We start from the raw sequence: 139604 nt of genomic DNA, 5'->3' as shown, positions 1-139604 counted from the left end.
GAACTTCAGCTCCCAGAATTCCTCAGCCACCCATGGGAATTCTGGGAGTTGAAGTCCACAGGTCGTAAAGGGAATATAGCTGCCCTTCCTCTGCATTTGAGCATCACCAGCTTTGAAATTCAGCCTCTGTTTACCGATAATCTGATCCATCAAAGGAACGATCCATTAAAAAGAGCGATAAACGTTCCTCCAGTACGTCTAGTCCTTGACTTAATGACAGTTTGTTTAGTGATTGTTCAAAGCTACAACAGCACTGAAAAAAAGTGACTTAAAACCATTTTTCACACTTTTGACCGTTGCGGCCTCCCCAGGGTCCTGGGGTTTACAGTCAGATTCTTGACAACTGCTTCATATTTGTGACGGTCGCAGCGTCCCGGGGTCACGCCATCCCCTTTTGCGACCCCCTTCTGACCAACAAAGTCCCTGGGGGAAGCCAGATTCACTTAGCGACCACATTACTAACTTTATCAGCTGCAGCGATTCCCTTAGCAGCTGTCGTAAAACGGGGCAAAGCTCACTTAACGAATTCCTCACTTAACAACATAAAATTCGGAGCTCAGTTGTGGTAAGTCGAGGACTACCTGTTTAGGCGATTCCATACATCGTCGATCCTCCGTTGAGGAGGACCTTTTGGCTCTTCTATGGCTTGTGGACTTCAAGACCCAGAATTCCCGAACCAGCCATGCTGACTCAGGAATTCTGGGAGTTGAAGTCCGCAAGTCATGAAAGAGCCACGGTTGTTTACCCCTGGGGTAGAGTTCAAAGTCAAACGGGATGAAAGGTATGATATTCTTTTTTTCCTGAGTCCATTGCAGGGCTGTGCAATCCCTGTGCTTTTTTCCCCCCCCCCCACCCTCCATGGCAATGCTATCATTTTATCCTGACTCGCAATCAACCGAGTGTAGTAGCCAAGAAAAGTGGTTTTTGTCTGCGCTTATTCCCTGCTCTGTCTCCTGGTTTCTGTTTTGTATAGCTTATTGGCTTCAGGGCTTTGGGGAAGGGTCTTTTCAAGCTGAAGGTAGGGGAGGGGGCTTCCGGCTACAGAATCCCTTTCTTTAAAGCAGTGTTTCTGAACCTTGACCATTTTAAGGAATGTGGACTTCAACTCCCAGAATTCCACAGCCAGCATCACTGGCTGTGGAATTCTGGGAGTTGAAGTCCACATGCCTTAAAATGGTCAAGGTTGAGAAACACTGCTTTAAAAGATGGCTGGGGGACAGACAATGTATTGTATTTTTGTGTTCTCTCGATGTCTCTGCTCCCCAGAGGGGTGCCCGTGCTTGTCCCTTATCGACATGGGGGGGCATTTGAAGCCGCCCAATCTCTGTGTTGTTGTTTTTTATTTACAGGGCACCGTTTTGTGTGTATGGCAAAATCTCCTGGGAATAAATGCGTTTTTCAGGGTTGTGATCTCTCTGTGGTTCTCAAACCCTGCGTTTCCAAAACCTGGGGGACTTTTAAGATGAGTGGACTTCAACTCCCAGAAGGCTGGGGAATTCTGGGAATTGAAGTCCACCCATCTTAAAATCCCCCAGGTTGGGAAACACTGCCCTAATCCCTGTGATATGTCACTGCCTTTCTCTCTTGCACTGTCTGGTCGAGACACTGGTGGGGATGGAGTGGGGTGGGGGGTGAATATTGGGGCTTTTTCTTATAATTAGATACCTTTAATGGTGTTGCAGCCTAGAACAGAATGAAGCTGGGAGCTAGGGCACAGCACGGTGGAGAATAGTAGGCTAGGAGACGGGGCCCAGTGGCTTTTCAAAAAAGCATTTTAAAAAAGCACCGGAAGCTGGATATTTTACAAGTTTCACCTTGAATGGCAGCTGGAATATTCCTCTTTGCCCCTCTGGCCTTCCAGATGTGGCTGCTGGGCTTCCGTCCCCAGCAACCACTAGGCAGGCCAGCTGGGAAATGTAGTTTATTAGCACCCAACTAGGAAGGATTGCTATCACTTGCCCAAAGTTTTAAAAGGGCCTAAGCCTCGTGGCAATCTTGGCCTCTTCTCTTTCCACCGACTGCAAAGTCCAGGCTGCTCCCGTTAAAATATAAAGTAGCAACTTTCCCATCCTTCTCCTGGCGCCCTTTTGAGAAATTTTGATTATTTGGCCACGGCTTTCTGGATGTTTGCATCCATTGGGAAGAGAGAGGGATTAAATGGCCCTTCAAAGGATTTTTTTTAGCCGTCTCCAGGGTGGGGATTCCTCTGCAGACCAAGGCAGAGGAACCGATCACTTTAATGGCTATGGAGATCCATAGGTCAATCCAGGTCATGGTTGTCCTAAAGAAGCTTCCCCCCCCCCCGCTCAAAAAAAGACAGTCAGAACGGAAGAAGCTTCTTGGATGAGAAGCGAAACGTCTTCATGGGAAAATAAAGTCCACTTGCCTTTTGAAAAAGCACCTTTGGGAGGATCCACCAGTTGGCATCTTAGCAGCCTTCCATCCTCTGGGCTGCCTGATCCTACCACCCTGTGCCATGGCTCCCGCACCGCCGTTCGGATGTTTCTACTTTCTACAGCCTTTGCCAGGTTATGCTGTACGTTAGCCATTAAAAAAAAAAAAAAGATTATAACCTCTATTTGACTCCTGAATCTTGGTGTCTCTGCGCGGGATTCATCTCCCGCATATCGGATGCGACTCGGAGCGGCTAAACGACCCGATCCCACCCCTGTCAGAGCCCACAAAAGAAATCCCTTCCGAGGCTGGCCTTCGTCTCAACCTTGGAAGGAAACGACAAGTCGTAGAACTAAGGAGAAACTTCCTGACAGTTAGAACAATTAACCACCTGCCTCCAGAAGCGGTGAATGCTCCAACACTGGAAGTTTTTAAGAAGAGACTGGACAGCCACTTGTCCGAAATGGTATAGGGCAGTGGTGGCGAACCTATGGCACGGGTGCCAGAGGCGGCACTCAGAGCCCTCTCTGTGGGCACATGCGCGCCGTCACCCCAGTCCTAGGCCTTCAGCTGGGTTTTATAAAACTTTTTTGCTTTAGGCCTCCACCGCCGTATGCAAAAAAAAAAAAGTAAAGGTTCAATCAGTCAATTTCAACTCGCAGGAAAAAAAAAGATCTTGCAAAGTTGGAATTGATTGATTGAATTTTTTAGTCCCACCCAGCCTGCCGTTACCACCGCAGCCACGCCCACCCAATGGGCCACACCCACCCAATGGGCCACGCCCACCCGGCACTCGACGATGCATATGTGAGTTTTGGGTTGCGGTTTGGGCACTCAATCTCTAAAAGGTTCGCCATCACTGGTATAGGGTTTCCTGCCTGAGCAGGGGGTTGGACTAGATGACCTCCAAGGTCCCTTCCAACTTTATCATTATTATTATGTTGTTGATTTTCTCCTTATTTTCCCTTCTCCCAACAAAAGGATGTCTGCCATTGTACAGGTGGCCCTTGACTTACAGCCACTCATTTAGTGACTGTTCAAAGTCACAACGGCACTGAAAAAAGCATCCCCAGAGTCACGCGATTTACATTCGGATGCTTGACAACTGACTCGCATTTATGACGGTTGCAGTGTCCCGGGGTCACGTGATCCCCTTTTGCAACTTCCCAACAAGCAAACTCAAATGGGGAAGCCAGATTTATTGAACAACCCCGTTGCTAACTTAACAACCGCCGTGATTCACTTAACAACTGTGGCAAAAAAAAAAAGGCTGTAAAATGGGCCCAAAAACTCCATACTGTCTTGCTGAGCAAGAGAAATTTTGGGCTGCTTTCTGGTTGTAAGTCGATTGCCTGTATGTAAGTGGGCTGGCTTTATGCCTTGCAGAATTATTTTCGGTGCTCCCGGCTTCCCTCGGTGAATTAAAATCAAGGGTGCACGGTCAAGGGCTCAAATTTGGGTGCCTCTGTGCTGAATTCCTCATGTTGAGGGGCCCGAGTTCAAAAAAGCAGAGTTACTCCCAACATCTCCGCTCTGCCGTTTCCTGGGGAGGGTTCTTTAATTTTCCAGCGGATTTTACATGCGGTCCACAGGGATTCCACTTTGTTGCGTACGCGGCTAATTAGAGAAGTTCCTTCCTGCCTGCCTTTGTCATCGCAACCGTTTTCCTTTCCCCTCCGAACACCCCTTTGAATTTGCTTCCAAAGCTCCCAGATTCCTGGCCAAGGAATACTACGAATTTTCCCCTCCGGGACTGACTTCTTAAGAGGAATGCCAGCTTTGGGGCCTGGCTCCTGGCATCTGGGCTGCGATGTGACCTTTCGCTCCAACCAGCCATGCTTTTTTCCTTTGGCAGATTGCAACTGGGCAAATCGTTGTGGAAACACAGGTTGTGTTGGCGCAAAAGGAGATTCTTAATCATCCAAGTCATGGTTGTCCCAAAGGTGCTTTGTTTTTATTTTTTATTTTCCCAAAAAAGGCAACTGGACTTTCTTGGTTAGCGAACCAAGCAAGACAGTCCAGTTGCCTTTTGGGAAATAAAAGAAAGAAAAGAAAAGCACTTTTGGAATACAGGTTACGTAGCATAAAGGAGTGAGGTGTCCTTTGGCACTAAATAGCACCGGGGAGTTCCGCCATAACTTCAAACAGTCACTAAGTGCCCAGTCATTAAGTGAGGACTACTTATATCCATGAAATGGCCAAGAATTGAACTTGACACTACCTTTTTAGTTATTTTCTTGCATTTTTTCCCCAAGCAATTTCTGCTACAGCCTTTGATGCCACCTAAAGCAGGGGTCCTCAACCTTGGCAACTTTCAGACTTGTGGACTTCAACTCCCAGAATTCCTCAGCCAGTTGCTGGCTGAGGAATTCTGGGAGTTGAAGTCCACAAGTCTGAAAGTTGCCAAGGTTGAGGACCTCTGTCGTCTTAAAGTTACTTTTGAACCTCTTTGCTTATTGACTGAATCTTTGCAGTAGCTTCACATCCAATTTTAAGCGTGCTCACCCCACACTTTTGGCAATTCCAGTGCAGCTCTTTTGCAAACGTGCAGTGCTTCTCGACATATTGCTTCAAAATAGATTTTGGAGGCTTTCCCCCCCTTAACTCAGCACAGCTGGGTCTGAAAGGAGACGGGAGAGCCAGAGCTGACAAGAAAATTGAGAATATTATCTCCTCGCCAAGCCGTAAATGTGTCAAAGCCAGGCCTGCTACTGTATTCTGATTTACCAATTGGGCAAGCATCCGGCCAGCAAGGATTTGGTAAGCCGTGGACTTGTTAAATATGTAGGCTTGTTGTCAGGGGAAATAGCTTGATGCCTTCCCCAGCTGGTCAATAAATCCCCTCCAGCTTTTTAGCCCCTTGTGGACCCCGGGACCAGCTGAGACCAAGAATGTTTTGGATGAGTTGATGAAAGAGTATTGGGGCACATCTTGGAGACGTCCCACAGCCCCCCGAGATTTAACGATGCAGTCTATCTGGGCCCTGTCCATTGTCTAGATCAGTGTATCTCGACCTTGCCAACTTTTAAGAAGTATGGACTACAACTGTTAGCGGTGTGGTGCAAACCTGGGTTTGTGGCATGAAGATTCTTGATCATTGTAATCTTATCTAAGACACTGTTTCTCCCTCCTCCCTCGTTTGTGTTGCTTTGAGCTAAGGATAATCTGGCAGCAAAAATCTAATCACTCATGCAGGAACGTTTATGATCTTGGTTTTACAGCATTTAAGCAGGCAGCTTGCCCGGGCTGCAACACAAAAGTTTTTTTTTTAAAAAAATAAGCTGAAAATCTAACCAATTTTATTTTGTCTGTGGGATACTGTCTTGTTCACTAGGCAGGAATGAACCAAGATGTAACGAGGTAACTAAAGGACCAGATTTCTTAGCTGAGACTTGCCAGGGAATATCGTAGCCCAGCACATAATTTGGCAGGCAAAACTCCCAAGGGTGCAGCCTTCAATAGAAGAGAGGAATGGAGGAAGCTTTGTCTGTTAAGCTTCTGTCTTCTCTTCCCTTCTCTTCTCTTCCTTTCCCTTCCTTTCCCTTCCCTTCCCTTCCCTTCTTCCTCCATTTACCTTCCTTCCTTCCTTCCTTCCTTCCTTCCTTCCTTCCTTCCTTCCTTCCTTCCTTCCTTCCTTCCTTCCTTCCTTCCTTCCTTCCTTCCTTCCTTCCTTCCTTTCTTCCTTCCCCCTCCTCCTGACCTGGAACCTTCTCTTCTCTTCTCTTCTCTTCTCTTCTCTTCCCTTCCCTTCCCTTCTTCCTCCATTTACTTCCTTTCTCCCTCCCTCCCTCCCTCCCTCCCTCCCTCCTTCCCCCTCCTCCTGACCTGACACCAGTGTGAATCCAGACTGCATTTGATTTCACTTTTGTGAGCAGCTTACATTGATGTGGCTTTTCTCCTGGCAAATGTGGGAGGGTGTGATGTGCAACCCTTTCGCCACCCCCCCTCATCTTCCCATCCTGGGCATCTCTGTTTTGACCGCCTCAGTGTCCTGCATCCCCCCAGCCGTGGTTCTTCACCTGCTTTCCCCTGGCGTTTCTCTGTCTCTGGCAGGCTTGGCACCCTTGACAGGGATTTGAAGTCCCGAGAGGAACAGTAAATCTGGGCAGCTGCGATGCCAGTCCTTGAACTCAGTCCATAAAAGGAGATAAAGGAGATTTCGGAGGCTTTCATGGGGGAATCTCCCTGTCCTGCTTAGCTGGATTCAAGTGTCACGTGAAGCCATCGTTTTTTGCCACTTTGATTCTGGCCAGCTTGTTGTGGAAAGGCAGCCCTTGTAGATGGGTGGGTGAATCATGGTTTGTGGGGGGGGGGAGGAAGGGGCATCTGTGAGGAAGGTGATGAGAAGGATCAAGCTGCTGGCCTTATTTGTTTATGAGATTTTTATTCCATCTTATATTACTTATAAAGCAGCAAATACACTGTATTACCCTATTTTCTCCATAACAACCCTGTGAGGTAGGTTAGGCTAAGACAGAGGGACTGGTCCAAAGTTGCCCAGTTGATTTTCATGACTAAAGCGGGACTAGAACTCAGAGGCTCCTGGTCATTGGCCCAAAGTCAGCCAACCAGCTTTCATGCCGAAAGTGGGACTAGAATTCACCATCTCCTAGTGATTGGCCCAAAGACATTCAGTCGGCTTTTATGCCTAAGGTGGAGCTAGAACTTCCAGTCTCCTGGTGATTGGCCCAAAGTCACCCAGCCGGCTTCCATGCCTAAGGCAGGACTAGAACTCCCAGTCTCCTGGTGATTGGCCCAAAGTCCCCAGCCGGCTTCCATGCCTAAGGCGGGACTAGAACTCACCGTCTCCTGGTGATTGGCCCAAAGTCACCCAGCCGGCTTTTATGCCTAATGTGGAACTAGAACTCCCAATCTCCTGGTGATTGGCCCAAAGTCACTCAGCCGGCTTCCATGCCTAAGACGGGACTAGAACTCCCAGTCTCCTGGTGATTGGCCCAAAGTCACCCAGCCAGCTTCCATGCCTAAGGCGGGACTAGAACTCCCAGTCTCCTGGTGATTGGCCCAAAGTCACCCAGCCGGCTTCCATGCCTAAGGCGGGACTAGACTAGAACTCCCAGTCTCCTATTCTGAGGCTTTATATTTCCTCTGTCATGTACTTTGACTTGAGTCTAAGTGTGCCCTTTTAATATTGGTGGGTTAACCCTATTATGTCTCCTGTCCTTAGGATTTGGGTGGGGGTATGTAGATTTTAGGTGTCTTTGTCTTCCTAATGTCTAGCTTCCTGGCTCCAGTCTTCCTGAATGGATTAATGAATTTGCAATTCTAAAAGCTGGCCTCTGCCTAGGGCAGTGTTTCTCAACCTTGACCATTTTAAGGCACGTGGACTTCAACTCCCAGAATTCCACAGCCAGCATTGCTGGCTGTGGAATTCTGGGAGTTGAAGCCCACGTACCTTAAAATGGTCAAGGTTGAGAAACACTGCCCTAGGAGCTGGGGCTGGTTTCTGTCCTTTTTTGTTTTTTTTTTAAAGATCTCCATTATTCCTTTGGGGAAATATATTCTGCCTTTTTAACATTTCCCAAAATATTTCTTTCTCTGGATTCTTCCCACAGCTTCCAAGGGTAGACGCCTGAGCAGGTGTCAAGAGAAAGGGACGGGGTCCCCAGGGATGAATTCCTGGGCCGAAAAAGGAGACTTTTCAGTCTGGTGTGCTGCAAGCTGGGCTTTGCAGAGGCTGGGTTGGGTTGAGTTTCCCTTCGGTCGGACGGAAGAGTTTGGGTGGAGAAATCGTTTCCTTTCCTTGGGCAAGTTTTGGGACCTGACCTGAACTCCCTAGCAACTGGGAAGTGGAGTTGGCAAGGTTGTGCATGAATACAAGCTCAAATTCGTGTGTGTGTGTGTGTGTGTGTGTGTGTGTGTTTGGCGCCTGCGTGGAAGTTGCAGGAGAGGGAAGGGAGGGAGGAAGAGTGACTTCCAGCCACCTAGAGCAGTGGTTCTCAACCTTTTTAATGCCGCGACCCCCAACCGGTCGTAAGTCGAGGACTACTCAACCGGTCGTAAGTCGAGGACTACTCAACTGGTGCAGCACCGTTTGCAGAATGGGACTTTTGGCGGGCTCAGCAGGGCAGAGACAGCCTGGACAATTCCTATTGGCTTTTGAAAGCCAATAGAATTAGACTCTATTCAAGAGAGTCTATTCTATTGGCTTTCAAAAGCCAATAGAATAAAAGGGAGTAGCACAGCTAAGGAAAAGGGGGAAAAAAATGGCGGACTGCGTTGTTTGGCGACCCCCGTGAAATGGTCGTTCGACCCCAAATGGGGTCCCGACCCACAGGTTGAGAACCACTGACCTAGAGGGAAGGAACTGTTTTTCAGCTGAACAACCCCAGTGTGGGGTGGGGGCTTCCTTCTGGAGGATGTTCCTTCTCTGCAGCATGAAGGTTCCTCCTGTTAGGCTCCCGGAGAGCCCGTGTTCCACAGGAGTATAATATGAGAACCAGGTTGATCTAGTGGTGAAGGTGCAAGCCTAGAAACCAGGAGACATTGAGTTCTAGTACTGCCTTAGGCATGGAAGCTGGGTGGGTGACTTTGGGCCAATTACCAGGAGACTGGGAGTTCTAGTCCTGCCTTAGGCAGAAAAGCCGGCTGGGGGACTTTGGGCCAATCACCAGGAGACTGGAAGTTCTAGTTCCACATTAGGCATAAAAGCCAGCTGGGTGACTTTGGGCCAATCACCAGGAGACTGGGACTTCTAGTCCCGCCTTGGGTAGAAAAGCTGGCTGGGTGACTTTGGGCCAATCACCAAGAGACTGGGAGTTCTAGTCCCACCTTGGGTAGAAAAGCTGGCTGGGTGACTTTGGGCCAATCACCAGGAGACTGGGAGTTCTAGTTCCACATTAGGCATAAAAGCCAGCTGGGTGACTTTGGGCCAATCACCAGGAGACTGGGACTTCTAGTCCTGCCTTGGGTAGAAAAGCTGGCTGCGTGACTTTGGGCCAATCACCAGGAGACTGGGAGTTCTGCCTTAGACATGGAAGCTGGGTGGGTGACTTTGGGCCAATCACCAGGAGACTGGGAGTGCTAGTTCTGCCTTAGACATGGAAGCCAGCTGGGTGACTTTGGGCCACTCACCAGGAGATTGCAAGTTCTAGTCCCACTTTTGCCATGAAAGTCGGCTGGGTCACCAGGAAACAGTGAGTTCTAGTCTCACCTGCCAGCTGAGTGACTTTAGTTCAGTCATTGTCCCTCTCAGCCCAACCCACCTCACAGGGTTGTTGTGGGGAAAATAGGAGGAAGAAGGAGTATTAGGGAGTATGTTGTCTGCCTTAAATTACTTAGGGGGATGTCTTGCAGGAGACCCTCCAGTGTGCACAATAAATAAATCGATTATTTCCTTTGGCTCCTGTGTTTTAATTCCACAAAGAGCATCTTTCTTTTTTTTTTTTTTTTTGCTATCCCTGGTCTTTGCAGATATACTGCCACTGATTCTGGAGGTTCTCTGTGTTAGGTTAGTGGGGGAGTTAATCACCCTGAAAGCGTCTCTCGCTCAATCTGGATCTTTTAACAGGGGATCAAAACAGCCTGCCAAGCCACTGCTGGGTTGTGTCTATTTTGCAAATGTTCTCCCTCTCTTGCTGTCAAAACTGCAGTCCTGCTATCAAAGCCCTTTTACATTTTGCAAAAGATCAAGGACCTGACGTAGATGCTGGGAAAAAACTGAGCTTGCGGTTAAATCCGCTCTTCTTGGACCTGTTTTTACCCATCTGTAACAAGAGAAGGAAAGAAAAGGTGGTGCTAGAGCAGGCAGAAATTCAACCAGTGAAGCTCTCCTTCCATCTACCCCTCCATCCTCACCTTCCCAGCAGGAATATATATCTATGTCTATATATATATATCAGCATCTTTTTTTCCAGCCCTTGTCAGCTCAGTAAGATGACCCGGGTCGGGGGTCTTGAATTTCCAGAGCTGTAGAAGCACTTTGTCTTAGCTTTTTGCTTCTCTGGACTGCTGAACTGCTTGCTCAGTCAAGTTTGCAAATCCATGTTCTAATTGGCGTGAACGGGAAAGCCGCTCATGAGACAGACTGGCGAGATCCGGGTTCAAACTTTGCAGGAGCAGTAAAATGGGGGTGGTAGAAGGGGCTGGTAGACTGGTTGCCCACTGAAGACCAGGCTGTTTCAGACCGCTTGAGGAAGTGAGCCAAGCTGGACGCTAGAAGGGAAAAAGTTTACAACACTGATCAAGGGCAAAAAGGAACCCAAAGAAGCAAACAGACAAATAAAGCAGAAGGCTGTAATTGTAGAAAGAGGAGTGTTGGACTCTAAAGGAGATTGTGAGGGAAGGGCTGGACTCGCTCGGAGGGGTGCAACAGCAGGCGGAGAACGCTGGAGGTGGGTAATGAGGCGGCTGAGTTTAATGGCCTCTAAAAGAAAATGGGACTGGAAGCTTATGAAGGCCTCATAAACCCAATGAGCATCTGGCCCCTTCTGTGGCACATGGGTGCGTGCCTGATCATGGAAGCAAGGAGGCAAAGAGGAGGCAGGTGCAGGAGGGGCTCATGTATTGGATGGATGAGGATGTTAAAATCACCAAGAACAGAAAGAGAGAGAGAAAAAGAGAAAGACAGAAAAAGAAGAAAGAGAAAGAGGAAAAGAAAAAGAGAGAAAGAAAGGGCAAGAGAAAGAGAAAGAGGGAAAGAAAAAGAGAGAAAGAGAAAGGGCAAAAGAAAAAGAAAGGGAGAAAGGAAAAGAAAGAGAGAAAAAGGCAGAAAAAGAAGAGAAAGAAAAAGGAGAAAGAAAGGAAGAAAAAGAAAGAAAGAAAAAAAGAGTGAAAAAGAAAGACAGAAAAAGACAGAAAGAAAGAAAAAAGGAGAAACAGAAAGGAAGAAAAAGAGTGAAAGAAAGAGAAAAAGAGACCGAAAGAAAGAAAAAGAGAGAAAGAGATCTAGCTTAGAGGCTGTCTTTCATTTGTCAGAATTACTTCTCTATTTGTTGGCAGCCGGCTGGCTCTCCCTCCTTTAGTCCTGAGCAGGAAATGTACTCAGATATTCCTCTGCACTTACTGGCACATTTATAATATATTTATGTTTCTATATATCTTTCCTGACATGCACCTTTTTTTTTTTTTCTTTTTGCAAACAATGTCTTTGGTGCATACATTGATCTGATCTGGTGATGGTTTCTGGGCCTCATCAGTCATGCAAACGGCGTCCCTATATTGAAATATTTTTTAAAAATGCAGATTCAAGATAGCGTTGTGGGTATCATGTACACTCATCACCGTAGATTTGAAGGAACCGAGGGAGGAATTAAAACCTAAAGGAAGGGCGGCTGGTTGCGAATGACGCAGGTAATGGCCGCAGCTAGGGATGTGAGGAGCGAAGATGGGGCCGGGTATCTGGTCAAAAAAATCAAAATGGGGTCCAAGCCTCACCCTTTTTAAAACTTGTGTGGGGCGCATTTTTATGTACATTGCATGCAGTTCCCACCCCCAAGACCCCCGCAATCTCCTCATGCCTTCCGCAGTCCAGCCTAGCACATTGCATTGATGGAGGTTCCTGGAATAGGAGCTGATCTCAGCAAAGCATCAGCAGCCAACAGACTCTCCTTGCAGGTCAATATCCTGGCTAAGCAGGCAAGCAGGGTATGTGCGTGTGTGCAGTGGGGAGAGGAACCCTGGGAAGAGCAGCTGAGGGACATTCCTGGGGGACAGGGCATCTGTCCCATTTGAGCCAGGGGAATTGTCATTCACAGCTATGACTTAACAACAGTTTGTTTCCTGACCATATAGGAAACCCTATCCCATTTCAGACAAATGGTTGTCCAGTCTCTTCTTAAAAACTTCCAGGGTTGGAGCATTCACCGCTTCTGGAGGCAGGTTGTTCCACTGGTTAATTGTTCTGACAGTCAGGAAATTTCTCCTTAGTTCTAGGTTGCTTCTCTCCTTGATTAGTTTCCCTCCGTAGCTTCTTGTCCTGCCTTCAGCGCTTTGGCGAAGGGCTTGACTCCCTCTTCTTTGGGGCAGCCCCTCAGATACTGGAAGACTGCTATCATGTCAACTCTCATCCTTCTCTTCATTAAACTAGACCAGGGGTAGGCAACCTTGGCTCTTTTATGACTCGTGGACTTCAACTCCCAGAATTCCTGAGCCAGCCAGGCTGAGGGGAAAGGGAGAGGTTTCCAGGCTGAGCCATGCTGGCTCAGGAATTCTGGGAGTTGAAGTCCACCAGTCATGAGGGGGCCATAGTTCCCCTATGCTGGCTCAGGAATTCTGGGAGTTGAAGTCCATGAGTCATGAGGGGGCCATATTTTCCCCATGCTGACTCAGGAATTCTGGGAGTTGAAGTCCACGAGTCATGAGGGGGCCATATTTTCCCCATGCTGACTCAGGAATTCTGGGAGTTGAAGTGCACGAGTCATGAGGGGGCCATAGTTCCCTCATGCTGGCTCAGGAATTCTGGGAGTTGAAGTCCACCAGTCATCAAAGAGCAAAGGTTGCCTACCCCTGAACTAGACATCCCCAATTCCAGCAACCGTTCCTTGTATGTTTTAGCCTCCAGTCCCCTGATCATCTTTGTTGCTCGTACTCATTTGGTTCATACCAGCACCCCGAGGTCAACCGATCCGCTTTTGCAACCTTCACTTAATCAACTGTGGTGAGAAAGGTCGTAAAATGGGGCCAAGCTCACTTAACAAGTGTCTCACTTCGCTACAGAAATTTTGGGCTCAGTTGTGGTCGTAAGCCGAGGACTACCTTTACAAGCCTCGGTGGTCCCAAAGATGCTTCACCCCCAACCCAAAAAAGTAACTGGACTTTCTTGGCATGTTCTTTGAAAATATTTTACTTCTTCTCCAAGACGTTTCTTCAGTTAAAGAGGGGTTGTTGTGAGGAAAATAGGAGGAAAATGTGTGGGAGAGGTTTGCCACCTTGAGCTTTGTGTAAGTAAATAAACAATAGGTTTGTGTAAGTAAATAAACAATACTGCACCCGCATCCTGCAGTAAGAAAAATATAATTAAAAATCCCCAAAAGAGAGCTGACCACCTATATATATATATTTTACCTCAGTTTGACCTTAAAGCCTTGGCTGTTTAGCTTTTTTTTTCCCTGAGACACGATCGCCTCCTAGTGGACAGTTTCACTGTTTTCTCCATTCAACAGAGGAAACAGATTGACAGGTATTCAGACACAAAAGGCTAATCAATTTGATTTAATTCTAAAAGTCCTGCTTTCTCCACTGTATCTAAGGTTTTGAACAGAAAAAGCTGATACAGTAGTGAACATCTTCCTCAAGAGGAATAAGTTAGAAAAGTCATTAAAAAAATTCAACCCTCTTTCCAAAATGACTGGGGTGATTGTGCTATAATGCAGTGGTTCCCAATCTATGGTCAGAGGGGGGCTCTAGTGGGCAATAGTAATATCCCTTAGACTTATATACCACTTCAAAGTGCTTTACAGCCCTCTATAAGTGGTTTACAGAGTCAACACATTGCCCCCAGCAATCTGGGTCCTCATTTGACCGACATCGGAAGGATGGAAGGCTGAATTAACCTTGAGCTGGTCAGGATCAAACTGATGGCAATAGGCAGAATTATCCTGCAATACTGCATTCTAAGCACTGGGCCACCACGGTTACGATGTCATCACAGGGAGTCCACAAAGCTTTGAAGAAATGCTATGATTTAAATCTTGAGTTCAGTCTTAGGAGGTCCGTGGCTGTGGTCCATGGCCACAAAAGGTATTTGAAGGGGGTTTGTGGTGAAGAAAAAGGTTGACTACCACAGCTATAATGCATGAATGCTGATCATGCAGTCACCGTCCAATAGGTCCTCTCTTCCCAAAATAGGGAAACGGGATTGCTGAGAGATGTTCACCAATAGCAATGCTTGCGAAGTTCCAGACAGAATAATAAAATCACGGTAATCCATCCAGGAAAAAAAAAAGCACATGTTATGAAAACATTGCTAGAAACATCTGGATTGTCCTCCCCAAAGTGTTTGCTTTTGTTCTGTTGGGAGGCAAGCTGGGTTGAAGCATCAGAACTGTGAGTGAGCCCACATCGCCTTCATTCGGCAAGTAGACCCCGTTGAATTGGGTCTCTTAGACAGAAGCCCACATTGCTGTTTTGGATTCCACCAACCGAACAGCACAGATCAGCGCAGATACGACCCTGGAAGAGGATAAAACGCACCACTCAGGAAGACCAAAATGGATTTAGCTGGGTAGAAGTCAGAAAACATCTCATTTGGTGCCTTTTCTACTAGCAAAATAAGTTTGAATGCCGCAGCGCAAGACCCAGGCTGCCCATAGACACCATAATTCGCAACAAATGGGTGGATAAAAATTCTGAAATCTCAAGGTGGACCTAGAACCGGTTGGTTCTAGATCACGGGTCTGCAAACCTGGCTCCTTTAAGCTCTGGGGACCTCAACTCTAGAATTCCCTGAGCCAGCCTGGGGAGAGAGCACAGCTGGCTGAGGAATTCTGGGAGTTGAAGTCCACAAAGTTGCCAAGTTTGGAGACCCCTGTTCTAGACTGTAGTCTACTTACCGACTCCTGGACTGTCTGCAAGCAACTCAGTGGCTAGGATTCCTGTCGCCTCTCTTCAAACGGAGAAGCCGCCGAGCTGTCCCATGAGGCGACGGATGGAGGCTGTTCTTGAGGAAGGCTTGGCAAGGGGCGATCCCTGATCCAGTGGGTCGAAGGTGAGATGGTCTAAATGGGCACCAGAAGGAATGGATTGGCGTGGTGAGGAGATACCTGGCATCAGCCTCTAGACCAGTGGTTCTCAACCTGTGGGTCAGGACCCCATTTGGGGTCGAACAACCATTTCACGGGGGTCGCCAAACAACGCAGTCTGCCATTTCCCCCCCCCCCTTTTCCTTAGCTGTGCTACTCCCTTTTATCCTATTGGCTTTTGAAAGCCAATAGAATAGACTCTCTTGAATAGAGTCTAATTCTATTGGCTTTCAAAAGCCAATAGGAATTGTCCAGGCTGTCTCTGCCCTGCTGAGCCCGCCAAAAGCCCCATTCAGCAAACGGTGCTGCACCAGTTGAATAGTCCTCGACTTACGACAGGTTGAGTAGTCCTCAACTTATGACCAGTTGGGGGTCACGGCATTAAAAAGGTTGAGAACCACTGCTCTAGACACCCAGGGGTCCCTATTCCCATGACAAAATGCAGGTAGTCCTCAACTCACAACCACAACAGAGCCCCGAAGCTAAGTAATTTTTTTTGCCCCACTTTACAACCTTTCTTGGCACAGTTGTTAAGGGAATCACTGCAGGTGTTAAGTTAGTGACCTGGTTGTTAAGTTTCCCATGAACTTTGCTTGTCAGAAGGTCGTTAAGGGACACACTGCAACCGTCATAAATATGAGTCTGTTGCCCAGGGTTTGAATTTTGATCACGTGACCACGCGCATGCTGCAAAGGTTGTAAGTGTGAAAAATGATCACAAGTCACTTTTTTTCAGGGCTACTGTAACAGTCACTAAGTGGACTGTTGTAAGTTGAGGACTCCCTGTACTTCATTTCATTTACCTGGTAGTCTGGGAGAGGAAGAACTGGGGGCTTCTGCTGCAGGAGATCTAGCCTTGGGGGTATCGGAGGGGTTTGCAACCCGGGGTCTAGATTGGGACAGGGAAGGGGATCCGCTGTCTGGAGTAGAGAAGGGAGAAAGGACAGGGTTAATTCTTCTCTCCCCACTGATTTAGCATCCTGAGGGAAAAGCAATCTGTCAGACTCCCAATCCACGCAAACCAGGAGGAATGTTCTGATGGATCAGGGCTTTGCATTCGGGCCAGTCAAAAAAAAGGAGAGGGGGAGGGAATATTTCAGTAATTTCTCTACCGGTTCAGATGATTGATGGGGGCCCCTGTTTCCACAGAGATAAAAAAACCCCGGCTGTCATGGTTCCGACAAATGAAACTCTTCAAGGAACTTCGAGGCATTGTTTACCTTAAAGAATCTTTGTTCGAGTAGCATAGCATCCGCACGTACATAGGCGAAGCCAAAATCTGAATTCCCCTCCCCTGAGTACATAGTATCAAAGCACAATTCCCTCCTCCAATTAACAGTCTTAAATCACATTCTCCAATTAGTTTGAAAGGCAGGCTTCCCCTCCAGTTCTTCAGCCAGCCAATTCTTATCATCTCTTATTTCAAAAAACCTGGGTTCTCACCCTAGTTACAATATTGTTATGTCTAACTAAACTCCCATGCACCTTCCTCCTCCCCCCCCCATATCATCTAATTCTAATTCTAATTCTAAGAGTAAAACATAAGAAGGAAAATGGCTGCATCTCCATATGCTGTCAAAGCAAGAACATCCGATGTTAGCAGCGTTGACACCGGCAAGACGAGGAAAGAGCCAGTTTGGAGTAGTGGCTAAGGCACCGGGCTAGAAACTGGGAGACAGTGAGCTCTAGTGCTGCCTTAAGCATAAAAGCTGGCTGGGTGACTTTGGACCAATCACCAGGTGACTGAGAGTTCTAGTGCTGTCTTTGGTATGAAAGCTGGCTGGGTGACTCTGGGCCCAATCACCAGGTGACTTGAGAGTTCTAGTCCCACCTTTGGAATGAAAACAGGCTGGGTGATTTTGGCCCAATCCCCAGGAGACAGTGAGTTCTAGTCTCACCTTAGCTATGAACGCCAACTGAGGGTATTTGGGCCTGTCCCTCTTTCTCAGCCCCACTCTACCTCATAGAGTGGTTGTGGGTAAAAATAGGAGAAGGATTAGAGAAGTATTAGACAAGTTCAGTGCATTGAGTTATTTGTAAAAATAATAAAAGTGGGATATAAACTAATAAAATTAAATTAAATTAAAATTACATTAAAAAAGGAGACCGACATGGAATGTTGAGGAGGTTACCACCTAGGATGGGATAAAAATGGTGGACATGCATTCAGACTCCATCTTATGTTACCTGGTTGGACTATGCATCACATATCTTAAAGGGGGCAGGGTCTCAATGCTGCGGTCCAGGCTGCCACCTTTTAATCCCTCTTCCCCCGTGCCCCTGGCTGCAACAGAGATGCCCCTCAAAACTCTTCCCAAGGCTTGCCCGTCTCATCTCACACTGACCCCTTGAGTCTGGCGCATGAGCATCAGCTGTTGTAACACCATGTCCACGTCTTCCAGGTCCCCCTCGTCGCTCTCATCCTTGGCTGTCGGGCTCCCCTCCTGGGAGCTGTAGGGGCTGACCTCCACCTCTTCGTGGCCCCAGATCGTCTGGCGACAAAAGGGGCAGGTGGGGGATTTTGAAAGCTGGCAAGAAGCAGAGAGGGTCCCGTTAGGATTTGCTGCCCCACGACTCAACCCTGCGCGAGGGACAAGGTTCGCCCAATGTCAGGTACGAACAACCAGTTCCTCACAGTTCAGTTAGCTACTCTATTGCTTATGCCTATTTACAGGAATCTTCCCAGATTGGCAGTTTGCCCCTAGGCCAGACTAGATAAGATTCAACAGCATTCAAGGTGTCAAATCTTGCTCTCTTGTGCCTACGTAAAGATTCCAGATTAATTGCCTACTTGACTCCTCCTTCTGGCTCCACTGGTCTCTCTCCGACACCCAAGGGGGGAAAGGAAGGAGAAAAAAGAAGGGGTCTTAAGAAACAGAACTTCCATGTTCTTTCCACCACAAGTGGGCCCTCTTAACCCCCCAAACCTGCAATGAAAACTGGGTTGTGGGAATAGTCTTCCCTCCTGGGTTCTCCTGAAACTGGAAGCTCCAGAAAGAGAGCAGAAGGAAACAGCTTCTAATCTAGACTTTGTGTTTGAGATAGGTGAAAAAAAATTAAATCTTAATTTTGGGATTGGCTGACTAGCTGGTTTGCTACAGAAATGGCGACTATTTACTAAATGTAGGTAGTCCTTGACTTACCACCAGAATTGAGAGAAAAATTTCTGTTGCTAAGTGAAACATTTGATAAATAAATGGGCATTGCTCCATTTTACGACCTTTTTTGCCACAATTGTTAAGTGAATAACATGGTTGTTAAGTCCATCTAGCTTCCCCATTGACTTTGTTTGTCAGAAGGTCACAAAAAGGATCACATGACCCCAGGACACTGCAACCGTCATAAGTGTGAGTCAGTTGCAAAAATGGCTGAATTTTGATCACGTGACCGTGGGGATGCTGGAGCGGTCACAAGGGTGGAAATCGGTCATCGATCACTTTTTTCAATACTGTTGTAAGTTTCTTCGGTCGCTAAGTGGAACAGGGGTAAGTCGAGGACCCCCTGTATTTGACTGCACTGAAAAAAGTTGGAGCTTAATGCTTTTTTCGCTTTCCCCCCCTTTCCTATTTCCCTACAATTTTTCTTTTCATTTGTATTTTATAGTATGGATCCTCTTCATAAAAAGGTTCTGAATAAAAAAATAAAATAAAAACAGAAAGGGAAGACAGGGAATCACCTGCCATGACTTAAGGCACTCCCGGCAGAGAAGATGCCCGCAAGGTCGAATCTGGACGTCCTTGTTGTTCTCGGCGCAGATTTTGCAAAGCTGGAAGGTGGATTCCACCTGGCTGTAGAGCTCAAACTGTTCCTGTAGTGGAAGAAGAGGCAGGCCGAGGTGTGAAACCGGAGTCAAAATACAGTGGTACCTTGGTACTCATCCTTAATTGGTTCCGGGAGGCGCAAGGAGTACCAAACAGGTTTTTCCCATCAGAAATAGTGAGTGAAAATAGTGAGTCACGCGAGGCAGCTGACAGCAACTAGTGCTAGTATTCTGTGCGTTGAGTACTAAACAAATGACGAGTACTGGGACAAAATTTTCATGTCAAAATGCTTTGAGTACCAAATTTGAAGAGTTTCAAAGCAGCTGAGTACCGAGATACCATTGAAGTGAGAATGAGAATTTTTTTTAAAAAACTGCTGTCCTCTTTCTTTCATTCTCTCCTCCTCCTCCTCCTCTCCTCTCTCCCCTTTGTTTTCTTCTCTCTTCTTTTCCCCTGTTCTTCTTCTCCTCTTCTTTTCCCTTTCTCTTCTTTTCACTTTGCCCTGTGTTCTCTTCTCTCCAATCTCATCTTCTCGTCCCTTCCCCTTCTATTCTTTTCTCTCTTCCCTTTTCTTTCTTCTTTCCACTTCTATCTCTGTCTGTGTGTCTATCTATCTATCTATCTATCTATCTATCTATCTATCTATCTATCTATCTATCTATCTATCTATCTGTCTATCTGCTGTCTGTCTATTCTGTCTGTCTATTCTATCTGTCTATCTATCTATCTATCTATCTATCTATCTATCTATCTATCTATCTATGTCTATTCTATCTGTCTATTCTATCTATCTATCTATCTATGTCTATTCTATCTGTCTATTCTATCTATCTATCTATCTATCTATGTCTATTCTATCTGTCTATTCTATCTATCTATCTATCTATCTATCTATCTATCTATCTATCTATGTCTATTCTATCTATCTATCTATCTATCTATCTATCTATCTATCTATCTATCTCATCTTTCTGTTATTTATCTATATTTATCTATATTTTTATCATCTACTGGAAAACACCTGAGGGTTATGGCATGAACAGTTCCTAAGAGTGTGCAACCTTTAGCTAGGCCAGCCTTAACACCTTTATGTACACAACACCTTCAGGCTTCCAAGGACTAATTTACCTGCGAGACCTTAATTCGGTTTCGAGTGGAGCCTTCCATCAACTCTGCCAGATCCGGATTCACGTTTTTCCCATCCGGATACAGGTAGCTACAGGATTAGATGGAGCACAGAGATATCTTTCAAATGACTTTCTCAACCTCAGCAGCTTTGAGATGTGTGGACTTCAACTCCCAGAATTCCTAGTTGGCTTCCTTTGGCCTAGTCCAGGGGTAGGCAACCTCGGCTCTTTTATGACTCGTGGACCTCAACTCCCAGAATTCCTGAGCCAGCCATGCTGAGGGGAAAGAGAGAGGTTTCCATGCTGAGCCATGCTGGCTCAGGAATTCTGGGAGTTGAAGTCCACGAGTCATGAGGGGGCCATAGTTCCCCCATGCTGACTCAGGAATTCTGGGAGTTGAAGTCCATCAGTCATAAAAGAGCCAAGGTTGCCTACCCCTGGCCTAGTCCCTCTCTCTCAGCCCAGCTCACCTCGCAGGGTTGTCGTTGTGGGGAAAAATAGGAAGAGGAAGGAATACAGGTCAACTTACAACTCCAATTGAGCCCAACATTTCTGTCGTTAAGTGAGACAGTTGTTAAGTGGATTTTGCCCCATTTTACGACCTTTCTTGTCATGGTTATTAAGCGAATCACTGAAGCTGTTAAGTTAGTGACACGGTTGTTAATTGAATCTGGCTTCCCCATTGAGTTTGTTGATCACATGGTCAGGAAAGGGGATCACATGATCCCAGGACATTGCAACCATCATAAACACGAGTCAGTTGCCAAGCGTCTACATTTTGATCACATGATCATGGGGAGGCTGCAAAGGTCATAAGTATGAAAAAGGGTCATCAGTCCCTTTTTTCAGTGTTGTTGTACCTTTGAACAGTCACTCAATGAATTGTCGTAAGTCAAGGACTGCCTGTATTAGGTATATTTGCCACTTTGAATTACTTACAAAGTTATAAAGGCGGAATAAAAAAAAAATCTAACAAATAGAAAAATAGAACTGTAAAGCTACGTTACTCCATAAATCCGAACTGGGAACAATTCAAACTCTTCGTTCTGGAGATTTTGCCCGTTCTGTTGCATCATTAGTTGATCCAGAAGAAAGCTATCAGGACTCTGTTATGGATTTCTGATCAAGGATAATCCTCTCATGTCCACTTGCCTCTCGGATACTTACAAGCCTTCCTTCTGTCCATCTACCAGGGCCTGGAAGAGAGACTTGTTCTGTGGGATGGTTTGCAAGATGTCTCCATCTGCCGTCACGTAGCCAATTGCCCATTGGCCCAGCCGGGTGCAACTGAGCCGGAAAATGTAACTGGGGGAGAAAGACAGCCAGAACTGAATCTGAAATTGGGGTGGTAGGAAGACCACAGGAGGAGATCTGGCTAGGCAGAATGCTTTGCACGCAAGCCAGTTTCAACCCGTGTTTGGAAGAGGTTAATCTAGGAAAAGGCAAGCTTCCTGCAGAATCTGGGGTTCTCAAACGTGGCCAATTAAAAATATTTAGACTCCAACTCCCAGAATTCCCCAGCCAAAGTCACATGATCACAATTTGCAATCTTCCCTGCTGGCTTCCCACACTGTCAATGGGGAAGCTGGCGGGAAATCGAACATTCGGATCACATGAAGCCCTCACATAATGACCCACAGTGGTTTGCTTAATGATGCTGATTTGGGACTGCCAAAACTCCTGTTGCTAAGCAGCGAGGCTACGTAAACATTGTGCTTCATGACCTCATTGCTGAACGATGGAAATTGGAGTCCCCATGTCCATTGTTAAATGAGGACTACCTGTAACAAGTTGTGTGTAGTTTTACAGTGCTTCCAGGAAAGACTGATTTTTTTAAAAAATATATTTTATTAAAGTTTATTATAAGATCTCATCAACTACCAGGGGCCTGAGAGAGCAACTCTTTTGAGATCCACCCCCCCCCCCAGATTAATAAAATCCATAGAGTTTACCTGCCAGGTTTGTTGACATATGCCTGCAACCGTGCCTTCACCTCGTCATAGGTGAGGAACGCCATGTAACCTGGATGTGTTACTGCTAGATACGTCCAGTTCTTCAACAGGGTTGGCCAAGGCTAGGAAGAGAAAAAAGGAGAAGAATTAGATGGGGAAGCAAAGGAGATTATAGAAAATGCCATCTTAAATTCAGATTCAATTGACTAGTTTAAAACAAAAAAAGAATTTGCCTTGGGATAAATCACAGTTTACTCTTCGCAGTTTTCTCATTCCACACAGCTGCTTGAGCCTGGCAACACTGATCATTTTGTGAAGTGTTGTCAGGCGTGAACAACAGGACCCGCACGTGCAGAATTCGAGCTAATTGCTTTACAATGTTCTGCCTAGAACAGAGGTCCCCAACCATGACCACTTTACCACTTGTGGACTTCAACTCCCAGAATTCCTCAGCCAGCCATGCCAGCCATGACTTGTGGACTTCAACTCCCAGAATTCCTCAGCCAGCCATGCCAGCCATGACTTGTGGACTTCAACTCCCAGAATTCCTCAGCCAGCCATGCCAGCCATGACTTGTGGACTTCAACTCCCAGAATTCCTCAGCCTGTCATGCTGGCTAGGGAATTCTGGGAACTGAAGTCCACGAGTCTTAAAGTTGTTAAGATTGGAGATCCCTGCTGGAGAGTATCTCCCAGTCTGGCAGACAACTCCTGGGAACAATTAGAGAACAATTAAGCTCCAAGGAACTTAAACCGGATCAGTCTAAGCCCTTTTGCGCTTGTGCAGTGACTCCAAATTAACTCTGCCCTTGATTCCTCCTCTCTGCCAGGGCTGGGTGCACCCTAAGATGTGTTGAAACGCAGAGCTCTTTGCAAAATGGATTTATTTATTAAAAGTACATCTTGTCTGGAGGCCACGGCAAGGTGCTGCAAACTCAGAGCGCTGGAGACGGTAGAACGCAACTTTTTCCACTGTGGTACCACCAATTGGCTGTGTGGCGAAAGAGGGGGGGGAGCGCCCACTTCCTCTGGACCGCCCGGTTTCCGCCACCAGTCCGTCCTGCCCTTCTGTTAGCCTGCACCCACAACCGCTCGGCTGGAAATGTTGTTTCTCTTCCTTTGGCTCTGAGATATTAGGATAGCCCAGAGACCCACTCTCTTTGGTTCCCCCTGGATGGGTCTTTCTGGAAATCCCCGCAAAGCGGTCAGTTCCGACGAAGCCGCCAATTGGAACCTGGTGGTTCTTTGACACCCATTCTTGCAGTTTTAGTTTGGTGCCTTAAGCCAGGAAGAGCTGTTTATTGAGCATCTCCGTTTTCAACCCACACAACAAGCAGCGCGCAGGCTTGTTTTTCAGAAATGGAAACATCGCCTCTGTGGGTTTGAGTTATTGACCCTCACTTTCCACCCACCCTGACAGCCTAGAAGGGTGGACTTTGCGAAGCCACATCCTGCCCGCAGTCAGCAATTCTCCGACAGAAAGGCAAGACAGAAGAGAGAGAAACAGCATCAAACAACAACAAGGATCTACAAGGCTGCTGTCTTCGCCCCCAATTCAGCTCGCTTGATCCTAAAATCTTCCAAATTTATTCTTGTTTCAAACACTTCGATAATTCCCCATGTGTGGCATGTTTCATTGTCAGTGTTAAATAGGAACATGGCTTGGTTTGGTGGTGAAGGCACCAAGATACAAACTAGGAGACTATGAGTTCTAGTCCCACCTTAGGCATGAAAGTCGGCTGGGTGGACTTTGGGCCAATCACCAGGTGACTGTGAGTTTTAGTTCAATCTTAGGCATGAAAGCTGGTTGGAGGGAATTTGGGCCAATCACCAGGTGACTGTGAGTTCTAGTTCCATTTTAGGCATGAAAGCCGGCTGGATGACCTTGAGCCAATCCTTCTCTCTCAGTTCGGCCCACCTTACAGGGTTGTTGTGGGGAAAATAGGAGGAGGGAGGAGTATCAGGTTATGTTTATTATAAAAAATAATAAAGGAAAAGAAAAGTTAAATAAATATAATTAAATAAACAGCTTCCCATGATCTACCTGGAAGAGACGAGTGAAGATGTCAAATTCAAATATGGAGATGTGGCCACTGCAGGTCAAGTCAATGGTGGACTTCAGGGCTATGGCCATTGGACCAGAATCTACTGGATGAACCTGCTGGAGACCTTTTTGAAATTCAGACCAGGGAACCAGGCTTCTACGGAGAAGAAAGAAACAATGGTTGCAGCTGCCAAAAAAGGCCAACACAGTGCTGGGTTGCATTAACAGAGGGATAGAATCAAGATCACATGAAGAGTTAATACCACTTTACAAGGCTTTGGTAAGGCCACACTTGGGATACTGCATCCAGTTTTGGTTGCCACAATGTAAAAAAGATGTTGAGACTCTAGAAAGAGTACAGAGAAGAGCAACAAAGATGATTAGGGGACTGGAGGATAAAACATATGAGGAACGGCTGCTGGAACTGGGTATGTCTAGTTTAATGAAGAGAAGGACGTGGGGGGACATGATAGCAGGGTTCCAATATCTCAGGGGCTGCCCCAAAGAAGAGGGAGTCAAGCTATTCTCCAAAGCGCCTGAAGGCAGGACAAGAAGCAACGGATGGAAACTAATCAAGGAGAGAAGCAACCTAGAACTAAGGAGAAACTTCCTGACAGTTAGAACAATTAATCAGTGGAACGACTTGCCTCCAGATGTTGTGGGTTCTCCATCACTGGAGGTTTTTAAGAAGAGATTGGACAACCATTTGTCTGAAATGATATAAGGTTGAGCAGGGGGTTGGACTAGAAGACCTCCAAGGTCCCTTCCAACTTTATTATTCTGTTTGTATGGCAAGCCGAGAGTGGGACCCAGGGGAATTGCAAAGTGAACTGAAGCGATATTTATGCATGTTTCAGCATCCTGTGAAGAAGTGTACAGAAGGAAGTCTGAAAAATGTCCAAGAAAGTGATATGGAGATCTCTTTATAGATCTTCCATTTCCAAGGTGGGGGAATCAGAGATATCATTAAACCATTTCAGTTCAAAGGTTGATGCTCTTTTTTGTTATGGTCAGCACGCACGCATGCACACACACACACACACAGTGCCTCACAAGGATTTATGAAAAGGTAATAACTTGTTTATGCTTTATTTTTCTAGGCTGATAGGCCCTTTCTATCCAACGTCAACTCTAAGAGGCTTTCAATCCTATCGATTCTAGATAAACAGGATTATAAAGTAGTGGCTATCACCAACCATAGCATCATAAAACATCGACAGAAAACGCACTTAGAATCCAATCCAAACCAAAGAACAACAATATTCAACTGTGCTTCGTTAATCAAGAGAGAATCCAAATCAATTTGAACTTTTAAAGGCTTGTTGAAATGATTTTGTATGGTTTTTTTTTCCCAATCCCGATAGAATTGGGCTGAATCGAAAGTTTTTTCCAGAAAAAAGACCAAGGATTATGAAAGCTCACCTCAAAAACTGTGTGCATAATATTTATTTATTCATTTATAAAATCTATCAACGGCTCATCTTACTACAAGATAACTCTGGGGCAGGGGTGGGCAACCTTGGCTCTTTTATGACTCGTGGACTTCAACTCCCAGAATTCCTGAGCCAGCCATCCTAAGGGGAAAGGCAGAGATTTCCAAACTGAGCCATGCTGGCTCAGGAATTCTGGGAGTTGAAGTCCACGAGTCATAAAAGAGCTAAGGTTGCCTAGCCCTGCCTGGGGACTTACAATCGTTAGTCCTCCACTTACAACAGTTCGTTTAGTGACTGTTCAAAGTCACCACGGCACTGAAAAAAGCGACTTGGGACTATTTTTCAGACTTACAACCATGGTCACGTGATCAAAATTCGGATGCTTGGCAACTGACTCATATTTACAACGGTCGCAGCATCCCGGGGTCACATGATCCCCTTTGGCGACCTTCTTCCAAGCCAAGTCACTGGGGAAGCCGGATTCACACAACAACTGCGTTACTCACTTAACAAGGGCGGCAATTCACTTAACAACTGTGGCCAAAAAGGTCGTAAAGTGGGCCAACACTAACTTAACAAGTGTCTCGCCGAGCGACAGAAATTTTGGGCTCAGCTGTGGTCGTAAGTCAAGGACTTCCTGTCCTATTGATGGAAACAGATCTCATCGCCCGGGAAGGAGTTGCCAAGGTCTTGTAAAACTGGTTTTCGGGTGCTCACCGTTCTCTCCAGGTGCACCTCCAGAAGACTTGGGCCTCTTGCTTGCTCAGCTGGTACGTGCTGCCTTGGTCCTCCCTGTTGGGAAACACGGCTTGTAGTTCAGCCAACATGTGACTGAAGATCAGGGAGAGCTTTGTTAGATTCCTCCTGGAAGCAGACGTGAAGGAAAAGTTAAATTACCGTTAATACCATTTAACAACGCCTTGATAAGACCACACTTGGAAGACTGCATCCAGTTCTGGTCACCACAATATAAAAAAATATGTTTACTCAAGAAACAACGTTGGTGCAGAAGAAGAAGAATAAAAGCAGATACCCAATACAGGGAGTCTTCAACTTTTTACCACGATGTAAAAAAGATGTTGAGACTCCAGAAAGAGTTCAAAGAAGAGCAACAAAGATGATCAGGGGACTGGAGGCTAAGACATATGAGGAACGGTTGCAGGAATTGAGAATGTTTCATAAAAAGGAGGACTAGGGGTGACATGATAGCACTGTTCCAATATTTGAGGGGTCAAGCTATTCTCCAAAGCACCAGAAGGCCAAACAAGAAGCAAGGGATGGAAACTAATCAAAGAGAGAACTAACTTAGAACTAAAGTGGAATTTCCTAATGGTGAGAACAGTTAACCAGTGGAACGGCTTCCTTCCAGAAGTTGTGGGTGCTCCATTGCTGGAGGCTTTTAAGAAGAGAATGGACAGCCCCTTGTCTGGAATGTATAGGCCAGTGGTTCTCAACCTGTGGGTCGGGACCCCATTTGGGGTCGAACGACCATTTCACGGGGGTCGCCAAACAACGCAGTCCGCCATTTTTTTTCCCCCTTTTCCTTAGCTGTGCTATTCCCTTTTATTCTATTGGCTTTTGAAAGCCAATCGAATAGACTCTCTTGAATAGAGTCTAATTCTATTGGCTTTCAAAAGTCAATAGGAATTGTCCAGGCTGTCTCTGCCCTGCTGAGCCCACCAAAAGTCCCAGTCTGCAAATGGTGCTGCACCAGTTGAGTAGTCCTTGACTTACGACTGGTTGAGTAGTCCTCGACTTACGACCGGTTGGGGATCGCAGCATTAAAAAGGTTGAGAACCACTGGTATAGAGTCTCCTGCTTGAGCAGGGGGTTGGACTAGAAGACCTCCAAGATCCCTTCCAACTGTTTTATCCTTTACCTGCCAACTTCAGCAAACCTGCAAATCTATAATGGTTTGCCGAGAAAGAGAGCGAAAGAAAAGAAAAGCCTGGTCAACATTAATCCTGTTAACAGATTTCCAGCTTTGGCCTGGAGAAAATTTAATTTGTTCGGGTCTCACCTGCCTGCCAGAAACAAAGAGGTCAGTTTTAATACTCTCTTTGCTCGGAGTCTGAAAACTCTACAGTGTGAAGGTGAACAGCAGCACAGGCAGACAAATAACATCAAAGAATTTCCTTCACCGCCCTTGAATGATGATGGAAGGACATCAACAAAGGGAAGAGCTGATGCAGGAGGCATGTTGAGAAAGCTCATTGAAAACCTGGGACCCCAAATTTCATCTTTGGGCCCCAGACTTCCTCTTTAAAAAGATCCATTTTACAGACGGGGTAAATGTATCATAGACTGAGTCTTGAGCATCCTCATCAGATTTATCCAGAAGTGGGCGGCGTGTAACCCCAATTTCTTTTTCTTGCAACCGTTCGAACCACTAAAAACAGGGGGAGCATTTATATTTACATTATATTTGTATTATATTATACATACTATAATACATCCTCCCAGGCCTGTTTACTGTCAGCTCAAAGCAAACATTGTTGGTTTGTAAACCGTTTGTGGCTTAGCTCAATGACTGGGCCCAGTGATCCATGCCTTAGTCAGAAATCTAGGCTTAAGCAAAGCAGGGGTGTCAGTGGGGCTGATGGTGTGGGAAGGTCAAATAAGTCAAGATGGCGGCGGCTACGGTGTGGCCTGGTTTTTCAGACCCCCTGCCCTTTGCAGCCACCCCCTTAATAAACCATGGCTTAGCCTGATGTGGGAAGCCAGACAAGGATTGGGAGAGTAATAAATAATAACTTGGCCGACTGACCTGATTCAGACCCAGCTACCTTTACTCTTATTTTGCAAAGAGCAAATAGTTCTGCTACTGTATATAGAAAATTACATATTTTGAGGCAGGCTAATTACTCAATGCAGACCTAGAGGGTGCCAAAGGTAATTTGATAAGCTGGCACTCCCTTCCCCCCCCCCCAAAAAAAACCCAGCCTGGTTTTTCTCTCTGGCACCTGTGAATTTAGCTTTTTATCTGAGAGGGCCTAAGGGAGGAGAGGAGAGGCTGGTTATCAAACTACCATATCACCATTGATAAAGGAGAAACAGAACAGGGTTTAACAATGCCTATGTTACTGAGCTATACTTTTTACGCTGGATACGGGGCCAAAGTGACTGAATAACAGAGTTGGAAGGGACCTTGAAGGTCTTCTAGACCAGCCCCCTGCTCAAGCAGGAGATCCTATACCAGTGGTTCTCAACCTGTGGGTCGGGACCCCATTTGGGGTCGAACGACCATTTCACGGGGGTCGCCAAACAACGCAGTCCACCATTTTTTTCCCCCTTTTCCTTAGCTGTGCTACTCGCTTTTATTCTATTGGCTTTTGAAAGCCAATAGAATAGACTCTCTTGAATAGAGTCTAATTCTATTGGCTTTCAAAAGCCAATAGGAATTGTCCAGGCTGTCTCTGCCCTGCTGAGCCCGCCAAAAATCCCATTCTGCAAACAGTGCTGCACCAGTTGAGTAGTCCTCGACTTACGACCAGTTGAGTAGTCCTCGACTTACGACCGGTTGGGGGTCGAGGCATTAAAAAGGTTGAGAACCACTGCCCTATACAATTCTGGACAAATGGCTGTCCAATCTTCTCCATTGTACAGTTCTCTGTTGGAAAAGCAGTCTAAGGTAGTGTTTTTCAACCTTGGCAATTATAATAGGGGTGGACTTCAACTCCCAGAATTCCCCAGCAGAAGAGGGAATTCTGGGAATTGAAGTCCATACATCTTGAAGTCACTGACTTTAAGAAACACTGCACATTTAGTGCAAAACAAAGATTTGCTATCCATTTTTCCCTGCATGGAGATACTGATTTACAGTATGATGATGATGGGTTATGATAATACTGGAGTTATTCTACTTTATTAGGACATAAAATATATATTTTTTTCTATTTCTATTTGCTTTCACTCTCCACTTTGAAATTTGCCTTGCTGTCCCCTTCAATTTTTTCCCTCTTCATTAGCTACATTTAAACGAATGAATAAACAATAATTATATATTGTAGCTAGTTGAAACTGGATAGTTTTAATATTTTAAAACTTTTTTTTTAGAGTTCGCCCAAAGCCACTCTAAGCGGCTTGCAGACACTGATGTAAACGCACGCCAAAGCATTAAAACAATAAAGAGAGATCCTGCATTTTAAAAAAATGCAATGGAAATAAAATGAATGATTATAAAAATATTCTTTTTTGCCCTTTTAACCTACATTTATAGTTTGGACAATAGATTTCTTTTTCTCTTTCCTCCGTTCTGCTGGACTTGGAGATGTATGTATTTAAAAGATTTATTTGGCTGCCCATCTTAGGTAGCTTCACCCAGGCTAGGCCACAAAGAATATTTAGGCAGATATTTAATTAGACTTGTTCTATTGATCAGTTTTGCATCACTGTTATCCATCTGTATAAGGGGGGTGGGTCTGATTTTGCAGTTGGAATACAGACCCTAAACTTTATTTTTCGGGTTCTCTCCAATCTGTTCCATTCCAGAAGTCTGCCATAACAGTTTAACATCCCATATTTCATCTTTCTATTATTATTATTATTATTATTATTATTATTATTATTATTATTATTATTATTATTACTACTACTACTACTACTACTACTACTACTACTACAGGGGTCATCTACAATTAGATTCACCAAGACTGGGGAACACTTCATAATTCAAATCCTAACTATGGACCGAAGCATTATTAAGCTAGCGCTTGAGAAAACAGGTATATATTTATTTTAATTTACTAAGTTTTTATGCTGCCCAGCTTCCCTCTAAGGTGAATCTAGGCGGCTTACAAATTATAAAATGAGTAAAAAGATCATCCAAATATTAAAAACGACACCGTTTCAATGAACTGCAAAGTATCGTTATTGTTTGTTTATTGAATAAATCGACGAATCCACTAACCATAATTGTGTACTGTAGCTAACTGAAACGGTGGCATTTTAATATTTTAAAACTATATATATATATATTTTCAGAGACAGTCAAAGGCGGCTCTGAGCGGCTTCCAGACATGGATGCAGATGCACGCCAAAACGTACAAGCAATAAAGATTTTTTTTTTAAAAAAAAATGCAATGCAAATAAAACGAGCGCAGATTAAAATATTCTTTTCTTTACCTGGCAGCCGAGGCTTCCTGAAAAATCTCCTCTTTGTCTTTCCCTCTTTTGAACAGCTGCGTGGCTTGCTTAATCTTCTCCAGCAGATTCAGGAGGAAGATCCGAAAGAATTCGGATTCCCAGAGCTGGGCCAAACCGGTCCCATAGTGCTCCCGAATAAGCTTCAGGTGCTGGTAAATCTGGGGCAAGAGGGAGGGCAGGTGAGGTGGGCTATTCCGAAGCGCCATCTGAGGTTGGCACACCAGCTGTTGGAGCTTGGTTAACCCCTGGAAGGCTTTCTCCAAGGATCGGTGCGCTCCCGTCCGGCGAGGCATCCAAGCTGGGCCAGGTGCCATTGCCATCTGGAATTCCCAGGTGAGCGAAGGAAGGCGGGGGAGCTTGCCAGCTTACTGCTGCCAGCCTAGAGGTTAGCGAGGGCACTGCTGTGCCAGCCCAAAGAGCTGGAAGGAAAGAAAGAAGGGAGGGAGGGAAAGCACTGGAGGATCACAGTGACTAAGGCGATGAGTAGTGAAGAGGGGGAGAGAAGCCAAGAGGAAATAAACAACGACTTCAGAGCATCAGAGTCCTGACAACACACACACACACACACACACACACACACACACGGGCCACAAAGCAGGGGGTGAAGTCAGCAATTGGGGTGGACGTGTCGAGGCTTGCAAGGAAGGAAGAACAGGTTGGTCGGGCTGTTTCGAGGCAGGCAGTGGGTCCCGTTTACAAAGTTCAGCTTTGGGAATTGGGCGCGGGGAGCATGCCAGCGCTAAACAAATTGCAAAATAAAATCAATGAATACAACAACACTCCTGGTCCTGAGAAGGGGGAAGACTGGAGGCTAGCAACCTTGGACAGAGGTTTCTCCTGGGGTTTCATCCCCAGAGCAGGTCAAGGCCTGGGGAGGGGAAAAAAAAAAAAAAAAACAAGTCACATTTTCCCATCTGAAAGCTCTTTCAGTAGATTTTAATCAGTGCCTATGTGCCGTTTGTTGCATTGCGACTCTAAGAGTGGCTGGGGTTGGGTTTTTTTTTTTTTTCCCCCCATCCTGTTCTATTTGGGCCAAGTCAAGTGAAGGAGGAGGTGATTCACGGCGTGAAAGAAATCTGTGGTGTGACCAAAAAACTCTGTTGTAGTCCAGTTTCCCTCCTGCCCCAAAAGTCTGAGCTGATAAAAAACAGACCAAATTAAGACCTTGTTGTATTAGTTGGTTGCTTTAAGATGGACAATGAATTGAATGGAGAGGGAGGGAGGGAGGAAGGAAGGAAGGAAGGAAGGAAAGAAAGAAAGAAAGAAAGAAAGAAAGAAAGAAAGAAAGAAAGAAAGAAAGAAAAAAGGGAAGGAAGGGGGGAACGAAGGGAGTAGGAGAAGTGAGGGAGGAAGGAAGACAGGAAGGAATGGAAAGAGACAGAAAGAGTTTGAAAGAGAGAGAGAAGAAAGAAAAAGAGAGAGAGAGAGAGAGAGAGAGAGAGGACAGACATTTTAAAATTATTTTTGCACATTTAAAAAGATCCAAAAGTCCTGCCTTTGTGAACTCAGGAAATGGAGATCTGATGCAGACAAATATAATCCGAGCTTTCCTCCATCAGCCTTAATCACGGGCTGGTCTTATTTGTGTCTTTACCAATTGAAAATTGATTGATTTTAGTAGTAGTAGCAATAGTAGTAGTAGTAGTAATAATAATAATAATAATAATAATAATAATAATAATAATAATAATAATAAAGTTGGAAGGGACCTTGGAGGTCATCTAGTCCAACCCCCTGCTCAGGCAGAAAACTCTACTGAGAGGTATGTTATGTTATTATTTGGAGTGCTTATTTTGTAAACGATGCTATTCTTTTGGGTTTTCACCCTTTGTTCCTTGCTTAGAATAGCTTTTCCTGAGATGAGCAGCTGCCATCATTGTTTAAATAAATAAAAACAACTAAGTAAACATGAACCAGGTGATCTCAAGCAATGTCAGCCTCAAGTTTATTTTTCACTTGTAGCTTCAGTGAACAAAACAGTCCTGTAGAAAGCAAAGTCCAATATAACTCGACATTTCTTGGGCAATGCTCAACAATGACGTTCTTTGATCAGTTGCATTTACCACACACACACACAAATTACCAAAGCCATTAAAAAAGTATTCCAAAAAAGCTACATATTTTTGTATGCAAACCTACCGAACTTTCAGATGATCAGTAAACCCCTCTTCAGATTATACAAGCTGTGGGCTACTGGCGCAGAGGAACATCCGCAGGGTGTGTTCAAAAAAGTCAAAATGGCTGCTTTAATCACACGGTGGTGGAGACCATTTTGACTTTTTTGACCTCACCCTGCAGACCCTTCTGCTGTTGCTTGCCAGCCATCTTGACAAGTGGCTAAAGAATGCATTCATTTGCCCACACTTGCCTCAGGCTTCAGGGCCACTGTTTATGACAGCGTTCTTCAACCTTGGCCATTTTCAGATGTATGGACTTCAACTCCCAGAATTCTCCAGCCAGCCTGGGGAATCCTGGGAGTTGAAGTCCTCATGCCATAAAACTGCTGAGGTTGAGCAACACTACATTAAACCTAACAGGCCACAAGAGGGCGCAAGAGAACCCAGCTACAGCAGTTGTGATTTAGTCAACCAAATAAGTAAACCATGATTTAATTTGGGGTACCATAAACACCCACAAAAAGCCAATCACCAAATTAGCATTGTGTTATGGCAATGCCACCTCTACCCTATTGTGTGCAAGTAATCCTCAGCTTACAACAAAAAGCCAATCACCAAATTAGCATTGTGTTATGGCAATGCCACCTCTACCCTATTGTGTGCAAGTAATCCTCAGCTTACAACAGTCTGTTTAGAGACGGTTTAAGTTAAACTGGCACTGAAAAAAGCAATTTATGGCCGTTTTTCACACTTACGACCGTTGCAGCATCCCCAGGATCACGTGATCAAAATTCAAGCGACTCGTATTTATGACGGTTGTGGCATCCAGGGCTCAGGTGATCGCCTTTTGCGACCTTCTGGCAAGCAAAGTCAATGGGGGAAAGCCAGATTTGTTTAACGACCATGCTACTAACTTAACAGCTGCAGCGATTCATTTAACAACTGTGGCAAACGTGGTTATCAACGGGGCAAAACTCACTTAACAAATGTCCGGCTTAGCAAATTAGAAAATTGGGGCTCCATTGTGGTTGTAAGTCAAGGACTACCTGTACTCTAAAAAGAGCTATTGGCCAAATCTCTTTTCCAAAACAGGGGTGAAATAAAACCGATATTCAGTGAAAAGCTAACCCAGCACTCACTGGGATTTAATCTTTGCAACAGAGGTGTGGTTTCTTGGGTAAAGTTCAGCCCGGTCTAAGAATAGCTATTCTGAAAGTAAAGTACCTTGAACTACCGGGCATTTTTTTTCTCCCCAGCGGCCGCCATGGAAACCAGTCACGCAACGTCTGTGGCTAGATTGGGACACGATCCCAGAACTTTTGAGATAATCCGTCTGGGCAATCTTGAACTTGTTTGCTTCACCGATTACAAAACCAGCCTTGAGCAAGAATGTCTCAGGAAGTTGAACCTTTCCCTTATGACTCCAAGAACTGGGAGTATTAAAAAAGGCCCTTTGTTCGTGTTCCGAGATGCTTCTTTTTGCCCACTCGAGGTAGTCAGCAGGGCCCTATTTTTCAACCTTAGCAGCTGTAAGATGTGTGGACTTCAACTCCCAGAATCCCCTAGACAGCGTGCTAAAGAGCTTGAAGATTGTGGACTTCAATTCCCAGAATTCCTCAGCAAGCATGCTAAGAAACTGTAAGACGAGTGGACTTCAACTCCCAGAATCCCCTAGGCAGCGTGCTAAAGAGCTTGAAGATTGTGGACTTCAATTCCCAGAATTCCTCAGCAAGCATGCTAAGGAACTGTAAGACGAGTGGACTTCAACTCCCAGAATCCCCTAGGCAGCGTGCTAAAGAGCTTGAAGATTGTGGACTTCAATTCCCAGAATTCCTCAGCAAGCATGCTAAGGAACTGTAAGATGAGTGGACTTCAACTCCCAGAATCCCCTAGGCAGCATGCTAAAGAGCTTGAAGATTGTGGACTTCAGTTCCCAGAATTCCCCAGATAGCCGTGTCGCCATCTTGACTTTTTTGACCAACCCCTGCAAATACTCCTTCCAGGGCTCTTTCTGTTCCAGAAGGAAGCATGCTGGTAAGTGGAAAAGGGCTTGAAACTTTGAAAATATTTGTGGTTGGCAGATTTGAATGAGCTGAGCCTGGCCTGGGCACGTTCACCACATGGCAGCCTTGCCCAAACAGCTGCCAGCCTCAAAATACCAACTTCACAAAAGGTATCTTGTGGGGTTTGTCCTCCACCCCTCCCTCTGTGACCTCATTTTTTCTTCTGCACAGGTGGACATATTTCCAAAGAGGTTTTGGATCACAGACCAAAATTTTCATTGCTAAGCAAAGTGGTTAGAATAGAATAGAATAGAATAGAATAGAATAGAATAGAATAGAATGGAACAGAATGGAATAGAATAGAATAGAATAGAATAGAATAGAATAGAATAGAATAGAATAGTAGACTGGACTGGACTGGACTAGACTAGACTAGACTAGACTAGACTAGAATAGACTAGACTAGACTAGACTAGACTAGACTAGAATAGAATAGAATAGAATAGAATAGAATAGAATAGAATAGAATAGGAGCTGGAAAGGAGAAAGCAGAAAGCAGAAGGAGAAATGAGGTGCAGATACAAGGAAATTGAAAAGTCGCCCTTCTATTTATTACTGTAACCACTAGAGGGAATTATTGTTCTAATTTTTCCTACCGTCTGCAATAGAAGTGTGTGTCCTAAATCTTTTTCTCTGCTCATCCAAATGATCTGTTGAAAATCAGTGTTTAAAACAGTGGTTCTCCACCTGTGGGTCGGGACCCCATTTGGGGTCGAATGACCATTTCACGGGGGTCACCAAACCACGCTGTCCGCCATTTTTTCCCCTTTTCCCTAATTGTCCTACTCCCTCTTATTGGTGGCCATACCCACTTGGCCACACCCCTGGGGGTCACCACAACACGGGGAACTGTATTATGGGGTCACGGCATTAGAAAGGTTGAGAACCACTGGTTTAAAAGATGACATTGAAAGGATGTTCTGTGAAATGCAAGCTTTTTTTTTTCTTTTTTTAAAAAAATGATTAGGGTAGAGGAATCCTGGGTTCCCACATTGGGTAAACCTCAATCTACATATATTTGGGGTGGCTTAACACGTGAGTGAACTCAAGTGTTGTTGCTTAAGTCTAGTAGCTAAGCCAGTAGGTGTGAACGGCCTGGGGATGGCTATGTAATCCTTTTTCTAAAGTTGCCCCACCGCACTTTGCCAACCAACCACGCAGACAATAACATAGGCTGATTCACATGTAAATAAGGAGTTTGTGTCCTAAGAAACGGAGCATCCTCTACAAATGTTTCTCAACCTTTGACAGCTTGAAGATGAATAGACTTCAACTCCCAGAATTTCCCCAGCCATGACTTTAATCGCCGTTCTAATCTGCAGTGCTTACATTGATAAATTTGCTGGAAAGCAATACAACGGTTGCTTCTTGTCCTGCCTTCAGGCGCTTTGGAAAATAGCTTGACTTCCTCTTCTTTGGGGCAGCCCCTGAGATGTTGGAACGCTGCTATCATGTCCCCCCTCATCCTTCTCTTCTTTAAACTAGACATACCCAATTCGAGCAACTGTTCCTTGTATGTTTTAGCCTCCAGTCCCTGATCATCTTTGTTGCTCTCCTCTGTACTCTTTCTAGAGTCTCCGCATATTTTTTACATTGCGGTGATCAAAACTGGATGCGGGATTCCAAGTGTGGCCTTACCAAGGCCTTGTAAAGTGGTATTAATACTTCATGTGATCTTGATTCTATCCCTCTGTTAATGCAGCCTAGCACTGTGTTGGCTTTTTTGGCAGCTGCAGCACACGGCTGGCTCCTATTTAAGGGATTGTCCACTAGGACTCGAGATCCCTCTCACAGTTACTACTATTAAGCAAAGTACCCCCTATACAGGGGTAGGCAATGTTGGCTCTTTTATGACTTGTGGACTTCAACTCCCAGAATTCCTGAGCCAGCATGGGGGAACTGTGGCCTCCTCATGACTCGTGGACTTCAACTTCCAGAAGAGACTGGACAGCCATCTGTCCGAAATGGTGTAGGGTTTCCTGCCTGAGCAGGGGGTTGGACTAGATGACCTCCAAGGTCCCTTCCAACTTTACTACTATTACTATTACTAATTCCTGAGCCAGCATGGGGGAACTATGGCCCCCTCATGACTTGTGGACTTCAACTCCCAGAATTCCTGAGCCATCATGGCTCAGCATGGAAACCTCTCCCTTTCCCCTCAGCACAGCTGGCTCAGGAATTCTGGGAGTTGAAGTCTACCAGTCATAAAAGAGCCAAGGTGGCCTACCCCTGCCCTATACTATACCTGTACATTCGGTTTTTCTTGCCTAAATGTAGAACCTTCCTTTTTTCACCATTGAATTTCAATTGGATTTGGCCAGGGAGCTGATAGAACGGCTGGGAAAACACAGCGGAGAATTCTAGTCCCCAAAAGTTCAGGCCATCTTCTAGACAAGCCACTTCCTCCCTTTTCAGGACCATGGAAGGCTGGTCTCCAGAGCGAAGGAGATCTGAAGGAGATCCATTCCGGAGTAAGAGACTCTGTGCCTTAGGACAACTAGGAAGAACTGGGACTGTCCCTGCATCTTCACCGCCCTTCTAGTCTTCCAGGTCTACGGTTTGTATTTTCTTGGGACCTTCCTGGCAGCGGGAAGATCTTTCTGGGAACCAGGCAGGTCATCCACAGCAGGCACACCCAGCCGAGCATCAGGAGGAAACATTACGATTTGCATGGGCCCTGGTTGGCAAAGCTTATTCAAATGTCTCAAAATGCTTCGGCAAGCATTTGCGCTTGCAGAATGACGCTGTCTCCTCGAAGAGTCCACTTCCAGTGAACTGGCACAGATGGTGTGAATTCGCAGAATTGCTGTCTTGCTAAAAAAAAAAAAAGAGAGAGAAAGAGAGAGAGAAAACCCCTAAGGTTGCATCATTTCCCTCCCCTGGGGCTGGCCTTCCTTTCTCTCTCGCCATAACAAGAAAAACACAGGCACAGCTTTGAAAGTAGAAAAAAATATTTTATTGACAGATTCAAATATAAACACAAGGCCCCCTCCGATTGCCTGCCTTCGTTCTAACAGGGGACGGTCCGAGGACCTTTATTTTTCAAGTAATGGTCCCCCATCAAAGGACGGGTGCTACTTATTTAAGGGAAGGGAAGAGCTACTTAAGGAGCAGAAAAGTTAGTAGCAACAGAACAGAGGGCACGGTACTAAAGGAGAAGAATCCTTGGTCTGTCTAGGCCAGTGTCCCCCAATTTTGGCAACGTTAAGATGTGTGGATTTCGACTCCCAGAAGTCCCTAGGATGGTGCACCTTTTAGAGACCGAGTGCCCAAACTGCAACCCAAAACCCACTTATTTATCACAAAGTGCCAGGGCCACATCAGCATTGTGGTGCCCTCGGAGGGGGGGGGGCAGGAGGCGCCTCTGAGTGCCGCCTCTGGCACGCAAAAAACAGGGACGCGAAAATGAGCCACCGTGCTGCAAGGCACAAAAATAGCTGCCGCCGCACCATAGGGTGCAGATACAAGGCGCTGCACCACGCAAGAACGGGACAGGGCTAGTGAGTATCACGCAGGCACTAGCCCCGCCCCGTTTGCAGCACGTGCGTGCTTGCGGTCCCGTGTGCGCATGCGCGCATGTAAAAGGGTCCCCCCTCCCTTTTCTTCCAGCCCACCAATCGACAATGGTTGGTGACCTCTGCTCTACCACCTCTACTCGAGCTTGCTAGTCGGCTGCTTCACCTCCTTTGTGCTGGGTGGGGCTCCTGCTCCGGGCGGCGGTGGCGGCCTGATGGACCTGCTGCTGGTGGCGGTGGTGCGTGTGCCAACAGAAAGTGCCGCCTCTGAGTGCCGCCTCTGGCACCCGTGCCATAGGTTTGCCACCACTGCCCTAGATAGTACAGTGGCTGGGTAAATCTGGGAGTTGAAAACCATGCGTGCTGGATAGAGGATTCTGGGAGTTGAAGTCCAGGCATGCTGGCTGGGGAATTCTGGGAGTTGAAGTCCACACATTTTAACATTGTGCAGGTTGGGAAACACTAGACTGTTATCTACTACTAGCAAATAGGACTGGGCATCCCATAAGGCAATTCTTCTCAGGATAACCCAGATCAGCGTTAGGCAACCTTGGCTCTTTTATGACCCGTGGACTTCAACTCCCAGAATTCCTGAGACCAGTCATAAAAGAGTCAAGGTTGCCTACCCCTGACCCAGATGGACAACCAAGTGAAACCAAGGTGCCAACTGTGCACTTTTTAGCCCTACACAAAAGGAAGGAGTTTGCAAAGGGACTATCCAGTCAGCCTAGCCTGCCATTTCATTTCAAATCACCACTGATGAAGTTGCTTGAACGAGTGATGAAACATCTCAGATTACCAAATTAACAAATTCTGCTCCAGTTGCCGCAATCCAACCTTTTAGCTACTTTTGGCCCGGATGATTGAGTCTGTTGACATGTTGCAATTCATTTTGGAGTGAAAAGCTTGAAGTTGATGTGACAAGAGTTGGTACATATTCCAGTGACCCTCTGCCTATTTAACTTTTTATTCTGACTGATGAAATTGCTTGGATGAGCAACGAAACATCTCCGATTAACAAATTCTGGCCCAGTTGCCCTGATTCAACCTTTTTGATAACTTGGGCCTGGATGATTGTTGTCTACACGGACATACATATAACTAGCCACGATTCTCCAGGATTTATTTCAGTTTCCCACGGCTTCCTGGAGATGTTGAATCTAGAATGCCCTGCCTACAAAATGGATGTCACGCTGGCTTCACTATCATTATCATATCCCTATTTGTCCCGTTCAAGAGCCATTCCACTTTTTTTTTCTTGCTTTCCAATCATCGCCACCGCACTGACTCAGCCTCCTAGCTCTACAACTTCCTCCCCCATGACTAGGATCAGCCTGGGAGTTTCTGAAATTTCACTGCTTCAAATGCACCCAACATTCCACCTAGACGGTTTCTGGAAATCCCCCCAGTCTCCCCTTCTTTTCCAAGCAACTTTTACCGTTCTGGTTCTTCTCCCTGTTCCAAGGTGCAGCTATTTCTTTTTTTTTTTTTTCCCCAACCTTGTTATGATGAAAGAGCCGGGAGAACTGACAAAATGAGTCAGCCTTCCTGGGTCTTCTTGGGAAAGATCTATTTTTCAAAGCTGAAGATAACAGTTGGGTTCCTCTTGGCTCCGGTTCCATTTGCTCACGGCTGTGCAATTCACAATCTCACCATTGGTCGGAGACACACCACACACCGCGGAGGCTTGCAGCTTTAGCAATTTCTAAGAGAAGGTGTATGTGCGTGAAATCATAGGACGCAGAATAACTGGGTTGGAAGAGTCCTTGGGGGTCTTCTAGTGAGTCCAGCCCCCTGCCCCAGGCAGGAGAGCCTGTATCATGATGGACAAATGACTGTCCACCTTTCTTGAAATCCTCCAGTGATGGAGCACCCACAACTTCTGGACAGAAGCCGTTCCACTGATTAATTGTTCTCCCCGATAAGTAAATTCTCCTTAGTTCTAGGTGGGATCCCACTTTGATAAGCTTCCATCTTCTTGTCCTACCTTCAGGTGCTTTGGGGAATAGGTTGATTCCCTCTTTCTTGTGGCAGCCCTTTTGATATTGGAAGACTGCTATCATGTCACCCCTTGTCCTTCTCTTTGTTAAACCAGGGGTAGGCAACCTTGGCTCTTTTATGACTGGTGGACTTCAACTCCCAGAATTCCTGAGCCAGCCACACTGAGGGGAAAGGGAGAGGTTTCCAAGCTGAGCCATGCTGGCTCAGGAATTCTGGGAGTTGAAGTCTGCCAGTCATAAAGTGGCCTAGGTCTAGGCCAGAGGTAGGCAACCTTGGCTCTTTTATGACTGGTGGACTTCAACTCCCAGAATTCCTGAGCCAGCGTGGCTCAGCTTGGAAACCTCTCCCTTTCCCCTCAGCATGGCTGGCTCAGGAACTCTAGGAGTTGAAGTCCACCAGTCATAAAAGAGCCAAGGTTGTCTATCCCTGAACTAGACGTATCTAATTCCTTCAATCATTCATCATATAATTTACCCTCCAGACCCCTGATTATCTTTGCTGCTCTCCTCTGCCCTCTTCCTACGGTCTTTCTTTCATGACCCCTTCTCTGTAGCTACTGCTGGTCATTTCAATTTAAATAATATTTAAAGAGTGGATAAGATCAATCATGGTGAAAAGGAATCAATATCGGAGGAGGGGGAACTAAAATAAAGAGATCTAAGGAAAATGGGATTTTTACTCTGGACGTGCCTAGTTTCCTGCCTTGATCATCCTCACTTTCCTTGTCCACCAAAATGTCCCAGTTGAAGATGGGATGAAGAACTGGCATTTGATCCCCCCACAAAGACTATGTGTGTTAAATACAGGTAGTCCTCGACTTACGACAGTTGGTTTAGCGGCCGTTCAAAGTTACAACAGCACTGAAAAATGTGACTTACGAACATTTTTCACAGTTACAACCTTTGCAGCATCCCCAAAGCCATGTGATCAAAATTCAGGCGCTTGGGAACTGAAACGGTTTCGGCGTTCCCCGGGGTCACGTGATCCCCTTTTGCGACCTTCTGGCAAGCAAAGTCCATGGGGAAGCCAGATTCACTTAACAACCGGGTTACTCACTTAACAGCTGCAGAATCTGCTTAACAACGGTGGCAGAAAAGGTCGTAAAATGGGACAAAACGTAACAAATGTCTCACCAAGCAGAAATGTTGGTCTCAATTGTGATCATGAGTGGAGGACAACCTGTACACACACACACACACGTGCAATTCGGGGCGTCTCAGGGAGAGCCTCGCGGCTGCCAACTCTTCTTTTACTCCATCTGCATTTGTCCCTGCACGCAATTCCACTTGTAAACAGTCCCCAGCAACCCCACACAAGGTGCCATCGTCATATTGCAATGCCGAATACAATACACGCCACAAGGCTTAAATATAGGTGGAGTGACCGTGCTAACTTCACTCAGTTAAATTAATGCCTATTAAATACAAAGAACAAAGTCGATTTATCCCCCCCTCGCGCGACGCTTGCGCCATTTCGCCCAAAGTCTGGCCCTCAGCTGAGAGGAGTGGAACGGCTTTAGATTTTGTGTTTCCCAGCTCCTCTTCCTGGTGCTAAAACATGATCCCTCAACAAAAGGTAAAGTTTCCCTGTCCAGTCGTGTCTGGCGTGGTGCTCATCTCCGTTTCTTACCCGTTTATCTACTCACATTTGCATGCTTTCGAACTGCTTAGCGGGCAGGAGCTGGAGCAAGGAACGGGAGCTCACCCATGGCGAACCCGTCAGTTTTTCAGCCGATACACTCAGTATCTTTAACCGTTGAGTCATGGCGCGTCCCCTGAACACTCACCCCAAAATTGGTCCAACCCAGGTTCTGCTCAGACAGTGGGGTGTATGAGGTACATTCAAAGAGATTGACAAAGAGGGAGCTGTTGCTGGATCAAGAACACCACCGTTATTTTTTGAGGTCCGAACGGACATCTCTGCCTTGCTGGGCTCTGCTACATGTCAATTTGAAAAGAAAGATAGTTTTAAGTCCGCAGCCGACATGAAGGTGGGAAATCCACGGCAGCAACGCCTCGACTCATTCTTGCGGTCTTGTGAAATGGTCCTTGGGAAATCTTCCTGTCCCGCAAAGCAGCTGAAGGCCTCTGGACTTCCTCTCGTCAGCTGCCGCCAGGGCCATTGTCACTGCTATGGAGCCACTGGCCTTCGCAGCCAAGAACTGCCGGACCTTCTGAATCCAGTAGCCTCTGCGATTGGTCCATCCCTGGGTACCTCATGGACATCCGATTAGCCAGGGGCCCCGGGGGCATGGATATGACCGGATGGTTCAGGCCCATCGGAAGCAACTGGAGAGGATGGGAGGAGAGATGAGGGCTGGAAGGAGAAAAGGGGTACAGGGGTACGGTGTGGAAGGCAGGATCGGTCATGTTCTCACGGAGGAGACCCTTGGAGGACCTTGGAAAGCCCATCGGCTGCTCTAGGGTGGATGAATGGGAACGTCTCTCCAATTCCACGCCGGGCAAGGGGGCAGAGGTCAAAGGTTCATTCGTCACGATAATGCTTTCTGGCCTCAGAGCGGTTGTGTTGGGAGAATGGCCTGCTCTGTGCGGCTTTGGGGTCTGGTCAGGGCTGGGAATGGTGGAGCAGGAGTCAGGGGAGGCATGCAGCACGTCTGAAGGGAGACAAAAGCACGGTTAGTAGGGCAATCTATTGATGAAATCGATACAGATTACAATTTTATAGTTGAGGTAAAGCAGGGGGACTTTGAGACTTGTGGACTTCAACTCCCAGAATTCTCTTCTGAAAACGCGTGGACTTCCCTTGAATTCCCTTGCGGATTTCAACTCCCAGAATTCCCTTATACAGGCTTGTGGACGTCAACTCCCAGAATTGCTGGGGAATTCTGGGAGTTGAAGTCCACAGGTCCTAAAGTTGCCGAGTTTGGACACCTCTGAGGTGGAAGAAGGATTTACCGTGCACTAAATGGGAATTAATTAAGGAGCTACGCAATGCTGTATTGTTCATGGGCACAAGTTATTTTGAGGAACATCAACATGGTCCATGTTTCTTCTTGACAACAGGATCTCACAGCTGTTGCCACCGATGGAACAGCTGGATTGATTCAGGAGCAAAATAGAACCTTTGCTTGTTCCTAAATTCTAAGGGTTCAATATACTGGGGGGCGGGGTGTTTCCTTTGCTTATAACCTCAGTTGGGACTAGAATCTTGTTGCTAAGCAAGGTGGTTGTTAAGTGAGTTATGTCCAATTGTGAGATTTATTTATTTATTTATTTATTTTGCCTTAGTACTTAAGTGAATCATGCAATTCATTCCATGAATCCAGCTTCATAATTTGGCTCGTTGGAAGCTGGCTGGGAATGTCGCAAATGACCCCAGGATGTCGCAACCGTCATAAATACAGGCCAGTTGCAAGCACCCGAATTTTGGTCACGTGACTGTGACGGTTGCAAGCACGAGGACTTTTTTCAGGGCTGTTGTGACTCTGAATGGTCACTAAGTGAAATGTTGTAAGTTGAGAACTTCCTCTATTTCCAACTGGACCGTGTCCAGGGCTGTCTTCCCTTCCCACCCGGTTCTGAATCGAGATCAAGCATGGCAGAAAACCCAGGATGCCTAATTGGGGGGGAGGGGAGCTTACTCACGGGGATGGGTCCGAACGCCAGGAGAGCTAGCAGCGCTGATTGTGGGGGACGATCCATCATGGCTGCTTTCGGGGTGCGGAATAGGCCGGGAAGCCTTTCCCCTCAGGATGTCGATCGCCTGGAGAGTAGAAAGATGAGGAGATGAATAAAAATTTTATACCTTTTTTTTTTACAACAATAACTTTATTGTCACTTTAAATGTACATTAATCACCAGACATTAAAAGATTTCGTTGCATACAGCTCTCAAAGGGTAACCACCTCCAATAGACACTGCATAAATACTACTACTACTACTACTACTACAGGTAGTCCTCAACTTACAATAGTTCACTTAGTGACTGTTCGATATTGCACATGGCTTACGGCCATTTTTCACGCTTACGACCGTTGCAGCTTCCCTGTGGTCACGTGATCAAAATTCAGAACACTTGGCAACTGACTTGTATTTATGACGGTTGCAGAGTGTCACATGGTGTCACGTGATCCCCATTGGTCAACCTTCTGGTGAGCAAAATCAATGGGGGGAGCCAGTGACTCATTTAACAACCCTGTTTCGCTGAACAACTGTAACAAGAAAAGTCATAAAATGGGGCAAAACTTAACACCTCACTTAGCTACAGAAATTTTGGGCTCCACTGTGGTCGTAATTCGAGGATTACCTGTAACGAATCCCGGTGACGATCCGTGGGGGAAATCCCCTACGCTAGCCCCACTGCATTTACACCAAAGATGCACCTCTTGTCTTGTCCTGTTGTTAACTCTGAGGAAACGGTTTAACCAGTTGGACCTGAATGACATTCCCTGCCCTTGTGAACACCATGTGTATTCTGTTCCTGTCCTTTGTCACAAGAGAAAGTGTGTGTCTTTGTGTCTCTCTTGAAGTCCTTGTCCACATTTCTGGGATAATATTTTCCTCAGGCTAAATATTCCCCCATGGAGCACGGGAACCGTTGGACACATCGACAATGTGATTTAATTTTCTTTCCTTTCTCTTACTGACTGGGCCTGAAAATTTATGAATTGATAAACACTTTTTATGTGCCGCCAATTCACGTGGTTTCATCATTTCCCACCTAAAATACGTTCCATAATCATGAGGTATAGACCCTGAAAAATCAACTGTGGACCCCCTTTTTTAGACTTCAAGGCTGTAATTATAGGTAGTCCTCAACTTATGAACCCCAAATGTCGGCTGTTAAATGAGTTTTCCTCATTTTCTGACCATTTTTGCCATGGCTGTAAAGCAAATCACTGCAGTTGTTGAACTATACCAGGGGTAGGCCACCTTGGCTCTTTTATGACTGGTGGACTTCAACTCCCAGAATTCCTGAGCCAGCCATGCTAACGGGAAAGGGAGAGGTGTCCAAACTGAGCCATGCTGGCTCAGGAATTCTGGGAGTTGAAGTCCACGAGTCATAAAAGAGCCAAGGTTGCCTAGCCCTGAACTATACGGTCACTAAGCACATCTGGCTTCCCCCAGCTGGGAAGGTTAGGGTAGATCACATGACCCTGGGACAATATAATGGTCAAATTTTGATCACATGACCATGAGGATGCTGCAACGGTCGTTAAGTGTGAAAAACGATCATAACTCACTTTTTTCAGCGATTGTCCCTTAAAATGGCCTCTATACCATTGTAAGTGAATGAACGCCTCTAATTCATTGCAGGGGGTCCCTCATCTGCTCCCAGCCCCTACAAAATTGGCCCCATTATGCCGTTCAGAGTACAGGGAGTCCTCAACACACAACCAAGACTGAACCCACAATTTCCATTGCTAAGCGAGACATTTGCTAAACGAGTTTTACCCCATTTTACGACCTTTCCTGCCACAGCTGTTAAGTGAATCCTTGCAGCCGTTAAGTTAGTAACATGGTTGTTAAGTGAATCTGGCTTCCCCAGATTTGGAGGTCACAAAAGTGGATGGCGTGGCCCCCTGAGACGCTACAACCGTCATAAATACGAGTTAGTTGCTGAGCGTCTGAATTTGGGACACGTGACCGTGGGGCTGCTGCTCAGTTGTAAGTGTGAAACATCGTCGTAAGTCCCTTTTTCAGTGCCGTCGTAACTTTGAACGGTCACTAAAGGAACCGTTGTAAGTTGGGGACTTTGTTGTACTGTTGTTCTTAATCAGACATAGGCAAATTCACTCCGTAGTGTCATCTTACCCTTTTGTTCCTGGCTACCATCAGGGCTGTGTCGTTGTGGTAATTTTTCAGGCCTCCGTCTGCCCCGTTCCTCACCAAGAGCCTCAGCATGTCCAACAGGCCCCTTCCGCTGGCTGTGTGGAGCGCCGTATTGCCTCCGTAGGATTGGGCGTTTACATTGGCACCGTGCTGTAAAATGGGCACAAGACACACACACACACATTTTAAGGATGCACCAACAATGGAGCTTGCAGAAATTCTGCATGCATGCATGTTGGCAAAGATTTCAGAACATTTGAGGAAATGAAAAGCTGAGACTGTTCCTTATTTGCTCGGGGATAAATTTTGTATTTGCCAGTCCTTAGGCTTGATTGGTTTACAATGCCCCTATTTATGCAGGAAGGTGGTGTTTACAACTTTTCTGCCACGCTGTGGTTTTCTCCTGCCAGAAGCTGAAAACCTTGTTATGTTAACAATGGTTTATTACGAACAAGCAGCATTTAAAGTCATGGGTACTGAGTTGTGGTATCCTATTCATTGACCCAGATGATAAAACAAACTATGGTTTGCAGGTGGAAGTTTGTCATTATTTTCTCAGGTCTGACCTCTTTAAGCTGAGTGGACTTCAACTCAACATGTCCAGCTGGGGAATTCTGGGAGTTAAAGTCCCCACAGCTTAAAGTGGCCAGGTTTGAGAAACACAGCTTTGCTTGCTTTAGCTTAATCTTTCCATATAGCTTGTGCTAAACTATTGTTTATAGGAATCGAACAATTGCTGTCAATGCAGTTTTGTAATTTTTTTTTTTCAAAAAAGTTTGAAGCAAAAGGGGATTTTCTCAAGAAGGCAAAGCATCCTTACCTGTAGTAGCAACTCCACCATATCCAAATTATTGTTCTCCACAACATGAAGTAGTGGAGATCTGCCACTCTTTATGTCCTAAAAACAGGAGTCAATCAGGGTTGGTGAAAATGGGCACCATTATTGGTATCATGTTGGGAACATTAATGAAATTTACAATTTGGAGACCATGATTCTTTCCCTTTTCTCCATTCACTCTTTAAAAAACAGTAGTAAACATTAGTATTGATGCTCTGAAATCTGAATTCCCATACAAACAGTGGGGAACACTGTTGGAAACCAGTAATTCTGAAACAGGTAATGGATTAGGGCCTCTTAAGGTCTCATGGAAACAAATAATAATTTTGCGATATTCCAATGCAATTCTGATGTACAGTAAATTCCTCGTCTTGCACACTAGCAATTTATTTCAAATTCATTAACCCCTCATAAAAAAATTAGCCAACGCTCTGAAGTCTGAATTCCCATAGAAATTGCGGCAAACACTGTTGGAAACCAATAACTCTGAAACAGGTAACATATTGGGGCCTCGTAACTTCTCATGAAAAAAATAATAATTTGCTATATTCCAATTTGATTCTGTTGTACAGCAAACTCCCAGTCTTGTACACTAGGGAAAAATGCATGTTTGCAGGTAGGCAAACATAATAAAAATGAAGAGCTAAACTTGAAGGGTAAAGATTTAATTTTATTTCAAATTCATTAATCCCCTCATAAAAAAATTATTAAAAGTAAGATGGTATCACACCAAAATATAGCCACTCAACTCTACCATGGGCCTTTTCTTGTCTTAAGACATTCCCTCCGTCTTCTCAAATATTCCCTTTTAAAATTTCAGTCCTGCACAATTCAGTTGTTTGAAATGTAACTTCCTATTCCACAATCCTCTCTCGGAATGAAAAAGGAACTCTTCCTCTGCTTATTCATTTAAAATTCTTTTTTTTTTTTGTTTACTTTTGTAAAACAAACTTTCCCATTAATCAGAACACCTCCCGGGTTTCTTTTAACCATCCCGAGTTTCACTAAAACAATACATGCAACATATCGTGTATTTTTGCGGTTTGCCAAACGGGTCTCTACATTTCACCCTGAATTATTCATAGCTGTAATCAATTGGAGAGATCAGTGGAGTTTTCATGCAAGGTCCTCCAGTTCATTTCCTCCTTCCTATACCATCAAAATGAGCAATACCCAATATCTGTAGGAGATGAGACCCAAGCTGAGCCCGAGGGAGGTGGGGGGTCAAATGCATCATTAGACCTAAGTCCCTGCGAGCTTGCAAGAAATCGAAATCCAGCCCACCTTGGATGCCTTTCTTATCTCCCGCACATTTCCCTTAATGGTCAGTGGGCCAGATTTTTATAGAGAGCTTAAGCTTGCAATACATCTTTATACTCATTGAACTTCCTGAATCTCCTGATTTCCCGCACGCTTGACAATATCCTCTTGAACTCCGTGCTTACCACAGCATCTACATCTGCTCCATGATCCAGCAAAGCAAGAACCATGTCAGAGTTAGAAGATCCAACCGCTAAATGTAGCGGGGTAAAACCTAGTTAAAGACAAAAAAGGGGATGGGGAACACAATAGGGATGTTTTAAAAACAAAAACAGTCCTTGTCCACTTGCCATTTTGTCAGTGTTTCCAACTAAAGGCAGTCTTCGACGTACGACCGCAAATAAGGGCAAAATTTCTGTTGCTACGTGAGACCTTTGTTACATGAGTTTGACTCCATTTTACGACCTTTCTTGCTACAGTTGCTAAGCGAATCGCTGCTGTTGTTAAGTTAGTGACACAGCTGTTAAGTGGAGCTGGCCTCCCCGTTGACTTTGTTTGTCAGAAGGTCGCAAAAGGGGATCCCATAACCCGGGACACTGCAACCGTCATAAGGGTGAGTCAGTTGCCAAGCGTCTGAATTTGGATCCCATAACTATGGGGATGCTAGGATCGTTGTAAGCATGAGGAAATCCCTCCTTTCAGTACCATTTTGGATGGTCGCTAAAGGAATGGTTGTAAGTCTGAGGACTACCTGTACTACCACCTCTTAAACCGCTGGAACGATTGAAGGATCCCATTTCATCCTATCAACCCATCAGGCCTCACCCTCGAAGTTCCGGGCCTCCAGATCCAGTCCGGCGGGACTTCCCTCCAACAACTCCCGCAGGCAACGGAGGCTGCCGTGTTCACAAGCCAGATGCAGAGCAGTTTGTCCGTTCCGGTCCAGCACCATGGGTGATGCTCCGTGGGATAGTAAAAGCTTCACCAGGGAAGGTTGAGCTATGATGACCGCCAAGTGTAACGGGGTCTGGCATTGGGGAAGGAAAAGAGGCTGATCACTGCCAGGGAATACGTGGAGAGTTTACTTATTGTTATTTACTTATAGCCCATCGTTATTATGTCTACAATTAACCCAAGGGGGGTGAACATATCCAACCCAATCTCCTCCCTTCTATTTTTCCCTATGAGGAAACAACCCTGTGAGGTGGGTTGGGCTGAGGGAACAACAACCCTGTGAGGTGGGTTGGGCTGAGGAAAAGGAACTGGTGCCCAAAGTCACCCAACCGGCTTTCAGGTCTAAGGCGGGACTAGAACTCAGCTTCTCTGATAATTGGCCCAAAGTCACCCTGTCGGCTTTCATATCTAAGGCTGGACTAGAACTCACTGTCTCCTGGTGATTGGCCCAAAGTCACCCAGTCACCTTCCATGCCTAAGGGAGCCTAAAACTCAGTTTCTCTATCTGATTGGCCCAAAGTCACCCATCCGGCTTTCATGCCTAAGGCGGAACTAGAACTCACTGTCTCCTGGTCATTGGCCCAAAGTCACCTGTCGGCTTTCATATCTAAGGCGGGACTAGAACTCACCGTCTCCTGGTCATTGGCCCAAAGTCACCCAGTCACCTTCCATGCCTAAGGGAGCCTAAAACTTAGTTTCTCTATCTGATTGGCCCAAAGTCACCCATCCGGCTTTCATGCCTAAGGCGGAACAAGAACTCACGGTCTCGCACTTCCTAGCCTGGTGCCTTAACAGCAGCTAAATTTATGCAGTTAAGGCCTCTGGGTTTTTCTGTAACTGGTTTATTTACACACACACACACACACACACACACACACACACACACACACCAGTAGACGCACCCTGATATGCACAGACCTGTCTAGAATTTTTATTAAAAGTTTTAGATCAAAAAGATAAAAAAGTGATGCAACTAACATAAGGTAAGGAAGTAAAAAGGAAAGAAAGAAACTTAGAAAAGGGAAAAAGTGTAAGAAATGAAAAAAAAAGTGGCTTTTTTAAAAAGACGGTTCGCCACCCAGAGTCCCTTGTTCAGATGGGCAGCCCCACAAACGACATTTCAAAAAAATCCGAGTCCGATTCTGAATCCAAACTTAAATCCAACCCCTACATTGAACATGCAGGGTTCAAGGCTTCTGCTGCAGGGACCTGCGTTGTTGTTGTGAACAGTGTCTCTACCACGCTTGGTGGGTGGAGAAAGCCAGCTGAGCTGCGGGGTCATTTCTGGGCAGTGGCCCCCGCCTGCAGAGGAAGTCAACACACAACAAACCAAGATGCCCACAAGGCAGAGACCACTGTCCTCGGTGCTTTTCCCTGGAACCACGGAAGCGTCATTGCACGGCACACCCCAGCTTCGTTTCAACAGCTTTTACTCACTGAATTCGGAGGAAACCAGCTGAGTTCCCATGATCAAACCGCATCCCCAACACCTGCCTGCATTCATGCAGCCAGGGGTTTCTCAGAAAGGGCGGCGGGGGGGGGGGGAACAGGGTCCAAAGCAAGGTTTATAAGAAACACAGAACGAAGTGATGGCGGGGAGTGGATGGGACCCACGTGGGACAGGCGCAGCCCAAAGACGCAGCAAAGCTGTCTTTTTGCCTCTTCCCAGTGATCCCCAGCGTGCAGGAAATGCAGGCAGACTTCAGCTTGCCTTTGCAAACAAAATTTGATGCTTTCATTCCTGAATGCATGCATTTGTTCCTTCGTTCGTTCATTCATTACTGAAAATAAGTGAAACTTATTAAATAAAGTAAATAAATGACGTTTATTTGCCATCCATCTCGTATCCAGCGACCTTGGGCAGCTCGCAACATAAAAACATTGAAACAACCATTAACATCATCCACTGTAAAACAACAACAACAACAACACAGCAGATTAAAAACCTTTACAGATGTTAACCAAACACAAGGGGTCCTTGCTTAGCGACCACAATGAGCCAGTGAGTCATTAAGGGAAGCCACCGCCAAGGGCGACATCACGATTTTCTGATCTGACTTCAGCTTTCTTTTGCTTGACAAGACCCAGGAAGGTTGTAAATGCGAGAAATGGTTACAGAGTTATTTTTTTTCCTCAGAACAGTTGCTCGAGGAGGTGGTCGGTAAATGAGGACTAAGGGTAGTTCATTTCCAAAGCCAGAGGTCGTGGGTTTTTTAGGAGTCATTCCTGATTGGCTATTCTTTTAAAGCAAGAGGGAGGAGTAGCGAAACAGGCTAGCAAAACACAGTGTCAATTTTTCTGGTTCTCCCTGGCTAACTGAGGAATTCTGGGAGTTGAAGTCCACATAAAGGTTGTAAAAGTTGAGGAACGCCGGTCTATACCTCCAAAGATCAGAACTGTGCATGCCATGGTATTCCCTACGATACTCTGACAAAGTGGAAGTTGCGCTTCAAAGAAGCAGAAAAGGATGAGTCGGCCTTTGACCTTTGGTATTGGAAAGGACTTCCCCATGGGGTGGCCAAGAAAACAAACCGATGGATCATCAAAAGAAGTCAACTCAAAGTTCGCACTCGAGGCACAGAAAACTCAAATTATCCTACTTTGAACACATTACGAGAAGACCCAGCTCTCTGGAGAAGGCTCTGACGCTGGGAAAGACGGAAGGAAAACGAAGATCACGACTATCAAGGCGAATGGACTCAGATACAGAGACAATGGGGACATCTGGGGGGAAATTGGAGGACCAGGTGAAAGACAGATCATCATACAGAAGATCTATCTATGTGCCATACTCAAGGGCTTCTGTACTCCGACTATAGACTATTGAAGACTATTCCTGAAGTCTGTCCTGTGGTAGCCCCAGGCTTATCAAACATCTTCACAAAAGTCCCTTCATGGTCCTTCATTTGTAGTTTTGAGCAGATCCTATCATCCTTCATCCTTTGATCCCTGGCCTTCTTTTACTACTGCCTATCCACACATATTCCATATCCAATGATGCTTTGATGGGTAGTCCTTGATTTATGGCCATTCAAAGTTATGGCAAATCCCTCAAAAGCTATTTATGGCCTGGTTTTAAAGTTCTGACGTCTGCCCCTCCCCCACAATCATGTGACCACATTTTGCGGGCTCAGCAACCGAGGCATATCTATACTTATTGGTAGCAGGACCATGATTTATGACATTTTTGCTGGAAACTGGCATTTACTTCTGGTTTCTGGGGAAAAAATTGACCCCTGGCGAACAATGGATTCACTTAACGACTGCATCCTTTGCTTTATGACTGTCATGTTCACTTAGCAACTGCCATAAAAAAGGTCCTAAAATTGGGTCCGGTTGTATGATGAGCTGCTTAATGACCTTCAGGATTTACGTCCGTAATTGTTGAGCCTAATTACAGTCAGAACTTGAAAGCTACTTGTATTACCTCTCAATGTTCTCTTTTTAACATTTTTTTTTCTCCTCTTAATTGCTTCTTCAGCTGCTGTTGCCTCAGTGGATGGGTTCTCCAACACTGGAGGTTTTTAAGAAGAGACTGGACAGCCATTTGTCCGGAATAGAACAGAAAGAATAACATTATTGGAAGGGACCTTGGAGGTCTTCTAGTCCAACCCCCTGCCCATTCAGACAAATGGTTGTCCAGCCTTTTCTTAAAAACCTCCAGTGATGGAGCACTCACAACTTCTGGAGGAAAGTTGTTCCATTGATTAATTGTTCTGTCAGGAAATTTCTCCTTAATTCCAGGTTGCTTCTCTCCTTGATTAGTGTCCATCCGTTGCTTCTTGTTCTGCCTTCAGGGGCTTTGGAGAATAGCTTGACTCCCTCTTCTTTGTGGCAGCCCCTGAGATATTGGAACATTGCTATTATGGTATAAAGCATTGGTTCTCAGTCAGTTCTCCATGGTGTGTGTGTGTGTGTGTGTGTGTGTGTGTGTGTGTGTTATTTATTATTTAAAGTTAAGATTTAAGAGTCTGGGAGATCCGTAGCCAAAAAAGCTATTTATAAGGGGTCCGTGGTAAGAAAAGGTTGAGAACCACTGGTGTAATGTATAAAGGAATTTTATAGAACAGGGGTGTCAAACTCAATTTCATTTGAGGGCCGCATCAGCATTGCGGTTGCCCTGGGGGGGGGGGGCAGGTGGGTGTGGCAGGGTGGGTGCGGCCTACTGGGTGGGTGTGGATGGAGTGGGTGTGGCCTACTGGGTGGGCATGGCCAGCTCTGCATCATTCGCGTCAAGGGTGCCTGTGGGGGCCTGGGCAGGAGTGGGACAGATCTGAGGGTCTCTGGCAGAAGGGGGGGGACCGGGGCAAGCGCCAAGGCACAGTCCATTTCTTCATTCCTCACAAAGGGTGACCCCTCCCCAGCATGCACCCAGGGGGCGGGGCCAACGCGGCAGGGGCTGGTTCCTCGCTGTTTCCAGATGGCCTTGTGAAGCTAAGACTGAATGCGTTTCAGCATAGATGGCCACCACAAAATTGTACATTGGCTCCCGGCCGGATTGGGCCAGCGGGGGCCGTTCCCTCACTGTTTCCAGGATGGCTTCGCGGGCCACATGAAACCACTTTGCGGGCCGCATCCGGCCCCCGGGCCTTGTGTTTGACAGGTCTGGTATAGAATCTCTTGCTTGAGCAGGGGGTTGGACTAGACGACCTCCAAGATCCCTTCCAACGCTGTTATTCTATGTTCAAACTGAAGACATCAGAACAAACCCACAGGCTCTGACCCCAATTTCCTCCTGTCTCATTGCTGTTTCAGTACTTATAATCCGGCTTTGCTGACCATGAAGCAAGCTCTCTTGAGCAATAGTTTGAGGAAGTGACTCTGGGCTTTGCCACCAGCAGATTCGAGGGAAAGTCCCGTGGGTGGAGGGAGGAGGGGGAGAGTATGCAAAGCCCAAATGGTTGCCAGGAACTAAGCCAACAATCTGTCAGGTCAAAAAAGTCAAGAAGAGGATTGCAAGGGTGCACTTAAAGCTCCAGGGGAGGATGAAACAAGTTAAGATGGCGGCCACAGTGAGGCAATCAAAGCTCCAGGGGAGGGTCAAATAAGTCAACATGGCGGCTGCAATGAGGCAATCAAAGCTCCAGAGAAGGGTGAAATAAGTCAAGATGGCAGCTGCAATGAGGCAATTAAAGCCCCAGAGAAGGGTGAAACAAGTCAAGATGGCGGCCGCAATGAGGCAATCAAAGCTCCAGGGAAGAGTCAACTAAATCAAGATGGCGGCCGCAATGAAGCAATCAAAGCTCAAGGGGAGGGTCAAACAAGTCAAGATGGCAGCTGCAATGAGGCAATCAGAGCTCCAGAGAAGGGTGAAATAAGTCAAGATGGCGACCACAATGAGGCAATCAAAGCTCCAGGGAAGGGTCAACTAAATCATGATGGCGGCTGCAATGAAGCCATCAAAGCTTCAGGGGAGGGTCAAACAAGTCAAGATGGCAGCTGCAATGAGGCAATTAAAGCCCCAGAGAAGGGTGAAACAAGTCAAGATGGCGGCCGCAATGAGGCAATTAAAGCTCCAGGGAAGAGTCAACTAAATCAAGATGGTGGCCGCAATGAAGCAATCAAAGCTCCAGAAGAGGGTCAAACAAGTTAAAATTTTGGGCTGCAATGAGGCAATCAAAGCTCCAGGGAAGGGTCAACTAAATCAAGATGGCGGCCGCAGTGAAGCAATCAAAGCTCCAGGAAAGGGTCAACTAAGTCAAGTCTATCTGCTCTAGAACAGCCTCTTTCCTGACCAACCGAGTTCTGCTGGTGAAATCATAATTCCTACTCAGCTCCTGGTTTGACAATATCAACTATCACCTTTGTAGAGCTGTTTTCCCTCTCTCAGTCTACAGTCATAGAATTATAGGCCTGAAAGGGACCTCAGAGGTCTTCTATTCCAACCCCTGCCTAATTACAGGTAGTCTTCAACTGACAACCACAACGGAGCCCAAAACGTCTGGTTGCTAAGTCAGACAATTGTTACGTGACTTTTGCCCCATTTTACAGCTTTTCTTGCCACAATTAAGTTCACTGCAGTTGTTCAGTAAGTAACCCCGTTGTTAAGCGAATCAGCTTCCCCAATTGACTTTGCTTGTCAGAAGGTCACAAAAGGGGGATCACGTAACCCCAAGACATTGCAACCCTCACAGGTGTGAGTCAGGTTTCCAAGTGTCTGAATTTTGGTCAGGTAGTCAGATACTGCAATAGTTGTAGGTGTGAAAAACGGCCATAAATCACTTTTTTTTCCAGTGCCATTGAATGGCCACTAAACGAACTGTTATCAGTCGAGGACTACCTGTATACCATCCTGGACAATTATACCATCCTGAGCAATTTTTTTCTTTGAAAACTTCCAGTGATGGATCACCCACAACTTGCGAGGCAAGCTGTTTGGCTGCTTAATATTCTCATTTTCGGGGTAAATTCCTCCGTATTTCCAGAATAGATCTTCCTCTGACGACCTTCCTCCAGTCTTGCCTCTACCTGCTCCAATAACTTCCCAGTTTCTTCCTTGCACTTGTTCCGTTTTTGAAAAACGCCATCCCGCTCCGGAGGAAGCAGACTCCCGCCCTCTGTGTATTACACTGGCTTCAATTTACCTACAGATTAGGATGCAACTTTTCCTGGAAGGGTGGGGCAGCAGGAAACAAGCGGTAGGCCAAAGCCACACCTCACAGTGGAAACCTTTCTCCTTCTGTGCATTCAAGCCTATCTTCTCGGGCTTAAGGACTAGAAACTTGTTTGTTTTTTTAAATCAATATCAACAGCTTTCTCTTTGGGTCATGTACTTTGAGGAAGTTTTCCTCCCTGGATCAAGAGGAAGATTGCAGGTCAGGGTTACAGCCTATGCAACAGTGTTTTCCATGCACGTTCAAAATATCACATCCCAGCCCTAGGACAGCACTATCTTAGCTTAGCACAGCGGTTCTCAACCTGTGGGTCGCGACCCCATTTGGGGGTCGAACGACCATTTCACGGGGGTCACCAAACAATGCAGTCCGCCATTTTTTCCCCCTTTTCCTTAGCTGTGCTACTCCCTTTTATTCTATTGGCTTTTGAAAGCCAGTAGAATAGACTCTCTTAAATAGAGTCTAATTCTATTGGCTTTCAAAAGCCAGTAGGAATTGTCCAGGCTGTCTCTGCCCTGCTGAGTCCGCCAAAAGTCCCCTTCTGCAAACGGTGCTGCACCAGTTGAGTAGTCCTCGACTTACGACCGGTTGAGTAGTCCTCGACTTACGACCGGTTGGGGGTCGCCGCATTAAAAAGGTTGAGAACCACTGGCTTAGCATAAGATAAAAGCTGCCCCCAAACTCCCTGAATCTTGGAGCTCAAATGAGAAAAACAGCCTCCGTGGTTGGCCACCTGCAGCCACACCAGCCCAACCCAGCCCTTGTTAGAAGGAGCATCCTACACAGTGGTTCTCTTCCTGCGTGCACTAACCTGCCGTAGGTTGTTGAAGATATCCAGGTCCCGCTGTCCGTGTTGGAAGAGGATCACTAAATGCTGAGCAGCCAGCAGGTTCCCCTGAGCTACAGCAATGTGAAGTGGCCTGCAAGAGAGCAAAGGGAGTTTTCAGTGACCTTCCCCAGCTCTTTAGACCTTCCCCAAACAGTGGGGTCCTGGATGCTCTCTGAGCCTGACGGTTTCCTTGCAGACATCTCGCAAACCAACTAGGTAACATCATCAGTGCTGGAAAGGAGTGGGGTTGGCTCTGTTTATATACGAGTGGCTTGCCCTGTTATAGTGTTATTGGGGGTGGCTCCTTGGTTAGGTGATAGATAGGGTTGATAGGGCTAGGGTTAGACAGACAGGAAGGCAGAGATGTGGACTTCAACTCCCAGAATTCCCTAGCCACCATGCTTTGAGATGTGTGGAGTTCCACTCTCAGAATTTTTTAGCCACCATCTTGAAAATGTGTGATGAACTCCCAGAATTCTCTCGCCACCATGCTCTAAGATGCCTGGATCTCAACTCCCAAAATCCCTTAGCCACCATCTTCAAAACGTGTGGACTTCAACTCCCAGAATTCCTCAATCACCATGCTTTTAAGATGTGTGGAGTTCAACTCCCAGAATTCCCTAGCCACCCTGCTTGAAGACACATGGACTTGCTGGCTGGAGAATTCTGGGAGTTGACATCCACATACCTTAAAGCTGCTGAGGTTGAAAAAACACTGCTCTAAGATACCTGGACCTCAACTCCAAAATCCCTTAGCCACCATCTTCAAAACGTGCGAACTTCAACTCCCAGAATTCCCTAATCACCACGCTTTAAGATGTGTAGAGTTCCACTCTCAGAATTTTTTAGCCACCATCTTTAAAATGTGTGTTGAACTCCCAGAATCCCCTAGCCACCATGCTCTAAGATGCATGGATCTCAACTCCCAAAATTCCTTAGCCACCATCTTCAAAACGTGTGGACTTCAACTCCCAGAATTCCCTAATCACCATGCTTTTAAGATGTGTGGAGTTCAACTCCCACAATTCCCTAGCCACCCTACTTGAAGACACATGGACTTGCTGGCTGGGGAATTCTGGGAGTCGACGTCCACATACTTTAAAGCTGCTGAGGTTGAAAAATACAGTTCTGGGGTTCCCACGGGGGGGGGGGGCGAGACCGCTGTCAAAAGTCGCCCCCTTTTTTGCAAAGGGGGAGCTAAAATGGATGGAGAGGGCTACCCCCTCTTTTGAAATGTGATTTGGCTCACGGATGAGTCCCTGCTCTTGGGGCCCCAACCGCACTTCCGGCGTGGGACAGCACTCTCTCTCTCTCTCCCAAGGTCACGCCACACCGTGTGATTTCACAAAACTCTCCGGCACTCCATTTACAATAAAGCGAAACTGTCTTCTGGCAGCAGAGCCCCATTCACAGCAGTGGGAAGGGCTCCTCCGGCAACGACTTCCAGTAAGAACCACCGGCTCGGCTGTGACCTTTGCTTCCTGCCTCACCACGGCAGGCTGCTTCCTCACCGGAGCAGCCCAGCCAAGCCAAGCCAAGCCAAGCCAGCATCTGCTCCAAGCCCACCCCAATCCTCCAAAAAAGGGGGGCACTGGTCATTCTGATCCCACGGCAGATGACCTTTCCTTGCATCCAGGTTTCCCTCTGCAATTCTGCAAGGCAGGCGGAGAAGGAAAAGGGTGTGTGTGTTGTGTGTGTGTGTGTGTGTGTGTGTGTGTGTGTGTGTGTTGGCAAGAGAAGATCTCCCGCCCTGCCTTCGGGGCCAGCCAACACCCTTTGCCCCATTCCTGTAAAAGGAGCAGTTGCCAAGGGTTACGTAGCAGGGAGAGAGAGAAAAAAAGTCAGCCGGCTAGGGAGGAGCAGTTCGTGTGTGTGTGTGTGTGTGTGTGTGTGTGTGTGTGTGTGTGTGTGTGTGTGTGTGTGTGTGTGTGAGAGTGTGTAAGGGAGAGAGATTCAGCTGCAGCAGAAATGGGGGATTCCCCTTCCAGCTTAAGCTTGCTTTGATTCAAGAGCAGCAGGAACTGTTCTTAGGGTGACAATAGCAGAAGCATAAAAATAAAATAAAATAAAAAAAAACCCTCCCGGCTTTGAATGTGGCTTTTGGCCCAGAACAGGAAGTGAAGATAGGATATAACTGCAGGTTATTTATTTGTAAATAGATCAAAGCTGGCTTGTTGGGCAGAAGCTGAAACGTACTGAAACAGGGCTGTTTCCAAACACAGCCCACTCAGCATGTAGAGTTAGGAGGTACCAGGTCGTCCTCGCCTTATGACCGAAACCGAGCCTAAAAGTTAGCTGTTGCTAAATGAAAATGTTTGTTAAGTGAGCTTTGACTCATTTTACGACTCCTCTTGCCATAGTTGTTAAGTCGCACGGTTGTGAAGTGAACCAGGCTTCTCCCATTGACTTGGCTGGTCAGAAGGTCACAAAAGGGACACTGCGACCGTCATAAATATGAGTCAGTTGCCAAGTGTCTGAATTTTGATCGCATGACGCTACGCAACGGTTGTAAGTGGGAAAAATGATCATGAGTCCCCTTTTTTCAATGCCCTTCTAACTTTGAGCAACCACTAAACAAACTGTTGCTTAGTGACTATTAAAAAAAAGCAACGGACGGCCATTTTTCATACTTACGACCGTTGCAAGTATCCCCACAGTCCTGCGGTCAAAATTTGGACACTAGGCAATTGGCTCACATTTATGACGGTTGCGATGTCAGAGAGTCACGTGTAAACTTTGTAAACGTCTGACCATCAAAGTCAAAGGGGGGGGGGAAGAGGCAGATTCACTTAACAACCGGGTTACTAATTTAACTGCAGTGATTCACTTAACGACTTAACGGCAAGAAAGATCGCAAAATGGGACCAAAACTCACTTAACAGCAGAAATGTCGGGCTCAGTTGGGGCGGTAAGTCGAGAACTACCTGTATTGAAGCTGCTGAAGGTGTAAACAGTCAGAAAAATGGGGTGCATATTATCCTCACCCTGGACCTCGATTACCGGCGGTCCTTGACTTACGACTACAACTGGGAAGCAAAATTTGCGTCGCTAAGCAATATGTTTCTTAAGTGAGCTGCACCCAATTTTTTACGACTTTTTTGCCACGATTGTTAAGCAAATCTGAACAGTGGCTAAGCGAATCACATGGTCATTAAGCAAATCCGGCTTCTTTCATTGACCTGTTGGACACTGGATGAGAAGGTTGCAAATGGCGATCACTTGACCCCGGGACACTGCAACCGTTGTAAATATATGACAGTTGCCAAGCAGTGAAATGTTGATCACTTGACCATGGGGATGCTGTGACGGTCATAGGTGCGAGGACTGATCGTAAGTCACTTTTTCAGTGCCATTATAACTCGGACCAGTCGCTAAACGAATATTGGTAAGTTGAGAATATCGATCCAGCTAAAAGCGCAAATACAATTCAATTTTTCTCCAGAATTTTGCCCATAAGGCCGTGAATCAATCTATCTATCTATCTATCTATCCATCCATCCATCCATCCATCCATCCATCCATCCATCCATCCATCCATATATATATATATATATAATCAGTGGTTCTCAACCTTTTTAATGCCGCAACCCCCAACCGGTCGTAAGTCGAGGACTACTCAACCGGTCGTAAGTCGAGGACTACTCAACTGGTGCAGCACCGTTTGCAGAATGGGACTTTTGGCGGGCTCAGCAGGGCAGAGACAGCCTGGAAAATTCCTGTTGGCTTTTGAAAGCCAATAGAATTAGACTCTATTCAAGAGAGTCTATTCTATTGGCTTTCAAAAGCCAATAGAATAAAAGGGGAGTAGCACAGCTAAGGAAAAGGGGGAAAAAATGGCGGACTGCGTTGTTTGGCGACCCCGTGAAATGGTCGTTCGACCCCAAATGGGGTCCCGACCCACAGGTTGAGAACCACTGATATATATGTATGTATGTGTTTGTGTGTGTGTGTGTATGTGTGTGTGTGTGTGTGTGTATGTATGTATGTGTGTGTATATATATATATGTATATATATATATATATATATATATATACACACACACACACACACACACACACACACACATACACACACACACACACACACACATACATACACACACACACACACACACACACACAAAATTCTGGACATAATAACCCTAACTAAAACGGTCATGTCCTCCTATACAAATTGCCCATAGCTCTCCTCTGTTCCATGACAAAATTTGGTTTTCCAGGTCTTAAAGCCCAGGGCTATTCTCTGCGCTGCCCGGTTCCTTCTGGAGTTCCCCATGCAAAGAAATTTTTCCTCTTACGTGTCTCCATCCTCATCTTGCTGCGTTGCCGTGGCAATGTCCAAAGCCAGCTGGGCTTCTGGCGGGGGCATGAAGGAGTAAGAAGGCAGGATTCCCAACAAGGAAGGTTGTAAAAGTGGAGTCAGCTCTGGGTTCAAAAAGGGGCTGGCCAGACCTGAGGATTCGACAGGAGAGAGATGGCAATGAGAAGCAAAGTTTGTTGGCTTGTTTACTTCCATCCTGCCTTTATTATTGTTATAAATCACATATCCAGTACACCTTCCTTCTCCTATTTTTCCATAACAACAACCCTGTGAGGCGGGTTGGGCTAAGAGAGGGGGATTGACTCAAAGTCACCCAGTCGGCTTTCATGCGTAAGGCAGGACTAGAATTCACTGTCTCCTGATTATTGGCCCAAAGTCACCCAACCAGCTTTCATATCTAAAGTGGGACTAGAATTCACTGTCTCCTAATAATTGGCCCAAAGTCACCAGGTTGGCTTTCATGCTTAAGGTGGAACTAGAACTCACCGTCTCCTGGTGATTGGCCCAAAGTCACCCAGTCAGTCTTAGTCCCTAAGGCGGGACTAGAACTCACGGTCTCCTGGTGATTGGTTGCAAGTCACCCAGCTGGCTTTCATGCCCCAGGTGGGACTAGAATTCACCATGTCCTGGTGATTGGGCCAAAGTCACCCAGTTAGGTTTCATACCTAAGGCTGCACTAGAACTCACAGCCTCCTGGCCAGGTGTCTAAGGTCAACTTCGATTTCCTTCAACCCGGACACAAAGCCAACCTCACTTGGTCAAGGCCCCTCTTGGTTTAGCTTGGGAAATAACCCCAGGAACATGCCTGCAGGGCACCAGCATTCACAAAAGGGAGTAAAGGCCTCAAACTGCATGTGGATTTGGTTTAACTGCCCAGTGGGTTCAAATCTCACCGGCTCAAAGTTGATTCAGCCTTCCATCCTTCCGGGGTAGGTAAAATGAGGACCCAGATTGTTGGGGGCAATGTAAATATATATATACATTGCTTACTGGTGTACACCGCTTAGAGAGTGCTTGCACTTAAAGAGGTATATAAGTCTCATAAAATAAATAAATAAAACTGAGGTCCTTCCTCAAGTTCCTACTTCAAATTTCCCTTGGGTGTCTGAACCCTTGAACCAACAGGGGGTATCCATGTTGGGCATATTTAATGTAATGCAGAACAGGGGGGAAAAAAGCCATCTTTACCATCTTCCTGTCTATATACCTGGATAAAATACGGGAAGTCCTTGGTTAAAAACTGCCCTGTTTTGTGACTGCTCGAACTTGTAACAGTGTGAAAGCAGCCGAATCAAGGAACCACCAAGAACACCTCCCCGCAAACCCTGACAAAACAAGCCACTTCTATATAAACAGAGAGCAAACCCCACTCCCTGATGACATTACCTAGTAAGGCAATGAAACGTCTGTAAGAAAACAACCAAGCACAGAGAGCGTTAATGACTCCACAGCTCAACCCTCAGCTACTGATATTCTCTTCTTTCAGTGCTGAAAAAAGTCGTTTTATGACCAGTCCTTGAACTTATGGGTGGCTCAGCATTTCTATCGTTATGGGATCCCCATTTGCAACCTTCACAGCTGGTGAGCAAAGACGAGCAAAGTCATTGGGGAAGCCAGCAGGAAGTGGGAAATTTCTGGTCACATCACGCTTAAGAACTGCAGGTGATTCGCTTAATCACCCCCACAGGACTGATGTCACAAATTGGGAGTGGTCATGGGACATTTCAGTTTACGACCTCGTCACTTGCCGGTCTCGGTGGCAGCCGTTAAGTGAGGACTATCTGGAGAGATCGAGCTGTCACACAAGGGGCAATGAGAATGGAGTTCAGCCTAGACTGCCAGAGGCTTTTCTTGAAGCACTTGCTTGTGGTCCCACAGATCTTACAAGCCACCCCACTACCTCCCCCTCTCTCCCCCCCCCAGGAAGGCTGAGGAACTGCTGTGGGTTCAGGAGACGCCAGAGGCACCTTTGTGAACTGCTGATTGGTCGAGAGCATCCTCTTACGAGAAATGCATTTTAAAAAAAACATTTTTATAGGGCAATCTCTACCAATTTCTCTCTCTGTCTCCCTCTTTATCCCACCTCTCTCTTTCCTTCTCTCTCTCTCCTTTCTCCCTCCCTCTTTCCCCCTTTCCTTCTTTCTCCCCACCCCCTTTTCTCCCTCCCTCCCCATCTCCATATCTGTTCCTTCCCTTGTCCCCTTCTCCCTGTCTCTCCCCCTTTCTCCCTCCTTCCCTCTCCCCCCCTCCCCTTTTTCTCCCTCTCTCTGTCTCTCACCCTCTTTCTCCCTCCCTCCCCCTCTGCCCCCTCCTTCCAGCATACCCCATAGAGGAGATATTGGGGGGCTACCACTAAAGCAGACCACCTTCACTCATTTACTTACTAAACCCTCACCCCCAGATTAAGAAAGAACTAAGAAAAACCTTTGTGTATACATTGGGGGGTGGGTGGGCGTCTGTCTCTTAATAGTTCTTTATAGTTTGGGCTGTTGTTGATATGTTGAATTGTTTTAGTTTAGTTTAGTGATTTATTATAACCTCTCTGGAGTCTCTTGGAGTGGGCGACAATAATAGATGGAACGAAATACATAAATAGATTGGGCTTGGGGTCCACTGCTTGTAAGGGGCGCCAGAAAAAAAAAAGGGAAATGGCCCTAAAACATTGGGGTGGGGTGGGAGGAAACACACCACGGCTAGTGAGAAGGAAGCTGGCAGCGGGGTACACAAATTATAGGAACCAGGAAAGGAAGAAAAGAACGTTTTCTGCTGCTGGGTCCTTACCTGGGTAATAGGACACCGGTACCCTGGGGTAGGGCATGGAGACGTAACAAGGGTGGTAGCCATTGGAGTGGGGTTGCCGGGACCCACTTCCCTCCTGCCCACTCTCCATCTTGGGGACCTTGCCAGCCAGAGGTCCCGGCGTGTCCCCGTTTGCCCCCTCCACGGCATAGCGGCGCTTTCTCAGCGGCAAATACATCTCCTGCTTCTTTTCTTCCTGCAGCCCAGCCTTGGGGGATGCTGCGTCTCGAGTCCTGGGTTGGGGGTCAGCCTGACCCATCGAAGTGTCTCTGGCCCCGGGTTCGGGCAGCGCTCCTGAAGAAAGACAGCCAGGCAACAGCTGGCCCGAGGGAGTCAGAGGAGGGTCTCCATGAGAGGGGGGGTGCTTGTCTTGGCGCCCCTGTTTCCGCCAGGTGCGCAGGTCCACAGGAAACTCCCCGGCCATCTTCCTGGATGCTTGGCGCGGCCCGAGAGGTGAGCCACAAAGTCCACCTACCTGCCTGTCCCAGGTTCCTGATCGAGCTTTTGAAAAGAGGTCCCTCCTCCTACCTAGATGCTGGTGGAGGGAGGGGAAGCAGCCGCCTCAGCCCCCCATCTTTGCAAGGCCAACCTCTCTTTGCCCTGTCCAGCTCCCCCCCCCCCCAAAAGTCTGCCCGCTTCCAACAAAGCAGAGACCCGCGCAAGGTTTTCAGCTGATGGGAAGAAGGAGGAGGAGTTGAAGAACGGGACACCGGCTCTTTTCCCCCAGCATCGCGGGTCGGTGTCCGACTTCTTCGGGGAGGGGGTGCTAATTTCCCAGGTGGCCCCCTCCGAGAAGACCTGCAGCCCCTTCCCCAGCGGACCCTGCAGAGAGCTAGCGGCGCGCCAGGCGCCTTTCCTGGGCAACCCAGCGGGCAGGAGGGTCCCGGATCGGCAGCTGGAGGATGGGGGGCGAGTGTCTCTTCCAAGCTTTCCCCCCCCCACCTCACTGGATCCCTCGCCCGGATTCCTGCGAAGGGAGTCACCCGTCCAACGCCTCCCCAGCGTCTCGCCTCTGCCTTTGCCAAGTCATCCTTTTGCTTTGCTCTCTCTCTCGGGCGGACGAGGGAGGTGGAAAGAGGAGGGGGGGCGGGCTGTGCAGAAGCTCCCCCCCCCCCGGCCGCAGGAGGGTCGGTGGGCCGGGCTGGGGTCTCCCTGGGCGCCCACGAGCCGATCCCCGGCGTCGGCGTCGCTGGTGGTGACACCCGCTTGGCCCAGCCTCGGCGGTGGAAGAAGGAAGCCGGGACTTCCCCAAGCGCTCAGCTGAATGGAGGGACTTTCACGGAGCGGCTCTTACCGGCCTCCCTTCCCCGGGGGAGTTCCGCCTCCAGTCCCTCCTCCTCCTGGCCGCCTGCCTCGGCCCTTCCCGTGGCTTCCAACGCCGAGGGAAGCCCCGGCCCGGGCGCCCGGGGCGCGTGGCTCAAGGCTGCCAGGTGTGCCCGGGAGCCCCGCCAGCTCCAGGTAGGGCAGAGGGGGGAGGGGGGGGTGTTTCTGCGTGGTGGACTTTGGTCCCCGTTTCACGCCTCCCCCCCCCTCCCGGGCCACTGGGCTGGCCCCGCTCGCCCTTTGCAGCAAGCCGGGGCCGAAGCAGCTTGCAAAAAAAAAAAGCCTCGGGCGGAGCTGTTGCCGCTAGTCCTGGGAGGTGCAGGCGAGCTCCACCTGTTGAGAGTCGGCCTGTTCCCGGGGGCGGTTACAATCCCGGGACGGGGCGACCGCGTCCTTCGGAGAGAAGGGCAGGAGGGTGTGAACGTGTGTGTGCGTGTGCATGCCTGGGCGTGGGTGGCGGCGCTGGGTTCAAGTCAAACCGCCCAGCACGTTTGCACTTTGGCAACTCGGGGCTTGCGACGTGGAAGTTGCACGCTGCCAACTTTGGGGCAGAGGAGAGAGAGAGAGAGAGAGAGAGAGAGAGAGAGAGAGAGAGAGAAGGAAACACACGGAAACACACACAACCACACAACCACACACACAACCACACACACACACCACTTTTGCAACGCCGTTTATTGATTCCTTCCTTCCTTCCTTCCTTCCTTTCCTTCGTTCATTCATTCATTCTGGCCCCTTTCGCAGCCCCCCCCCCGATCCTTGCCTACCCAGCAAGCGACAGGAGAACACGTGGGAATCTGCTCTTTTCCCTTCCCCACAACCTGGCGGGGTGGGGGTGGGGGTGGGGGGTGGGGAGAGGACGAGAGGACCTCGCAAGCGGATGCCAGACCGTCCGGTTCTTTTCGGGGGAGGGCGGAGGGGAGGGGAGGAGGAGCGCGATGCTGCAAACGGTGTGCGCAAATGACGTAGGGCTGGCGGTTGGGAGGGCGGGGCGCGGAGAGCGGGATTCCCCCCAGAACCGGATTAAAGGGGAGGCGCTGTCCCCGGCGGTTTGGGAATGGCGCCCCCTGGTGGCTGAGGAAGGAGCAACAGTCCATGGATATGTGTGTGTGTGGGAGGGTGTCCTGGGATTCCAATCCTGTTTATAGGGGTTACAGAGAATCCTTGACTTACAACCATTGGTTTAGTTCGAAGCTACGACGAAAACAAGCGACTTACGTCCGTTTTTCACCCTTAACGACCGTTGCACTATCCCTCCAAGGGTCACGTGATCTAAAATCCCAAAATGTCGTTTGGCATGTGTTTTTGACACTTGCGCTGCCCCTGTGGTCATGTGATGATGGTTTGTAACCTTCCGGGCTGACTTCAACAAGCAAAATCAATGGGGGGGGGAAGGAGGGGAAGCTAGATTCGCTTAGTGACCCAATGATTCACTTAACAACTGCCAGCGATTTCCTTAGCTGTGGGCCAGAAAGGTGGTCAAAACAAAACCGAGGATAGTTGGAAATGTGGGACTCAATTGTAGTCGTAAGTTGAGGACTGTTGTACTTGGAGGGTGTCCTGTGAGAGGAGGGGTGAAGTGGGGCACTCGGCTCCCTAGAGGAGGAGGACTGTGGGGTTCTTGGTGTTCTCTGAGCTTGGTGGTTTTCTCTGATGATGTTACCTTGTTGGGTATTGAAACGTCTGCGAGAAAACCCCCAAGCTCAGAGACCACCAAAGACCCCACAGTTCAATCTCAGGCTACAAATATCTTTTTCCTATCAGTATTCCCAACTTTTTCAACTCCACCCCAATCAGTTCCAAAGCTTTGAGCCTCCGGGAAATCAAAGGTCACCAGAATTACTGTGATGAGTACACAACATTGGCGCTTACACAAAGGAGTACAGGATAACATAAACAAATGACAAATAGGCTGAAAAATAGAGCTGTTAAATCCCACAGTATAGTACAACGTTGAAGTATAATATTAGGGGCAGCGCAGTGGTGAGTAGAAGGTGAAGGATGCATGTATATAATATGGTACGTTCTTATTTGTGGTTTTTACGTGGGTGTAGTGTGCACTTTGGACAGCACTTCATTTTGTCATGAGTTACACAATGGCAGTAAAGATATTCTATTTCTATTCTAACCCAACCAAGATCTATTTATTTCTTGGGTGTTCCAAATATGTGGTCATCACTGGCTGACATCACTTCCCTGCATCCATGGGAGGGAAGTGGGGGGGGGCTGGTTTGCACGGTCTTTTTTTGGAGGCCCTCATGCAAATCCTGGTTTTAGGGGAGTTGCTGGGTTTTTGAATCCTCTTCTCTTTCCCCATGGACTTTTCACCGTCTTCTCCAGTCGGGGATCCTGCTTCAACATGTAGCTGGTGGAGTTTTTGCTTACGGATGTCCTGCCGTGAAGATTGTGTGTTTCTTCTTGAAATTGGGAACTGATGAGTGACTCAGGGGGTCTGGCTCTTCCCAGCTCAGCTGTGGGAAACTGAGGCTGTGAGTCATCTGGCAGCTTACGCAGAGAGCTGAATAAGGGGAGCAGGAGAGAAGTCAGAAGGGAAGGTTGTGGAACAGGCTGGTCTGTTGCAACAAAACGCTCACAATGGTCTTGTGGTCCCTTTTAGCAACTGGCCACCTTCTCAGCCTGATGGGTTTCCATCATCAACCAGTCAGCTAACAATTGATGGCCAGGACATCTGGACATCATCCTGGAAAAGAAGAATGGCTAGGTCAGGGGTAGGCCACCTTGGCTCTTTTATGACTCGTGGACTTCAACTCCCAGAATTCCTGAGCCAGCCATGCTGAGGGGAAAGGGAGAGATGTCCAAACTGAGCCATGCTGGCTCAGGAATTCTGGGAGTTGAAGTCCACCAGTCATAAAAGAGCCAAGGTTGCCTACCCCTGGCCTAGGCCTGTATTTCTCAACCTTGGCCACTCGGAGATGGGTGGACTTCAACTCCCAGAATTCCCGAGCCAGCATGGTCATCCTTCACTTATGACCGCAACTGAGCCCAAAATTTCTGTTGCTAAGGGAGACATTTGTTAAATGAATTTTGCCCCATTTTGCAACTTTTTTTGCCACAGCTGTTTTATAATAATAATAACAACAACAACAACAACAACAACAACAATAATAATAATAATACGGTAACAACAACAACAACAACAATAATAATAAAGTTGGAAGGTACCTTGGAGATCATCTAGTCCAACCCCCTGCTCAGGCAGGAAACCCTATACCATTTCGGACAAATGGCCATCCAGTCTCTTCTTAATAACTTCCAGTATTGGAGCATTTGCAGCTTCTGGAGGCAGGTGGTTCCATTGGTTCATTGTTCCTACTGTCAGGAAGTTTCTCCTTAGTTCTAGGTTGCTTCTCTCCTTGATCAGTTTCCATCTGGTGCTTCTTAATAATAATAATAATAATAATAATAATAATAATAATAATAATAATAATAAAGTTGGAAGGGCCCTTGGAGGTCATCTAGTCCAACCCCCTGCTCAGGCAGGAAACCCTACCCCATTTCGGACAAATGGCTGTCCAGTCTCTTCTTAAAAACTTCCAGTGTTGGAGCATTCACCGCTTCTGGAGGCAGGTTGTTCCACTGGTTAATTGTTCTTACTGTCAGGAAGTTTCTCCTTAGTTCTAGATTGCTTCTCTCCTTGATGAGTTTCCATCCATTCCATTTTAGTTTCCAGTAAATTTCTGTGGTTGTTAAGCTAGTCACCCGGTCGTTAAGCGAATCTGGCTCCCCCCGTTGACTTTGAGGTTGCAAAAGGGGATCACGTGGCCCTTGGGACAAGACAACCGTCGTAAATGTGAGTCAGTTGCCAAGCTGACTGACTTTTGATCACGTGACCCTGGGGATGCTGCAACGGTCGTAAGTGTGGAAAATGCTTGTCGGTCGCTTTTTTCAGTGCCGTTGTAACTTTGAACGGTCACTAAATGAACTATTGTAAGTTGAGGACTACCTGTATTAAGGACGGGATCCTGTGACTGCAGCTGCATCCCAAGAGAATTCAACCCCGGCAATTCTTAAACATCCCATTTTCTTTTTTTATATTTTTCATTATTTTCTCCACCTGTAAGGCGGGGGGTAGAGAGTGGTTAGATCATTCTAAGCTGCCTGGTCTTTTTTTTCTCTCTTAACAAGGAGAGTAGAACCTGCGATTCCCCCCCCCCTCCCGCCTCTTCCTCCTCCTCCTCCTCCTCCTCCTCTTCCTCCTCCTCCTCCTTCTGCTGGAAAGATCAAATTTCCCAGAAGTTTTGATGCCTGGAAAGTCCCGTTTCGCACTTCCACAACCCCTGCCAGAAAGCAATTGGAAAGCGAGAATAATGTGGGGTTACGTGGTGTGGGGTAGGGACTAGCCTGCCTGTCCAACTTTTGCTTAAAAAAAAAAAAAAACCCAGACAGGGGAAAGGATTAACAAGGGGATGATCCCTGTCAGATGCTAGATCCATCGCCAATCAGCAAAGACAGATCCCGAAGAGATCCTTGGAAGTAGCTGTGTGCAGTTTTTCAGATTGAGTGAATAAGCTCTTATTAGATTAGATTAGATAATGTTTATTGTCATTTTTTTACTGTGGGCACAACGGCAACATTAAAAATGAAATTTATTTGCTTGCTCTTCAAGTGTACACATACGTAACACACATTTAAACATATACAACAATGTGTAGACCTACACCCTTACTTAGAAGTAACATATATTAATCACTTAGGATGCTAAAAAAATGATGCTCCAAGGTACACTAATTCTATTCAAAAGTCATTATTTTCTTTCTTTTGAGGACCCTGTTCTGGGCTGTTACATTATTCTGACCTGCAAAAATATAAACATTGTTATTTTCCCTCCCTCCTTTTCCCCCTTCCTTCCTTCCTTCCTTCCTTCCTTCCTTCCTTCCTTCCTTCCTTCCTCCCTCCCTCCCTTTCTTCCTTTCTTCCTTCCTGTGGTGGGATTCAGCCACTTCGCACCACTTTGGCAGAACCAGTAGCTAATTTTTTGTTGCCCAGGCCCAGAATGGACTTCCGGAAGCGTCGTCCACACAGAGAACCGGTTGGTCCCATATTTGAATCCCACCATTCCTTCCTTCCTTCCTTCCTTCCTTCCTTCCTTCCTTCCTTCCTTCCTTCCTTCCTTCCTTCCTTCCTTCCTTCCTTCCTTCCTTCTCTGTCTCTTTCTCTGTCTCTATCTCCCTTATAAGGTGACTCCTTAAATTCCCCCCCCCCTGAGAAAAGACACCCCACTACAATCAAACGTGTTCAAAGTAATTGCCCTTGACATGTTGTGAAAATGCAACCTGAAGATTTGCAACTAATCTGGTTATCTGCTGTGTGAATGCTGGGTTTTATAAAACCTTTTCACTTTAGGCCTCCCGCCGTGTGCAAAAAAAAAAAAAAGGTTCAATCAATCAATTTCACGTTCTCGCGGGGGAAAAAAAAAAGATCTTGCAAAGTTGGAATTGATTGATTGAACTTTTTAGTCCCACCCCGTCTGCCGTTACCACCACAGCCATGCCCACCCAATGGGCCACACCCACCCGGCATCCGACGATGCATAAGCCTGGACTACTGCAACGTGCTCTACATGGGGCTACCCTTGAAAAGTATTTGGAGACTACAGTTGGTCCAGAATGCAGCCGCACGAGTGATAGTGGGTGTTCCTTGGTACACCCACGTTACACCTATCCTCCGTGAGCTGCACTGGTTGCTTATTGGTCTCCAGGTCCAATTCAAGGTGCTGGTTATTACCTTTAAAGCTCTATATGGCTCAGGGCCAGGCTATTTGCGAGACCGCCTACTACCTCATAGTTCCCTATGTCCGGTTAGATCCCACAGGCTGGGCCTCCTTCAGGTCCCGTCGGCCAAGCAGTGCCATTTGACGGGGCCGCGGGGGAGGGCTTTCTCTGTGATGGCACCCACGTCTTGGAACCAGCTCCCCCTGGAGATTAGGACCGCTCCTACCCTGTTGGTTTTCCGCAAGCTGCTTAAGACCTGGCTTTTCCGGCAGGCCTGGGGTTTATAAAATCTGACCCCTGGATGACTGTTATTGTATTGTTTGTTTTGTTAATTTATATTGTGTTTTTATTGTTAGCCGCCCAGAGTCCTGCGGGAGTGGGGCGGTCTATAAATTTTAATAAATAAATAAATAAATAAATAAATGGGTTTTGGGTTGCAGTTTGGGCACTTGGTCTCTAAAAGGTTCGCCATCACTGCTCTTAGAATATGGAAAGATTTCCTGGGTGCAGATTGCAGTCCCAGCCAGTAGATGGCAGCAGAGATTGTAGAATCTCCAGCAGTTGGATAGATATTTCTCCCCAGAGCGAGACATTGGGCTATTCTAGGAATAAAATAAGATATGTGGATTTCAAGTGCCAAAATTGTCCTGGCTAGCTGGCTGAGGAATTCTGGGAGTTGAAGTCCACAAGTCTTAAAGTTGCCAAGTTTAGAGAGCCCTGTCCTCTGTTCTAAAGTGGACCTGGACTGGTGAGGCGGGAAGGAGACCCAGGATGTGGGCTTGTAAGGTGGGTTCGCTGCCAAGCCCCTAAATGTTGATCCCATGACCGCAGAGACGCTGCAACAGTCAGAACGTCAGGTGTTGTAAGTCTCTTCATTCAGTGCAGCCTCATTTTGAACGGCCAGTAAACAAATAGTAACAGGTTGAACTTCTTTACTTCAAGAACCATAACCGGAAGGGGAGCATCAATAAGCGAAGTTGCCAAATGGTATTGATTTGTGCAAAAAAATAAAATAAAAAATGAGGTTGGCAACTTTGTACCCGATTTGGGGATCTTCAACATAGCTTAAATGCGGGAATTACTTCTGCTACATAATCACCTTTACTGGACCCATAAAAAGTTTCTCTTGTTTTTTTCCTGCTGTTCTTAAAAAAAAAAAAAAGAGGAAGAGATTACATGGCTGTTAACTCACTTCACAAATCCAGAGATTCACTTGGCAAGGGCGAAAAGGAAGGTCGTAAAACAGAGCAAGACTCACTTAGCGACAGAAGTGTTGGACTCAACTGGGGTCTTAAGTTGAGGACTTCATTAGCGGAAGACGTGGCAGTAGCTGTGCCAGGACACGGTTACGCCATAGGTTTATGTAAGGCCACTGCTAATTCTTTTTTTTAATGTAATGGACAGAACAGAACAAAATGTCAATATTGACTAAGCAATGTGAAGCACACAAAGCAAAGAAACAGGGAAAAACCCGGAATTGAATTGAAGGGGGGAAGGAGTTCCAGAACAAGATAAGAAAAAAAAGGAAACCCCCCCCCACCCAAATGTCAACCAGAACCTCCTCTGTCACAGATGCTTGAAAAGTTACTCCTTTTGACAGGCTGGCCTGAATTGGCACCCAACACCCAGTCATTAAAAAGGACTCAGTAATGGAAGAAGAAATAAGTGAGACTTGAGATAAAATGAGGGATATGAGAGATTAAGAATTAGAATATATCTGGAAGGGATACCTGAATTGATAACTTGATTTAAAGTTAAATTTGATTATGGTAACCGTAAACTTACAAAGTTTTAAAACACGTTTAGCTGTTATAGAAATTTAAATTAGAAATGGAACATTTTAAAAACGTATTATGCTAGTTGAGGGAAATAGAGAGGGGGCATTGAATGTATTGAGTTGAGTTATTTATAAATGGTTTTATTGTTGAATGTTTGATTACCCAAACAGCACGGTGTGTCCTGAGTACCTTTTTCTAAAAATTAAAAAACCAATAAAATGTGTTTCAAAAATAAAAAAGACTCAGCAGACCGTGGATCATGCAACAATCAAGCTCTTGATGAACCCTTCAGGGCAATTCTGCCCATCTGACCAGGCTTAAATGTTCATGTCCAAAAGCTAAACGTTTCACAAAAGAGTTGGGAAACGGCTGTCTCTTGCCCAATCCTTGATTCCGGTATTCTCCTATCGCCCTTTCCCGCAACTGGCAGGATTTAACTGGAAATTCCCACCCTTGAAAAGTGTGTGGAAGACTATATAAGGCTAAAAACCCCCCCCCCACTTTTCACCCCAAACAAAGCTCATCTATCTCGGAAACTCCCGTCTCCGGCACTTGCTATCCATCTCACCATGCGCTGGAGCGGTCTAATCCTGGCAGGTGAGCAGAGATGTTGGGAGGGAGGATAACCATAGAGCAATTGACTGTGTAGAAGATTTAAGCAGGCTGCAATCCCCAATTACATCTCGGGTGGAAGTTTGGGGGGGGGGTGTCTAAATTTGTCACAGCTTATGGGCACCAGGTTGGGGAAGCCCACTTGGAAGCGGGGGGCTTGAGGTGAGTCACTTTCCGTCCATTCCCCTTGACACGTGACATCATGGCTGTGTGAATAAAGGCACATATACGTGTCCTAGGATAATGTTGCAGGATCCAATCTGAGTCGGTCACCAGGGCCAAAGGTTTATTCTTCCAAGCTTTTGGACTCGCGCTAGAGTCCACCCTTCGGGAAATTCTCTCCAGAATGTGCACACCGGGCTGTTCTATGCCTGGTATTTATATGGTGCCTGGTCATAGATGGCTTTTAGTTGTTAATTGGGATGTTGATAGCTGGCTATTAAGCCATTGATTGTAGCTGTGCCCTCAGCTTCTGGTAAGCTGGTGGTAAATCAGCCCTCTGGTTGACTGACAGGGTGGTAAATCAGCCCTCTCGTTTCCCAGGCTTCAATAATTTCTCTGGCTGTTTTTGTCCCTGCTCCGCCAACAATCTGCCTTATGCTCTTGCATGTGGCTTGGTCGCTCTTCATTGTGCTCGGAAGGATAAAGCGTGCTCGTGAACGCTCTCTGAAATCTGTGAACTAATGCCTGCTGCTTTCCCTCTAACGACGATGGAACGTTCCGATGTTTGTAGATTCTACAGCTGGCAATAAGTTGCTTAAAAATTAAAATGCCAACCGAGCTGTGGTTAAGAGCAGAAGAGCAGCCTAAACAAATTCCCCCCCACCCACCCCGATCTCCTGGCAACCACAAGTACAGGGTGGTATAAAACTGCATTAATTATAGGAGGCTTAAAAGTGAAATACTTTACCTTTGAAAAAGACTGTGCCTGCTGTTTGGATTGAGAAGGGTGAATGAATTTTAATTTTATGCTCATCTCTTCATGAGGGTTTAGGCTAGTTTAGACTTAATGACGTCCCCGCCCCTCCTCCTCCTCTTCCTCATACTCCCCCCTCCCCCTCCACCTGATGACTTCTGGGGAGCTCAGAAACAGCACCCGCTGTTAACTTGAGCGCTCCTAATAAAATTGCCAGCCGGCTAGGAAGTTGGAATTTGGTTTTTTTTACTCCAAGGGCCAGGATGACAGCCGTAGAATCAGTACTGACCTTCTCCTGTTTCTTGCTTGTTGCCCAGTTTTGACCTTAGCCTCCAACTTCCATCCATCCAAAGCCCTCCGCATTGTCCAATTCCCACCCAACCCCCAAGTTGGACAGACCGTCTTCCTTCACATGGAAGATGCCCAGTTTCCTATCCAGTGCGACTGGTTCCGAGGCAATGGTGTGAACAGGAACAGACAGATCTTGAAAACGGAATATAATCAGGTCACTGCGAGAGGGCCAGCCTACACAGGACGGGAAGATCTGTGGAGAGGGTGCTCCTTAAAGATCCAAAATGTCCAGGCCTCTGATTCTGGACCTTACACGCTTTCAATATTGGAATTACGGGGAAGTGAATTCATAACTGCAGTGGGACATCTACAAGTTTCCTGTAAGTGCCAAGGATGGTGACTACGAATATTTGGGAGAAAATTTGGGGTGGGGTTAGGAGATGGAAAATATTAGTAGGAGCCAACTGATAAACACATTGCCTCCCACTCGGAAGGCTGAGAGTTCAGTTCTAGTTAGCAGCAGATATTTCTCTCCTAGGGTGCAAAGAAAAAAAATATCTATTATGAGCTTCACTTCAAGGAAGGAAGGAAGGAAGGAAGAAGGGAGGGAAGGAGGAAGGAAGAAAATGGGAATGGTAGGTAGGAAGGAAGGAGGGAGGGAGAAGGAAGGGCGGAAGGAAGGAAGGAGGGAAGGAAGGAAGGAAGGAAGGAAGAAGGGAGGGAAGGAGGAAGGAAGAAAATGGGAATGGTAGGTAGAAAGGAAGGAGGGAGGGAGAAGGAAGGGCGGAAGGAAGGAAGGAAGGAAGGAAGGGAATGATAGGAAAGAGAGAGGGAATTGATACCTAAACAGAAATCTAAAGTAATATTCATGCTGTTATTTACTTTGCAGCCTAAAGACGCTTCGAAGTTGCTTCTGTCCATTTTGGCATCTTAATCTTTGGAAGAGAAACCAAGAAGCTGCATTTCGTCAGCCCTGAGGGATTCCCAAAAAAGGGATCAGCCGCTGAGTTTCTCTTTGTTGCCTTCCTCGCTTCTTCCCTTCACCCACAGCCATTAAAATGTCTTTTGGCAAAACGCATGAGTCGCCTAGGAACAGCCCCTTGCCATGCGGTTCTCGGGACCCCCAATCCAAATTCACGTGTATGTTTGCTGACATCAAATAGCGCGGAAGGGCGACATTTGCAAGAAGCATTCTCCTCCCCCCCAATTATTCAGAGCTGCCAAATGCCTGCTCAGAAAGCCCCCTCCCCAAACGGGTGGTGTATATATACACTGTCAACGCTGCTAACATTGGATCTTCTTGCTTTGACAAAATATGAAGAGGTAGCTACTTTCTGCATAAACTGTGTGGTATTTTTAGAGTTAAATTAAATGATGCTGGGAGGGGAGGAGAAAGAATGTGTGTGGGGATTAGTTAAGATAAGAAACCAAGGGCTGCAGAAGGGAAGGGAAACTTTGCCCTTCAAACTAATTGGAGAATGTGATTTATGACTGCAAATTAGAGGAGGGGAATTCAGATCTTGGCATCCATCAGGCTGTGCTGACACTTTGTTTCACAATTAAAGTTTTTTTAGGATAAACAATGCCTGGAAGTTCTTTAAAGTGTTTCATTAGTTGGAGCCTTGACATCCAGGTGATTCCCTGACTTACAAGGAGTCTTTTAGTGACTGTCTGAAGTTACAACAGCACTGAAAAAAGGGACTTACAGCTGGTCTTTGCACTTACGACCATGACAGCATCTTCACGGTCACATGATCAACTTTCAGGCGCTTGACAACCGGTGTGCATTTACCCTGGGTTGTGATGTGCCCGGAGTCACGTGATCGCAATTTGGAACCTTCCCAGCTGGCTGTTGATGAGCAAAATCAATGAGGCAAGCCAGATTCACCTAATGGCAAAAATGGTTATAAAACAGTGTGATTCCCTCGAGAATTACTTTGTTTAGCAACAGGGAGTCTGGTCCCAATTGTGGTTGTAAGTTGAAGACTCCCTGTAGTAGCTAATAGCCACCAGCCATCAAAGCGCCTGAAGCAAGGGTGTCATTGAACATGTGGAGAGAGAGAGAGAGAGAGAGAGAGAGAGAGAGAGAGAGAGAGAGAATGAAAAGGAGGAGAGAAAGAGAGGAGGAGAAAGAGAGAGAGAGAGAAGAAGGAGAAGGAGAAGAAGAAGAGGAGGAGGAGGAGGAGGAGGGGAAGAGGAGAAAGAGAGGAAACAGAGGAGAGAGAAAAAGAGAAGGAGGAGGAGAAAGAGACAGAAAGAGAGAAAACTAAAAAAAGAAGAGGGAGGAGGAGAAAGACAGAGAGAAGGGAAAGGAGAGAAAGAAAAAGAGAAGGAGGAGAAAGAGAGACAGAAAGAGAGAAGGAGGAGGAGGAGAAAGAGACAGAAAGAGAGAAAACTAGAAAAAGAAGAGGGAGGAGGAGGAGGAGAAAGAGAGACAGAGAGAGAAGGGAAAGGAGAGAAAGAGAAAGGGAGAAGGAGGAGAAAGAGAGACAGAGAAAGAGAGAAGGAGGAGGAGGGGGAGAAAGAGAAAGAGAGAGGGAGGGAGGAGGAGAAAGAGATTTCTCCATGGACACCCTTGCCTACAATTGGCTTCCCCTATCAAATGGAGGGGACCATAGCTTCCATTATGGGCATTGTCGTTCAGTCCATCTTGCACGCAGCAGGTTAAAACAGACCTCCCATGTAGGTGGAGTGGACTATTATGATGGTTTAGTGACCATTGCTATAAGCCGCCCACCCTCATTTAGGTGAGATGGGTGGTGTAGAAATTGAACAAATAAAATAAAAAACAAACATTTCTTTGTTCTGCCATATCCACCTTAAACAAGGCAATTTGGCCTCTGCGGCCATCACCACAGGCCCAGCTGGCACGATGTGGCAAGGATACATTATCTCCGCATTGCTAATGCGTGCCTTGAGCAAGCGAAACTGGTTTATCAATCCTGGCTAAACTGGTTTTTATCTCTACGGCTTGGCAGGTGCATTCTCCTCTCTGCTGCGTTCTCCTCTTGCAGGAGAAAAACGCCTTCCTGCATTAAACTTTTCCCTCTTCTGTGATCTGCGGTTAAATATTGGCTTGTTCCCCCCCCCCCAGGTTTAAAAGCACATGGAGAAGAGTTGCCACCACCTCTTCCTCAGTTCTCCATTTGTTTGGATTACAAAGAGCATCTTGAGTAAAGGTCAATATATTGCTGTTGTTAGTTTTGAGGTTACAATGAAGTCCATTCCTCACCCAGCCCCTGATTGGATGCCTTCATAAGCACCCTAACATCTTGGTTACAAAACTAAGAATCAGGGTTTGGGTGCTTGACTGCATCTGGGAAAACCCTTGAAGATGCTATCTTTTAAGAATAGATCTCCTAGAGCAGAGGTCTTCAACCTTGGCAATTTTAAGACTTGTGGACTTCAACTCCCAGAATTCCTCAGCCAGCAAAACTTTGATGTGTCCACTTTTTAACATGAGAACAATCTATAGGTGCTTGGGGAATTCTGGGAGTTGAAGTCCACAAGTCTTAAAGTCCACAAGTCTTAAAGTAGCCAAGGTTGAAGACCCCTGTCCTAGAGCAGCATTTATTAACCTTGGGAACTTTAAGAGGTATAGACTTCAACTCCCAGAATTCCTCAGCCAGCAAAGCTGGCTAAGGAATTCTGGGAGTTGAAGTCCACAAGTCTTAAAGTTGCCAAGATTGAGAACCCCTGATCTATAGTTTGTTCTTGTGTTTAAAAAACGGACACATCAAAGCAGGCATTTCTTCATTCCCAGGGAAGGAGCAAGGGTGTTTCTGTGCAGGTGCAGAAGGCATTTCTCTCTCCTTATAACTTCTGAATGAAGTTATGCCTGAGCATGAAAACAAAATGAAGAATTCTCAATGGCTTTTAAGGGCTCTTAAAGAACGCCTGCGCCACCGATGTGCAATTTCTCATGAGTCATTCAAACCCACAATTTTCCAGCACAGAAAAACCTTTGTTGTGACTATGACATTCCAGGTCAACGAGACATAAAATAAGGAGGCCTTGCTTGACTGATTAATGACCGACTCTGCGCCAAGAGGATCAGTCTCTTCTAACCAGGTCAGAAGATGACTAACTGACATGTTGACTCAGAGGGCTAAGTTGGGCGAAGGTTCATCTTGGTTAAAAGAAGAAGCTGGTTTGCTTTTGGGTAAGGTAAGTTGGGCGAATTCCAGCCATTGGTTTAATTGGGGAGGAGACCCATGATGTGAACCTAGAAAATAGGCCTAGTGCAGGGATAGGCAATCTTGGCTCTTTTATGACTGGTGGACTTCAACTCCCAGAATTCCTGAGTCCGCATGGCTCAGCTTGGAGACCTCTCCCTTTCCCCTCAGCATGGCTGGCTCAGGAATTCTGGGAGTTGAAGTCCACCAGTCATAAAAGAGCCAAGGTTGAGAAATACAGGCCTAGGCCAGGGGAAGGCAACCTTGGCTCTTTTATGACTTGTGGACTTCAACTCCCAGAATTCCTGAGCCAGCCGTGTTGAGGGAAAAGGGAGATGTTGCCATGTTGAGCCATGCTGGCTCAGGAATTCTGGGAGTTGAAGTCCATGAGTCATAAAAGAGCCAAGATTGCCTACCCCTGGTTTAGGGGATGTTAGTGTCAGGGTTCTTCTGTTTAGCCCTGTGATAGATAGATAGATAGATAGATAGATAGATAGATAGATAGATAGATAGATAGATAGATAGATAGATAGATAGATAGATAGGTAGATAGGTAGATAGGTAGATAGGTAGATAGGTAGATACATACATACATACATATGTGTCTAGTTTATTTTATTATTTTACTGATTTTATTTTATTTTATTTCATTATTTTATTTCATTAACTTATTTTATTTTACTTATTTTATTTTATTGTACTTATTTATTTTATTTTACTTATTTTATTTTGTTTTATTTTCTATTTTATTTTATTTTATTATTATTTTATTTTTTCATTCATTCATTTATTACTTTAGTTTAGGGTATGTCTAGTTTAACGAAAAGAAGGACCATGGATGACGTGATAGTAGCCTTCCAATATTGGAAGGGCTGCTACAAAGATGTGTGTGTGTGTGTGTGTGTGTGTGTGTCAACCTGTTCCCCAAAGCACCCGAAGGCAGGACAAGAAGCAACAGATGGAAATTCATCAAGGAGAGAAGCAACCTAGAAGTAAGGAGAGACTTCCTGACAGTGAGGACAATTAACCAGTGGAACAGCCTGCCTCCAGAAGTTGTGGGTGCTCCAACACTGGAGTTTTAAAGAAGAGACTGAAATGGTATAGGTTCTCCTGCCTGAGCAGGTGGATGGACTAGAAGACCTTCAAGGCTCCTTCCAGCTGTGTTAAATATAGATTTGCAAAAGCTGGATGGGGCTACAATTAGTAGGTTAAGTTTTTCCCCTGAGGCTCAGCGTGTTTTGACTATGTAAGTCCAGCCTCCTTTAACTGGTTTCTGATCCAAAGTCTCGGGGAAGTTCATTCTGTTGTTTAAGCCTGTTGTGCAAGTGCAGTCAACATATCTGCAGCCTTAGACTCCTTCCTACACCCAGATGAATGCAGCTGCTCCGCCTGTGGCTGTCATCCTGCAATCCAGCTGGTTCAGCTGGTGAAGCTCAGGAATCTGTAGGTGTAAAGCAGGAAGGAAAGGAAGGAGACTGGAGAGCCATGAAGCTGGAAAACAAGGGATGAAGGTCTCGTGATGGGGGACTCCCTGGAGACTCAGTTCCTTTGCTGAAGGTGAGAAAAACGGAGCTGTTTTCCATAGCAGGAGGGGAGTAGAGCAGAGTGGGTAGAGCTGGAAGGGAATGGGAAGTTTCTATGGGATCTTGAAAACCTGATTTGAGCATTACATCGTTCGGAAGGAAACTCCGGTTAAGAGATCTTGAATTCTGATCTGGGGCAAGAAGAGTAGTTGCATGTTTAGAACAGGGGTCCCCAAACTTGGCAACTTTAATACCTGTAACTTCAACTCCCAGAATTCCACAGCTGGCTGAACAAATAGAGACAAACACAGAGAGCAGACCCCACTCCCCTCTAGCACTGATGAGGTTACCTAGTTGGGTCATGACAGGGTCCACCAACTTGGCAACTTGAAGACTTGTGGACTTTGACTCCCAAAATTTGCCAGCCGTGAGAATTCTGGGAGCTTGAAGTCCACAAGTCTTAAAGTTGCCCAAGTCTGGAGAGCCCTGGATTAGAACAAAGGACAGACTTCCCTAGATATCAGCTGTTGAGGACCACCTTCATCGTTTCTCCTCTCAAATTTATCTTTCCCGAATTATCCTTTGGGAAGATTCCTATCCAAATTAGACGTAGAGAAAGTCTGGAATCCCACAGTAGAACATCTGCCGGTCTAGACATTGGAAAGTAAAGAGGAATTGATGAAAGGGAATTTGAACTGTGGGGTCCTTGGTGTTCTCTGAGCTTGGTGGTTTTCTTGCAGATGTTTCATGACTCAACTAGGTAATATTATCAGTGCTAGAAGGGAGTGGGGTTTGTGGAGTGGAGGAGCACTACTGTGGGGTTCCTGGTGTTCTCTGAGCTTGGTGGTTTTCTTGCAGACGTTTCATTACCCAACTAGGTGAGAACATCTTCACGGTTTCTGCAACTTTTCCTAGCACTGCTGATGTTACCTACCCGGGGAATGAAATTTGTGCAAGAAAACCACCATGCTCAGAGAGTATCAGGGACCTCACAGTAAAAAGGAACTTTGGAGCTAGGAGACTGATGGATTATGTGTTCTCAAGCTTTTAGTTAAGTTTTCTCCAGGAAGCTCTGTTCCCATCCTGGTCTTCAGGTCTTCCAGTATTTTATCCATAGCTGATGAATCCATCCATTTGCTGTTGTCCATCCTCTTCTCTTTCTTTTCACTTTTCCCAGTATTATGGACCTCAAGAAAGCTAGGGAGTTGGTGAAGATAGATATAGATAGATAGATGGATATATAGATAGACAGATAGATAGATAGATAGATAGATGGATAGATGGATAGACAGACAGACAGACAGATGATAGAATAGAATAGAATAGAATAGATAGGAGATAGATAGATAGATAGATAGATAGATAGATAGATAGATAGATAGATAGATGATAGATAGATAGATGATAGATAGATAGATAGATAGATAGATAGATATAGATAGATAGATGGATAGATAGATAGATAGATAGATAGATAGATAGGATAGATAGGATAGATCAGACAGACAGACAAACAGATGATAGAATAGATGGAGAATAGAATAGATAGAATAGAATAGATAGATAGATAGATAGATAGATAGATAGATAGATAGATAGATAGATAGATGATAGAGAGAGAGAGAGAGAGAGAGAGAGACACGGACGGACGGACAGACAGACAGACAGACAAATAGACAGACAGACAGACAGACAGATAGATAGATAGATAATTCTTTATTGGCCAAGTGTTATTGGAAGGAATTTATCTCCGGTGCATAAACTCTCAGTGTACCTACAAACAACCAAGTGATAGCTCATATATCATAGCTCATATTTGCAATCATTATTCATAAGATACAACAAGAAGTGATAATCATAGATACCAATAGGAGAAGACGAGAAGATGAGAAAAGATGAGAAGAAAAGAAAAGAAAGATGAGAAGACGACAAGGATATTAGCAATACAGCCCTATGGCATGGGTTAAGAGACTGCTGTGGAAATTAGGTGTCCAGCAGAGTGATGGCACGGGAGAAAAAAACTATCTTTGTGTCTAATTGTTTTGGCATATAATGCCCTGTATAGCAGCATCTAGAGGGGAGAAATTGAAACAGTTTATATCCAGGACGTGAAGGGTGCGTAGATATTTTCTCAGCCCTCTTTCTGGTTCGTGCAGGGTACAAATCTTCAGTGGAAGGCAGGCTAGTTGCAATTGTGTTTTCTGCAGTCCTAACTATCCACTGAAGTCTATACCTGTCCTGTTTGGATGCTGTGCCAAACCGGACGGTTATTGAGGTACAAATGGCAGACTCAGTTATTCCTCTGTGGAACTGTATCAGCAGATCCTTGGGCAATCTGAGCTTTCTGAGGTTGGGAAAGATCTTGGAATCCTTGCCTAAGGTTGGAGATCTCTCGCCAACCTGGACTTTGCCCTCCCCCCCCCATTCGGGAGGGGAACCCTTGGTCACCCGGCCTCTTGGTGGGGCTAAATGGGCTCTTAATATTCCAGGACATTCCTGGCAGACAATCAGTCAAGCTTGGGCGAGTTTGACGCCACTTCTCACATTCCTTCTTTCCAAGGTTTTGCACTCTCAAGAGGCCAGTCAGGACTCGGAAGAAACCTCAACCTGGATTGTGGCACGCTGGAAAGATCAGATGTAGTTTTGGGAGCCCCTAAGTATTCTCCCCATAGAATGGAGCAAAGCTGGAATATAAGGGCTTGACTGACTCCCTCGCTTTTCAAGCTTCGATTTGTCTTCTGTATTTGTGTGTTCCAACAAATACCTTGCCAAAGGAGAGAATGAAGGAGTTTGTTGATGTGTACTTTTCCTTGAGAGGTAAGTGGCAGACCTGGGAAGGAGGGACAGGAATTTTTTTCTTTTTAAACAAATTTTATTAGATATTTTAATTATTAAGACAAAATACTCAGGGCACACCGTGGTGTTAGGGTAACCAAACATCCAAAAACAAAACATATATACATAGTTCAATCAATACATCAAACATTCCCTCTCTTTTTCCCTCAAGTAGCATAGTATATTTAAAACAATCCAATTCTAGCTTAAATTTGTTCAACTTAGACCTGTTTTAAAGCTTTATAAATGTACAGTACCGTAATCAAATTAACTTTAAATAAAAACATTATCAATTCAGGTATCCCTTCCAAATATATTCTAGTTCCTTAATTTTATCATAAATCTTTATTTATTTCTTCTTCCACTAATATCCCCTATTTAAAATAAACTATTAATCTGTCCTATACATATCTAATCCATCAATTAATCAGTCTCTTTAAGCTGGCAAAATAATATCGGACTTTAAATTATTTCAATCCATTAGACAGAATTCAAATTTCATCCAATTATCGTAACTAATAACATACATGAGGGACGGGAAATTTTAATGAGGACGTGCCTGGTCATGACTTGCGATGAAACTGGCTAGGTTTTTGTCACGTGGAACAGTGATTAACTGTTGGAGACTTCCAACAATTTTGGCTAGTTAGTCGAATTCAGAAGCTGGAAGCCGCCCTATTAATAAGGGACAGCATTTTGTTTATTGGTCTCGAATATGCAACGTTCGATTCCTTTCTAATTATCTAAGTGATCTCTTATTAAAGAGAGAGTAACCAAAATGCAGACCTGGAAGAGACCTTGGAGATCTTCTAGTCTAGCCCTCTGCAGGAGACCTTATAGAATTCTGAACAAATGGTTTTGAACAAACTTTTTCTTAAAAACCTCCAGTGATGGAGCCCCCACAATTTCTGCAGGCAACTCTTTCCATTTGCTGGTAAAGAAGTGGGTAAACAATCTGGTTGTTTTAGAACAGTGTTTCCCAACCTTGGGAACTGGAAGATGGGTGGAATCAACTCCCAGAATTCCCCAGCCAGCATGCTAATGAACTTGAAGATGGGAGGACTTCAGCTCCCAAAATTCTCCAGCCAGCATGGCTGGCTGGAGAATTCTGGAAGCTGAAGTCCACCCGTCTTCAAGTTCCCGGTAAGGTGGAATAATGTGGAATAATAATGAACAATCACTAAAATAATGATGTGTCTGCATAATTACTGGAATAATGCTGTGTTAGTAGTATGTGACTAGCCTAATGTGCATTGCATTTGGATACAGTGTGTGTAGCAAACTCTCCATTGTATACCCGTGAGAAACGGACCTAATGTATCACAATGTGTATTAGAATGTGTAAGTCTTTTGTTCCTGAGAAAAAGAAAGTATAAAACTGAAGCCTGAGTCCGCCCTCAGGGTTCAGAATTGCTGGTTGCTTTTGCTTCTGAACCTGCGCAATATTTATTTATTTATTTATTTATTTATTTATTTATTTATTTATGAGACTTATATACCGCTTTAAGTACAAGCACTCTCTAAGCGGTGTACACCAGTAAGCAATGTATATATATATTTACATTGCCCCCAACAATCTGGGTCCTCATTTTACCTACCCCGGAAGGATGGAAGGCTGAGTCAACCTTGAGCCGGTGAGATTTGAACCGCTGACCTGCTGAACACGGTCAGCTAAAGTGGCCTGCAGTACTGCACTCTAACTGCTGCGCCACCTCAGCTCATTAAATCAATCAATCAATCAATCAATCAATCAATCTCTCTGCTAAACCCTCTGGAATCCGTAAGAGTCCTTGCGTTTTCCACAAGACCGAGGTTGGGAAACATTGTTTTAGATTTAGAAGATGGCAGAACGGGGCGGGGAAGCTTGCTCCACCACATACTACTGAGCTACTAGGTCCCCCAGCCATCATGCCCAGTGGTGAGGGATATTGGGAGCTATAGTTTAGGGTTATCTACAGAGTCACCAGTTCTCCGTGCCTGAAATGGGAAGGGTCTCTTCTGGCTGAGAGCCCTTTTCAGTGAAACGAGATTGCAACTAGACCAGTGGTTCTCAACTTTTTAATACCGTGACCCCCAACCGGTCGTAAGTCGAGGACTACTCAACTGGTGCAGCACCGTTTGCAGAATGGGACTTTTGGCGGGCTCAGCAGGGCAGAGACAGCCTGGACAATTCCTGTTGGCTTTTGAAAGCCAATAGAATTAGACTCGATTCAAGAGAGTCTATTCTATTGGCTTTCAAAAGCCAACAGAATAAAAGGGAGTAGCACAGCTAAGGAAAAGAGGGAAAAAATGGCGGACTGCGTTTGGCGACCCCCGTGAAATGGTTGTTCGACCCCAAATGGGGTCCCGACCCACAGGTTGAGAACCACTGAACTAGACAGTGTGGTGGAAATATAACATACAAGCCAAAATTCCCCTTTCTCTCTTCTCCCCACAGCCTGTTTCCTGGCCCTATGGATTATTCTGGTCCAGGCAAGAACGATCGATATTGTGTCCATCCCGGAGACCCCGGCCGAAGGCCAGAATGTCACCTTCTCTGTGGAAAGAGTGCAGGGTGACATCCAGGAGATCAATTGGTACCGAGGGGCGGCCTCTCAAGGATCTTCCAGGATCTTCAGCTTCTTTCCCGGAAACTATCGTCCACAACGCAACGGGGTTCAATTTACCAACAGAGAAGATGGTTTCCACAATGGATCTATGCGGATCACTGGGCTCAAGGCCAGCGACGCTGGGCGATACAACGTTGTGATCCTTCTGCGGCCCAAAGAAATCCTCAACGCCTCCATTGATCTTCGATTAACTAATACTGGTGAGTACAGGTCCTTGCTTTACAACAATTCGTTCAGTGACCATTCGGAGTTACAACGACACTGAAAAAAAAGAAAAGACTTGTGGCCATTTTTTCACACTTATGACCGTTGTAGCCTCCCCATGGACATGTCATCAAAATCCAGACCTTTGGCAGCTGACTCATATTGATGACGGTTGCAGTGTCCTGGCGTGAGCAACCGTGTTACCAACTTAATAACGGCAGTGATTCATTTAACAACGGTGGCAAGGGAGGTCATAAAACGGAGCAAAATTCACTTAATACAATTGTCTTAGTAAGAGGCATTATTGCCAAGCCCTCGCCTCCTAAGTGTTTGATAAGCTGGGTGAATCCCTGAAAAGAAAAGAAAAAATCCCTAAAGGTGGTTCAGCATGTGGGAATTGGCTCAGGGACACTGGCTGAGGAATTCTGGGAGTTGAAGTGCACGAGTCATAAAAGGGCCAAGTTTGAAGACACCTCTCTTAAAATATGCTGACTGGCTGGGGAATTCTGGGAGTTGAAGTCCACCCATCTTAAAGCATGCTGCTTGGGGAATTCTGGGAGTTGAAGTCCACAAGTCATAAAAGGGCCAAGTAATAATAATAATAATAATAATTTGAAAGGGACCTTGGAAGTCATCTAGTTCAACCCCCTGCTCAGGCAGAAAACTCTATACCATTTTGGACAAATGGCTGTCCACTCTCTTCTTAAAAACTTCCAGTGTTGGAGCATTCACCGCTTCTGGAGGCAGGTTGTTCCACTGGTTTGAAGACCCCTGTCTTAAAATATGATGGCTGGGGAATTCTGGGAGTTGAAGTCCACTCATCTCAAAGCACGCTGCCTGGGGAATTCTGGGAATCAACGTCCACCCATCTTAAAATTGCTGAGGTTGAACCACCCTAGTCTCAGATGCAATCAAAATCCTCACCTAACTAAGCTATTGAATATCCAGGCAGTTTCAGCTGAGGCCCAGCCATTGAAAGGCAGTTGACCGAACAGTCACATGTAAAACAACTTCAAAGCCGAGGTGGCGCAGCAGTTAAGAGTGCAGTTCTGCAGGCCACTTTAGCTGACTGTGTTCAGCAGGTCAGCGGTTCACATCTCACCGGCTCAAGGTTGACTCAGCCTTCCATCCTTCCGGGGTAGGTAAAATGAGGACCCAGATTGTTGGGGGCAATGTAAATATATATATATATTGCTTACTGGTGTACACCGCTTAGAGAGTGCTCGCACTTAAAAGCGGTATATAAGTCTCATAAATAAATAGATAAATAAATAAAGCCTCCCTGGCTATTGCGGGGTCAGGAATGGTTGGCCTTGAACCTCTGTCCTTATGTCCATTCTAGCACCCCCTCTGACAACGGCGACAACGGCGACAACAGCAACAATGCTGACAAAAGCCACCACGGGGTCCCCACCCATTAAGGAGGTTCCCAAAGGGCCTTCGCAGTTGGGCTGGATCGTGGCCGGCGTGCTGGTTGGCATTTTGCTGTGCGGTGCCGTCGGAGCGGCGATGGTTTACCGGTTTGTTTTACGGAAATCGGAACCCAGCACAGGGTAAGACAGACATGTCAAACACGAGGCCCGGGGGCCGGATGTGGCCCGCGAAGTGGTTTCACGTGGCCCGCGAAGCCATCCTGGAAACAGTGAGGGAACGGCCCCCGCTGCCTTGGCCCTGGCCCAGGCTGGCCAGGAGCCAATGTACAATTTTGTGGTGGCCATCGATGCTGAAACGCATTCAGTCTTAGCTCCACAAGGCCGTCCGGAAACAGCAAGGAACCAGCCCCTGCCGTGTCGGCCCCGCCCCCTGGGTGCATGCTGGGGAGGGGTCACCCTTTGTGAGGAATGAAGAAATGGACCATGCCTTGGCGCTTGCCCCGTTCCCCCCCCCTTCTGCCAGAGACCCTCAGATCTGTCCCACACCTGCCCAGGCCCCCACGGGCACCCTTGACGCGAATGATGCAGAGCTGGCCATGCCCACCCAGTAGGCCACACCCACTCCATCCACGCCCACCCAGTAGGCCACACCTACCCTGGCCACACACACCCCGAGGGCAACCGCAATGCTAATGTGGCTCTCAATGAAATTGAGTTTGACACCCCTGGGGTAAGGGCTTCTGAATTCCCCCCCCCCTCCCAGTTCTGCTGCAATCCTAATCAGGTCTCTCTAGATCAGTGGTTCTCAACATTTTTAATGCCGCGACTCCCAACCGGTCGTAAGTCGAGGACTACTCAACCAGTCGTAAGTCGAGGACTATTCAACTGGTGCAGTACTGTTTGAAGAATGGGACTTTTGGCGGACTCAGCAGGGCAGAGACAGCCTGGACAATTCCTATTGGCTTTTGAAAGCCAATAGAATTAGACTCTATTCAAGAGAGTCTATTCTATTGGCTTTCAAAAGCCAATAGAATAAAAGGGAGTAGCACAGCTAAGGAAAAGGGGGGGAAAAAATGGCGGACTGCGTTGTTTGGCGACCCCCGTGAAATGGTCGTTCGACCCCAAATGGGGTCCCGACCCACAAGTTGAGAACCACTGCTAGATGTTGAAATTTGAAACGACAGGGGTGTTGAGCAAGTGTGGCTGGGATTCAGGTGGGAGGGAGAATGACCCCTTTCAGGTATGGTTCTAGGAAGGAAGGAGGCACCCCCACTCATACACCCCCCCCCCCGTCAACAATGAGCATATCTGCACATCGGGGCAAGCGTGCCAAAGAAATGTTGACCAATCCTCATTTCATCCAGCCCAATCTCTCTCTCTCTCTCTCTCTCTCTCTCTCTCTCTCTCTCTCTCTCTCTCTCTCTCTCTCTCTCTCTTTTTTTTAGGGCAGCAGGAAAATTGGATCTAGGAGTAAAAAAGTCACCTTCATCGAAACACGGTGAGTGTGCTTCAGGTAGTTCTCAACTTATGACTGATCTTTTAGCGACCATTCAAAGTTATGGTGGACTCACTACCACCCCTCTCCCCCGGAAGGTACCAAGCAACAAAGATGATCAGGGGACTGGAGGCCAAAACTTACAAGGAATGGTGGCTGGAATTGGGGATGTCTAGTTTAACGAAGAGAAGGACGAGGGGGGGACATGATAGCAGTGTTCCAGTATCTCAGGGGCTGCCCGAAAGAAGAGGGAGTCAAGCCATTCTCCAAAGCGCCTGAAGGCAGGACAGGAAGCAATGGATGGAAACTAACCAAAGAGAGAAGCAACCTAGAACTAAGGAGAATCTTCCTGACAGTTAGAACAATTAACTAGTGGAACAACCTGCCTCCAGAAGCGGTGAATGCTCCAACACTGGAAGTTTTTAAGAAGAGACTGGACGGCCATTTGTCTGAAATGGTATAAGGTTTCCTGCCTGAGCAGGGGGTTGGACTAGATGACCTCCAAAGTCCCTTCCAACTCAGCTATTCTGTTCTATTCTATTCTATTCTATTCTATTCTATTCTATTCTATTCTATTCTATTCTATTTTCTGTTGCTTATTCTATTCTATTCTATTCTATTCTATTCTATTCTATTCTATTCTATTCTATTCTATTCTATTCTATTCTATTCTTCATTCCACTCCACTCTATCCCAGATTCAAAGTTCTGATGGCTGCCCCACCGCCTGCAGTCACGTGATTGTATTTGGGGTACTTGGCACTCATCCATCCATCCATCCATACATACATACATACATACATCCAATTTATCTGTCACCCATCTCATCAGAGTACTCTGGCCATCTTACAAAGCTTCAAACTAGTAGAGGTAGTCCTTGCCTTAGGAGCAGAACGGAGCCTGAAATATTTGTTGTTAAGTGAGGCGTTTGTCAAGTGAATTGTGCCCCCATTTTACGACCTCCCTTGCCACCGTTGTGAAGCGAATCGCTGCAGTTGTTAACTCAGTAATACGGTCGTTAAGCGAATCCGGCTTCCCCCGTTGACTTTGCTCGTCAGAAGGTCACTGCAACCCGTCATAAATGTGAGTCACTTCCCAAGCGTCTGAACTTTGGTCAGGCTGCTACGGTCGTTCAGTGTGAAAAATGGTCACGAGTCCCTTTTTCTCAGTGCCGTTGTAACTTTGAATGGTCACTAAGCGAATTGTTGTAAGTTGAGGACGACCTGTACCGTTAAAATAATAAAACAATAAATAATAAGGGCTGTTTGGAGCGTCCTAGGGTCTTCCTTTCCCAGGGTCATTCCCACATACCATTACGACTCTCCAGGTGGGTTAGTGATGACCGGATCCCTTTTTCTTTTGTTCTCCAGATGACAAGGAACCCATTTATGAGGTGTTTGATTCCCCAGTAGGAACACCGATGGATCCACTCCCGCTCTCCAGCCCTCTTCCGGTGAGTTTCCACCTGTCTTCTCCTGGCTTTCTTTTGAGATTGAACAGGGAAGGAGGCTGAGGGCTCAGGGGATGGGCAGAGCCCAACATGGGCCAGATTCAGGAGTTGTGACTTCAGAAGAGGGATCTATGTTTCCTGGAGAAGAAGATTCCACAGACTGAGGTCCCATTCTCTCTCTCTCTCTCTCTCTCTCTCTCTCTCTCTCTCTCTCTCTCTCTCTCTCGTCTGTCAATCATCTATCTGTCTGTCTGTCTGTCTGTCTATCATCTATCTATCTATCTATCTGTCTGTCTGTCTGTCTGTCTGCCTGCCTATCTATCTGTCTGTCTATCATCTATCTGTCTGTCTGTCTATCATCTATCTATCTATCTATCTATCTATCTATCTATCTATCTATCTAGCTATCTATCTAGCTATCTATCTATTTATCTATCTATTTGTCTGTCTGTCTGCCTGCCTGCCTGCCTGCCTATCTGTCTGCCTGTCTGTCTGTCTGTCTATCATCTATCTACTATCTATCTATCTATCTATCTATCTATCTATCTATCTATCTATCTATCTATCCATCTATCCATCCATCTATCTGTCTGTCTGTCTGTCTATCATCTATCTGTCTCTCTGTCTGTCTGTCTCTCTCTCTCTGTCTATCTATCAATCAGTCAATTTATCTATCTATCTATCTATCTATCTATCTATCTATCTATCTATCTATCTATCTATCTATCTATCTATCTATCTATCTACCTACCTACCTACCTACCTACCTACCTACCTACCTACCTATCTATCCATCCATCCATCTATCTATCTATGCCTCATCTCTATCTATTTCTATTTCATATTTGTATAGCTGCCCATCACACCTGAAAGAGATTCTAGGTGGCATACAACGGCTCCAATAAATACATATAAAACAGTCAATTTTTTTAAAAAAACTATAAAACTGTAAAAAAAAAAAGCACACGAAACAAGGGGAGGTTCACTGCAAAAGGCGAGCCTTTGCAAAACCTCCCCATGTAAAAACCAAAGCCCCGCCCAGGTTTAAAATGGGCCCAGGCAATTTGCATAAAAATGGGTGGAGCTTCAATTGCGCCCTGTGGCTGCCCTGTTGATTTTTTTCGTTTTTTTGTTTTTTGTTTTGCCCTGCTTGGCTTAATGACTCTTGAACATCTCTTTTTAAAATGCAAAGTAAAAAAAATCTGGAAAGGAAACGGTTTGTTTATTTTTTTAAAAAAAGGAGTCTTGGTTTTCCAGATTTAAGGGATTTCCCCCCCCCCCATGTTTATATATTTATCTCTCCTTTTCAGCCTCTTCCAAGGACTTGCCCCACGTTGGACTCCAACTATATGGTACGTTCCAAGTCAGCTGATTATTCTGAGCAAAACTTCCATGTGGCTTAATCTATAACAAGCACAAAACCGACGTGAAAACATGTTGTAAGCAATCTTTCAGCCAGTCTTCCAACAGATCCTTATAAATCATAGGTCGTCCTTGACTTACGACAGTTCATTTAGTGACTGTTCGAAGTTACAACGGCACTGCAAAAAGTAGCTTATGCTATGACCGTTTTTCACATTTACAACCATTATAGCATCCTCATGGCCATGGGATCAAAATTCGGATGCTTGGCAACTGACTCACACTTATGACGGTTGCAGTGTCCCGGGGTCATGTGATCTCCTTTTGTGACCTTCTGACTAGCAAAGTTAAGGGGGATTCGCTTTGCGGCCCTGTTACTAACTTACCATTTGCAATGATTCACTTAACGATTGAGGGAAGAAAGGTCATAAAATGGGGCAAAACTCACTTAAGAAATGTCTCACTTAACAACCGAAATTTTGGGCTCAGTTTTGATCGTAGGTTGAGGACTTACCTGTATTGATGGTTGCACAGTCAGTCAGATGTTTAGACTAGATTTTTGTCTACCTGCCAAGTCCTTCCCAAGGATCTGGGATAGGCAGGTGTTGTTGTTTGATTGTGTTCCCTTATTACTTTCTCGGAAGAGGCTTCGTGGTATCCAAAGCAGGACATTCAACCACATTTTTGTCAGCCAGATGTTCAGATTGGATTAGGCATTTTCATCCACCTATTGGCTTCCCAAGGACCTGCGATAGGCAGATGTGGATGTTTGGTGGGGTTAAAAGTTAACATTCCAGGATGTCAGCTATTCCAAATCAAGCTTTCCTTTGCAATTGACTGGTGGTGATTTTGGCAATGCCGATGGTGTGCAACTTTATTTATTGATGTTTTTCTCTCTTTTTTAAGGATTTGCTCTACAGAAATGAGTCGATTTATTCTGAAATCAAGAGGTGATGCTATTGCTGAGAGATCCCTGATTCTGGGATCATCTCGGATAATGACCCATCCGAGCATGAAAACAAAGTACTGTCATCCAAATATTTCTACCTTCCTGCGATCCAAGAGTCTTTCTTTGCTAGACTATGAATACAGCAACTAACTTTAACCTATTGTTAAATCCGGATTTTATTGAACCCAAGGCTGTCTCTTGATGGGATGGAGTCAAACAGAATTGGGCAGCCAGTTGGCCATCATTGTTCACCCAAAAGGTGGGCCACGATTTAGAAGATCTAAAGGGATGGAAGAAGAAATGGACAGGCAGGGCTGTCACTCAATACAGACCTGACCATGCCATGGTTCTAAAAATTCTGAGGACCCCAAATAATTCACATACAGAGAAAAAAAAAAGCCATGTTCTCTCCAGATGTGTCTCCCTGTGTGTGGATCGTGCACAGGTGTCTAGCTGACCTCAGCTTTGAGACCAGATGGTCAGCCTAGAAGATTGGCTCCTCCAAGACAGCCAGAACATGGTTGAGGACATTCCCTTGAAGATTTCAGCAACTTTGGGTTCTTGTCTCCAAGAGGAAGCCTACTTAATCCCATTTTACATCTGCAGACATCTCCCATCTGATGTCCTCCTTGCTTCTCTACACCAGTGGTTCTCAACCTGTGGGTCGGGATCCCATTTGAGGTCGAACGACCATTTCACAGGGGTCGCCAAACAACCCAGTCCGCCATTTTTCCCCCCTTTTCCTTAGCTGTGCTACTTCCTTTTATTCTATCGGCTTCTGAAAGCCAATAGAATAGACTCTCTTGAACAGAGTCTAATTCTATTGGCTTTCGAAAGCCAATAGGAATTGTCCAGGCTGTCTCTGCCCTGCTGAGCCCGCCAAAAGTCCCATTCTGCAAACGGTGCTGCACCAGTTGAGTAGTCCTCGACTTACGACCGGTTGAGTAGTCCTCGACTTAAGACCGGTTGGGGGTCGCGGCATTAAAAAGGTTGAGAACCACTGCTCTACACCATCTTATTAACAATCCTATCTCATTGAATCTGGTTTATTTTCATTCTATAGTTTTTTTTTGGGGGGGGGAGTGTGGTTTGAAATAAAGGCCCACCCTTTTCTAAGGATGGGGCACCTGTCTTGACCGCCTGTAACGTCGTCTTTCTAAAGGAGATGAAAGAATAAGGGAGATTCTGTCCAGGCTAGGAAATTTCCAAGCTGGGTCAAAAAGTAAGACACGCTGTAAAAGGGTCACAGGGCGGAACCAAGATGTTTGCGATCTAGGTAAAAGATGAGATTCTCACATTTCAGTTGAAAAAATACCTCACGGATGCACCCTGGTGTCCCCATCTCGACTCTTGACCCTACATTGCCGTCACATCTACCTGGCTTTTGAAGGTGGAATGATTGATGTGGAAAAAAAGAAAAAAGAAAGAGAAGGAGGGAGGGAGGGAGGGAGGGAGGGAGGGAGGGAGGGAGGGAGGGAGGGAGAATTAAAGTGTGTTCTTTAGAAGAGGACATGGCTGGCTGGCTGATTGAATGACCGAAGCAGAGAAAAGAGGGCTAGGGGTGACATGATAGCACTGGTCCAGTATTTATTTATTTGTTTGTTTGTTTATTTATTTATTTATGAGACTTATATACCGCTTTAAGTGCAAGCACTCTAAGCGGTGTACACCAGTAAGCAATGTATATATATATATATATTTACATTGCCCCCAACAATCTGGGTCCTCATTTACCTACCCCGGAAGGATGGAAGGCTGAGTCAACCTTGAGCCGGTGAGATTTGAACCGCTGACCTGCTGAACACAGTCAGCTAAAGTGGCCTGCAGTACTGCACTCTTAACTGCTGCGCCACCTCGGCTCATATTTGAGGGGCTGCCGCAAAGAAGAGGAGGTCCACCTATTTGCCAAAGCACCAGAAGGCAGGGCAAGAAGCAACGGATGGAAACTAATCCACAAGGAGAAATTTCCTGACAGTGAGAACAATTAATCAGTGGAACAACTTCCCTCCAGAAGTTGTGGGTGCTCCAACATTGGAAGTTTCTAAGAACAGATTGGACAACCATTTGTCTGAATGGTAGGGATAGGCAACCTTGGCTCTTTTATGACTCATGGACTTCAACTCCCAGAATTCCTGAGCCAACATGTCTCAGCTTGGAAACCTCTCCCTTTCCCCTCAGCATGGCTGGCTCAGGAATTCTGGGAGTTGAAGTCCACGAGTCATAAAAGAGCCAAGGTTGCCTACCCCTGGTATAGGGTTTTCTGCCTGAGCAGGGGGTTGGACTAGAAGACCTCCAAGGTCCCTTCCCAATTCTGGTATTCTGTTAACTGTTCCTCCCTTCAGATCAAACTGCCATATTCTGACTTCTTCTTAATCTTGATTCCAGCTGAACCTTTTCTCTACATTCGGCTTGCACACTCGAGAGCGTTTACTTCTGCATTTTTTTAGTGGGTTGGCTAATGATCAGCGCTTGCAATTAGAAAACTTCCCGAAAGCAACCCTTCCTGTCCCTTTGCTCTCCTGGGCTTGTCCACAAAACTGGAACGCATCCAGTGTGGGCCGCATAATTAAAATGCATGCTGCGCCTTGCCAGTTCTCAGGTGCCTTTAAGAACAGGTTGTCAACAGGCAGAAATTATGTGGGTGCAGTTTTTTTTTCTCAACCTGGAAAAAGGAAAGGACGAAACTTTTTCTCCATCAAGAAACTAGGTCGGCTGTTCTTAAAGGCACAGCCGAGGACCAGCACAAAAAAAGAAACATTGGCAGCAGAATAATAAAATAACATACAGTATGTGGAAGGGACCTTGGAGATCTTCTAGTCCAGCCTCCTGCTTGAGCAGGAAACTCTATACCATTTCAGACAAATGGTTGTCAATCACCAAGAGACTGCGAGTTCTAGTCCCACCTTAGGTTGGCTGGGTGACTTTGGGGCCAATCACCAGGAGACCGTGAGTTCTAGTCCTGCCTTGGGCATGAAAGTCGGCTGGGTGACTTTGGGCCAATCACCAGGAGACAGTGAGTTCTAGTCCCGCCTTAGGCGTGAAAGCTGGCTGGGTGACTTTGGGCCAGTCCCTCTCTCACAGCCCAGCCCACCTCACAGGGTTGTTATGGGAAAAACAGGAAGACGAAGAAGTGCTAGATATGTTTGTCACCTTGAGTTATGTATAAAAATAATAACGGTGGGAAATAAATAAATCCTGTGGAAAGGAAGACATACGTGTAGGAAGAGTCGCCTTGTGGCGAGACGTGCGGCGAACACATTTAATAACTAATAAAATAAATATGTATAAGAAAAATAAAGTGCCCATTTATATGTCCATTGTGTCTAACTACAGATAAGGACAAATCTGATTTAACAGACTGGAAAGAAGGAAGGATTGAATAGAAGGTAAATGTTCATATCAATAACACATGAACTATTGTTATAAGCATGCATATTCTCTTCTGTGGATAATGGTTGGCCAAATCTTTAAACTAGAAACCTGTCAGAAAGGAGACAGAGGAACAGACCAGCAGGATCCCCACCCGATCTGACTTGACAAGTTTGGGGTGAATAAATATATTTCCTTGGACCTCCACTGAGCGTCTAGCACGTTTTATTGGATTCTCAGCCTGGGCACAAATCATGGGAAATGGTGGCGTTTAATCCTTCTGAGAACAGCAAAAATTTCACTCCCAACTCAGTTTTTGCAACCAAAAGCTCACCGAAGTCTTCCTAGCAGTTTTGTGCAAGCACCTTTTTCTCTCTAGCACCGGGCACTGCTGCTGTGGTATTTGCAAAAACGTTGCAAAACGTTCTCGTCGCCACAAAGCGTGGTGTGGTTATTAACCACCAGCATTGGTGAACTGACATGCAGTTTTGTGGGCCAATGCTTGTAATGTGCTAAGGCTCTTATGAAGAAATTATTGAGACAGTTCCTAAAACTGACAAGTTGCACCTCAAACTTCAACTGATTGCTGACTGGAAAGAAAAAAATATATATATATGTGTTGGATGTTTATACTATTCCCTCTCTCGTTGTCTGGAAAAGGGTCACAAAAAGGGATTATATGATCACGGGACATTGCAACTATCATAAATACGAGTCAGTTGCCAAATGTCTGAATTTTGATCACGTGACCATGGAGATGCTGCAACGGTCGTTAAATGGGAAACATGGTCGTAAGTCACTTTTTTTAGTGCTGTTGTAACTTCAAACAGTCACTGAATGATCTGTTGTAAGTCAAGGGTTGAAAGAAGGAGGCATTGGGAGTTGAATTTCCAGCAGCTGTAAATTATGTTGCAAAGGCTGCTGGGATTGTAATTTCATAATCTCTCAAGTACCTTCCCCTATAAAACATATACACTCCAATAAAGAAATGTTTATTAAAAGACCCAAAAAAGTCTTCATAGGCAATTGCTTAATTGAAGTGAAAAACCACATTTTATTTTGAGCCATGTTAAATGTATGTATAAAAGGCATCCAAAGATTTTTCTCTTGTGTTCCAACTTGGATAACATGCATTGACTTTCTAAAAAAGCCCCAGGTTCTTAATACAAAATTTTATGATATTTTGATTAGGTGCCATCAAGTCATTTTTTGTCTCCTAGCGACCACGTAGATAGATTTATTCAATGTTTTGCTGGTTTGCAATATTCTCAAGCTTTAAAGTTTGGAATGACTTAGATTTTGCTGATATAAAAAGAAACGAAGTAAGTTAATATACAATTTTGATCAAAGTTGAGCTTCAAAAGAAATCAGCATCGGATCAAGCTTAATATCCAAGCACAGAGCTGTTCAGTGTTACACACGCAGACACAGGATAATTTGTGTGTTTCTCCTCTGCAAATATCTGCAGAAAGATTTAGAGGAGAAAGCAAAATATTAATTAGACAATATTGCACAGCGATCTCAGCCTCAGCCAAACAAAAGAAACAATACTATTTGATTATGGATAAATTAAGATAAAAAGCGTTTGAAAAGCGTTTGCAATTAAAATTAGCATTATAATTAATAAGAACGTATGTTATTTTTCATCGCGAAAAATAGGAAGGCGGATTGCAAAATCAGTCCCACACACATCCCCAAAAACAAAACCTCTATATTTATTTATTTATTTTTACATCGATGCCAATAATTAATCGTTACTGAACAGCAGATCAGAACAGCCCAGTTGTAACTTTCTCAACAATTCCTTGGCCTGAAAAAAGGAAACGGAATGCAAAGATAATTTTCTGTGGCTGTCTGCAAAGGAAGCTTTTGTTAAAGTGATCAAGGAAGTTTTTGTTGCTGGCTTGTTTCTTTACAACGTTTAGAGGTTGCTATTTGCTCCAAAGATTTTTCATTTTTGCAAATTGGAAAGGAAAAACATTTGCCACTTGGCTGCTATTCGAGGATCTGCTCAGCCACTTATTAAGACTTGAGCTCACAAACTCCTAGTAACCTTAGAAACATATATATAGTTAGTCCTCATTTAGTGACCTCCTCGTTTAGCAAACGTTCACAATCACAGCAGCGATGAAAAAGTAACCTTGCAATCAATCCTCACATTTACAACCGCACGTTTGTAAAGGAGTGTTACTCAATCATGGCAACTTTTAAGATGTAGGGATTCCAACTCCCATAATTCTCTGGTAGGCTTTTGGAAGTTTGAAGTCCCTCCATCTTAAAGTGGTTGAGGGTGAGAATCACAGCTCCAAAACAAATAAAAAGTCAGGTAAGGTTGTAAAGAGAGTTGCGGCTTCGTTTAGCAATTGTTTTGCTTAACAGCCGAGCTGCCAGACCCAACTGTGGTCACTAAAGGAGGACTATCTGTATTCTCCTGAGCAATGAGAATGGATGGGGCTGTTGTCTTTTTCTAGACAAGAACATTTGTGGGATAGGGCAGGGGTAGGCAACCTTGGCTCTTTTATGACTCATGGACTTCAACTCCCAGAATTCCTGGGCCAGCCATGCTGAGGAGAAATGGAGAGGTTTTCATGCTGAGCCATGCTGGCTCAGGAATTCTGGGAGTTGAAGTCCATGAGTCATGAAGGGGCCAAGATTGGCTACCCCTGGGATAGGGGTAAAAAAAAAAAATTCAACCAGCATTGGTTGTGCCCTCATAACTCTTTCTCTTTTTACGTTTATCGTGAGCAAGTTTACATAAAAGAGAAGGCTTCAGTCGTGTGATTACTGCTGCCATCTTGACTTTTTTGGGTCACCCTTATTAATAACTCTGCTTCCAGGTTTTTTTGTGTTTATTTTCCAGTCTAGTTTGAGGTTGTGAACACTCCAAGAATGAACTTTATCCGGTCCAGTTGAACTTTGCAATGGTACAATTTGGCTGGACACCTCACCTATCTGGACGCTACCTGTGAAATATAATTATAACCTTAAGAGAACGATCTCTTTCAAGAAAGGGAAGTCAATGGCTTAGCTCTGTTGGAGATCCCCCAAACTGTATCCTCTTATCCCAAAGAGAGAGTGATCCAGAATTATCTGAGGAACTTCCATAGTTGTGGGAGGAATCTGGGTCTCTCTGGTCTTCATCCAATACCTTAACTTCTACTCCACCCTCGGAGAAGAAATTCAGAAGAAATGTGAACTTCTTCTGAAGGACATGAATTTGTTTTTCATCTCTCTCTTGGTTTGAAGGCCACTCACCAAATTTTGCTTTCTGGACAAAAATCAGCTCAATTCTAACCCTTCCAAGACCCCATCCACTTACTTTTCACAAAGGAAGGGACTCTTCCAAATTCAGCATTCGGGAAAAAATGATGAGAACACGCCTATGAAAAAAGAATAAGAAAGTGCAATTCCTATTTCAGCAGTCCATATTTCTCCCCTTCCATTTCGAGTTGTTCCAGGTCATTTTAGAAAAAAGCTGAAAAATGACTATTTCTTACTGTTGTTCTAAAAGAAAGCAAAAGAAGGATGGACAAACTCAAATTCCTCCTCTGATACTTTCTAGGAAGAAGGGAGGGAGGGAGAGAGGAAACAAAGGGAAGAAGGGAGAAGAAAAGGGGAAGGAAGGAAGGAAGGAAGGAAGGAAGGAAGGAAGGAAGGAAGGAAGGAAAGAAAGAAAGAAGAAGGAGGGAGGGAGGAGGAGGGGGAGGGAAGAAGGAAGGAAGGAAGGAGAGAAAGGAAAAAAGGAATGAGGGGAAGCAAAAAGAGAAGGAAGGAAAGAAAGGAAGGAAGGAAGGAAGGAAAGAAAGAAGAAGGAGGGAGGGAGGAGGAGGGGGAGGGAAGAAGGAAGGAAGGAAGGAAGGAGAGAAAGGAAAAAAGGAATGAGGGGAAGCAAAAAGAGAAGGAAGGAAGGAAGGAAGGAAGGAAGGAAGGAAGGAAGGAAGGAAAGAAAGAAGAAGGAGGGAGGGAGGAGGAGGGGGAGGGAAGAAGGAAGGAAGGAAGGAGAGAAAGGAAAAAAGGAATGAGGGGAAGCAAAAAGAGAAGTAAGGAAAGAAAGGAAGGAAAGAAGGAGAAAAGGGGAAGGGAGGAAGGAAGGAGACAAAGGGAAGAAGGGAGAAGAAAGGGAAGGAAGAAAGGAAGAAAGGAGGAGAAGGAGAAGCAGGAGGGGAGGGAGGGAGCAAGGAAGGAAAGAGAGAAAGGGGAAAAAAGGAATGAGGGGAAGCAAAGAGAAGGAAGGAAGGAGAAAAGGGGAAGGGAGGAAGGAAGGAGATAAAGGGAAGAAGGGAGAAGAAAAGGGGAAGGAAGAAAGGAAGGAAGGAGGAGAAGGAGAAGCAGGAGGGGAGGGAGGGAGCAAGGAAGGAAGGAGAGAAAGGAAAAAAGAAGGAAGGAGAGAAAGTAAGGTTCCTTCCAGCTCTATTCTGATTGATCAAATCCATGATTCCTGCCTTTCACCTCACCCCATCTGACCTCCCACCCCACCGCAAGGAGTGGGCCTACTTACCGAAGAGCAGGGGCAGGAGGGAGAGACTGCTGGTCCAAGTGAGGGATCCAAGCAAAGCCCCAGCAATGATTCCAGCACTATTTTCCACAGAAGCTGATCCTGAAAAGACAAATCAGTTTTAGGTTACTTTGTCGGCAAAACTGCATTTTAAGCTCCGGGTTGAAATATGGAATCCTTGATACTCTCTGAGTTTGGTTGTTTTCCTGCAGATGTTTCATTAGCCAAACTAGGCAACATCATCAGTGCTAGTGCGGATTGTGGGGATTGTGGTAGTGGGGAGGAGGAAGAGGAGGAGGAGGAGGAGGAGGAGGAGGAGGACGACTGTGGGGCCCTTGGTACTCTTTGAGTTTTTTCTTACAGACATTTTATTACCGAACTACAGTAGGTAACATAAAAAGTGCTAAAGGGTACTGGGGAAGAAGAAGAAGAAGAAGAAGAAGAAGAAGAAGAAGAAGAAGAAGAAGAAGAAGAAGAAGAAGAAGAAGAAGAAGAAGAAGAAGAAGAAGAAGAAGAAGAAGAAGAAGAAGAAGAAGAATGAAGATGAAGAAAAATGGAGGAGGAGGAGGAGGAGAAGTAGAAGAATGAAGATGAAGAAAAATGGAGGAGGAGGAGGCGAAGTAGAAGAATGAAGATGATGAAGATGAAGAAGAAGAAGAAGAAAAGAAGAAGAATGAAGATGAAGAAAAATGGAGGAGGAGGAGGAGAAGTAGAAGAATGAAGATGAAGAAAAATGGAGGAGGAGGAGGAGAAGTAGAAGAATGAAGATGAAGAAGAAGAAGAAAAGAAGAAGAATGAAGATGAAGAAAAATGGAGGAGGAGGAGGAGGAGAAGTAGAAGAATGAAGATGAAGAAAAATGGAGGAGGAGGAGGCGAAGTAGAAGAATGAAGATGATGAAGATGAAGAAGAAGAAGAAGAAAAGAAGAAGAATGAAGATGAAGAAAAATGGAGGAGGAGGAGGAGAAGTAGAAGAATGAAGATGAAGAAAAATGGAGGAGGAGGAGGAGAAGTAGAAGAATGAAGATGAAGAAGAAGAAGAAAAGAAGAAGAATGAAGATGAAGAAAAATGGAGGAGGAGGAGGAGGAGAAGTAGAAGAATGAAGATGAAGAAAAATGGAGGAGGCGAAGTAGAAGAATGAAGATGATGAAGATGAAGAAGAAGAAGAAGAAAAGAAGAAGAATGAAGATGAAAAATGGAGGAGGAGGAGGAGGAGGAGGAGGAGGAGTAGAAGAATGAAGATGAAGAAAAATGGAGGAGGAGGAGGCGAAGTAGAAGAATGAAGATGATGAAGATGAAGAAGAAGAAGAAGAAAAGAAGAAGAATGAAGATGAAGAAAAATGGAGGAGGGGGAGGAGAAGTAGAAGAATGAAGATGAAGAAAAATGGAGGAGGGGGAGGAGAAGTAGAAGAATGAAGATGATGAAGATGAAGAAGAAGAAGAAGAAAAGAAGAAGAATGAAGATGAAGAAAAATGGAGGGGGAGGAGGAGGAGAAGTAGAAGAAGATAAAGAAGAAGAAGAAGAAGAAGAAAGAAGAAAAAAGAAATAGACTGAAATCTTCACTTCAGTTCAGCGACCAGAAAAAGCAATACACACCAGATTTTCCCACTTGAAACTGAATCTGGCTTCTAAAGCATGTCACTTGCTCTCCGGTTCCTTTCTCTTTGGCGGACTGTTGGTCTGAAGGAATATTGTCAACATAAACGGAATAGTTGGCAGAATAATCTGGGATTAACCGGATCAGATGCAAGGAACAACCGTCTGGTATGATCTTCTGTTGTTGGGTCTGGGGTTTCTTGGAGTCTTGTCTAATATCTTCGATATCTTTCTCTCCTGATAGGGTAATTTGTTTCCACTGGCAGAAGATATCCTTGTTTTGGATGCCCTCTGCAATCAAAGTGGCATTCTGGCCAGGAAGAGACTTTGGTGGTTGGATCCTGATACGAAGTTGTTTTTCATCTGCAAACCAAGTTGATCAGAAGAACATCGCATTAACTCATGAAGGAGCAAAAAGAAGAAGGAGAAGGAGAAGGAGAAGAAACACACACTTTTGTTTCTAACTTTTACCTGGTGGCGCAGTGGTTAGAATGCAGGTTAATCGTGCCCACAGCCAACAGTTCAATTCTGACCAGCTCAAGGTTGGACTCAGCCTTCCATCCTTCCGAAGTGAATAAAACCCAGATTTTTGGGGGGCAAATATGCTGACTCTGTAAACCTCTTAGAGAGGGCTGTAGAGCACTGTGAAGCGGTATATAAGTCTAAGTGCTATTGCCCTTCCTTCCTTCCTTCCTTCCTTCCTTCCTTCCTTCCTTCCTTCCTTCCTTCCTTCCTTCCTTCCTTCCTTCTGTGGTGATAAAGTGCTTGGAATACAATATTGCAGGCAAACTCTGCCCATAGCCAGGAGTTCGATCCTGACCGGCTCAAGGTTGACTCAACTTTCCATCCTTCCGAGGTCAGTAAAAATGAGGACCCAGATTGTTGGGGGCAAATATGCTCACTCTGTAAACTGCTTAGAGAGGGCTGTAAAGCAGTATATAAGTCTAAGGGCTATTGCTATTGTTTGCAACACTGGGAATTCCTGCCATTTCTTTGAAGGAAGATACTATGATTGTGTTGTGCACACTCTCATAAACTGGCAACCGTCTTTCCAAACAGCCCAAGGTCTAATCTGTGCACCCAACATATCTTGATTTCCCCACTTCCTAACCTATGATGGTTGTTACAGGCAGCCCTCCACTTATAACCACAATCGAGCCCAAATGAGCCCGTTGCTAAGTGGGACATTTGTTACGTGAGTTTTACGACCTTCCTTGCCACAGCTGCTAAGTGAATCATTGCAGTTCTTAAGTTAGTAACTTGGTTGTACTTGGCTTGTCAGAAGATTGCAAAAGAGGATCACATGACCCTGGGATGCTGCAACCGTCAAAAGTACATGCCAGTTGCCGAGCGTCTGAATTTTGATCATGTGAGATGCCATGGAGATGCTGCAACGGTCCTAAGACTGAAAAATGGTCATAAGTCACTTTTTTCAGTGCCGTTGTAATTTTGAATGGTCGCTAAACAAACTGTTGCAATTTGAGGATTACCTGTAGCTAGATTTCTTTCTCTTAGGTGTCCTTAATAGCTAGATTTCTGCCTGTTAAATAACACATTGAACCTTGTGTTTGCAAGCATGCTTAACCAGGTCTGTTAAACATCTAGCACCAAAATATACTCTACATTTGAGTTGTTCTTTCATAGCTTAGTTTGCTTATAATATATTTTGTAAACCTCTAAATGTTTAGACTGCAGATTATGCATTGTCGGGGGAGTACAGTCTGCAAGATGACTTTTTAAAACTTACCACAAAAAGTCACAAAAATGGAACCTGTATAGATCTCTTGACCTTTTGTATCTTGCTGCTGCGTAGAAGGGAAGATCATTTTGACCGTATACTTTCCTTTATCCAATAACCTCAGGTTTTTGATGCTCAAGGAGCAATTCTCATACACCTGTACAATTTGGGAAGCATTAGCTGGGGTGAGTTTTGTTTCACGGGAAAAAATAATTGTTTTCCCAGAGGGTTGTGTCCACTCGCATTGTTGAAATTCCTTCCGGACATTTTGTATATTCAGGAGGACTCTTTGATCCTGGATAGGGTATTCAGGTATAGAAACCACGGTTAAATTTCCCTCAGCTGGCACCAACTGCAACAAGCAGCTTAGGATGCAACCTGCAAAGAGATGGAAAAAAATAAAGTTATTTCATCCTTGTAGCAACCAAGATCCTGGCATCCGGCCCTCTCGATTCCTGGCAAATAGACGGGGAAGAAATGGAGGTAGTGACAGATTTTATCTTCCTGGGCTCCAAGATCACCGCAGACGAGGACTGCAGCCAAGAAATTAAAAGACGCTTGCTCCTGGGGAGGAAAGCTATGGCAAATCTAGACAGCATACTAAAAAGCAGAGACATCACCCTGCCACAAAAGTGCATATAGTCAAGGCCATGGTTTTCCCAGTTGCAATGTATGGATGTTGAAGTTGGACCATAAGAAAGGCTGAGCGCCAAAGAATGGAGGCCTTTGAACTCTGGTGCTGGAAAAGACTCCTGCGAGTCCCCTGGACTGCAAGGCGTTTAAACCGGTCAGTCCTAGAAGAGATCAACCCCGACTGCTCTTTAGAAGGCCAGATCCTGAAGTTGAAACTCAAATACTTTGGCCACCTAATGAGAAGGAAAGGACTCACTGGAGAAGGGCCTAATGCTGGGAAAGATTGAGGGCAATAGAAGAATGGGACGACAGAGAATGAGATGGCTAGATGGAGTCACTGAAGCAGTAGGCGTGAGCTTCAATGGATTCCAGAAGATGGTAGAGGACAGGAAGGCCTGGAGGAACGTTGTCCATGGGGTTGCGATGGGTCGGACACGACTTCCCAACTAACACCACCAACAAGCATCTTCTCTGCAGTTTATGCTTAGCACACCATGCCCCACCCTGTAGTTTGCGCAAAAGATGGCGTCTGAGAAGGAGACTCCATATATGGATGCTCTCTATGTGCAGTTCAGCCCATTGTGCTGGACTTCCCCTTCTATCTTGGAGTTTTGACATATTTTGTCATATGATTGCATTTCATTGCTTGAGTCAAGAGAACAAGTTAGAATCTCAGCTGAGCGGAGGACAATTAACCAGTGGAACAGCTTGCCACCAGAAATAATGGGCGCTCCATCCCTGGAGATTTTTAAGAAGAGATTGGACATTCACTTGTCTGAAATTGTATACGTTCTCCTGCTCGAGCAGGGGGCTGGACTAGAAGACCTCCAAGGTCCCTTCCAGCCCTATTGTATTCTATCTATAAACCAGCCACTCCCCAAACAAAAAAATATGTCTGTCATTTCGGTTTAGATAAGATAAGATAACCTTTATTGTCATTTTTTTTTTTACTGTGGTCACAACGGCACACATCAAAAATGAAATTTAGTTGCCCGCTCTCAAAGTGAAACACATACATGACACATACCTAAACATACTATATACAACATATGTATAGACCCACACCCCTACATATACATAGCAAATAAATATTAAATACTGTCCATCTTGAATATATAATGAAATAGTGGTAAAGCAAGGCACTAGGCTAGAGAGAGAAAGAAAGAAAGGCTGAGCGCCAAAGAATTGAGGCCTTTGAACTATGGTGATGGAGAAGACTCCTGCGAGTCCCTTGGACTGCAAGGCGTTCAAACCGGTTGGTCCTAGAGTAGATCAACCCCGACTGCTCTTTAGAAGGCCAGATCCTGAAGTTGAAACTCAAATACTTTGGCCACCTAATGAGAAGGAAGGACTCACTGGAGAAGGGCCTAATGCTGGGAAAGATGGAGGACAAGAGAAGAAGGGGACGACAGAGAAGGAGATGGCTGGATGGAGTCACTGAAGCAGTAGGTGTGAACTTAAATGGACTCCAGAAGATGGTAGAAGACAGGAAGACCTGGAGGAACGTTGTCCATGGGGTCGCGATGGGTTGGACACGACTTCGCAATTAACAACAACCACAAGGCTAGAGAGCAGGAGATGGTGAGTTCTAGTCCCGTTTTAGGCATAAAAACTGGCTGGGTGACTCTGGGCCAGTCACCAGGAGACGGTGAGTTCTAGTCCCACCTTAGGTATGAAAGCCAACTGGGTGTCCTTCGGCCAGTCCCTTTCTCTCAGCCCAACCCACCTCTCAGGTTGATTGTGGGAGAAATAGGAGGAGGAAGAAGTAATTAGGTATGTTGACCCCCTTGAGTTACTTATGAAGCAATAAAAGCAGGATAAAAATCAAATAAATAAATTTCTCCCCCTCTCTTATATCACATAACAAGGTAGTAATAGATATCTCGAATGTTTACTGTGTGTACCTCCTAGTTGGTGGTATGTGGGAAGACGATGTTGGCTTGCAATGTAGCTTACAGATTAGTGATCCTCGTTAGCTTATATTGTGAAAAACTGATCAGTGCTATCATGAGCAGGGGATGCAATACATTCTACTTCATTTCCTTCTCTTGATAAAAAGGGAGGCAGTTTGCTGTAGTGGTAAAAGTATAAGTGGTACTTATACTTGGCATAGGCATAGAGATCACGCTTCATGGCATAGGGGAGGTTGTGGTTTGGCATGTAAAAGGAGTAAATGATTAAGAGCGCCTACATTTGTAGACTAAATGCATAAATATGTACATTGCGCATTGCGAAACTAAGACAACAGAAGAACACTGACATCCCCTAAACCAGGGGTAGGCAACCTTGGCTCTTTTATGACTTGTGGACTTCAACTCCCAGAATTCCTGAGCCAGCCACGCTGAGGGGAAAGGGAGAGCTTTCCATGCTGAGCCATGCTGGCTCAGGAATTCTGGGAGTTGAAGTCCACGAGTCATAAAAGAGCCAAGATTGCCTACCCCTGACCTAACTCTGCTGAAGATGGTAACGAAACATTTGGAAACCAACTCACAAGCTCGGAGAACAAAACTTTACCCTCATCCTACACTGGAGCTACCAATAGTTTGCCAATATTGCAAACTAAGACGATAGACATGGAAGAAAGACATGAAAAGAATGAGATGAGAAGGAATGGTAGTGTTGTAGACCAGACCTAATTAGATTTCCCTTTCTTTTGTCTTATTGTCTTGATTGTTTTTCTCACTGTTTCCTTCCTCTTTTTTATGCACCTTGTATAATGTAAATTACCCTGATAGCAGTGACGGATATGTGTGCAAAACAGAAAGGTACGTATTAAAAAGAGTCTGTTCTCTAACTTTTTCAGAGCGTTAAATATTTGCCATCCAAGGATTCTAAGAACCCGTTCCCATATTTTTTTGCCCCCATTTCGCCATATACAAAGATATACCAATCATTCTGATGCACCCCACACACCAAAAGAATAATTAAAAATAGGCAATGCCAGCTTGCCTCCAAGAGGTTACAGAAGAAATAAGCCAGGTTTACTCTTTTGGACTGACCTGCGAGCAAAAACGCGGGTTGAGATCCCCGATGGCTTCGGAAAGGCTCCATGGATTCTGAGTCCTCCAGGTAAGGTCAACAGGACAAAGAATAGGAACTTCTCCTGCTCCTTCTCAGATCTTTGTGGTTTAGCACTCCTTGATGTTGATCTGATAAAGTTAACTGGCCCTTCTGCTTTTGTCAGCCAAAGGACGGGAAGGAAGGAAGGAAGAACCGTTACCCAAGGGGTGTGGGTGATTCTACAGTGATCACAAACACTTCCTCTCCCTTTTCTGTTGTTTTGGGTGGTTACACCACCTAAAATGACTAAGGCAGAATCTGAACATGACGGCCATCCCACTCATCCTCACGAGGAGCCCACTGGAAAGGGACCAGCAACCATCTTGTATTTCAGGGTTTCTGGATCAGCGTTGATGTGGTTTGAGCCTTGGGTATGTGAGCAGAAGGAGAGAAGGGAATAAATAATAATAATAAAAAAGTTGGAAGGGACCTTGGAGGTCATCAAGTCCAACTTGATGCTACCTTAGTAAAATGGACTACAGGACTACCTGTATTACTCTCCTAACTGGCTAACCTCGGCCTTAATGATCCCTGGCTGGGGAATTCTGGGAGCTGAAGTCCACCAGTCTTCAAGTTGCCAAGATTGAGAAATGCTACCTTAGTAAAATGCAACACGTTTTTCTCATCTCTTCACCTCCTGGCCAGTTGCTCAGTTGCAACTAGATGTCTGTGTGGCAACATGTAAGCTTTGCAGAGAAGATTGAGTAAGCCGTTTGCTGTTAGTGAGTTGGTTTCCCCATCGTTGTCCCCCTCATCTTCACCACAGGCCTGATGACTGTCAGGAAGAAAAAAAACAAGCCTGACAGAAATTTTGGAAAGATGAGACGAAAATCAGTTGGGTCATCTTGTCTACCGCTGAAGAGGCTTTCCTGCCTGGTGGTCATGTTGGGGTGTGTCATCCTCAGGGTTGACCGGTTGGACGAAGGGGCAAAGTTTAGATTTATCAGGCATTTTGCTTCAGCATGACTGTCAAACCTGGAAAAAGAGGAGTCCTATAGGCCAATGGGAGCAAAAAGATGGCTTCCTGCCACCATTTGTTGACATCTTTGTTGCAGAGAAGATGATCAGGGGACTGGAGACTCAAACATATGAAGAACGGTTGCTGGAATTGGGTATGTCTAGTTTAATGAAGAGAAGGATGAGGGGGGACATGAAAGCAGTCTTCCAATATTTGAGGGGCAGCCACAAAGAAGAGGGGGGACAAGCTATTCTCCAAAGTGCCTGAAGGCAGGACAAGAAGCAACGGATGGAAACTAAGCAAGGAGAGAAGCAACCTAGAACTAAGGAGAAACTATCCTGACAGTGAGAACAATTAATCAGTGGAACAACCTGCCTCCAGAAGTTGTGGGTGCTCCAACACTGGAAGTTTTTAAGAAGAGACTGGACAGCCACGTGTCTGAAATGGTATAGGGTTTCCCGCTTGGGCAGGGGGTTGGACTAGATGACTTCCAAGGTCTCTTCCCACTCTGTTATTCTATTCTATTCTATTCTATTCTAGTCTAGTCTAGTCTAGTCTGTATTTCTAGTCTAGTCTAGTCTAGTCTAGTCTAGTCTAGTCTGTATTTCTATTCTATTCTGTTCTGTTCTGCTCTGCTGTTCTGTTCTGTTCTAGTCTAGTCTGTATTTCTATTCTATTCTATTCTAGTCTAGTCTAGTCTAGTCTAGTCTGTATTTCTATTCTATTCTATTCTGTTCTGCTCTGTTCTAGTCTAGTCTAGTCTGTATTTCTATTCTATTCTTTTCTGTTCTGTTTTAGTCTAGTCTAGTCTAGTCTGTATTTCTATTCTGTTCTGTTCTGCTATTAATTTCTTAAGAATTGAAACTGGAAAGCGGTTAATCCACAGCTCTTCAACGAATTATCTTCAAAACAAATTATTTTCAATTAAGGGCAGCTAAGAGAACGAAGGTGAAGGTCTCAACACAACAGGTCCCTCTTGTAGTTGTCAACTTACAACTATTCATTTAGTGGCCGTTAGAAGTGACAACAGCACTGTAAAAAGTGAATCAAGACCGTTCTTCACATTTACGACTGTTGCAGCCTCCCCTGTCGTCACGTGATCAAAATTCCGAGGCTTGGCCACTGGCTCATATTTATGACGGTTGCAGTGTCCCCGGACTCATGTGATCCCCTTTTGCGACCTTCTGACAACCAAAATCCATGGGGAAATCCAGATTCATTTAACAACCGTGTTACTAACTTAACAACCACAGTGATTTGCTTAAGCGCTGTGGCAAGAAAGGTCGTAAAATGGGGCAAAACCCACTGGACAGCTGTCTTGCTTAGCAGTAGACATTTCAGGCTCAACTGTGGTCATACGTTGAGGACTACCTTGCATGTCCGCTCCTGCTTTTTCTACTGGACTTGTAGAATTGTGTGTTCGGTTTCCGGATCACAACCAATTAGTCTGGTTCAGGGGTAGGCAACCTTGGCTCTTTTATGACTGGTGGACTTCAACTCCCAGAATTCCTGAGCCAGCCATGCTGAGGAGAAAGGGAGAGGTTGCCATGCTGAGCCACGCTGGCTCAGGAATTCTGGGAGTTGAAGTCCACAAGTCATGAAGGAGCCATAGTTCCCCCATGCTGGCTCAGGAATTCTGGGAGTTGAAGTCCACGAGTCATGAAGGGGACATAGTTCCCCCATGCTGGCTCAGGAATTCTGGGAGTTGAAGTCCACCAGTCATAAAACAGCCAAGTTCCCCATCCCTGGTCTGGTTGAACTCTACTGGGTCCTCCAAGGCTTTACTAAGAACACTGGGCTCTGATTTTCAAGGAGGTACTGTATAGGAATACGTAGTCCTCGACTTACGGTCACAGTGGAGCCCAAAATTGATGTCGCTAAGCAAGACAATCACCAAAGGAACTTTTGTAAGTCAGGAACTGCCTGTAGTTCACCATTTACGACGACAGCTGAGCCCAAAATTTCCACTGCTAAGTGAGACCGTTGTTATGTGAGTTTTGCCCCGTTTTACGACCTTTCTTGATCCAGTTGTTTAAGCAAATTGCCGCCATTGTTAAGTGCCTCCAGTCCCACTTGATTCTTCTCAGCTTGTATCCTAAGTGTCCAGCTGAGCTTCAAAACAGTAAAGCGAATTGTATCATCCCGGGTGACTAAAATTCTATCGCAAACAGGATAAATCTACAACACAAAAGTTGCCAAACTCTAGTCCAGGATAACATGCAAGCTTGCTTCACTTCCATTTCCTTTGGCTGAGGTCTTCCCACTTTTTCCCTTCTCCTCCACTTCCTCTTCTCTCTGGGTTTTGCTCATAGCTTGTCAAAAAAGGATAATTTTCCTTTCCACCAAGCTCAGAGAGCATCAAGGACCCCATTGTCATCATTGTCGTCGTCTTCCTCCTTCTCCTTCTCCTTCTCCTTCTCCTTCTCCTTCTCCTTCTCCTCCCCACAACCCCCCTCCCTTCTAGCACTGATAATATTACCTAGTTGGGCATTGAAACGTCCCCCAAAAAACCATCAAGCTCAGAGAGCGTCAAGGACATAGTCACTGTCCTTCTCTTCCTCCTCTTCCTCCTCTTCTCCTCCTCATCCTCCTCCCCACAAATCCCCCTCCCCTCTAGCACTGATGATATTACCTAGTTGGGTATTGAAACGTCTCCAAGAAAATCACCAAGCTCAGAGAGCATCAACAACCCCATAATCGTCATTGTCTTCCTCCTCCTGCTCCTGCTCCTGCTCCTCCTCCTCACAGACCCCACTCCCCTCTAGCACTGACGATGTCACCTAGTTTGATATTCAAACATCTGCAAGAAGAGAACCAAGATCCAAGAGCACCTAGGATTCCACAGTTCAACCTTGAGCTACAAATATTCTCTTCTACTGGAACTGAATTATGCCAGCCTATCTCCAAAGGGGAAGAGATCATCCCCAACTGCTCTTTAGAAAGCCGGATCCTGAAGTTGAAACTCAAATACTTTGGCCACCTAATGAGAAGGAAGGACTCACTGGAGAAGGGCCTAATGCTGGGAAAGATGGAGGGCAAGAGAAGAAGGGGACGACAGAGAAGGAGGTGGCTGGATGGAGTCACTGAAGCAGGAGGTGTGAACTTAAATGGACTCCAGAAGATGGTAGAGGACAGGAAGACCTGGAAGAACGTTGTCCATGGGGTCGCGATGAGTCGGACACGACTTCGCAATTAACAACAACAATCTCCAAAGGGTGGCATTAGAAGACCATTTTCAGGGCCTAGAAGACCGTTGGCCATCTGAGGGATTCTCAGCGCTCTGGCCTTTCTTCACTACATCTACTTGTTCATCTCCCTCATCAAGGGAGGCTAGAAAGAAGGAGAAAGAACATCAGGGATGCTTATATTGCTCTCAACATCTGGGTGGATGGGAACCAAGGAAGGAAGGCCTGTGGAGAGTAGCCATGGTTATAATCTGGAGGTTGGACCATCTCAAGGATACCTCAAAACCCAAATTCAAGCTTTGGTTGAAGAAGAAACCCACAGAAGTCTGTTCTGGAAGGTTTTATTTTCATGAGCAGATCCAAGAATTTCATTTTGTCGCCAGATCTGGGTGGGTTTCCTGGTGCTTAAATTGCATTTGGGGTGGTGGTGTTTAATTGTTTTATTGTGGTGTCCAAGCTGATGGCTAGTTTCCTTTTAGGAGGACGGTGCAATTTCTAAAATCCAGAGGGTTTTTTCCCATGCTGATGATCTTTTGGGTGTGGTCTCTATTCTAGAACCTCCAAGTGTTTTTTTTTTTTTCAAGAATTAGGTCACGGAAACAGAAGGAGAAGTAACCTTGAAGGCTCCAAAATGACCTAACGTTTGTTAGACATGGCATCATGAGCCACACACTGGTTTTTCGTAGTTGTTGTCCAGCTACGGATGCAAACATACACATCATAGGGTGGGCACTGGGAAATCACAATACCCATTTTGTCACTTCCCTTTTTTCCTCATCTCACTTGCTTCTAAGTGTGGACCTTCTGGTTTTTAATTTTACTCCCTAGGGAACCAGGCTGTAATCCATCAGGCTGTGTCTGCAAACAGTTGTGGGCTGAATCCCAATAACACCATTTTGAAGAGGGGGAAATGGATCGTAATTTCTCTAGATTAGACAAGGGGTTGCAGCTCTCTCTCTCTCTCTCTCTCTCTCTCTCTCTCTCTCTCTCTCTCTCTCTCTCTCTCTCTCTTCCAAACAGGATATCCAAATAATTTCCTGAGCCTTCGTTCTGCCCAGAATTATAGGGCATAAGTTTCAGTAGGATGCCTAAAGAAGGAAGAGAAAAGAGGAAGTTAAGCTAAGAAAATAAATATCTTTACTGTGCATTTCTACCCCTATAAAACTGTTCAGGGCCATAATTTTAGAAGGTTGTGGGCAGGTTTAGAATTTTAAGGCCACATGAGGGACTGTCTCCCATCATGGTTTCAAGTAGAGGTTTGCTGGCTTCTATTCTTTCTTTCTTTCTTTCTTTCTTTCTTTCTTTCTTTCTTTCTTTCTTTCTTTCTTTCTTTCTTTCTCCCTCCCTCCCTCCCTCCCTCCTGCCTCCTCTTTCTTTCTTTCTTTCTTTCTTTCTTTCTTTCTTTCTTTCTTTTTCTTTTTCCCTTCCTTCCTTCTTCCCTCCCTCCCTCCCTCCCTTTCTTTCTTTCTTTCTTTCTTTCTCTCTCCCTCCCTCCCTCCCTCCTTCTTCTTTCCTCTTTCTTTCTTTCTTCCTTCCTTCCTTCCCTCTTTCTTTCTTTCCTTCTTTCTTTCTTTCTTTCTTTCCTTCCTTCCCTCCTTCCCTCCCTCCCTCCCTCCTTCCTTTCTTTCTTTCTTCCTTCCTTCCTTCCCTCTTTCTCTTTCTTTCTTTCTTTCTTTCTTTCTTTCTTTCTTTCCTTCCTTCCCTCCTTCCCTCCCTCCCTCCCTCCTTCCCTCCTTCACTTCCCTCACTTCTTTCTTTCTCTCTCTCTCTCTCTCTCTCTCTCTCTCTCTCTCTCTCTCTCTCTCTCTCTCTTTCTTTCTTTCTTTCTTTCTTTCTTCCAGCTTCCCCATTGACCTTGCTCATCAGAAGATTGCAAAAGTGGATCACACAATCCCTGGGACGCTGCAACCGTCACAAATACGAATCAACTGCCAAGCGTCTGAATTTTGATCACAGGACCACGGGGATGCTGCAATGGTTGTATGTGTGAGAAACCGTCGCAAGTCCCTTTTTTTCAGTCCCTCTGTAACTTTGAAGAGTCACTAAATGAACTGTTGTTAAATCGAGGATCACATGAGTTTGATCATTCCTGTCCTACTCTGGCCGTTTTACTTGGGCAGGTGGGGTTTCTGCTTTCAGCTTTAGGAAATATATATTAAAAAAGATAAATAGCGGAAATCACCTTGGAGGGGATTTTAACTTCCGGTATGAAACCAGGCCTACAATAGTAATGAATCCCAGCAAAGTACCCACAACTACTCCTGCTGTTTCCTTTCCAGTGAGTGTGATATTCTTAGCCTCTACGTCCTTTCTGGAAGACTCTAAAGAAACCAAGATAAACTCAGTGTTTGGGTTATAGTCATAGACCAATTATTATTATTTCTTACAGGCAGTCCTCAACTTAGTTGAGAACCGCCTGTATTTATTATTATTATTATTTAGCATAAGAGGAGAACAGGACAGAACAGGAGTAAACACATGCGCACAACCCACGTCATGATATACAAAATTTCTCCGGGCCTCATAACTGGATGTCCAGTTGAGCTATCCAGGCGATGGCCTCTGGCCTCGCTTCATGCAGATCTTCTAGGGACTCAGAAGATGCACGTTGTGGGGCACTCTTGCACAACATAGTAGTCTGCATTTCAGCATCACAGTCTGGTTTGGAGGCATCCCTGCTTCAGACAGGAAGGCGGTGCAGAGAGTGGTGAGGACAGCAGAAAAGGTTATTGGCAATTCCCTCCCTCCCATCCAGGACATAGCACAGCAGCGTTGCTTGAGCAGGGTCCGTAAGATTATCTGGGACACTACACATCTTCTTCACGACCTGTTTTCCTTGTTACCTTCTGGGAGGAGGCTTCGTGGTATCTGAAGCAGAACATCCAGATTCAGCCGGAGTTTCATCCCATACAGCATTAACCTTGCGAACTCTCAAGCCTCCTCCTTCCATTATATATTCAAGATGGACAATATTTAATATTTATTTGCTACGTATATGCAGGGATGTGGGTCTATACATATGTTGTTCATAGTATGTTTAGGTGTGTGTCATGTATGTGTTTCACTTTGAGAGTGGGCAACTAAATTTCATTTTTGATGTGTGCCATTGTGCCCACAGTATAAAAATGACAATAAAGGTTATCTTATCTTATCTTATCTTATCTCATCTCATCTCATCTCATCTCATCTTATCTATCTTATCTTATCATCTTATCTTATATCTTATATCTCATCTCATCTCATCTCATCATATCTTATCTTATCTCATCTAATCTCATCTCATCTCATCTATCTTATCTATCTTATCTTATCATCTTATCATCTTATCTTATCATCTTATCTTATCTTATCTTATCATCTTATCTTATCATCTTATCTTATATCTTATCTTATCTCATCTCATCATATCTTATCTTATCTTATCTCACTCATCTATCTTATCTATCTTATCTATCTTATCATCTTATCTTATCTTATCATATTATCTTATATCTTATATCTTATATCTTATCTCATCTCATCTCATCTCATCATATCTTATCTTATCTTATCTTATCTCATCTCATTTATCTTATCTATCTTATCTTATCTATCTTATCTTATCATCTTATCTTATATCTTATCTCATCTCATCTCATCTTATATCTTATCTTATCTTATCTTATCTTATCTTATCTTATCATCTTATCTTATCTTATCGCAACAAGGGAGAATCTGTCCATCCCCACTGATGCAGGGCAGAGGCTCGTCTTCCAGAATCACCCCTAATTCTGTTCAGTTTCGACCAGACAGTGCAAGGACCCTGCAAGCATCGTAAATATATGCCAGTTGCGATCACACGTGACCCATGGGGATGCTCCAACTGGTTATAAGTCAGAGTTCCCCAACATTTCCGGCTTTGCGGACTGGTTGCAAACCCCATATGGGCCAATAGTGGGCCGTGGCCCATAGGTTGGAGACCCCTGTTGTAAGTCACTTTTCTCAGTGCTATTGTAGCATTAAACCAGGGGTCTTCAAACTTGGCCACTTTAAGACTTGTGGACTTCAACTCCCAGAATTCCTCAGCCAGCCCAAAGGAATTCTGGGCGTTGAAGTCCACAAGTCTTAAAGTGGCCAGGTTTGAAGACCCCTGCATTAAGACGGTCACCAAATGAATATTCATATGTCAAGGATGGCCTGTACTCAAGCTCTGATGGTTATTCTTTCGTTTCAATTTCATACCTTTTTCCCCACCGGCTTGACAGCTGTCACGTGACTTGGGCTTCTCTAAACTTTACAGGTCAATGAAGCAGAAAGTGGAAGGAAAGACCAGCCTTGACTACGTTTCCTGTTTTGTTTGGACTTTTGCTGGGGGTGGAGACAATCCACCTTTTGATGGCTAAGTCAAAGTTTTTAGGCTAAGTCAAAGGTATTTGATATTTGGGTGCAGAACAGCTCGGCTTACTACACCCCCAGCTCCACATACCTCAATGGGAGCCACGCTTCCTTTTAGGGCTTCCTGAGATCACAGCGCAACCTTACTAGGTGTGTACAAAAGGTCACGTGGGTTCTAGAGATGTCCAGGATGCTGTAGAGCAGTGGTGGCAAATCTATGGCATGGGTGCCAGAGGCGGCACTCGGAGCCCTCTCTGTGGGCACATGCACCACCTTCCCAGCCCCGCCTCCTCCCATGGCCCCATACTCACCAGCAGCCCCTCCGGAGGAGAGTCGCCCCTGGGCATGGCCCACGCAAAGCAGCAGAGTGAAGTACAAAACTCCGCCCTTGCACCCCGCCGCGTGCAGATAATGCTGCAGGGCCGCCATGGTGCTCCTGAACTGCTTGGGTGATCTGTGGTGGGCCATGAAGGTGGTGGGTGGTCCAGTGGGCAGGGCGGAGTGGGGATGGAGGCGGGGGGGGCAGGTTTGGGGCACTTGGTCTCTAAAAGGTTCGCCACCACTACTGTATAGAACAGTGGTTCTCAACCTTTTTAATGCCACGACCCCCAACCGGTCGTAAGTCGAGGACTACTCAACCGGTCGTAAGTCGAGGACTACTCAACTGGTGCAGCACCATTTGCAGAATGGGACTTTTGGCGGGCTCATCAGGGCAGAGACAGCCTGGGCAATTCCTATTGGCTTTTGAAAGCCAATAGAATTAGACTCTATTCAAGAGAGTCTATTCTATTGGCTTTCAAAAGCCAATAGAATAAAAGGGAGTAGCACAGCTAAGGAAAAGGGGGGAAAAATGGCAGACTGCGTTGTTTGACGACCCCCGTGAAATGGTCGTTCGACCCCAAATGGGGTCCCGACCCACAGGTGGAGAACCACTGTTCTAGAATATGAAAGGATCCCTTATCTATTTACCTTTGATCTGTAACAGCACTTCCCCCTTTTCATAGGTGTTTGGGACCGTTCTTTTTTTCAGGATCACATAGAAGCCGCTGTCCCTGAACGTTAAATTTGTGATGCTCAGAGAGCAATCCAGCTGTATCTGCTCGCGCCCTGTATGAGCCTGGCTGTAACTGACTCTAAGAATGGGGGATGTTTGATAGGTCAAGATTTCATTCTTCTTGTGAATGGGACCTCGGTACCACCAGCAGAGAGAGACGTTTTCCATGCTTCCTACTGGGGTTAAGGTGACTTCCCTCCCCACCAAAGGTCTGGAGGGTTCTGTTCTGACACCAATATAAGTGTTCACAGTTTGAGCCACTGCAATGCAAGATGAACCTAGAAAATAAGCTAAGAGGAGGGAGGGAGGGAGGGAGAGAGGGAGGGATGGAGGGAGGGAGAGAGAGAGAGAGAGAGAGAATGAGAGAAAAGAGAATCAGAGAGAGAGAGAGAATCAGAGAGAGAGAGAGAGAGAGAATGGAGAGACTTGTCACTCAACGGATTATTGTAAGTCGAGGATTGTCTATACTCTAAACCAGGGGTCCCCAACCCCAGGTCCATGGACCGGTACTGGGCCCTGGCAAGCCAGCAACCAGGCCGCACAAACAAGCAAAGCCCCATCCGCGGGATGCAGGCAGCACATAAAACCACACACTCTCCGGTCCGCGGAAAAATCTCTCTCCATGAAACTGGTCCCTGGTGCCCAAAAGGTTGGGGACCTCTGTGCTAAATCACAAGAGTATCTCAGCCTGTTTTTGGGACTCTGCTAAGGCACGGGATTACAAAAGAGAATAACAAGAGTTGGAAGGTGCCTTACAGGTCTTTTAGTCCAACCCCCTGCTCAAGCAGGAGACCCTAGATCAGTGGTCCCCAACTCCTGGTCTGTGGACCGGTATCGGGCCACGGCATGCCAGCAACCGGTCCGCACAAACAAGCAACGCCCCATCCCTGGGATGCAGGCAGTACACAAAACCACGCACTCTCCAGTCCGCAGAAAAACCTTTCACTACGGAACTGGTCCCTGGTGCCCCAAAGGTTGAGGGCCTCTGTTCTAAACTGAAATCTTTCCTGCTCAGGAAGCTGCGGCACAACCCCTATTTATTTAGATTGCCCTTGTCTGCAGAGTGTCTTTCACCCTAGGCTGCAGCCTGCCACCCGAAAGAGCCCCTTTTTTTTACCTGCCAAGATCATTGCTGGCCAGAGTTTTCTTTGTCCGAAGGACCATCCAAGTTCCAAGCAGCTTCTCCTTGAGGCTTCAGCCTCTCTTGGGAACTGGAAACTGCTGTGCATGATGGGGAGTTCCTTTTAACCCTGTCCAAATTCTTCGGGAGGCTTAGTTGAGTCTGGCCGCGTAGTATCTCCAGATCTTTTCTGTCTTAAGGGCAGCATATTCCCTCCCCACTTGATCCCCCCCCACCTCCCCACCCCTCCAGGTCACAAGAAGAGGTAATAAAGCAGAGGTGTGAGCTAAGCTTTATCTGGGAGAGTCTCTGTTTGGAGGTGTCCAACCAGGAGCATTTGAACCCAGACCTCTGAGAAGCAGCATGAGGATGCGGCTGAGGATACGATGGCACCCCCAGAATCTAAATGTTGGGTCTGTTTTTAGGGAGATTGTGAATAGATTTACCTTTACATTTGGGTTTAGATTTAGATTCAGATTAGTAGATTCATTCATATGTAGTCAACTCAGTTGTCAATTCAGATTTAGATTTAGATTTAGAATCAGAAGTAGGTTTAGATTCAGAGGAAGATTCTGATTATTCTGATTCTGATTTGGATGCTGATTTATTTTAGATTCAGATTTCAGATATAGATTCCGATTTAAATCCAGATTTAGATAGGGATTCAGATGTGGATTCAGATCCAGATTTAAATTCAGGTTTAGTTTTAGGTTCACAGGTAGAGCTCAAATTCAGATTTAAATTCGGATTCGACTCAGAGGTAGATTTAGATCCAGACACAGATTTCATGGTCGCTTCAGATTCAAATTCAGTCTGTTAAACGGCTTAAAGGTGTCAATTTTTCCCTGGTAACTCCTCCCAGTCATGAAAAATCAATCCAATTTTGGAGGGCTCGTTAAGGAACAATGAAAAGTGAAACAAGCAACAAGCCGTATTAACAGGTAAACGTCCAAAGAAACAAGGGCAGAATACACATGTTTCCAGTGCACGTATTCGTTTGACCAATTTTCATTCCATTAATAAACAAATTAATGTTTGCTTATTTGCAGGATCATTCACAAGAAAGATATATTTCGGTTTGGAGAAGATGGCTAGATTATATTCAGAATAAATATGAGACTAAAAAGTATCATTTAGCTTATGAGTAAATTTCAGATTATTATTAATAGTTTAATATAGTTGAATTTATATTAGTTTTAGTATTATGGTTTAATTAATAATGACTTGTTTATATTATTATCTTTGTTTCTAATTTGTTAATACTTATTTTGGAAGGAGTTAAAGTACGTTATGGATTTGGTTATTTGTATAGTTGGGTAATGTTAGTTAGATTATGATTGTTTATTTGTAACCCTGTAATCAGCTCTGGGAAGTGGGGGAGGGGGGAGGGATGGGAAGGATTTGGGATATATATTGTATAAAACTTTTAATAAAAAAAAACACAATCACCCAACAATATTACATCATCAACAAATAAACATTTGTTCTTTGGGATGATGGCTCCCTGTTTTTTTGCAATGTGAAATAGTATCTGTTGAAACCAGGAAAGACTTATTTCTGCTGTCTGGCATTTGGGGGTTAATGTCCCAAATATGCACCATTCAAAATTTTTGGAGGTTGATACAGGTAATCCTCAATTTATGACAATTCATTTAGTGACCGTTTGAAGTTACAATGGCGCTGGAAAAAAAATGTGACCTGTATTTCTATCCCAGTGTGATGTCAAAAGCACATCTTCATCAGTCGATTAAAAGGAGCTAAAACACCGTTCAGATTGATTGGAACTGTATCTCCCTGGTTGGTGTAGTAGTTAAAGGTGAGGGGCTACTATCCGGGAGACCCTGAGTTCTAGTCCTGCCTTAGACATGAAGTCCTTTGGAAGATTTTGGAACACTGCCAGTCCTAAGGAAAAGGAAACTACTTCCCCCAAAAATAGCCAAGGAAATGGCAGGTGGGAAGCAGGAGTCAAGAGTCACCCAAAGGACGCCAACAGAAACAGCACATTTTCAATAACTTTCTGTAAAATTATGGCACAGGTAGTCCTTGATTTACGACCGTTCATTTTAATCAAGGAGAGAAGCAACCTAGAACTAAGGAGAATTTTCCTGACAGTGAGAACAATTAACCAGTGGAACAACCTGCCTCCAGAAGCTGTGAATGCTCCAACACTGGAAGTTTTTAAGAAGAGACTGGACAGCCATTTGTCCGAAATGGTGTAGGGTTTCCTGCCTGAGCAGGGGATTGGGCTATCCAGAGGTAGGCAACTTTGGCTCTTTTATGACTGGTGGACTTCAACTCCCAGAATTCCTGAGCCAGCCACGCTGAGGGGAAAGGGAGAGGTTTCCAAGCTGAGCCATGCTGGCTCAGGAATTCTGGGAGTTGAAGCCCATCAGTTATAAAAGAGCCAAGGTTGCCTACTCCTGGACTAGATCACCTCTAAGGTCCCTTCCAACTCTATTCTATTCTATTCTATTCTATTCTATTCTATTCTATTCTATTCTATTCTATTCTATTCTTCTACTTCATTCCATTATTCTATTCTATTCTATTCTATTCTATTCTATTCTATTCTATTCTATTCTATTCTATTCTATTCTTCTACATTCCATTATTCTATTCTATTCTATTCTATTCTATTCTATTCTATTCTATTCTATTCTTCTACTTCATTCTATTCTATTCTATTCTATTCTATTCTATTCTATTCTATTCTATTCTATTCTATTCTATTCTATTCTATTCTTCTACTTCATTCCATTATTCTATTCTATTCTATTCTATTCTATTCTATTCTATTCTTCTACTTCATTCTATTCTATTCTATTCTATTCTATTCTATTCTATTCTATTCTATTCTATTCTATTCTATTCTATTCTAATAGAAAGTCACTGAAAAAAGTGACTTAAAACCCTTTTTCATACTTGCAACCTCCCTGTGGTCATGTGATCAAAGTTGGGATGCTTGGCAACTGACATGTACTTAGGACAGTTGCAGCGTCCCGGGGTCACGTGATCCCCTTTGGCAACTTTCTGACAAACAAAGTCAATGGGGAAGCCACTTAACAACTGTGATGCTAACTTACCAACGGCAGTGTGTCACTTCACAACTGGGGCAAGAAAGGTTGTGAAATGGGGCAAAACTCACTTAACAACTTTTTTGCTTAGCAATGGAAATTTGGGGGTCAGCTGTGGTCATACGTGGAGGCGTATCCATAGAAGGAAATGGACCTCACTTGGATTGTTAAGCCGCTTAAGAGTTGCCTTTGGCGAGATGCACGACATTTTACTGCGTCCAGTTTCGGTCCCCACATGACAAAAAAGATGCCGAGCCTTTGGAAAAAGTGCAGAGAAGAGCAACTAAGATGATCCAAGGCCTGGAGACTAAAACATCTGAAGAACAGTTGCAGGAATTGGGTATGGCCAGAAGGACTGGGTGGGGGGGACATGATAGCAGCATTCCAATATTTGAGGGGCTGCCACAAAGTGGAGGGGGTCAGCTTATTTCCCAAAGCCCCTGAAGGCAGGACAAGAAACAATGGATGGACACTAATCAAGGAGAGAAGCAACCTGGAATTAAGGAGAAACTTCCTAACAGGGAGGACAATTTATTTATTTTATTTATTTATTTATGAGACTTATATACCGCTTTAAGTGCAAGCACTCTCTAAGCGGTGTACACCAGTAAGCAATGTATATATATTTTACATTGCCCCCAACAATCTGGGTCCTCCTTTAATCAATCGTTCCACAATTAATCAGTGGAACGGCTTGCCTCCAGAAATCATGGGTGCTCCATCACTGGAGATTTTAAAGAAGAGATTGGACAAGCCTGTGTCACAAATGGTATAGGGTCTCCTGCTGGAGCAGTTGGGCTGGACTAGAAGATTTCCCAAGTTCTCTTCCACCTCTATTCTAAATAAACTAACTCTCTGGAAAATAAAGTTGGGTCCAGTCCAAGTTTGGGCACTGAGGTCTTTTATTTCATCAGTACGGGTGATGGATTCCTTTGCTCCCGAGGACTCTGGAGGATTATGAGCAATGTTGACTTTTGGAGTCACCAGGAAGTCCCTCAATATTTGTGGTTAGCTCCCTGTAGATGGCGTCTCTCTTGGCTGTGGGGGGAGGGAGATGAGCAGGTGGTCTCTGGGGCTGGGGGCTGATGTTTAGACTAGGATGTCACCAGGATTCCAGGCTAGAGTAATCTTGATTTTCTTCTTCGTTATCTGGAAGACCAAACAGTTATCATTTATTTATTTAGTGTACGGACTAGCAATGTAAATGTACTGCAGGCCACTTTAGCTGACTGTGTTCAGCAGGTCAGCGGTTCAAATCTCACCAGCTCAAGGTTGACTCAGCCTTCCATCCTTCCGGGGTAGGTAAAATGAGGACCCAGATTGTTGGGGCAATGTAAATATATATATATACATTGCTTACTGGTGTACACCGCTTAGAGAGTGCTTGCACTTAAAGCGGTATATAAGTCTCATAAATAAATAAATAAATAAATAAATTAACATCTCAGCTACTGTGGATTGGTAGGACCCAATAAAATAGAAATGTCAGAAAAGAGCCACGTTCAAATGCAGGCAGTCCTTGCCTTACCACAGTTCACTTAGTGACCGTTCAAAGTTACAGGGGCACTGAAAAAAGTGACTTATGGCCGATTTTCACACTTACGACCGTCGCAGCCTCCCCCCTAGTCACGTGGTCAAAATTCGGATGCTTGGCAACTGGACTCATATTTAGGACGGTCGCCGTATCCCGGGGTCATTTGTGATCCCCTTTTGCGACCTGGGGGAAGCCAGATTCACTTAACAACCAGGTTACTAACTTATCAACTGCAGTGATTCACTTAACAGCCGGGGCGAGAAAGGTCACAAAATGGAGCAGAATTCACTGAACGAATGTCTCACTTAGCAACAGAAACTTTGGGCTCCACTGTGGTCGTAGGACCTGGACAGCCTAATTTCAAAACCAGACCAATTTTGGAATGTTTGCTAGGATAATCTGAAACTCCACCTGCAAGTAGGAGATGGAATCGTATGGATTCAGCAATGGAGCAGTGATGAATAGATGATGTATTGTGAGCACCTCAAAGTCATTATCTGATCTTCTACTCAAGGTACTTACAGAGGCCTGGTGTTGAGGGCACTCAGCTGACTCTCTGCCCTGTGTTGGAGGAAAAGGGGGGGTGGAATTAAGAGGTATATGTGACCAGGTTTAATTTACTGTTCTTCAGAAACATTATGCAAAGAACTAATTCTCTGGAAAAGGTCCTAATGTTGGGAAGTGTGGAAAGAAGGAAGAAGAGGACAACCAGCAATCAGGTGGATAGATTGTTAAGCAGTGATGAGCGGACTGCTGAAAGATTTGGAGAAACAGGATAGGATCATCATGGAGAACATCTATCTGCATGGTCTCTTAGAGTCTACATGACAAATGGCGCATCATCCATCCATCCATCCATCCATCCATCCACCCACCCATTCATCCACTCCTCCAACCATCCACTCACCCACCCCTTCCATCCATCCATCCATCCATCCATCCATCCATCCATCCACCCACCCACCCACCCACCCACCCATCCATCCATCCATCCATTGATCCATCCATCCATCCATCCACCCACCCACCCATTGATCCATCCATCCATCCACCCACCCACCCATTGATCCATCCATCCATATATTCACTCACTTACCCTCCCATCCACCCACTCAACCACACATCCATCCATCCATCCATCCATCCATCCATCCATCCACACATCTATCCATCCATTCACTCACTTACCCTCCCATCCACCCACTCAACTACATATCCATCCATCCATCCATCCATCCACTCATCCATTGACTCATCCATCCATCCGTCCATCCATCTGTCCATCCATCTGTCCATCCGTCCATCCGTCCATCCATCCATCTGTCCATCCATCCATCCATCCATTCACTCACTCACTTACCCTCCCATTCACCCACTCAACCACACATCCACCCATCCATCCATCCACCCACCCACCCAACCAACCAACCATGCATACATACATACACATACATATCCTTGGCTTAGCCAGTCACAAGTTGTTCAAGTATGATTAGGAACAGCACCATGGGCTACAGAACCTCAAGGTCCAGTTGGAGTTTTCAGAGGAGCTAAGCCTCTACTCCAGTTATGGTCATTAAGAGCTTGAAATGGAAACCTCTTTTACTTCTCCTTGTACTTACCCAGGTTGAATGTTTGGAACACTTAATCTCTGTTGGCTTCCAATCTGGCTCTCTATCCTATGAACGGGGTGAGAGAAAGACGGTTTTTCAGAGTTATGCACTCAAAAGAAACCCCTCCCATCACACCAGGAAGCCCACCCCCTCTTCTGGGTCTCATCCTTTTCCAAGGATCTCAACAGCCCTGAAAAAAAGGGACTCGGGATTGTTTTTCACCCTTACGACTGTCGCAACAACCCCAGGGTCACGTGATCAAAATTCAGACGATTGGCACCTGACCCATATTTATGCCGGTTGCAATACCCTGGGGTTATGTGGTCGTCTTTTGTGACCCTTCTGACAAGCAAAGTCAATGGGGAAGGCAGATTTATTTCCCTTCGCCCTCCAAAATGCAGTCCTGGAATGCTTACGTGCCGTACATTCAGATCTGGAACTTACTTGACTTGGGAAATCTGCTCACTTCCCATCACTTCTGTAGCACGTGCAGGCCTTAAAATAGGAGGAAAACACACACATACACACACAGAGACATGCATGGACGTCCAAACACCAACATACACAGAATGAAAAATTCAATTTCTATCCCACCTTTATTGTTTCTACAAATAACACAAGGTGGAAAACCTATCTGATACTTGCTCCTCCTCCTATTTATCCCACAACAATGACCCTGTGAGCTGGGTTGGGCTGAGAAAGAGAGTGATTGGCCCAAGGACACCCAATTGGCTTTCGTGGCTAAGGCGGGACTAGAACTGACTATCTCCTGGTGATTGGCCCAAAGTCACCCAATTGGCTTTCGTGGCTAAGGCGGGACTAAGGCAGGTCTAGAACTCACCATCTCCAGGTGATTGGCCTAAGGACACCCATCTGGTTTTCATGCCTAAGGCGAGACTAGAACTCACCATCTCCTGGTGATTGGTCCAAGGACACCCAATTGGCTTTTGTGGCTAAGGCGGGACTAAGGCAAGTCTAGAACTCACCATCTCCAGGTGATTGGCCTAAGGACACGCAGCTGGTTTCATGCCTAAGGCGAGACTAGAACTCACCATCTCCTGGTGATTGGTCCAAGGACACCCAATTGGCCCAAAGTCACCCAATTGGTTTTCATGGCTGAGCCAGCACTAGAACTCACCATTTGCTGTTTCTAGCTGGTGCCTTAACTACTAGGCTAAACCAGTTCTCTATAGTTTTGTACCTCTACAATTAATATAATTCTTTTGGCCACTATTCCTCATTCAGGCTTGATGCAATTACAATTCTTGATAACTAACTAAGAAACAATTGTGTGGGTCACTTATATGCAAAACCCTAATCCTAACCCTAACTCTTAGAGGTCATCAAGTCCAACCCCCTGCTCAGGCAGGTAACCCTATACCATTTCGGACAAATGGCTGTCCAGTTTCTTCTTAAAAACTTCCAGTGTTGGAACACCCACAACTTCTGGAGGCAGGTTGTTCCACTGGTTAATTGTTCTAGCTGTTAGGAAGTTTCTCCTTAGTTCTAGGTTGCTTCTCTCCTTGATTAGGTTCCATCCTGCCTTTAGGCGCTTTGGAGAATAGGCTGAACCCCCTCTTCTTTGTAGCCACCTCTCAAATATTGGGGCACTGCTATCATGTCACCCCTGGTCCTTCTTTTCACTAGACACACCCAATTCCTGCAACCATTCTACATTTATTTTAGTCTCCAGGCCTTTAATCATCTTAGTTATCATCTTCCAATTAACTTGGAGGGCAAAGATTTACTTCTTTTTCCCGGGCTTTGCTTATATTCTCCTCCCCTTTCACTGTCACCTGATTTAACTCTAAAAATACCAGACAGTTCTGCATATATTTGGCAAAGCAAGAATATTCAATATTAGCAGTGTTGACAGTTACACTGGGTCTCCTTCCTTAATTTTTTTTTTTAAAAAAAAATGAGAAATAACGAAACGTTACCTTTTAACACGGCCCACGGTCCGGTAAAGCACCAGCGACAGAATGAAGGCAAAGCCAGTGCCACTGGAAACTATGATCCCTAAGATGGCTAATGGAGACAACGTTGTTCGCTCCACGGCGTAGTAACTTCTGTCTGGCAAGAGAGAGAAAAGTCATGAAGAAAGGGAGCATTAGATCTTAAAGTGGCATTTGTCAACCTTGCCAACTTTAAGAACTGTTGAAGGTCACACCTCTTAATAGCTGCCAAGGTTGAGAAACAACAAAGACATTGCATAATACTCTAGGTCCATGCTGGCTGGGGAATTCTGGGAGACGAAGTCCACCCATCTTGAAGTGGCCAAGGTTGAGAAACAATGCTGCCTCTGGAATTTTGGGAGTTGAAGTCCACCATTTTGAAGTGGCCAAGGCTGAGAAACAATGCTGGTCAGGGAATTCTGGGAGTTGAAGTCCACCATCTTGAAGTAGCCAAGGCTAAGAAACAATGCTGGCTCTGGAATTCTGGGAGTTGAAGTCCACCCATCTTGAAGTGGCCAAGGTTGAGAAACAATGCTGATCAGGGAATTCTGGGAGTTGAAGTCCACCATCTTGAAGTGGCCAAGGTTGAGAAACAACAAACTGGTTCTCCACTTGGCATTGCATAATACTCTAGGTCCATGCTGGCCAGGGAATTCTGGTAGTCGAAGTCCACACCCGCCAAGCTTGAGAAATGCTGCCTACAGCAGAGGTGGGGAACTATGGCCCCTTAATGACTTGTGGACTTCAACTCAAAGTCACGTGGTTCTCTTTTTGCGACTTTCCGACAAGCAAAATCACAGTTAACCACCGTGCTATGAACTTAACAAATGCAGTGATTCACTTAACAACTGTGATGACCCAGGGCCCCGAACGGAGGCAAAGCAATTAGCTGGTCAGAATAATTGTCTTTGTAAGCACTGCCAACGTTCACCCAATAGCCTCCACCTATGCTGGCACAAGTTCAAGAAAACAGTCAACGGAGTTAAACAGTTCTTTAAAGTAAAACAGATAACAAAGTATGATCTTTTCAACGCCCAGCTTGCCTGTAACCTGCAAACTGCAAAACTGAGGACAGCAAGGAGAATTCAGCAGGAAACAAACTTGATCCAAAATACGAAGAGTCCAGGTACAAGAGCTCACATCACAAGAGTTCACGTTTGTTCCCGGCAAACGCCCCACCCCACAGCATCTCCTTAAATACCTACTCCCCAGGTGTGCCTTGTGGAGTAGGGCGGGACACCCTCCTCCCGAGCAAGTGAGCCTGCCTCCGTTGTTCCCTCCTCCTCTCTGCTCTCCTTGCTCTGGGATCTGGTGGGGAGGGGCCTTGCTCCTCGCCTGACCTCTGCCTTCCCTGTTCCAAACTTGAAGGGCCCTGGCCTGCTTCAGCCTGCTCCTCCCCACAGTCCTCCGAAGCCACAGACACCCCTTTCTGGGCTTCAACAGGGAACTCCATGTCGTCCTCAGAGTCAGGCTCGGACAGAGGCATGACAACAACTGAGGCAAGCAAATGGGGCAAAGCTCACTTATCAAATGTCTCACGTAACAACAGAAATTTTGGGATCAATGGCGGTCGTAAGTTGACGACTACCTGTATTTGAAGGAATGCATGGTGAGATAATAATTGCACAAATTACATTTCAGCGCCATAGACGAAGGACCCCTGAGCGGAGTAGCAATTACCTCTGACTATTAAGGGCGTGGTTCCCACTTCAGATTGGTTAGCACTACGCTTGTAAACAGCATAGAAGTCAGAGTCGGTGATTATAACGTCTCTGATGAGTAGAGTACAATCGGGCCTGACACGCTCTCGTTGCCGGGTAGCGGGGCCGTAGACCACTGAATTTTTCTTGGGATCGTAAGCTAAGATCTCCAAAAAGTTATCGGTCTCCCCTCGATACCAGTGGCAGGCCAGGAGGTTGCTCCTCACTCCAGCTGGAATTAATGCCACCTCCCATCCAATGTCGGGGTCATCGGGATCAACCCTCACGTCAATGGTGATATTTTCAGCTGCTGCAGCCAACCGGATGCCAAGAGGTTTCAGGAGGTGATCTGGAGAGGCAGGAAGGAGCAAAACACCAAAAAAAGGGACTAAATTGGTAGACCAGAGAAATGCTGTGGGCACAGTACACTACAGCTTCAGTGTTTTGTATTTCCGCTGTGTGTTCTGCCCAGTGGTGGGATTCAAATATGTAAACAACTGGTTCTCTGTGTGGATGCCACTTCTGGAGGTCCATTCTGGGCTTGGGCAACAAAAAATTAACTACCAGTTCTGCCGAACTGGTGCGAAGTGGCTGAATCCTACCACAGAAAAGAAGGAAGGAAGGAAGGAAGGAAGGAAGGAAGGAAGGAAGGAAGGAAGGAAGGAAGGAAGGAAGGAAGGAAGGAAGGAAGGGAGTGGTGGGATTCAAATATGTTAACAACCGGTTCTCTGTGTGGATCAGGGCTCTCCCAATTTGGCAACTTTAGGACTTGTGGACTTCAACTCCCAGAATTCCTATGGCTTGCTGAGAAATTCTGGGAGTTGAAGTCCATAAATCTCACGTTGCCAACTGACTCACCTTCCCTGCTTCACCTTCCATCTCAGCATTAAAAACGCATAGAAGTCACCCAGTGTTTCTTTTCAGAATGAGACGGGGGCACATACATTCAATAAAGGAATACAAGAATACCTCTCAGTGAACCTCATTCCAGCCCCAATAATGCCAACTGTCCATTCTGCAGTTCCAGAAAAAGAAGCTTCTGGGATACGATTATACCAAGAGTATAGAAGACTTTACTGAAAAATTCACATCGGCACAGAAGAAAGTAAAACCAGCTCTCATTTTGCTGATCGAAAACTTGCTTAGTTAAACGATAGACTCCTTCACCTCCACCCTCCGGGTGTTCACATTATCCAATAGTAGTATTTCCTTACATGTGAATAGTACTAGTTTCTTACATGTGAAAAGTAGCATAAGCCAGTAGCAGCAATTCGTAGAAAGAGTCCTCAGGGCTAGGGAGCAGGTGGCTGTTGTTCCTGCCATTCTTGTTGATGGGCATCCTAAACAAATATCTTTGTGCCCATCTGGATGGTCGTGTTCCATGTTCCTCCCCCACGCCAGAGTTTCCTCCCACTAAGACTGGGAGGGCTTCAGTGCCAGATCCACTGCCCTGAGCCATTGTGAACTCACAGCCAAAGGTCACAAAACAAAAGCTGAGTTGGAGACCCTGGTGGGATGGGTCATCAGGAGTCATCCAAGGAACCCTTGTTCGAAAATGATATTTCTGCCCAAGGGAGGGAAGGCATAGAGTAGTTCCCTGGGCCAGGGACTGCGGAGCGCATCTGTCCCTTCCGCTGACAGAGACGGGAACCTGGAAAGGAATCTGGGAGTTGGGAGTTGGTTGGGGAGGCAAAAAGGTCTAAGGTTGGGGAACCAAACCTGTCCACGATCTCTCTGAACGCTTTCGGGTCCAGTTGCCACTCGGCACGGTCCACAGTGGCTCTGCTCAGTGAGTCCGCCTGTTGATTGGTCACTCTGGATATGTGCTCCGCCCTGATGGAAGCAAGATTCAATTCTGCCCAAGACCCCAGCAACTGGGCCTCCTGCATGAGAGGCCTGGACCTTGTTCCCCCCTGTCTGTTGCATGGGCCTTGGCTGCAGTGTTGTCGGTAAGAACCAGGACATGCCGATCCTGTACTATGCTGCTGAATTTCTTTAGGGCCGTATGTATGGCTCTGAGTTCCAGCCAGTTTATATTGTTTTTTAGATCCTTTTTGGACCACTGACTTTGAGCCCAGTGTGACTGGAGGTGTGCCCCCCACCCAAATAGGCTGGCGTTGTGGTGAGGGTGATCCTGTCTGGTTCTTTGAATTCTGTTCCCCGTGACAGCGCCGGGGAGTCCCACCAACGAAGGGAGTTCAACGCCGACCGCGGAACTCGGACCTTCTGGTGGGATGTGCTGGTGTGTCTAGGCGTGTGAAGGGATGTTGGTGAAGGAATTAGGAACTCTACTGTTCCTACTAAAAGACCCCTCCCTTTCCTTCTGCCCACTCTCCCCAAAGTCACTGACAGCTGGTCTTAGACGTTCGATGCTAAGGAGAACATAGCAGAAAGCTGGAGGATCTGAAGTTCTCAGGATCTTCTCAGCTGCTCCTTGCTAAGTCACTTGAATAAATTTAGGAGAGCAAGGCTTGTGATATGCGGGAAACCAGTTTCAAAAGTCAACGTGGACAGCCTTGGATAGATCTTTCCCCCTTTTCCAAAAGTTTGGCACTTTATCAACCAATATACTTCAGAATGTTCTTCTGGGCTCATAAGAATGATCCACGTTCCTCAGAATGTCTTCATGGGCTCTGGATTCTTAGTATAGCTGAAAAAGAACATTATTGGGCGTAATCTAACTGCCTTGGGCCATCCATTTTGGCACAAAGATCCAGGTTAAGCCTAGAAAGATCAGGGGTATCCAACTTCGATCATTTTAAGACTTGTGGATTTCAACTCCCAGAATTGGCTGGCTGGGGAATTCTGGGAATTGAAGTCCACAAGTCTTCAATGGCCAAAGTTGGACAATTCTGGATTAGATGTTTCCACGTATAGAAAAACACACATTTCCAGTGTGAATTTCCTGTGTCTGCGTAATTTTCAGAGAAATCCTGAACCCTGGGTATTCAAAGCAGCTGTCAAAAACGAACAATCTCAGGGGTAGACAATGCAAAGGTTTAATTTCTTCAGTCCATAGAGTGTTGATGTGGTGTTCCCTCCCCAGATCCTAGTGGGATCAGGAGAGCTGTGAGAATCTGCTGTCAGTTTGGCCACAGGAAGGGATAGATAAAGATTTGCAAGTCGAAAGAGGTGTTTTTTTTTTTCCTTATTGACCAAAAGGGATCCATTTTTGTTCTTGAAGGCTGAAGGTCTGGATGCGATCTCTTCTTTTTACCTGAAAGAGACCCAACAGCCAGAAATGAAATTTACGGAGACCTTGACTTGCCACCAACATTTGAGCCCAACATTTCTGCTGCTAAGGGAAGACAGTTGAACTGTGCCCCATTTTATGACCTTCCTTGCCACCGTTGTTAAGTGAATCCCCCCAGTTGTTAAAAGTTAATAACGCAGTTGTTAAGCGAAGCTGGGTTCCCCCTTAACTTTGCTTATAAGAAGGTCGCAAAGCGAGATCACGTCACGCCGGGACACTGCAGCCATCATAAATATGAGTCAATTGCCAAGCCTCTGAATTTTGATCATGTGACCATAGAGATGCTGCAACGGTCATAAGTGTGAAAACCAGTCCCAAGTCCCTTTTTCAGCGCTGTTGTAACTTCAAACGGTCACTAAACGAAATGTTGTAAGTCAAGGACCACCTGTGTCTATGTTTTGCCATTATTTGTCTCTCAGGAAAGCAACGTCTCTTCACCCTGAGGTAAATTCCTGCCGTGCAATTTCCTTAACTAATACTGGTAGTCCTCCCCTTACGACCATTTGTTTAGCAACAATTCAAAGTTACGACCGTGCTGGGAAAAAAAGGGACCTACTAGTGGTTCTTGCATTTACGACTGTCGCCGTTCCTCAGTTCAGGCGAACTGTGATACAGGCATTTGGCAATGTTGTGCATTTACAACGGTGGCAATGTCTTGCGGTGATTGTGATTGTTGTTGACAACCTTCGGAGCTGGCTTCCAACAAGCAAAGTGACTGGGGAAGCCAGCAGGGAAAGTCACAAGTCACGATGTTGTGATGTCTCGCTTAACAACTGCAATAAAAAAAAGTCATTACAATCGGGAGCGGACCTAGGATGCTGTACACAGTGGCCGCACGGCTTAACGACAGATGTTCTAGTCCTTTCTGTGGTTGTAAGTCAAGAACTACCCTGTAATCTCATAGCCCATTAAATTGGATTATTCCATCATGTTTTCTAGGTTTGCTTCAAGAATGGTGTTTTTCTCCCTCTGCTGGTAGAAGCAAAGGGGTCCAACTCACCGTCTTACACAAATGTCTCCATTCCCAACTGGCTGTCGGAAAGAGACTGGCTGGACCAGGGGGAGGAGTCAAGCAAGGAATTAGTCTGGAATCTTTATGTAGGCACAAACAGCCAAAGCCCAACTTCCCCCTGAATGCCCTTTGAACCTTATCTAGTCTGGCCCAGGTGCAAAACTGCCAGACCGGGAAGATTCTTGTGGCATAGGCAGGAGTAATAAAATAGCTAACTGAACTCTTCACATGTGGATCTATAACAGAATAACAGAGTTGGAAGGGACCTTGGAGGTCATCTAATCCAACCCTCTGCTCAGGCAGGAAACTCTATACCAGGGGTAGGCAACCTTGGCTCTTTTATGACTCGTGGACTTCAACTCCCAGAATTCCTGAGCCAGCCGTGTTGAGGGAAAAGGGAGAGGTTGCCATGCTGAGCCATGCTGGCTCAGGAATTCTGGGAGTTGAAGTCCACGAGTTATAAAAGAGCCAAGGTTGCCTACCCCTGGTCTATACCATTCCAGACAAATGGTTGTGCAATCTCTTGTTAAAAACTTCCAGTGTTGAAGCACCCACAGAGGCAAGCCATTGATTAATTGTTCTAACTGTCAGGAAGTTTCTCCTTAGTTCTAGGTTGCTTCTCTCCTTGATTAGTTTCCATCCGTTGTTTCTTGACCTGCCTTCAGGCACTTTGGAGAATAGCTTGACTCCCTCTTCTTTGGGGCAGCCCCTGAGATATTGGAACGCTGCAATCATGTCCCCCCTCGTCCTTCTCTTCCTTAAACTAGACATACCCAATTCCAGCAGCCGTTCCTTGTATGCTTTAGCCTCCAGTCCCCTGATCATCTTTGTTGCTCTTCTCTGCACTCTTTCTAGAGTCTCAACATCTTTTTTACATCGTGGTGACCAAAACTGGATGCACTATTGCGAGTGGTTGTTCACACCTGACAGGTGTGCTGGGTCACACATGGTTCCCCCCCCCCTACAGTCCCTGCTCTCTGCCCTTACTACAGTCTACCAAGGCACTAAAATGGCTAAGCAAGTTTAAAATTCCTCTCACTTGGTACGAGAGGTGAATTGTTTAGCAATGGCTTTGTTAACCAGGTTGTATTAAGGAGCCCTGGTGGCCCAGTGGTTAGGACGCAGCATTGCAGGCTAATTCTGCCGACTGCCAGCAGTTTGATTCTCACCGATTTAAGGTCGACTCAGCTTTCCATCCTTCTGAGGTGGATAAAATGAGGACCCAGATTGTTGGGGGCAAGATGCTGACTCTGTAAACTGCTTAGAGAGGGCTGTAAAGCTTTTTGAAGCGTTATATACAGTAAGTCTAAATGCTATTGCTATTTCTTTCTTTCCTCTTTCTTTCTTTCCTTTTTTCTTTCTTAGCTTTCCTTCATTCCTTCCTTCCTTCCTTCCTTTCCTTTCTTTTCTTTCTTAGCTTTCCTTTCCCATCCTTCCTTCCTTCCTTCCTTCCTTCCTTTTCTACTTTCCCACTTTCTTATTTTCTTTCTTTCTTTCTTGGTGGCATATTGTTTAGAATGCAATATTGCAGGCTAATTCTGCTGACTATGCGCAGTTCAATTCTCACTGGCTCAAGGTTGACACAGCCTTCCATCCTTCCAAGGTCAGTAAAATGAGGACCCAGATTGTTGGGGGGTCCATGTGCTGACTCTGTAAAACACTTAGAGAGCGCTGTAAAGCATTATGAAGTGGTATATAAGTCTAAGTGCTATTGCTGTTGCACGAACATGCACGGTGTTTTCCAAACTGTGAGAATTTACAGACCAGTTTTCAGACTTCCTTTCGTGGGTCTGTAACTTACCGTCCTCTCCTGGGGGCAGTTCTTGCGCCACCTCTGCCTGCAACTTTCTTCCCTCGCTGTGCGGTACCTCCACGTCCTGCCTTACGCTTGGGGGCCGTTGTTTTCCTAAAGACACACATGCAAAATAAGCAGGGTTCCGAACACAACGTTGTCAGCAGAGATGTTGCAGTGAAGTTGTCTTTAGTTTTAAACTCAACCTACATACAGGTAGTCTTTGACCTATGATTACAATTGAGCCCAAAATTTCGGTTGCTAAGAGAGACGGTTGCTAAATGAGTTTTCTGCTCTTCCTTGCTGCAGATGTCACTCTGTCAGCATCCAGCTTGAGTATCCAAATAAAAATCCAGAATCATTTCATTTCTGAAAAGCTTACTGTTTATTGAATACACAGCATGGTCATTGCAAGGTAAAACTAACTCTAAAGTCCCAAGGCATCAGACCTTAGCATATAACAATGACTTTCCCAGCCAACCCCCCCCCCCAGATGCCCACATAGCTCATGTAAACAAGTTCTCTTTGTTATGGGGACTGTCTGCTATCTTCTTCGCACCTGCTAGAATGTCCTTGAAAGCTTTCCATACTGCAGACTCTCTGCAGATTTCTGTAGAACTGGAAAAGTTTCATTTCTCTAACTGACCCCTTTGAAAGCAATACCTCCCCCCTCCTTTAGTCTAACGGCAAGATGAAAACAGAGGCACCCAGCTGCCCAATTTTCACTTTTAACAGAATTATTGCAGTTGTTGATGTCAATGCTGCTAACATCGGATGTTCTTGCTTTGACAACATAAGGAGATGTAGCCTTTTTCTTTCCAATGCTTTACTCTTAGAATTAGATGATACAGGGGGAGGAGGAGGATTGTGATGGGAGTTAGTTAGACATAACAATTCAGAGATTTTTGAAATAAGAGATGATAAAGAAATGGTGGGTTGGAGAATGGGAGGGAAAGCCTGCATTTCAAACTAACTGGAGAATGTGATTTATGACTGTAAATTAAGAGAGGGAATTGTGCTTTGATACTATGTGTTTAGGGGAGGGGAATTCAGATTTCGGCTTTGACCATGTATGTGCCAAAGCTATGCTACTCGAATAAAGATTCTTTAAGATAAACAATGCCTTGAAGTACTTTGAAGAGTTTCATTTGTTGGAACCATGACAGTTAAGTTAGGAGCACGGTTGTTAAGTGAATCTGGCTTCCCCATTGACTTGACTCGCCAGAAGGTCACAAAAGGGGATCACATGACCCCGGGACACTGCAAACGTCACAAATATGAACCAGTTGGGGGCTCCTTTTATGCCTGCATCAAGGAGCTGGAGCTAATGAGAGGAGTTCACCCCTCCAGGCAGCAGCACTCAAGTCTCCAATGCCATTTGGTGTAAACAAGAGCATTCGAGGACCATTTAATGGGATGGCAAACTTACTTTGCTGCTTGTGTTGGTGCTGGTACTGGGGCTGGTGCCGGGGCTGCAGCTGGAGCTGATGCTACAGCCATCACGCTGGTGGCTGGGACAGGTTGAGAAATACTACTAAAGAATCAGAAAAACAAATGTTGTGAGAATTCCTTTGTTACTCCACAAGTTGTGTCTTGCTTTCCTGTGCTTGCATCTGAGGCAGAGGTGAGGAATGATGGGAATGGGACAACATGCCACTGTCAACTTGCTATGGCCAACTGGCCACAGCAACTCATCACAGTTGCTGTGATAAATTGCCATGGCCAGCTTGCTGCAGGACAATTTAACAATTCTACTTAATTATTTAACTTTTGCCATTCACATTTCATTCTATCCCTCCTTTTGCATCCTTTCTTTAATGATTCTATTCCACCATTTCTTTGATATTAGTGTAACTCTTGTCCCAAAGCAAATTGGTTGTGCCAAGTTGGCCATGGCAAATTGGCTGTATTGAGTTGGTCATGTTGAGTTGGCTGTGTTGAACTGGCTGTGGCAAGTCAGCTGTGATGAGTTGGCCATGGCGAATTGGCTGTGTTGAGTTGGCCATGGCGAACTGGCTGTGTTGAATTGGCTGTGACAAGTCAACTGTGGTGAGTTGGCCATGGCAAGCTGGTCATGTTGAGTTGGCCATGGCGAATTGGCTGTGTTGAGTTGGCCATGGTGAACTGGCTGTGTTGAATTGGCTGTGACGAGTCAACTGTGGTGAGTTGGCCATGGCAAGCTGGTCATGTTGAGTTGGCCATGGCGAATTGGCTGTGTTGAGTTGGCCATGGAGAGTTGGCTGCAGTGAGTTGGCCGTGCTGAGATGGCCGCAGTGAATTGTCATAGACCCGAGATCAATGACTCCTTCATGCCTTGTGGACTTCAACTCCCAGAATTCCCAAGCCAGCATGGTGCGTAGATGTTTCAAACACCAATTTTGAAAAAAAATAGAGTCTAAATATTACCTTCGAGAAGAACTGATCATCCGATAAGCAGTCAGGACTACAAACATTGAGACCACGAAAAATGAAGACACTGCAATTCCTATGATGCCTCCTGCAGAAAGCTGTTTTGCTTTCCCGGTAGTTCGTCCTTGAACAGAAGAGAAAATGTGTATCTCGGGGTTGAACCCTGGAATTTTTGGTGCTCTCTGAGCTTGGTGGTTTTCCTGCAGATGTTTCATTACCCAACTAGGTAACATTTTCAGTGCTAGAAGGGTCTGGGGTTTGATCTATGTTTATATGCAATAGCCTGCCCTACCAGCATTGGTCAGGCTGTGTGTGTTTTTTCTTGGTAGTTCCTTGATTAGGACATTATTATCTGTTTGCTTGTCTGTCTGTCTGTTTGTTTATTTGTCTGGTATCAATCCCTGCTTATCTGGGTGTTAGTGTTGAAGCGAATGTGTTCTTTTTCTTCTTCTTAGCTTTTTTATTGTCTCCTTTGAATGATGTGTAAATGTAGTTTATCTCTATGTGTCAGTTGATGGTTTCCAGGAATTCCTTAGCATTTTTGGATTTAGCTTAATCTAGTATGGTCATAGTTTCCCTGTTAAAACCATGATTGAGTCTGTCTGTCCTTAAGGAGATTAAGGAAACGGAGTCAGTCCTTTTTTGAAACAACAAACAAATGAATACAAAAGTCAACAACAACAACAAAAAATAGACAATAAAGTAACACATCCAGCAAAGGGTAAAAGAAATATAACTTTTTTTTTCAAATATAAACTTTAAGGAAAAAGTAGTGCATTCAAATACATCAATTACATACTTATATGATTTACTACGAACAAATCAATAGTCCAGTGGTTCTCAACCTGTGGGTCGGGACCCAATTTGGGGTCGAACGACCATTTCACGGGGGTCGCCAAACCACGCAGTCCGCCATTTTCTTTTCCCCTTTTCCTTAGCTGTGCTACTCCCTTTTATTCTATTGGCTTTTGAAAGCCAATAGAATAGACTCTCTTGAATAGAATTGTCCAGGCTGTCTCTGCCCTGCTGAGCCGACCAAAAGTCCCATTCTGCAAACGGTGCTGCAGTTGAGTAGTCCTCGACTTACGACCGGTTGAGTAGTCCTCGACTTATGACCGGTTGGGGGTTGCGGCATTAAAAAAGTTGAGAACCACTGCAATAGTCCTAAATTTACCCAGGAAGAAAAATTATACTCTTTTAATCAAGTAAAATGATAAGCATAGGAATTTTAATTTTATACAATTTTATCAGTTCTGTGAATTAAGATTAGCCATGAAATTTTTAGCTTCTAATTAGGCCCTCTCAAGAATGGAAATCTTGACGAAGGTGTGGAATATGAAGATGGCAGAATTTGCAGAAATGGCAAAAATGACTTATTTTAATTTATATAAAGACAAAAGAATACGTAATGTTATAAAAAAAAATTGGAATCTTTTTAGGGAGGTTTTGCTAAAATTGGACCAAAATGAATTGGCAATTTCTAGATTTGATGATTTGAATAGGGGAAGAAGGGATCTTATATAATGTAATTATAAAAGGGGAGAAATGATGAACATTTGTGTTATAAAGAAGATTAGAAGTCACGTCTTTACTTTTCTTTTCTCTTCTTTCTATATCTGTAACGTTTCTGGCCCTTTTCTTGGTCGTTTTCTTTTTTCTATTTTCTCATTCTGTACTCTTTCTTTTTTAATTTTTTAATTATAAAAAAGACTTTCCATAAAGCACAAACGCACATATATGAATTTAATCTGGGCATGTGCCGATGCACTTCCTTCCTTCCTTCCTTCCTTCCTTCCTTCCTTCCTTCCTTCCTTCCTTCCCTCCCTCCTTCCCTCCCTCCCTCCCTCCCTCCCTCTCAACCTAGTCTCCTGGTGATTGGCCCAAAGTCACCCAGCTGGCTTTCATGGCTAAGGTGGGACTAGAACTCACTGTCTCCCGGTGATTGGCCCAAAGTCACCCAGCTGGCTTTCATGGCTAAGGCGGAACTAGAACTCACTGTCTCCCGGTGATTGGCCCAAAGTCACCCAGCTGGCTTTCATGGCTAAGGCGGAACTAGAACTCACCGTCTCCCGGTGATTGGCCCAAAGTCACCCAGCTGGCTTTCATGGCTAAGGTGGGACTAGAACTCACCGTCTCCCGGTGATTGGCCCAAAGTCACCCAGCTGGCTTTCATGGCTAAGGCGGAACTAGAACTCACCGTCTCCCGGTGATTGGCCCAAAGTCACCCAGCTGGCTTTCATGGCTAAGGTGGGACTAGAACTCACCGTCTCCCGGTGATTGGCCCAAAGTCACCCAGCTGGCTTTCATGGCTAAGGCGGAACTAGAACTCACTGTCTCCCGGTGATTGGCCCAAAGTCACCCAGCTGGCTTTCATGGCTAAGGAGGAACTAGAACTCACCATCTCCTGGTGATTGGCCCAAAAATCCCCCAGTCAGTTTTCATGCCTGAGGCTATTGCTAGACCAGCACTTCATTGAATTCTTGTTGTGGAAAAACCAGAAGGCAAGTGAATTAAAGTGGCTTAGGCTGGATAGAATCATCATGAGTGGACAAGAGGCATCTGGGAGGGATCTAAAAAGTTGGCATCCTGACTGGACAAAGCTCCCCCCCCTCTCCCCAGCTTCACATGGGCAAAGCTGGTAAAAACACGTGGTGAGGTGCATCTGAAAAACAGGTGATTGGCACAGTCCAGGATGCCAGCTGGACTTTTTTTTGACACTCCCAACAGACAACCCTGCAATCAAACAGATCTATGTCCTGCCAGGCCTTATCCTACAGATTTTTTTTTTAAAGCTTACCCTGAATATTCAAATACACTTTCCCCACTTTCTTCTCTTTGTCCTCCTCCATCACTCCTTTGTAAAAGCCCGCATCCTCAGCGGTCAGATTTTTGATATGCAGGGAACAATCCGAGTTAAGAAATTCTCGTCCTGTGGAGCCATCTTTGAAGGTCAGCTTAGACAGAGGGGGTGGGCTATAGGTCACGATCGGCTTAGCGTGGTCATCGCCCCCTCTAAACCAGCTGCAGGTGCTGAGGGTGTTGGTGTCTCCTCTTGGGATGAAGGTGATATGCCCTCCTATCTTGGGAGTCTCGGGGTCCAGTGCAATATTAATAGAAATTATAGGGAACTCGGAAGAGGTGCGAGAGGGAAGAGAGGGAGGGGGAGGGGGAGGAAGGGTAGAGGGACGGGGACGAGGGGTAGAAGGACGGGGGGTAGAGGGACGGGGACGAGGACGAGGGGTAGAAGGACGGGGACGAGGGGTAGAAGGACGGGGACGAGGGGTAGAAGGACGGGGGGTAGAGGGACGGGGACGAGGACGAGGGGTAGAGGGACGGGGACGAGGGGTAGAAGGACGGGGGGTAGAGGGACGGGGACGAGGTCGAGGAGTAGAGGGACGG

At 45.6% G+C, this 139604-nt stretch overlaps 8 protein-coding genes across 10 annotated transcripts; 2 read left to right on the top strand and 6 right to left on the bottom strand.

The window, feature by feature from the left end:
* Nucleotides 1-13542: 13542 nt before the first annotated feature.
* CBLC (Cbl proto-oncogene C) lies at nucleotides 13543-30992 on the bottom strand. Of its 2 annotated transcripts, XM_039352226.1 has the most exons (11): nucleotides 30532-30986; nucleotides 26125-26271; nucleotides 23975-24131; nucleotides 21932-22053; nucleotides 21147-21284; nucleotides 19981-20068; nucleotides 18768-18899; nucleotides 17437-17619; nucleotides 15895-16011; nucleotides 14904-15068; nucleotides 13543-14523 (listed from the first exon to the last, which is right to left on the bottom strand). In XM_039352226.1, exons 1-10 carry the CDS (start codon nucleotides 30870-30872, stop codon nucleotides 14937-14939), a joined length of 1557 nt encoding a protein of 518 aa, XP_039208160.1. In that variant the 5' UTR covers nucleotides 30873-30986; the 3' UTR covers nucleotides 13543-14523; nucleotides 14904-14936. The 2 variants fall into 2 exon arrangements, with proteins under 2 accessions (XP_039208160.1, XP_039208161.1); XM_039352227.1 differs by lacking the exon at nucleotides 15895-16011 and having other exon boundaries at nucleotides 30532-30992.
* A 10625-nt stretch (nucleotides 30993-41617) lies between these two features.
* Nucleotides 41618-65072, bottom strand: BCL3 (BCL3 transcription coactivator). Of its 2 annotated transcripts, none has more exons than XM_039352223.1 (9): nucleotides 63638-65072; nucleotides 60834-60987; nucleotides 56518-56626; nucleotides 48964-49165; nucleotides 48324-48412; nucleotides 46861-46938; nucleotides 46023-46190; nucleotides 43854-43971; nucleotides 41618-42862 (listed from the first exon to the last, which is right to left on the bottom strand). In XM_039352223.1, exons 1-9 carry the CDS (start codon nucleotides 64077-64079, stop codon nucleotides 42351-42353), a joined length of 1872 nt encoding a protein of 623 aa, XP_039208157.1. In that variant the 5' UTR covers nucleotides 64080-65072; the 3' UTR covers nucleotides 41618-42350. The 2 variants fall into 2 exon arrangements, with proteins under 2 accessions (XP_039208157.1, XP_039208158.1); XM_039352224.1 differs by having other exon boundaries at nucleotides 42700-42862; nucleotides 43850-43971.
* A 7903-nt stretch (nucleotides 65073-72975) lies between these two features.
* LOC120312026 (carcinoembryonic antigen-related cell adhesion molecule 8-like) lies at nucleotides 72976-75890 on the top strand. The gene is made up of 3 exons (XM_039352225.1): nucleotides 72976-73085; nucleotides 74334-74687; nucleotides 75197-75890. The coding sequence occupies exons 1-3, from the start codon at nucleotides 73058-73060 to the stop codon at nucleotides 75199-75201; spliced, it is 387 nt and encodes a 128-aa protein (XP_039208159.1). The 5' UTR covers nucleotides 72976-73057; the 3' UTR covers nucleotides 75202-75890.
* Nucleotides 75891-79680: 3790 nt separating this feature from the next.
* Nucleotides 79681-93043, top strand: LOC120312017 (carcinoembryonic antigen-related cell adhesion molecule 19-like). The gene is made up of 8 exons (XM_039352212.1): nucleotides 79681-80039; nucleotides 82566-82822; nucleotides 85278-85649; nucleotides 86996-87206; nucleotides 88472-88524; nucleotides 89891-89973; nucleotides 91281-91322; nucleotides 92239-93043. Exons 2-8 carry the CDS (start codon nucleotides 82786-82788, stop codon nucleotides 92284-92286), a joined length of 846 nt encoding a protein of 281 aa, XP_039208146.1. The 5' UTR covers nucleotides 79681-80039; nucleotides 82566-82785; the 3' UTR covers nucleotides 92287-93043.
* Nucleotides 93044-96680: 3637 nt separating this feature from the next.
* Nucleotides 96681-107347, bottom strand: LOC120312016. The gene is made up of 6 exons (XM_039352211.1): nucleotides 107112-107347; nucleotides 103489-103857; nucleotides 101742-102104; nucleotides 100149-100247; nucleotides 98970-99030; nucleotides 96681-97112 (listed from the first exon to the last, which is right to left on the bottom strand). The coding sequence occupies exons 1-5, from the start codon at nucleotides 107161-107163 to the stop codon at nucleotides 98999-99001; spliced, it is 915 nt and encodes a 304-aa protein (XP_039208145.1). The 5' UTR covers nucleotides 107164-107347; the 3' UTR covers nucleotides 96681-97112; nucleotides 98970-98998.
* A 4964-nt stretch (nucleotides 107348-112311) lies between these two features.
* Nucleotides 112312-118028, bottom strand: LOC120312020 (carcinoembryonic antigen-related cell adhesion molecule 4-like). Its single transcript, XM_039352219.1, has 4 exons — nucleotides 117861-118028; nucleotides 116659-117033; nucleotides 113498-113636; nucleotides 112312-112403 (listed from the first exon to the last, which is right to left on the bottom strand). The coding sequence occupies exons 1-4, from the start codon at nucleotides 117970-117972 to the stop codon at nucleotides 112376-112378; spliced, it is 654 nt and encodes a 217-aa protein (XP_039208153.1). The 5' UTR covers nucleotides 117973-118028; the 3' UTR covers nucleotides 112312-112375.
* A 3793-nt stretch (nucleotides 118029-121821) lies between these two features.
* On the bottom strand, nucleotides 121822-129141 carry LOC120312018. Its single transcript, XM_039352214.1, has 7 exons — nucleotides 128978-129141; nucleotides 127720-128088; nucleotides 126025-126157; nucleotides 124529-124579; nucleotides 124094-124150; nucleotides 122994-123032; nucleotides 121822-122086 (listed from the first exon to the last, which is right to left on the bottom strand). The coding sequence occupies exons 1-7, from the start codon at nucleotides 129120-129122 to the stop codon at nucleotides 122083-122085; spliced, it is 798 nt and encodes a 265-aa protein (XP_039208148.1). The 5' UTR covers nucleotides 129123-129141; the 3' UTR covers nucleotides 121822-122082.
* A 1634-nt stretch (nucleotides 129142-130775) lies between these two features.
* Nucleotides 130776-139357, bottom strand: LOC120312022 (atrochrysone carboxylic acid synthase-like). The gene is made up of 5 exons (XM_039352222.1): nucleotides 139003-139357; nucleotides 136203-136329; nucleotides 135226-135330; nucleotides 133806-133910; nucleotides 130776-130956 (listed from the first exon to the last, which is right to left on the bottom strand). Exons 1-5 carry the CDS (start codon nucleotides 139052-139054, stop codon nucleotides 130953-130955), a joined length of 393 nt encoding a protein of 130 aa, XP_039208156.1. The 5' UTR covers nucleotides 139055-139357; the 3' UTR covers nucleotides 130776-130952.
* Between the last annotated feature and the right edge of the window lie 247 nt (nucleotides 139358-139604).

This window comes from Crotalus tigris, unplaced genomic scaffold (genome assembly GCF_016545835.1).
Source record: "Crotalus tigris isolate CLP2741 ecotype Arizona unplaced genomic scaffold, ASM1654583v1 scf7180000018413.2111637, whole genome shotgun sequence".
NCBI classification, from domain to species: domain Eukaryota; kingdom Metazoa; phylum Chordata; class Lepidosauria; order Squamata; family Viperidae; genus Crotalus; species Crotalus tigris.
The sequence above is the reverse complement of the archived record's forward strand: the minus strand, read 5'-3'. Positions and strand labels throughout refer to the sequence as shown.

Coding starts and splice junctions, on each gene's coding strand:
- CBLC (XM_039352226.1), bottom strand. CDS start 30,872: ATGGCAATGGCACCTGGCCCAGCTTGGATGCCTCGCCGGACGGGAGCG. Junction 26,272..30,531: donor CAGGAAGCCTCGGCTGCCAG/GTAAAGAAAAGA, acceptor GTCTGCTTCCAG/GAGGAATCTAACAAAGCTCT. Junction 15,069..15,894: donor TTCCTCTCCCAGACTACCAG/GTAAATGAAATG, acceptor GTGCCCATTTAG/ACCATCTCACCTTCGACCCA.
- BCL3 (XM_039352223.1), bottom strand. CDS start 64,079: ATGGCCGGGGAGTTTCCTGTGGACCTGCGCACCTGGCGGAAACAGGGG. Junction 60,988..63,637: donor ACCGGTGTCCTATTACCCAG/GTAAGGACCCAG, acceptor TCGAATCCTCAG/GTCTGGCCAGCCCCTTTTTG. Junction 56,627..60,833: donor CAAGATGAGGATGGAGACAC/GTAAGAGGAAAA, acceptor GCTCTCTTGCAG/GCCACTTCACATTGCTGTAG.
- LOC120312026 (XM_039352225.1), top strand. CDS start 73,058: ATGCGCTGGAGCGGTCTAATCCTGGCAG. Junction 73,086..74,333: donor GAGCGGTCTAATCCTGGCAG/GTGAGCAGAGAT, acceptor CTTGTTGCCCAG/TTTTGACCTTAGCCTCCAAC.
- LOC120312017 (XM_039352212.1), top strand. CDS start 82,786: ATGAAGGAGTTTGTTGATGTGTACTTTTCCTTGAGAG. Junction 82,823..85,277: donor TGTGTACTTTTCCTTGAGAG/GTAAGTGGCAGA, acceptor TTCTCCCCACAG/CCTGTTTCCTGGCCCTATGG. Junction 87,207..88,471: donor AAATCGGAACCCAGCACAGG/GTAAGACAGACA, acceptor TCTTTTTTTTAG/GGCAGCAGGAAAATTGGATC.
- LOC120312016 (XM_039352211.1), bottom strand. CDS start 107,163: ATGGAGCCTTTCCGAAGCCATCGGGGATCTCAACCCGCGTTTTTGCTC. Junction 103,858..107,111: donor ACCCGCGTTTTTGCTCGCAG/GTCAGTCCAAAA, acceptor ATCTCTTTGCAG/GTTGCATCCTAAGCTGCTTG. Junction 102,105..103,488: donor CATTTTTGTGACTTTTTGTG/GTAAGTTTTAAA, acceptor CTTGGTTTGCAG/ATGAAAAACAACTTCGTATC.
- LOC120312020 (XM_039352219.1), bottom strand. CDS start 117,972: ATGCACAGCAGTTTCCAGTTCCCAAGAGAGGCTGAAGCCTCAAGGAGA. Junction 117,034..117,860: donor GCCAGCAATGATCTTGGCAG/GTAAAAAAAAGG, acceptor CCCTCCTCTTAG/CTTATTTTCTAGGTTCATCT. Junction 113,637..116,658: donor AGTGCTGTTACAGATCAAAG/GTAAATAGATAA, acceptor TGGTTTCTTTAG/AGTCTTCCAGAAAGGACGTA.
- LOC120312018 (XM_039352214.1), bottom strand. CDS start 129,122: ATGGAACACGACCATCCAGATGGGCACAAAGATATTTGTTTAGGATGC. Junction 128,089..128,977: donor GCTTATGCTACTTTTCACAT/GTAAGAAACTAG, acceptor CTGCCTCTCCAG/ATCACCTCCTGAAACCTCTT. Junction 123,033..124,093: donor GTTCCAAACATTCAACCTGG/GTAAGTACAAGG, acceptor CCTCCAACACAG/GGCAGAGAGTCAGCTGAGTG.
- LOC120312022 (XM_039352222.1), bottom strand. CDS start 139,054: ATGGAGGAGGACAAAGAGAAGAAAGTGGGGAAAGTGTATTTGAATATT. Junction 135,331..136,202: donor ATGATCAGTTCTTCTCGAAG/GTAATATTTAGA, acceptor CTGATTCTTTAG/TAGTATTTCTCAACCTGTCC. Junction 133,911..135,225: donor GCACCAACACAAGCAGCAAA/GTAAGTTTGCCA, acceptor GTGTGTCTTTAG/GAAAACAACGGCCCCCAAGC.